At 51.6% G+C, this 142,495-nt stretch overlaps 2 protein-coding genes and 1 long non-coding RNA gene across 4 annotated transcripts; 2 read left to right on the top strand and 1 right to left on the bottom strand.

Moving 5' to 3' along the window:
- The first annotated feature begins 40,213 nt into the window (after positions 1-40,213).
- Positions 40,214-55,279, top strand: Thbs1 (thrombospondin 1). 2 transcript variants are annotated; one of them, XM_048332277.1, is made up of 21 exons: positions 40,214-40,323; positions 40,426-40,985; positions 41,787-41,862; positions 42,349-42,548; positions 42,655-42,777; positions 43,869-43,962; positions 45,630-45,803; positions 46,001-46,177; positions 46,627-46,800; positions 47,019-47,146; positions 47,229-47,381; positions 47,678-47,896; positions 48,126-48,233; positions 48,727-48,886; positions 48,963-49,081; positions 50,107-50,341; positions 50,541-50,768; positions 50,908-51,179; positions 51,561-51,658; positions 51,757-51,896; positions 53,182-55,279. In XM_048332277.1, exons 1-21 carry the CDS (start codon positions 40,257-40,259, stop codon positions 53,187-53,189), a joined length of 3,513 nt encoding a protein of 1,170 aa, XP_048188234.1. In that variant the 5' UTR covers positions 40,214-40,256; the 3' UTR covers positions 53,190-55,279. The 2 variants fall into 2 exon arrangements, with proteins under 2 accessions (XP_048188234.1, XP_048188233.1); XM_048332276.1 differs by having other exon boundaries at positions 40,215-40,323; positions 42,346-42,548.
- A 2,928-nt stretch (positions 55,280-58,207) lies between these two features.
- Fsip1 (fibrous sheath interacting protein 1) lies at positions 58,208-138,149 on the bottom strand. Its single transcript, XM_048332601.1, has 12 exons — positions 137,978-138,149; positions 137,330-137,462; positions 134,828-135,011; positions 132,659-132,822; positions 130,656-130,749; positions 126,169-126,267; positions 123,615-123,739; positions 121,541-121,648; positions 118,413-118,550; positions 114,710-114,847; positions 60,248-60,755; positions 58,208-58,403 (listed from the first exon to the last, which is right to left on the bottom strand). Exons 2-12 carry the CDS (start codon positions 137,453-137,455, stop codon positions 58,357-58,359), a joined length of 1,731 nt encoding a protein of 576 aa, XP_048188558.1. The 5' UTR covers positions 137,456-137,462; positions 137,978-138,149; the 3' UTR covers positions 58,208-58,356.
- LOC125340776 lies at positions 113,357-114,053 on the top strand. Its single transcript, XR_007208817.1, has 3 exons — positions 113,357-113,449; positions 113,554-113,555; positions 113,660-114,053. It is a non-coding gene; the product is annotated as an uncharacterized LOC125340776 (long non-coding RNA).
- Positions 138,150-142,495: the final 4,346 nt, after the last annotated feature.

Raw genomic sequence — 142,495 nt, 5'->3', positions numbered from 1 at the left:
TATGATAACCACCCGGATAGAAATGCTTCAGTGATGACTCCTGAGGTGTCAGGGTTGAAAACGTCCGGACCCCACAGCCGCCAGGCTGCCGTTGCGCAACGGAACCAAGGGAGCAGAGTGTGTGTTGGAAAAAGCACAGCTGTCATCCAGGAATGCTCCGAGCCCGGGGCTTCCACCGGAACCCACGCCCTTATAAGGCCAGAGCCGGCCGGGACCTGCTCCGCTGAGTCAACCCGACACGCCGCCGGTTCCCTCCGCTGGCTGGGACCTGGCTGGCTGCGCCTCAGCGCCGTCATGGAAAGAACGCCCCTGCCGTGGAGGGCCCGGCCCGCCCCACGTCGCAGACACCCACCTGGTCAGAAAGCAGCTGCGAGTCTCACCCAGGGAGGTCAGGGCCCGGGGGGGGGGGGGCCTGGGGGAGGACAGGACCCAGGGAGGACAGGGCCCGGGGGGGGGGCCCTGGGGGAGGGACAGGACCCAGGGAGGACAGGGCCCGGGGGGGGGGGGGGGCCTGGGGGAGGACAGGACCCAGGGAGGACAGGGCCCGGGGGGGGGCCCTGGGGGAGGACAGGACCCAGGGAGGACAGGGCCCGGGGGGGGGGGGTGCCTGGGGGAGGACAGGACCCAGGGAGGACAGGGCCCTGGGGGAGACAGGCTCTCCGGAGCCATCCAGCCCAGCCTGACCCCTGCGCCTCACTTTACAGCCACGGACTTGGGAGCAGCAGATTCCCAAGGGGTGAAAAACAGTCTTCTGTGGGTGCCGGGGCCCGCGGACTGCCTCCTGTGAACTCCTCAGACGCTGAGCGTTCTGAGTGCAGAAGGCTCAGGGGAACAAAATCAGCCATTTATTTCCCTTGCTCCGTGAGACGCAAGCCCGTTCTATCAGAATCCCAGGCGAACAAAAGGAACTCAGCAGAAATCTGCCCGCCACACGAGGAGGAGCCCTGGGTTCTGAAGACGCACCAGCAGCTGAGGAGCAAGGCAAAGGCGCAGGCCTGCGCAGAAGACCATGCAGGAACGCCTCCGAATGGACCGTCCACACAGGAGCCCAGCCCCCACCCCCCAGGACCCATTGCTCTCTGCGGGTGATGGGGAAGTATCGGTCAGAGCTGCTCTCTCAACCGTTCTCCGTCTCGGCTACCAGGACCGTGCATTTGGGGAGATGCCCGATCCAAACCTCCCTGCGGCACATGAACATTGCGAGGCAAAGAAGTGTTTACAGGAGTCTGGTGGGAGTAAAGCGACTGCAAGGCCTGGGTGGAAAGTCACCCAGGCAGGTATGGGAGACCCAAGGCAAGCAGGAGCCTCCAGGCCCCCTGAGAGAAGCAGCCAGGGGTAGAAAGAGACGGGCCCAGCGGTCCAGCCCGCAGACCATGGAGGCCCTGGGACTGAGCAGTGAGTGTCCCTGGTTCTTTGGGGCTCTGCCTGCCAGCGCTGAGACTGACCTAGCCCCAGGGGCTACGAGCTTGTGTCCCAGGTGAAAAGGAGAGAAGGGAACTCAGAAGAAATACATTCTAGAGTTTCCCTGTTCTCTAAAGACAGAGGGAAAACTCAGACTTCTTTATAGTTTATCTGCACTGACCGTTCGACAGCCCTTCCAGTGTAGTCAATGTGGTAGGAGCGAGCCTCTCTAGGAGGTGACGGTGATTTGGCTGCGCTGGGACGGCTCCCGCCCAGGCTGGCCCGCTCTGGCACACAGAAATGCCCGGTGCGTCCCTCGGAGCGCGCACCTGCCTTCTGTCTCCTCTCCTCGGGAACCTGGCCCTCGGGGGGTTCGATTCCCTGCAGCGCATACTGGGACCAAGACCTTGAAGAAACCAGCAGGATCCCATTCCTTCAAAGGGGAAGAACAAAAAGTGGACTCCTCCTCCCGCCCAATCATGGACCCTTGGAGAGCTGTCCGTATCTGTACGAAAGTAACACTCTGATTAAAGATGAAAAGGGAAAGGCAAGCCTCCACTAACTGCCCCGAGCGATAAGACGTGAAAACTGACTGCGTTTACCAATTATCTCTCCTTAGACAGTCCTTGGTACATAGTAAACTTTCAAAAGGAAAGTTACAATCCTCAAAAATCATCATCCCCACCCTCCTCCCTTCCCTACCCTAGAGCCCTGGAAGGGTCTGTTTCTGCCTATGTGGGCTCACTTCTCTGTAAAATAGTTAACCCACCTGAGCAAGGCCCAGGGAAACCTCTCCAACCTTCAGGGAGAAAAACTGACTGGCTAAGCTGCGGGTATTTATGTAGTTCTTGCCACAAAGAACATCTTCGCCCTGGGGTAATCACTAAGCCCCATATGTAGATTCGCAAACATCTCCCACTTCAGAAACCCACTGGGAGGAGTTGTACAAGTGTGGGATCACTTGCTCTTCTGGGTTGTGTTTTCCATTTCTCCCTCCTGCCTGTTTATTAAATAAATCACAATCTAGTCCAAACGCTCATGGAATTGTTAAAGAGTCGATCTTACAGACTCCCGGTTTCCTGACCACACCCCAACGTAGTTTTTGCTGTTGTTTATCCAGCAGACACTTCGATTTCATTTCCTCCATGTGTTTCACAGATTTTGAGATTTTTGATAACCGCATGGTCTTCTACAAAGCGGTGAACTTTCACGTTCACGGTCTTCCAAGTTGAGAGCAGTCATAATTCCTGCAGGGCAGAGAGAGACTCCCAAATAACTGAGTCCCCGAGGAATTCCAGCACCGTTCTTCATCAGATGTCAGAATGATTACTGCAACTGTTGAATCAGTGCCGTTCAACAGTCTGGAAAGGATACGGCCAGGCACCGCTCCGCTGAGCCCGCGGCTCGGGCTTTTTACACATGTTGGCGAACTCCTACTTACAAAGATAAATTCCAACGGGTAAAGAGTGAACGTGTCTTTGCTTTCTTCTTTCCTAACCCGGAGTGGTGACAATCAACCACGTGATCAAGTTTGACACCTGTAAGCACTACTACACGTGAATGCAGGAGGAACTTGGTGTGATTCAAGAATGGCAAACAGTCCCTTTGGAGACGGTCGGCTCTGAGAGGAGCCTGAGGCAGCTGTGGGTTTGGAAACGGGTGCACCCTCCACGCCACCCCCATGGTGCTGGTGAGCCCCAGCCGAGTCCTCCTGAAAGTGTCTTGCTATGCCTTCCTCGATAAGGGCCCAGGACGGTGCGGCCAGGCGCCGCTCACAAGTTCTCCTCAAGTTTTACAGAAGGATTGTATTTAGAAAACATGCAAAATGGTGACCTGCCAGCTCTTTTCAGAATGTCTTCATTGTTGGACTCCATTCCCTCCTTTCCGGCGGGGAAAAAATAATAATAATTCAACTAGATATGTAAGCATTAGCCTGTAAACACAGGACAGGAGAAACACACACAAGCAATCCGTCACTAAGACCACCAAGAGCCCTTCTTGGGTTGGGACTGTGGCTTCGTGGCCGCGTGCTTGCCTAGCACGCATGGGGCCCTGGGTTCAATCCCTGAGTAAACCAAAAATAACGAAAGCATTTTTTTTTTAAGAGCCTCTCTTGATGATCTCTCCAGCCACTCTGGCTTACCCAAGCCACGGCTTTTCCTTCTTTCTCCTAAGGCCTGGATGTCTCTGAGCCTGTCTCGCACCTCTCTGCTCAGCCTGTGCCCCCAGAGGGATCATCTGCCGTGGTGGAGGGAGAATAAAGATGACATCTTGCAGTATCAGATGTCTCTCTCCAGGATTTCTGACCAATGGTCTTCGGCCCCCAGCGACAGACAAGCCCGGGCAGGACGGGGCGGCGGTCATTTCTTCCTGATCAAGTCACACCTCCCTCTCTGAAAGCTTCATCCACAGGCCTCCATTCTGCCTTCTCTTCCCCTGCGTATGGCAGGCACTTCCAGTGTCCTCACAGGGGCACTGCGTTCCCACTACAGACCCTCCCCCTTCCACGCAGAGTCTGCAGACCTGCCAGCCTCTTGCAGACCCTCTTCGGGTGCCAAGTGGTCTCTATCTCTCTTACGCGTGCCATGCTGGGGATAACTGCCTGCGTTTGTTATTAAAGCATGGAGAACGGTAGGGTTACTTTTAACTCTCGATCAAGACAATGACACATCGTTTATTTCTGCGGCCCAGGAAAGGGTTCATTCTTTACTAGCTGAGTTTCACTACTAACAGATGTTGAAATAATGGGAATGAATTCTCTTGGTAGTTTTTCACAGCGATTCCTTTCAACCAAGCTCCCAAAATGTGTTGTCACTTGTTTACAAAGCGCTTGATCGGTTTATGTTTCCATGACAACAATGTGTCACTTAGAGAGAACAATCGGGAGTTTATTTCTCTCAATAAGGAAGTTCAACTACGCCGTGATTCAATGTTTGCCGTTCGGGGCTTTCCAGAGCATGGTTTTAGCTTTCAGTCCCTTTTTTCTACATCCAGGTGAATTTCTTGTCTGGGCCAAGGATCTGCAAGACACCAGCTGTGGAAGGCAGGAGGCAAGATCTGTGTGGAAGAAGTCACTTCCCAGAGAACCGGGGTGCCTGGGACCCAAGCTCGGTGCCTCGCAGCCGGGCTGGGGCGCCGGGGCACAGCCGGGTGTGCGGCGAGCCCCCCGCTCATCTTGAGCACCGGTTTGTTCATCCGTAGGCGGTGGGAGCCGCTGAACGGTGAGCCCTCAGGAGGCAAAGTCCTGGCCTGGAATGAAAAGTTCGTTTCCAGACCGGACCAGCAGAATTCTGCCCTTGGATCTGGGGTAGCCATCGAGGATGCGTGCGGCCGCCGGTCGCACTGAGCTGCGTCGGGGGACGCAGGGCCCACACCGGGGGCGGGGGGGGAGCGGCTGGCGCGGAGTCCGGGCGGTGGGCGCTCCGGCTCGCTCCCACGGCCATCCAGGCGAACAGCTCTGCACCGAACCCACGCGCCCCAGCGGGGTTCCGCTCCCCGCAATTCACCCAGAGCACGTCAGTGTCAGAACAAACCTGCGCTCGGCGAATGAACACGTGCCGGCACGTGGATCGAAACGGGGCCCACTGGAAAAGGCGTGCAAGAAGAACACGGAAACACACACACACACACGCCCGCCAGCTGCCCCGCAGCAAGCAGCGAGGCTACTCTGTGTTCCTTCCTCTCCACAGGCGGAGACTGCTCTAATGGCCGGCATGGGTGCCCCGACTCTGCACCGACGCGGCACCCGGCTCCCCGCCCCTCACCCATGTGGCACCCGGCTCCCCGCCCCTCACCCATGTGGCACCCGGCTCCCCGCCCCTCACCCATGTGGCACCCGGCTCCCCGCCCCTCACCCATGTGGCACCCGGCTCCCCGCCCCTCACCCATGTGGCACCCGGCTCCCCGCCCCTCACCCATGTGGCACCCTGCTACTCTTTTTTTTTTTTAATTAGTAGGGGGTGTTGTAAGCATACATGTAGGCATAAGGCAAATGCTGACATAAGACGTATATATAAATATATAGGGGCCTCTTCCACAGAGGGAAGGGGTAGGTAAGGTGGCCGTCCGTCTGGCTTCGTCCAGGGAAGCTGGACTCCTCAGCTGGTTTCTGCCCAGTGCAGGAAGGTGCAGACATCAGCCCTCTTTTGGTGGTGAAGTAGAAGTAGGCTGGCGCTCTGGCATCCCTGGAAGTTCACAGTAGAGATGCACGCTGTAGACTCACCATGCCTCTGTGCACGTCGCCGCCGGCGCTGGGCTCCACGCGGCCCGCGCTCTCCGAGACCCCAACATTGCCGCCGCCGCCTTGGGTCCCGCGTCCCCGGAGGCCAGCGCCCAGTGCGCGGCTGCTCCCTAGTCGGGACTTTAAAAGCCCCGGGCGGGGGCCCTGGGCTAGACTGCCGCCGCCGCCCCGCCTGGCGCCCGGAGGCGCGAAGCTGCGCGCCCGTCTCCCCATCTCCGCGGGCTGCAGCATTCCCTCGGCCCTTGGTCCGAGTGCCATTGAGCCGATCCGGCCTCTTGGGACGCGGATTGATTCTGCTCTGCCCCATCGCCGTGGATGGGGGTACCACACGCGCCGGAGTACTCACTCCAGCCTTCCCGAAGGCTACCGACGGCTCCCATTGCTTTTCCCGTGGGCATCCTGCCCCACGCCGGGCCGCCAATTTGTGGGCTCTCTCTCTCGACTTCCCCTCGCTTGGGGGGGAAGGGGCTTGTCCGCCCCTTCCCGGGTGGTCCATGATTACTCACGCGGGAGCGATGGCCACGGTAGCCTCGGTGGCGTGTGGTCGCAGGGTGCCCCAAAGCCGCCAAGAACGACACGGGCGCGTGGGTCCCTGGAGAAAACCTCTAGGGCTTCTGTTTATTCAAATGAGGAGCCTCCCAGATATACCCCAAAGGCGGGCACAAGAGAGGGGCCCCTGACTGGTCCCAAGGGGCTGTCCCTCAAGTGATGTCAGACTTCCTTCTCTTCCTGTTAAAGACAGGAAGGGGAGGGACAGGCTGAGGTCAGCTGTGGCCCCTTAAAGGTGCAGCTGACCCCAACAGCACCCAGCTCCCCGCCCCTCATCGACGTGGCACCCAGCTCCCCGCCCCTCACCAACGTGGCACCCAGCTCCCCGCCCCTCACCGACGTGGCACCCAGCTCCCCACCCCTCACCAACGTGGCGCCCAGCTCCCCACCCCGTAGTGACGTGGCACCCAGCTCCCCGCCCCTCACCAACGTGGCGCCCAGCTCCCCACCCCACACCGACGTGGCGCCCAGCTCCCCGCCCCTCACCAACGTGGCGCCCAGCTCCCCACCCCGCACCGACGTGGCGCCCAGCTCCCCACCCCGTAGTGACATGGCACCCAGCTCCCCGCCCCTCACCAACGTGGCGCCCAGCTCCCCACCCCGCACCGACGTGGCGCCCAGCTCCCCGCCCCTCACCGACGTGGCGCCCAGCTCCCCGCCCCGTAGTGACGTGGCACCCAGCTCCCCGCCCCGCACCGACGTGGTGCCCAGCTCCCCACCCCGTAGTGACATGGCACCCAGCTCCCCGCCCCGCACCGACGTGGCACCGAGCTTCGGCACTGCTCCTGGTCCTCACCACTGAACTCCGGAGCGGCACTCTCTGTCCGCTGCTCGCGGAGGACCGGGGACGGGGCGCCCCGTGCCCCAGCAGATGGTTCCCCTCGGGCACAGGAGCCCGGGTGACTCACCACCATCAGCACAACACGGCTCAGAGGAATCTCCTGACAGCTGTCCAGCAACTTTCATTAGTCACATAAATAAAACGCCACGCGCTTGCAGGGAGCCTTACTTGCTTTTCCCGTCTCGTCGCCACGGCAGAATCCTCCCCCTCGCGGGGACACCACTCCACCTCTGCGCGGCCCGACCGCAAACGCCCGCTGACCAGAACGGACGCCGCTTCCTTCACCCGTGCGGAGGAGGGAGTCTCCACTCCGTCCAGCGGCACCGACGTGATCACCGCCGCCCGGCCCCGGCGAGCTGGAGCACCGCTGCCGGCCACGCAGGGAGCCGCAGTGCCCCAGCCACGGAGGCAGCCCCGTGAAATGGACACGCGTAGACCGCAGGCCCAAGGGCGACGGTTCTGTCCGTGGCTCAGGGAAAAATCCTCCTGACTTCAGAGACAAAGGAAAACCAGTGCTCTATCCCTGCCGGCCCGGCCAAAGTCCTGCCCCGGGGGGCCGAGGGGTTCCCCAGCAGGCAACGCACCGCCGACGGCCACGCACCTTCCGGAACATTCCCTGACGCCCACTAAATCCGCCTGGCATCACAGACTGCACAGGTCTTGTGCCGATCCTCGCCTAGACTAGGAGAAAGCGCCCTGTCCCCCCCCGGCCCGTGGTCCAGCCCCCCCCCCCCCCCCGATTCACCTGCCAGCTGCTCTGGGAGCTTAGGGAAACGCAAGCCTGACCTCTGACCCATCTACTGAGAACGGGCAGGCGGCCGCGGCCCCGCTCCTCCCGGGGCATCCGAAGACGCCGCGGGCCGCGACCCACCCACCCTGCAGTGGCGTCTCCACGTCCGTCCTCCCCCCGCCCACGGTGGAGCGCGCTGGCTCGCCCCGGTGAGCCACAGCCGCGGGGTACGGACGCCGCGCACCCCATCCCAGAGGGCTTCCTGCCGCTCTTCACGTACTGGAGCCATCGCCCGCAGCTTCTCTGTGGGAGCAGCTCCCGTGGAACACACCTCTGCCGTTCCCCTGACCTTCCTGACCCCCACGCGCCACCCACGCCCCACCCACACGGACTTCCCCACGCCAGAGTCAGACCAAGGACTTCTCCCTCCAGGAGCTCAGGCCCCCGCGTGGACTTCCCTCCGCTACACCGTCTTCCGAGGGAATCGTGCTTTCACTCCGCACCCACGGTGGCTGGCCAGGGGCGGACGCCCAGCAAGTCAACTATTCAATGAACGAAAGGAGGGGGACCTGACGGCCAACAACACGCGGAGACCTTCCACTCTCTTCCCGCCCTCGCTCCCTCCCCTGGACCACCATCCATAGAGGAAGTTGGCCGCCCCACTTAGACGGCACCACGTGGACCGAATGTAGCCGTGTCCCCCGTTTAGGGGCACGAGGAGTCTGTACGGTTCCGCCGTGCGGGCTCTCCGGGGCTGCTTCCGACACCTGTTTGGCCAGGGAGACACCGGGTCCAGAGGAGCAGCTCCCTTTCAGCTCTCAAGGGAGCCCTGGGCATGGGAGCCCTCCCCCCAGGGCCAGCGGCCGTGCTGTCTGGACGACCCCGGCGGTGTAGACACAGAGCCAGGTGGGGCGAGCAGGCCGCGGCGGGGACAGACGCCAGGCCCACGCGGTCACAGGGCCTGGAGCTCCGAAACGCCTCTCCGCGAACGAGAAAGTAAAGTAGGAGAGGAAAGAAGAAGGGGGAAGGAGCCGTGATCTCCTGTCTCTTCGCAAAGCCAGTCTCCGGGAGAGAGAAAACGAGGTCCCCCCGACCCGCTGGGCGCCGAGCGGAACCAGGGGCGCCGCCCCGAGGACGCGTGAATAAGCCATTCAAGGCGGGCTTTCCTGCGGCTGGCTGGGCACCCGAAACGACCCGGTTTCCAGCAGCATTCCACCCGCCAGCCTACCTGCGAAGAAAGGCACCATTTAAAAGCTCGCCTCCTCCAGGATGGCCGTCGTACAAAACACACAGGCTCTTCTCAACGCCTGGGAAGGAAAAAGGAAGGAGGAGAAAGTAAATACCCTGGCAACGTCTGGACTCGGGCATCCCACAAGCAAAGGTGGCGCCAACGTCTACTTGACAAGAGGCGCGGAGAGTTAATAAAGCGAAGCACCGAGACGCTCGCAACCGTCTCACAATTTTTAAAAAAAATCAGTGTGGCTGGGCTCTACGCTGGCACATCCCTGGAGTCCCAGCTACTCCAGAGGCCAAAATGGAAGGATCGCAGTTCCAGGCTGGCCTGAAAAACAACCACCACTCACAAGATCCCATCTCAACAACATCCCAAGTGCTGGGTGTGGTGGGGCGCCACGCCTGCCAACATGGCGGGAAGCATAGACAGGAGGACTGTGGTCCAAGCAGCTGTCCAGCAAGCTGGAAGCCAAAAGCCAAAAGGCACAGCAGACTTATTTTTTTCACTCGTGAACCTTATCACCGACCACTGCAATGACTAGCTAGCAGCCTAAGAAAACCTCAGATGCTTCTGTCATACTGCCGCCATTCTTCTTTAAAACCTACGCAGGGGAAAGTTTCCTCCACCATCCGAAAGAATTATCCTAAGAAAAACAAGATCGAGTATGTAGAGCTAATGAATTTGTTTCTAGTACGATTGGGCGTGGATTCCACGCCAGTATAAAAGGAAAGATCAGGGTTTGAAACTCCTCCATACGCCTGTCACGTAGGAAGTCTCGTAAAACCAAGTCCAAGTTCCGTCCTCCGTGGACGCTTCCCGCTTGAGATGCCCACGTCCGCGTACCGGGCATGGCGGCGTTTCCCTGCGCCCTTGCACGTCCTGTGTACGCTGTTTTAGAGACGCACAGCTGGGCTCTGTGTTTCTTTCGTAGCCCTCACGAAGCTAAGCAAGTGACACGCTTCCAGTCGAGTGCCACGCATACACACGTCCGCATAACCTGAAGCGTCGGTGATCCAAGGACAGGCGTCGGTGTGGCCAGAAAGAACCCGGCCCTGGAGACTGGGCTCGTTCTCAAGCCTCGCCTTGCCGGTGCTCACAAGGAGGAGAAACGGAAGGGGAAGGACAGGCGAGCCCAAGAATGAACCTGGGGAACATTCTACGGAGTCATTTCTACATCTAAGTGACATTTTTATCGTCTGGACCTCAAATGAATTTGTCATCACGCATCGTGCGGGCTTTGGGGGCCAAATCCCCAAGAGTTTTTGGGTTTTTTTTTGTTTTAACATGAGTCATTCCTGACACAATTATTTTTGGTGCAATAACATTGCTTTCTGCCTCCATGACATTTCCCAGAACAACAGTAAATCTGAGAGCCGACAGGAGGGAGTTTTATTTGGATTTCGGCTTGCGTTCTGTGAGGGTTGGGGACAGGTGTATTCCACCTGTGCCCACAGCCGGCTGCGGGCCGGGTGGTTCGGAGGGGTGAGCGGCTTCTACGCTTTCTTCCAGCAGCGGCTACGGGGCTCGGGAACCGCGTGACCCCGCCGGCTTCTAAGACCTGGAGAGCCTTGGCCACCCCATCTACCTTAAGGTGACGAAAAGCGGGCCTCCCCTTCACCACCGTGTCGAGGTTTCTTTCTCGGAGCTGACACGTTTAAATTAAAGTCAAAGCAGAAACGTCTGGGCATCGCAACCACACTAAACTCTGTTACTACTCAACGCCGCCTCGGTTTTCACTCCCGGGTGACGTTTAACATTTGCCCCGCTTTAATCCCGCAACTTGCGTGAGCATTTACAACCCCCTAAGCAACGATACAAACTGGTTTGCCACCCCTCACCGACAGGGCAAAATTACAATCACGGGAGATGCAGCTGCCACCGTGATAACCAAATCACGAAGTGCTGCGTCTCCGCTTCCCGGACCTGCCTGCCCCCGGCCTGCAGTGAGGGCTCTGGCGACGGAGCCCAGGGGCCTGAGCCGGCCAAGTCGGCAAGGTGAGAAGCTCGTATGAGCAGAAAGCAAGGGAGAGATGGGAGCCACGGGGATTTTCTGGACCACGAGCAAACTGCAGGCATGGAAGAGCGGAGCAACAGAAAGACAGAAATGAAGCTGATTCACAGAGAACAGTAGGAGCATCGTGAATGACAGACCCAGAGCCCCCATTCCATTCCACCAGGCCTGGCTGCACTTCACAGCCGGCCCCTGGACTCCAAAAGACGCCGCACGATGCCTTGTCACGATCCAAGGGGGGGGGGACTGCCTCGTCTAAGAACCAGCGACCTTTGAAGAAGGTGCACTGGGCTCATAAACTGACATGTTGAATTGAATAACAAACATTAACAAAGATCGTATCCGCCTTCTACGACATCAGACACACAGAGCTTGTGAACGGAGGAGCTCTGTTCATCCGCTGGATGGTGGAACCCGCAAAGACAAGGCCCTGCCTTTCCCCAGCCGCGTGCCCTCAAGCTTGGTGCTGGGGCTAAACCTAAGATAGACTGTTCCAGACGATCGTGCGAGGAACACTGAATTCCACAAGACAGACTAGCATGCTAGAAACTGGCAGGCTCCAACACATTTGAGAAGCCCTAAACTGACTAGAGACTAAGCAAAGTTGTTTTTTTACCCTAACATGCTAACCTATGGTGCAAATGTCAAAAGAACGGACAGGGCATTTGAATACATTTCAGTACACACGAACCGTCCTGTAGATGGAGATTCTGTGCCCAACTGGGAGAGAGAGACTCGGAAAATCAGACGAACCGCTTTATTATATATTTTTTTTACATTCCAAACACAATGACCCTCAAAACGCGTCAGCTAAGTGGGTGGAAGGACTGGGCGCGCACAGCCTTGGCCGAGAACAGACCCGCGGACCCGCGCGGAGCCTCGGCACCGCGTGAACCCCACCCAGAGCCGGGGAGAGCCCTGGGGCTCCCCATCCCCCGGGCCCCTTCGCCTACCCCAAGGCCCAGCCACAGGAGGCCACAAGCCCACACACATCGCCTCCCCACTGTGGCGCCTCTCCGGGCCTGGGGAGGGGGGTGGCCCCCTCCCCCTCCCCCCCACAACAGCTGCAGGAAGCGACTGACATCACCTCCCCCCGTGCCAAGAAGCCTCCGCAAGGTCAAGCCCGGAGCGGCCATCTTTGGACAGAAAATGCACAGAATGACCCACCTCTTTCCGCCCTGGAGAAGGAGCTCACCGCTCCAGGGGGCTCGGCCCGTGTACGCGCCAGGTCACGCGTGGGGCCCCAGGCATCCGTCCCAGAGGGCGACACCGGAGACGGACCCCAGGCTCCGGGCGGCCTCACTGAAGGTTACAAGGCCGTTGGGGGGCAGACTCGCCCACTTTCCTGGACGGAGCCCTATGCACGAGGGCCAGTTACAGTGGGAAACTGGGGTAGGGCGGGGTGCAGAAGAGCTTCTCTAGAGAGTTCTCCACAAATGAAAATTCCTGGCAGTAACCTCGGGCTTCTATCATCCACTGTTACCCCGTAAGTCATGGGAACTCCTCGTGGGTCGTACGCGGGGACGGAGGGGGCGCGCTGAAGGACGCTTGGGGGGCGGCTTGTCCTGAGCTGGGCAGAGCTGAACAGAAGAGGCGGCAGCCTCGGAGCCGCCCACCCCTCCTGGGCTCCCAGAGCCACCGGCAAAGTTAGTTCAAATCCACCCCGTCGTTTGGCTCACAGGAAATGAGTTACTAGAGCAGCTGGCTGGCCTCGCCGGAAGTGGTCAGCCCTGCCACGGAGAAGATTCCAGACACCTGAGTCTCTATTGCCTCTAGTTTTTCCATCTGGATCTTTCTAGGCAGGGCTCCTTCTGCTTCCTGGGGTTCTGCACACCTGTCTGCTGGGAGGGGGGGGGCCGTCTTCCCCTGAAAGCTGAAAGCCACGGGAGGATGAGCCCCCCTGGAACCTTCAGTTCTACCTCCTGACCCAGGGCCCAAAGCGGCCCCAGGGGGCTCCTTGTGCTTAACAAAAGGGAAGGAGACAAGGAAGACGGTGAAGGAAAGGAAAGAAGAGAGATGGAACCAGAGTAGGAACAAGAGGAAGGAAGGAGAGAGCAAAAGAAGGGAGGGAGGGAGGGAGGGAGGGAGGGAGGGAGGGAGGGAGGGAGGGAGGGAGGGAGGGAAGGAGGGAGGGAAGGCCTGAATTAGAAAGCCTGAGTATGTTAGAATTTGTAAGTAAACCACAGAAACAGGGGGAGTTGGCCCGTCCCCAGATGGAAGAGAGGACCGAGGCCTCCCGCCTCCGTGCCTTGCAGCCTAGGAGGACCGGGCCCCGTCCAGCCCCAGGGTCCCGACCCTCTGTGAGTCACGGGCGACGGGCCCAGTGGCTGCTCCCCGGGGTCCCGGGGCGGGGCGGCTCGGCAAGGCCCCTGCCGGGAGATGGTCGGTTCCAAGGTCACCTCCTCCAGGACTGGGTGGGCAATCCTCAGGAAGACTGGATCCGAACTCCAAAGCCTCGCATCGGAAGGTTTACCTTCCCTCGGGGCCTCGGCGTGCGCCAGGGGGCCACCGGGGCCGTGATCTGGGGCGGGGGGGGGGGGCTGCGCGGGACGCACGGGAGGGCGAGGAAGGACGGGCCGTGGGGAGGGCCTGGCACCGCCCCCCTACACCTCTGGCTTGGCCCGCACCCCGCTGCGCGCGGAGGGGGGGGCGGCGAGCGCGGGCGCGGGTGACCCGCGGGTGCGGAGGTCCTCCGCGCGAGGCGGGCGGGCGGGCGGGCGGGCGGGCGGGCGGGCGGGCGGCACTGGGGAGCCTCGCCTCTCTGCGGGCGGCTGCGGGCGCTGCGCACGGGGAACGGGCGCCTCTCCCCGCGCCGGGGCTGTCGGGGCTCTGGAGACCCGCATTCCCCTACCCGCGCTGCAGCCCCGCCCGTGCGGTGGGCGGCCTGACCGCACCCCCCCCCCCCCCCCGCGGCCTGCCCGGGACGTGAAGCCCAGAGCGGGAACGTGGGCACGCACGCAGAGCACGCACAGAACACACACAGAGCGCACACACAGGGCACACCCGCAGAGCGCACACGCAGGGCTCGCCCGCAGAGTGTGCACGCAGAGCACACACGCAGGGCACACGCAGGGCACGCCCGCAGAGCGCACACGCAGAGCATGTTCGCAGAGCACGCACGCAGAGCACACACGCCAGGCACGCACGCAGGGCACGCACGCAGAGCACGCACAGAACACGCACACAGCACACTCAGGGCACACCCGCAGAGCGCACACACAGGGCACACGCAGAGCGCACACGCAGCGCACACGCAGGGCACGCCCACAGAGTGCACACACAGTGCACACGCAGAGCACGCCCGCAGAGCGCACACGCAGGGCACGCCCACAGAGCGCGCTGGGCTCCAGCGAACAGGCTTACTTCCCAGAGTGAGCTGCGCCGTGGAAAGCCCCGGCCCCCCACCCCGGACCCCCCCCACCCCCGCCCCGGCCCCCCGCCCCGGCCCCCCCCCACCCTGGCCCCCGCCCCGGCCCCCCGCCCCGGCCCCCCCCCACCCTGGCCCCCGCCCCGGCCCCCCCGCCCCGGCCCCCCCCACCCTGGCCCCCGCCCCGGCCCCCCGCCCCGGCCCCCCCCACCCTGGCCCCCGCCCCGGCCCCCCGCCCCGGCCCCCCCCACCCTGGCCCCCGCCCCGGCCCCCCCGCCCCGGCCCCCGCCCCGGCCCCCCGCCCCGGCCCCCCCCCACCCTGGCCCCCGCCCCGGCCCCCCGCCCCAGCCCCCGCCCCGGCCAGCAGGAATCGTCGGGTAACCGAACAGCCCCCCCGGGGGCTGCGGGGACCCCTGCCCACTGGCCCGGCCCGCCGGGTCACAGGAAGCACCTTGAAGTGGAAGCTATAAAACTTCTCCGAGGTAAAGCAGAAAAGCCGTGCACGGTCCGCAGGGCCAGCCGTGATGGCCCCCCATGGCCCCCCCATGGCCCGTCACTCCCGACCCCACGGGCCGCCGACGGTGCCCAGCAACCGGTGCGCGTGCGCACGACTGGTGTGCAAGGTGTTTGGATACGAAGTGTTTGGGAAACAACTCGGCAGTTTCTTTGGAAGCTAATCATAGATCTCCCCGTGACTCAGGCCGCCGCGCCTCCGTCCCGTCCCCACGGAGCTCCCTCCGCACCGGGGCTGCCGGTGCACCGACCCCATCGCAGCTCCGAGCCTCGGGTCAACACCGACCCCTTGAGCTACCCAACAAGACACGGGCCGCCTAGGCGACGTCTATACAGCGGAACGCCACGCGACAATAAAACGGAGCACCCTAGGGGCACCTGAAACACCGTGGGCAGGCCCCCACGTCACGCGTGGCTGTGGAAGAAGACAGATGCCTCCTCAAAGGAAGAACGCGCTCCGGAAGGTTCCACGGACAGAAAACGTAGACGAAGACAACAGCGGTAAAAGCCGATCAGTGGCTGCCTGGGAAGGAGGATGGAGGGAAGATGGGGGGAGGCGGGGGGAGGGGGGAAGTTTGGGGAGTGGTGGGAATGTTTGTTATCTTGATCGGTATCTGGGCGATGAGTCATTTCATGAGTCATTTGTCAGAGCTCATCCAATCATACATTTTTAATATATGCGGTTTGTTGTACATTAGCAAGCTGCTTCTCTATCTCGCTCGCACACGCACGCACACACACACACACCTTTTATGCTCAACGTCTGGTCACAAACCACTGTAGCACCGGCACCCAACACGCTAGTTTGCTGCCCCTCAAACAAGCTCCTGGGCGTCACACAGCGGTGCCAACCACACCTGGATTGCTCGTTTGTGTAGGCCTTTGATGTATTTTTTTGGTTTTTTATTGCGTATGGCGGCACGCACTTGTACTCCCGAGGTCGTGAGAAGCATCGTGGTCCGAGGCCACCCACGCAAAAAGCAGGATGGGGCCGCTGGCCCTCTGGTTGCTCCCAGGACCCCCACGTCTCTCACGTTGGGAGAATGTCATCCACTGAACCGATAATGCTGGTGTTTCCGGCACATTACTTTTAAACAATACAGCTTCGAAGCGCAGCAACAACCAAATGAGTGTGTCATCTTACATTCAAGCGAAGAACTGTTGGACCCTGGCACAGAACTGGAAAAACGCCGGGCTGTGTTGGAGTTAAGGATGAAAGGGGGTGAATGGGGTCCGGATGCTTCATGTCTGCAAGCAGAATGATGAATCCTGTGGAGACGGGGCGGGGGGGTCAAGGGGGGAAGCGTGAGTGACGGAGGGGTGAATCCAGTTGGGGGGGGTCACAGGCATATAAGGGAAGACAGGCTAAAATGAGACCCCGGGCCCCACTGATGGACGCGAATGAGAGAATATTGTCCCTTACACAGAGCCTTACTTTGAAAAGGATAACCTCATCATACTTCATCTCCCGTGTAGGGGCTGAGTTTGTAACTTCCCCGTGAGCTACGACGTCCGTGCACCCCCCGGGGTTTCAGAACCACCATGGGGCCACCGGGGCGAGTATCACTACCCACACTTGACGGGGGAGGAAACGCCACGCGGGTGCGATTGCGGCTGGCCGGGTGGACGGCTCCGAGGCGGCGGGCTCCTTCCAGGAACCCGGGCTGCAGACCGCAGGGCGGAGCCATCGCCGCCCCTCGTGTGGGCCTTGTGCTTATCAGACAGAGGCAGTGCTCCCGAGCCTCATGACAGCAGCCATGTACGGTCACGGGAGCAGAAGCACACTCACAGCTCCTGCCTCCCTCTTTGTGCGTGCTGCCTTCCTTCTTAGCTGAAAGCCATCTTCCGCCAAGCACGGTGGCCTTGGGACTCTCCCTCCCCATCACCATCAGAGCTCACCCTGACCGACTCTCCCCTCCCCATCACCATCAGAGCTCACCCTGACCGACTCTCCCCTCCCCATCACCATCAGAGCTCACCCTGACCGACTCTCCCCTCCCCATCACCATCAGAGCTCACCCTGACCGACTCTCCCCTCCCCATCACCATCAGAGCTCACCCTGACCGACTCTCCCCTCCCCATCACCATCAGAGCTCACCCTGACCGACTCTCCCCTCCCCATCACCATCAGAGCTCACCCTGACCGGCAAATGGCCAGTCCTTCGAGGGCGCCCTGGGAAGGCAGAGCGCAGATGAGGGTAAACTGAGGGCTCGGTTCCACAAACTCAGAGCGACCCGGAATCCTGGAGCGTCCGCCCGGAGGAAGCGGCGGATGGCGCACGCGTGGCAAGCCCACCCGGCCCCCGGCCCCGCCGTGAGCACTTGGCCGTCCTCACGCCGTCTAACGGCAGCCTTCAGGAAAGACGGGGGCTTCGACTGGAACATGGAGAAGACGCTATTTTTTGAAGGTTACAGCATTTCTACATGAAGAAAGGGGGAGGTGGGGTGAAATAACCTATCAGGGTAACTGTCACCCTAAAGACCTGCGTGCACACGGTCCCCAGCCCGGTCACCAGTGCGTTTGTTGTCACTAGAAATCGCGTTTGCAAAGAGAGAACCGTGATGGCTGGGCCTGTGGCCACGGCCCGAATCCGCACTGGCGGTAGCTCAGCACCAAACCAGGCCAGACACAGCAACCGCCCCGTGCAGACGCAGCCAGGAGAGAGGCAGCCATTCCATCCGGCTCGAGGGGAGGGAGCGCCCCGAGCCTCCGCCTTCCCGGCCATGGCTCCCGCGCACCGCGGCTCCCAGGCCCCAGGCAGACACGCACTGGCGCGGCGGGCGCAGATTCCCGTGTGGTGAAGACCTGGGCTCGCGCGGCCGGGGAGGGCGGGCGGGGCTGAGCGGGGTGGGTGCGGGAACCGGGGTGCGGGGAGCCGGGCTCCTGGGCTCTCCTAGACGGGGCCGACGTGTGACGCGCAACCATTAGGAGAGAGAAGCACACGGCACGGGTGCCAGAGGCTCCCGTCGGCTTGCGCGCGCACCTCGGGGTGGGGGGGGGAGGCGGTCGCGCCCGAACCCGGGCGCCGGGGCCTCCTTGCGGACCAAGCGCCTCGCGAGCGCCCGCCCCAGCCGGGCCGGCACGTGGCGTTTGCTTATGGTTTCCTCATTCTAAGTCGGCGAGCCATTGCTGTGCTTCCAACTTCCTTCCTCCTGGCCCAGCCGCAAACCAGGACCATGGCGCACAGGTGCCACGGCTCCGCCGACGGGGGGGGGGGGGGGTGCGAGGAAGGACGCGCAGGCGCCACGGCTCCCCCGACGGGGGGGGGGGGGTGTGAGGAAGGACGCGCAGGCGCCACGGCTCCCCCGACGGGGGGGGGGGGGTGTGAGGAAGGACGCGCAGGCGCCACGGCTCCCCCGACGGGGGGGGGGTGTGAGGAAGGACGCGCAGGCGCCACGGCTCCGCCGACGGGGGGGGGGGGGGTGTGAGGAAGGACGCGCAGGCGCCACGGCTCCGCCGACGGGGGGGGGGGTGAGGAAGGACGCGGACATCTGCGCTCTCCTGGGGTGTTCCTTCAAAGGGCAGAAAATAAGACTTCGAGCTAAACAAAGACGCGGCCCAGCAACGCCCAGCCCGCCAGCTCCTGCGGAGGACGGGCGCCCCCCAGAGCACCCCAGCCGCGCCCCCCAGAGCACCCCAGCCCCGCCCCCCAGAGCACCCCAGCCCCGCGCCCCGGCCACGGGCGGCCCCCCCGACCACGGGCGGCCCCCAGAGCACCCCAGCCCCGCCCCCCAGAGCACCCCAGCCCCGCCCCCGGCCACGGGCGGCCCCCAGAGCACCCCAGCCCCGCCCCCGACCACGGGCGGCCCCCCGGAGCACCCCAGCCCCGCCCCCGACCACGGGCGACCCCCAGAGCACCCCAGCCCCGCCCCCGGCCACGGGCAGCCCCCAGAGCACCCCAGCCCCGCCCCCGACCACGGGCGGCCCCCCGGAGCACCCCAGCCCTGACCCCCAACCACGGGCAGCCCCCAGAGCACCCCAGCCCCGCCCCCGACCACGGGCGGCCCCCAGAGCACCCCAGCCCTGACCCCCAACCACGGGCGGCCCCCCGGAGCACCCCAGCCCTGACCCCCAACCACGGGCGGCCCCCAGAGCACCCCAGCCCTGACCCCCAACCACGGGCGGCCCCCAGAGCACCCCAGCCCTGACCCCCAACCACGGGTGGCCCCCAGAGCACCCCAGCCCTGACCCCCAACCACGGGCGGCCCCCAGAGCACCCCAGCCCCGCGCCCTGACTCCCCGGCCTGGTCCCCTCTTCAGAGCTGCCATTGCGTTTTCAGTCGTTTTCCCGCTTTCCCGAAAGAAGCCTGATACCAAATGCAACGCATCCCCTGCCTGGCCGGGTGGAGGGCGGAGCGCACTCGGGGTGTTGCGGCTTCTCGCCTGTGTTCTTCAGCCCTGCTCTTGGTTTCTCGGAGGCCTGGGGAGGCCTGGGGAGGCTCCGGGGAGGCCTGGGGAGGCCTGGGGAGGCTCCGGGGAGGCCTGGGGAGGCCTGGGGAGGCTCCGGGGAGGCCTGGGGAGGCCTGGGGAGGCTCCGGGGAGGCCTGGGGAGGCCTGGGGAGGCTCCGGGGAGGCCTGGGGAGGCCTGGGGAGGCTCTGGGGAGGCCTGGGGAGGCTCTGGGGAGGCTCCGGGGAGGCCTGGGGAGGCCTGGGGAGGCTCCGGGGAGGCCTGGGGAGGCCTGGGGAGGCTCCGGGGAGGCCTGGGGAGGCCTGGGGAGGCTCTGGGGAGGCCTGGGGAGGCTCTGGGGAGGCTCTGGGGAGGCCTGGGGAGGCCTGGGGAGGCTCCGGGGGAGGCTCCGGGGGAGGCCTGGGGAGGCTCTGGGGAGGCTCCGGGGGAGGCTCCGGGGAGGCTCTGGGGAGGCCTGGGGAGGCCTGGGGAGGCCTGGGGAGGCCTGGGGAGGCTCTGGGGAGGCCTGGGGAGGCCTGGGGAGGCCTGGGGAGGCCTGGGGAGGCTCTGGGGAGGCTCTGGGGAGGCCTGGGGAGGCTCTGGGGAGGCTCCGGGGAGGCCTGGGGAGGCCTGGGGAGGCTCTGGGGAGGCCTGGGGAGGCTCTGGGGAGGCCTGGGGAGGCCTGGGGAGGCCTGGGGAGGCCTGGGGAGGCTCTGGGGAGGCCTGGGGAGGCTCTGGGGAGGCCTGGGGAGGCCTGGGGAGGCCTGGGGAGGCCTGGGGAGGCTCTGGGGAGGCCTGGGGAGGCCTGGGGAGGCTCTGGGGAGGCTCTGGGGAGGCCTGGGGAGGCCTGGGGAGGCCTGGGGAGGCTCTGGGGAGGCCTGGGGAGGCCTGGGGAGGCCTGGGGAGGCTCTGGGGAGGCCTGGGGAGGCCTGGGGAGGCCTGGGGAGGCTCTGGGGAGGCCTGGGAGGCTCTCTGAGGCGGGTGATGCCTCCCGGACGTGCGTGAGGGCTCAGGAAGGGAAGCCACCGCCACACGCTGCGGAGGCGCGAGGTTCAGTGCCAGCGGGCCAGTCACGCCACTCCCCCCTCAGCCTAACGCAGTTTGTGTCCCCACGGAGAAACTGAGGCACAGACCGTTGGTTCTTTAAAAGTCAGCACCTCCCCCCCCACCCCCGCTTATTCTTCCTCATCAGAGGCGATTATTTCAGCGTCGTTATCAGTGAGCTCACAGTCTCCTTCCTGCCCCGACTTCAGCCCTGTTTGGGGCGCCGTCCTAAGACGCAGCCGCCACCCATCCAAAGCGCCCCGGGCCCCTTCCCGCGCCAGCCGAGGGCTGACTCGCTCGGGGTCTGACAGAGGGCAGCGGAGCTCTGGGGCCCCGGGGGGACTCGGCAACAGGTCCCCAAGTCACCGCAGCACCATTTGTGGAGAAGCAGCTGGGCGCCGGGGCTGAGCGAGCTGGGGAGCGGCGGCGGCCGCCGGCCTCTGGACCCGGTCACCAGGACGGTGCCGGGGGAGCAGGGGCCTGACCGGCGGGGCCGGCTGTTCCTCCGCCCTGGGGGGGCGTGGAAGGGCAGATCGGTGCTCTGTGCTGATTCGCAGGGCCCGCTTAAAGACAGGGGTGAAGATGAAAGCCCCTCTCGTTTGTCCAGTGGGGGGCGGGGGGAACTCTCTCCAAATCCTACCAGTTCTATCCATTCTGCTGTTTTTAGGAGGAAAGAGGTGTTATATGGCAAATTATCCGAGAAGCCACATATTGAAGGACTGAATCTTAGAGTCTTTATTAGGGCTTTAGCAGTCTACAGGCCGCCAGTTGTTACAAAGGCCTGCAGCCCAGAAATACCCTTAACACTGTTAGGAAACAGGCCAGAGAGGGAAGAAAGAACGAAAACAAAACCAACGAACCAATCCAGCTCCAATGGAGAGCAGACTTGGGGACGCCACGGTGACCGGAGACGAGCCAGGAGACAGGACACAGGACGCGAACATGGAGACGTGTGGCATGGCGTAATGGCGCCTGACCCTAAGTAGGGTCAGGTCAGGGGGCAGGGTCACAGGAAGCTCCCAGTCCCAGGCCCTGGACTGACAGGTTCAGTGCCCACCCCTGTCTCCAGGGATTCAGGAAGACCCATCACCTGGGGGTGGGACTTCCCTTCCTCTAGGAATCGAGGCATCCATCAAGACAAGATGCCGGATCCTACAGTTCACTGTGTGGCCAAGATGGCGCCGGCCAGACCTGACCTCCTCACTTCAGAGGGACTTGGAAGTGAACACATTGGGGAAGGCTACCTAGGATCATGGCAAGATAATGGACCTCAGAACACAGGGTCAGGCTATGTCAGAGAGCAGGTCCCACGGAAATGGGGCTCCTGCTGCCACCAGAGTCTCGGGTCCCAGACCCAACCTCCTGGCTTAGATCAGGCCACTCGCCCCCAGTGTGCCAAGCGAAGACACAAGCAATGCCGGGCGCCCGTGGCTCGCGCCTGTCATCCTAGCCACTCAGGAGGTTGAGATCTGAGGATTGCGGTTGGAGGCCAGCTCAGGCAAGAAAGTCTGTGAGACTCCTATCTCCAATAAACTACTCAAAAAAAAACCCCAGAAGTGGTGCTGTGGCTCAAGCGGTGGAGCGCTACTTCAGCACAAAGAAGCTCAGGGACAGCACCCAGGCCCGGAGGGCAAGCCCAAGAACTGGCAAAAAACTCAGTCAGTCAGTCAAGAAATGGTGGCAGTCAGAGAAGGGAGATGAAAGGCAGCCCGGGGAAGAGGCTCGGTGGGCATTCCTGCCCCATGTGGGCATTTGCTTGCCGTTTAAATAGAGGAGGAATGCATAAACAGAGAGGGATGTGCAGTTATTAAACAGCCCCGGTCACAGGTTACGCCATGGTGGCCACCGGTTACGCCATGGTGTTGCTTGTCTCAGGACTGCTCAGGCAGGGCCTTGCTCTGCTACAATCGGGGTCACGGCTGCCTCACTGGAGGTAGCTTTGTCTCCCGTCTCAAGCTGTTTGTCCGTGAGTCCTGTCCTGCCTGGATTCAAAGCGACTGCCAGAGAAAACACAGCAAAGAACACACATACGACATGGAGGCGGGGACGCCGGGGTTTTATGCTGCCTTCAATCCGTGCCCGGCCCAGACAGCGGCTTCCGCGGCATTGCTCCACTGCCTGCATGGGAGAGAAGCCTTGGCCTCGAGAAAGGCCTCAAGCACCGGGCTCCTCCTGAGGGGAGGGAGAGCTGCGGGCATGGGGCGGCTGGCGACGGGGCCCGCGCGTCCCGGACCCCGCGGCGGCGGTGTGACCGGGCCCCACACACAGTCCCAGCCACGGCGGCATCTGGTGTGTGGCGCGAGGACTGGATTCAACCACGTCGTCATTCCAGGGCTCCGTGCCAAAGCAATGGATTTGGCGGCGGCGGCCAGCTCTCCGTGGGGCTGGTGCCCGGGGGCCTTGGGGTTTATGCCCCGGGCCTCTCTCATTTGGAGTCTGCTCTTCTTCAAGCCCGAGAGGGATTGGTCCTCCCTGGAGCCCTCCCCCCTCCCCCCCCCCCCTCCGTCCTCCTTGAGCTGCACTCCAGCCCCTCTGGACTGGGATCTGAATTCACCCAACAAGACGGCAACCCCCCCCCCCCCCGCACCCCAGGTCCGAAAAGCGCCACCATCACAGAGTGAGCTCAAGAATCACTAGGGAGTCGTAGACAACAATGCCCGCCAGCCACGGACAGGCACCCCCTCAGAGGATACAGAAAGGGCTGGAAGGAGAGTCAGGGGACACTGAGGCACGGAAGCAGCTGCGGGGCGCCCAGCCGTCCCCGCCTGAGAGCCCTGGGAGAGGAGCGCGGCTCTCTCCTCCGCTTGGACGGAGGCCCGGTAGGTGATGTGCTTCGGGTGGACGCTCTTCCCATCAGCAAGCTGTCATCGCACCCGCGGGAGCCAACCTGGGTCGGCTCCAACGATGACAGCACCCGGGGGGGGGGGGGGCGGCCACCACCTACGGAGGGCTAAGCCCGGGAAGCCGGCCAGCGGGGCTCTGCGTGCATCACAAGGCGGTCAGCGGGGAAGGGGGCACCCAGCCCAGCGTTCTCCAGGGCCGGCCATGCCCGGCCCCCAGGACTCCGCCCACCTCTCAGCAGCTGTGCTGCCCCCCCGGGGCGACCCAGGCTCCTGGGCCCACAGCGGCTCCCTGCTGCCCCGACGTGGGAAACCCGTTCCCCTCACCATCCGAGTGCTTCACGCATAGAGAGGATTTCGAATGATTTGGACTCCGAATCATCTTTTCCAAGAGCGTAGATCTTGCTTCCCGGCATCCACTGTGTTCAACCGCGAGTCGCCCGATGAGGCGGCACCGCCGGAATCCTCCCACGTGCACCCCGCACTTCACCCGCTCATCCGCGCGGATACGCGCCCGGCCCGGGACCTGTTCCCGTACGTGTCTGTGACAGGAGGGAAAACACGCGCCCTTCACCTCTCTGAGCCCGATTTACTTCACCTCACATAGAGTTATCGGTGGGGGGAGACGAGGGAGGGGGCCGATGAGTGGAGACGGAAGGTCAGGCAAACACAGTCAAAATAGTCAACGCACCCCTGTGGAAAACGGAGCCGCGTAATTCGGAGGGCCGCGTGGGATCGGGAGAGACGGGAGGAGGACGGAAGGGCTGACTCGGGCCACCGGGACGCTGCACGGGCTGCCCTCATACGCTGCCATGTTCAATGGAAGCCCCTTGGTGCGGCTACTTAAGGATAATAAGAATAATGACAAACGCCAGGGAACAGATTCTCCCACCAGGCAGACCTGGGGAGGTTGAGAGAGGCAATGGCCACCGTGTGCCACCGTGTGTGACCTTGGATACGTCCTCGCCGCACCTGGACCTCGGCAGCACCCCGGCACGGGGCGGGGAGACGCTGGCTTCCCGCCGCGGAGCACGGTGGACGCTGACAAACACAAGGCAAGTTACGACCAGAAGCTCAGAGGATCGAGGTCGTGCCTAAGACGGCGCGCCCCGCCAGCACACGGCCGATCTTTAGCACTGGCCACGCCCCGGGCCACGCCCCGTCCCGCAGCCCCCGCCCCGGGCCACGCCCCGTCCCGCAGCCCCCGCCCCGGGCCACGCCCCGTCCCGCAGCCCCCCGCCCCGGGCCACGCCCCGTCCCGCAGCCCCCGCCCCGCCAGCGGCCCTCTACCCCCACCGGCCCGCGCGGCCCTGCTCGCTGGCCCCAGCACACACCGTGTGTTCCTCGTAGCCGGCGGCCGCCAGAAAACAAGGACGTGAAGACAAGGCGGGGTTTAGCGGGGACCCGTTTCTCGGAACCCCTTTTGGGGTGCCCATCGGGGAGTGGGGCCCGTGCTCTGGAGAGCGTTACCTTTGGGTTTTCGAGGGCCGCTCTAACCCAGCCCCAAAGCTATCTTTGCGGGGTAGGTTTCTCCGGCTTGGACTCCTGCCAGGACTCGGGTTCGCAGGCTCTGCCATCCCCGCCTGCCTGCCAAGCCTCGCGCTGCACAAAGGTGAAGAACAAGGGAGACATTGAGCCACGTTCCCCCCCTCCCCCAGCCGCTGGATGAGCAACGTCTGCCCCTGGGGGCAGGCCGGGCCTGCTCTCCCCTCTCCAGCCAACACGGGGGCTTCCCACCTCTGACCCGGAGGCCCGGCCAGGCCCGGGCAGACGGCCCTGGGAGGCCCGGGCTGCCATCCCCCAGGAGGGAAGTCACGGGCCCTTCCACAGGGAGCCGCTTCCACTGCCCTTCCGCCCTGCACAGTGAAGGAGGAGAGGACGGGGGAGGGGATGCGACCGTCACACTTGGTGCATATTCTAAAAAATTAGGAAGATTGAAGGCAGGGGTGGGGCCGGAGGAACGGGGACCATGATCCAAGGGGTGACATTGACCAAGACTCCCTCGAGTCATAGACAGCTCTGTTGAATGGTGACTCCTTTCCACAACTACTTAAAGATAAAAATAAAACCTTAAAAAGGAGCTGCGAAGGTGGCCTAGCGGTAGAGCGCTTGCCCAGCATGCATGGAGCCCTGGGTTCAATTCCTCAGCACCACATACACAGAAAAAGCCGGAAGCGCTGTGACGAGTGGGAGAGCGCCAGCCTGGAGCAAAAGAAGCTCAGGGGCAGCGCTCGGGCCCTGAGTTCAAGCCCCGGGACTGGAAAACCAAATCAATTAAAATCACAGAATGAAACAGGAACACACGGGGGGCGAGCGCTCTGTGTGTCTGCTCTCTGAACTCAATCCGGCTGCGGAGCGGCCCAAGCCGAAGGCCCGGGGCCGGCCCTGCTGTGAGCCCGGCTGCCGCGGTGGCCCCCGGGGGCACAGGCGGGGTAAGGGGGGTGCGCACGGCCTCCCCCTGCGATGGGCGGGCCTGGGGGCTCGCAGTGGGCGGGTGGTAAGCAGAGGTGAGGCAGGGAAGCCCTACTGCACCGCTCTCTCCGCGGCCGCCTCAGTGTGGAGGATCGCGGCTCGTCCGTCCTCAAGATGCGACGGTGCCGTCGCGAAAGGACGCACAATCTAACGACTTCAGACAGCCAACGGTGGCGCGTCTTCTGCGGCTTCGTGGAGCCCCGCGGGGCGGGGCAGCCTTAGTGTGGACGGAAGTTTCCTGAGGCGGAAGGTCGGCTCACCGGCCCGGTCCCGGCCACGGCCGCACAGCTGGGGCGATGTGCTTGCTGAGCGTCGTCTAGGGCCCCGAAACCTCTGAGCGCCAACGTGACTCTCAAAGCCCAGTCTCCATGAGATCCGCAGCCGGCGTGGCGATCAAAGAATGAACGAATCACCAAGAACCCCTGCACGCGCAGCAGGAAGTAAAACCCATGCCCGTGGACACATAGAGTTTGTTTCTTCTCATTTTTCAGCCCGTTTCTCGCGTACACACACACACACACACACACACACACACACACACACACGACCTGAAATGACGTAAGGGAGAGGACAATTTCTTACCCATCCTGATCGATAATGACCCATCCTGATCGATAATGACTCATCCTGATCGATAATGACTCATCCTGATCGATAATGACCCATCCTGATCGATAACGCCCGAAACGCGCTCCCCACGCAGTGGGTCTTCACAACGCTCTTCCAGCGCACAGGATCGCCCACATCAGAGCGAGCCGTGCTGCTGAGGAGCAGAGCCGCGAGTGACTCTGCGATGGATGCCAAGGACAACAAGCATCTTCAACCCCCCCCCCCAAGGAATCCAGCCCCACGGACGCCCACCCGCCCCTCCACTCGCGCCGGCAAGCTGGCCAAGGCACCGCCACAGCCCTGCGCAGTCCCGCGTCCCCGGCAGCCTCCCGTGCCCGAGCCCACGTGAGGGGCGCGGGGCCTCCGGCCTAGATCGGCAGCTCGACCGGAGAGGGCGCAGACTAATCGTTCAGCACGTTCCAGGAGGAAAGAACGGTCTAACTCACCCCCCCCCCCCACGGAGCTGTAGGGAAGCCCTTCCTCACGTGCCCGGAAAGCCCTTCGTTGATGAGAACGCTCAGGAAGCGTCGCCCTGCGGTCCCGGCGGCTTGCCTCCCTCGTCCGGGGCAGGCGTGACACGGGCCCTCCTCCTCCCCAGCGTCCCGCACCGCTGTCCGCACCCGCGGAGGGTCAGGGCTCGTCCAGTCCAGGGCTTGGGCCAGTCCACCGCCTTCCGGATTCCTCGGCTGAAAACTTGTGGAAACCAAACTGTCTGTGAGGGGAAGCACAGCACCCACGCGCCCTCTGAAATAACACTGCCTTCCCGGGCAAACCGATGGGGTGTCATTCTGAATAAGGTGACAGGCGGTCGCTCCCAAAGGAACACTGACTCAAAGTGGACCGGGGTAGAAGAGTGGTCAGATGAACCGCCTCAGACTCCCTAGCACGAGGAGGGAGCTACGAACCACGTATCACCAGATATCACCAACTGTCACCTTGAGTACACCAAATATCACCTTTTCCCTTCGAAAACAAAACCAAAAAAAGTACCATTTGGGCACACCAAGTATGACACAATCTTAGAGCAAGGAAAAAGTCGCCTTGGATTAAAGGCCACGAGGACAAACATAAAGGAAAAGAACAAAGAGTCTGTATTGTGGAGCTGAATAGCCACCCACAGAGCCCAAAGAACGGACTTGAACTTCAGCTTCCCCCAACAGAAAGGCAACCGCAAAGACGCTGGCGAGTCGTGAATGTGAGGTCTGTGCTTCATCTTTACGCAGAATCACTCGGGGCCTGAGAGCCGAGTGTTTGAATAGCAGACTCAAAACACAGGGTACAGTTCTGCTCCGTCTCTCCAGCTGTCCTGGGTTTGCTCCCCGAGGCCCGCAGCCCGCTGACCAGTTTTTGGCCAGACGGAAACTCTGCAATCCCAAAAATGCCCAGGAACCAACAGACCTAGGTGGCTCCTAAGCCGATTTCCTGTGTTCAGATTCTAGAGTGGAATTCCAGTTTGGCCTTGCTATAAAGGCTGGAAGGTAGGAAAGGTAAAAATATCCTCTAAAATGTTTCCACGTTTTCTATTTACTGGGCAGACAACAAGCCAATAACTGGAAGAGCAAACTGGCTGGCAGCGATTTTCTAAGAATTTCCAAATGGTGGTGCCTGGCCCCAGGGAGGGAGATAGCAGAATGGAGAAAGAGAAGGAAAGGAAATGGGGATTTATGGGTGCCCTTGGCAATCTAAAGTTGGAGGAAACAGTACAGCCAAAACTATCTTGCTGCTCCAAGAGGGAAATTAGCCAGTGGTGGTGTCCATTAGAGCTAAAAAGGACAGAAATTCCATTTGAGAAGCCAACTAGAGGCAGGGGGTAAAGGTGCTGAGGGACAAGCTCCCAGGACTCGCGGGAGGACGGAGAAAGGGGTGGAGGCAGGAAGGGAGGATTCAAAGGCAGAGGAAAGTCTCTGTTCTCTCTGGTTTATGGTGTAGAAGAGGAAGAGTCGTTGTCTGCAGTAGATAAAAGAATGTGTTGGGAATTATAGATCAAGCCTTTGAGAAGGCGAGACACTGCCAAAGGAAACAACATAGCTTAGAAGAAGGCAAGAACTTTGTGTTTCCTGTTATTTCCTATAAATGCACAATTAGTCGAGCCCAATTGTGTGTGGAGGTGTGTGGACCACTGAAAAGATGCACAAGCACAGACTGTAGACTCAGAGGCTGGGGGGTGGGAGCACCCCACCGAAGGCTGTCGGGGTCAGAGAGGCAGTGACACAACTCACGGAAGACCCCCCTGGTGTGGCTACGAGGTTTAATAAGACAGCATGGACGGTGGTTCGCGTGGCGCTGGGAGATGGATGGGCTGTTGGCCTGTTGCCAGCGAGGCCTCCATCACCAGTGACTCTATTGCTAATATGAAGAACTAAAAGAACCGGCAAGTGAAACAGAAATCCGACACACCCAGTGGTGATCTACGAGGAAAATTCAAGGAGACAGTCACATCTTGTTTGACCGAAAAAAAATTCTATCTCACAGTCAGACCTATTTTTAAATAAAACAAAGAAGAGTGGGATCCCTGGTACTGGGTATTCAAGTATAACATAAATGACATCTGGCAAGCTTTATATCATATAAAGTGGAAGCAGGCATTAATTTAAAATATTTAGGGTATCATACTGCTTCCCACAGTGGCTAGACGTCCTCACAATGTGTGGCTTGGGTTTGGTTCGGCCACTTCCTGTTTTTCTTAGTTAACACCCAACTCTTGAAGCCGCTGGATTGCTCTGGCTCTCTTGGGCAGGTCGGTGGGAAGGAATTTGCTTAACGATTCCCCACAAAGCTCTGCGGCCCTCGGAATGTTACCAGGGGCATTAAGAAAGAACGTAAGGAAAAGAAGGTCCCTGAAGATGAGACCGCTAAGTAAGCACCCCTGGGCAAGGGGAGGGGGGCAACCCCGCCCCACCCACGGGGAGAACGGGGTGCCTTCCAAAACTCAACGCTGTGCGCACCCACACCAGCGGAGAGGCTCGCGCCGTCCGGCGGGTCAGGAGTCCCGAGTGCACATTCCCTCACTTGCTGCAGAACCGGCCACGCCAACGCATGTGCGCCCCCTCCCCGCCACGCCCCTGCCCTCCTCGGAAACCTCAGATGCTCTCACCCGCCCAGGACGCACCCCCACCGAAGGGCAGATACCGCGAAGGACTGTAAGACATGAGCGTTAGGGTGGACTCCGCCAGCCGCCACTCCAGGGTTCTTCTGCAGCCTGTGCTGCGCAAGGGGAAGACAGGGAAGCTCCCTGGAGAGGGAGCCCCGTCTCTGTCTTCTGGCGAAGGGAGAAAAAAAAAGGATGAAAATATAGATAGCCTGGTGGATCGAATCCTTCTCCAACATTTCCATTAAACTGGGAAAGCTCTTGTGCAACCACAAGACTTCTGTGCGTGCAACAAATACTCGTCAAGCATTTGCTGCTGTGTGTCAGGTCTGTACCATCAGCTGCAGAGATATACAGCTAGACGCTGCCCCCCACCCCCGTGGAGATCACACCAAGACAGTGCCCCTGCGGAGATGGTCACACCTAGACCGTGCACCGTGGGGATGGTCACACCTAGACCGTGCACCGTGGGGATGGTCACACCTAGACCGTGCACCGTGGGGATGGTCACACCTAGACCGTGCACCGTGGGGATGGTCACACCTAGACCGTGCACCGTGGGGATGGTCACACCTAGACCGTGCACCGTGGGGATGGTCACACCTAGACCGTGCACCGTGGGGATGGTCACACCTAGACCGTGCACCGTGGAGATTCTCACACCTAGACCCTGGCCCTGTTAGACTCCAGGGGCTCGCAGCTTTATCTGAGGGCAGGCCCAGGCTCCTGGTAGACAGAACCACAGCCTCCCAAGCACTAGGCTGTGGGTATGTCCTCTCCCTATCTGTCCCCAGGCATGCTAAGAAAGGGAAACACAAACCAGAAACATCTGCAGAAAGATTACCAGGAGCAACTCTAGAATATCTACTGGCACCCAGTGCCACCTTCTTCCCTCCTCCTCAGCCAGGCAGGACAAGTCCAACCTGGAGAAAGATGATGCTCTAAATCCCAATGAGGATCTACTATCTCTGCTGGCGTCACGGCTCTCTGGATTCATCTACAGCTCTGGATAAAACTGCAAAGTAAACAAAGCTGGCTTCAGCCACCCCGACCTTCATGTCATCGCAACCTCCCAGACACCACACGCACTTAAGCTCCCTGAAATCCGCCCTGAATCCTCCCATAAGCCTCTGCTTGCTGTTGGACCGCACACAAGGATTGCCCTTCCCAAGGAAGCCTCCGTGTCCCCTGGCAGATCTTCCCCTGAGGCAGACTGGGGTGGTAATGGAAGGAGCAGGGTTTGGGGCCAGGGCCGCCTGGTTTTCCAGCCCAGTTCTACCACTTACTGTTTTGTGACCGCAGGCAAGTTACTTAACTTCATTTAAGCCTCAATGTTCTTGGCCACAAAATGTGGGTAATAATCCTTGCCCAATTATATTTTGAGAAAGATTAAGCACAAACAAGTTCTTCATTCTTATCCTTCTTCATCTTGCAAGGGGAACCTAGAAAACTCAGCAAAAATGAACTCGAGTAAAAACAGGCACTGGCAGATGCCCCCTTAAGAAAGGGAAGGGAAGCCCCTCCTGGGGGCGGCTGGTGACCATGCCAAGCCCAGCTCCCTCCTGAGGAGGGAGAATGCACAGTAAAACCGTCTGCATTACAACCCCGCCCCCAGGAAGCACAGGAAAGACAAGGAGCATTCGTGCGTGCGTGCGTGCGTGCGTGTGTGTGTGTGTGTGTGTGTGTGACTGGGATTTTAAACTCAGGGTCCTATATTTGCTAGACAGATACTTGACTGCTTGAGCCATGCTGCCAGCCTTTCCCCCTAGCTTTTGTAAATCAGATAATCGTGGTTTTGTTGGGGGTGGGGGGCGGGGGAGAAGGGTTCACTTTCCACCACGATCCTCCTGCCTCCACCTCCTGCCTGGCTGGGATTGCAAGCATGTGCCACCAGGCCCAGCTTGGTGTTCTCGTGCGTTTGTTTCTAGCTGGTGTCTCCCTAACTGCTGCCGGGGCTAGCCTTCGTCCATGATCGTCCTATCTCTACCTCCCACGCTGCTGAGACTACAGGCATAGACCACCACTCTCAGCCCTGCAGTGTATCATTTCATTACTTAAAAAAGCCCAGCATTCTAAATAACCTGCCTTAAGAATTAGACAGGATATTAAAGAGTGCGGTGGGGAGGGGGGGGGAACCCAGCACTGGGCTTTATTTGCAGAGTGACACTGCTGGGATATACAGCCATTTCCTGGCGACACTTCAGGGCCGGCGTCGGCCACCACTTGCTCTCATGGCGACAGCTATTGTCCAAGGCGCCAGCCAACCTGAGTCCTCACGACATTCCCACCTTCACAGCTGCCCCTCGGCCTTCCCACGTCCCCCAACTCCAGCTCCCACGGACCCTTCGCACCTGCGAAGAGCAAACAGAAGCTCAAGCCCAGGCCCAGCGTCCGTGGGCCTCTCAGCACAAGGGCCTACTGAGGCCAGCCAGCCCCTCGGGCTGGGCTGACCGATGAGCGACGTGGCCCCTCCCCGAGCCACAGCTCTCAATTCGGGCGCCCCCACAACCAGCTCCGAGGAACAGGGGGGCCCCCATCACCGCGAAGCCTACGCCTCCCCTCGCGGAGGAGGGCACGCACCCGCACAGGTGCCCCTCTACCCGGGATCCTCATGTCAAGGCACGGCTAAAACCCCCCGGATGCTGGTGTCACTTCAAAGTCTTTACAAATCATCTTAATGCAACATAGCACGAAAGGCAGCAGCCGGACAGCCCGGGCATTTGCCAGCCAAGGGAGCCAGGGAATGAGCAGTTCCAGGTGCTCAGAGGTCTGTCTGTCACGAGCAAAGCAAAGGGAGCTGGTATAAAATGATGACTTGGAAATGTACACAACAAATGCAGACAATGGGATCTCTGAAGCAATAGGCAGAAAGGCTTTCTGCAGGGCGAAGACCACAAAAACAATACCATACCTTGTTTTAGAAAGGGTAACCGCAGGAGGCGAGAACGGGAATACAGCACAGGGCTCATCTTTCTGGACTTGGGTGCAGCCTTTTACATAAAAGCTCATGCGATTTTAATTGCTAACATGGACAGAATTGGCAGAGAGAGCAAGTTACAAGGGCAGAACGCAACCAGCGATGATGAGGGAAAGAGGAGGCCCCAGGGCCAGGCTCCAGGAAGAAGAGCCGCTTACTGGCCCGCCCTGGGGTCAGGGCGTGCTCAATCTAGATCGAATTTTATATTCTAATTAGCAAATGTGGCAGAGAGAACAAAAGACCCCTGGAAAAAACCTCCAGAGATGGTGAGCACGAGCACGCCCGTGGAGAAGAGCAGACCGATGCCTTTGAAAACAAAACAAAAACAGATATACATATATATGTAATTATACACACACACACACACACACACACACACACACACACACACACACACCCTAACGGCAAATAGCTCACCGGATGAAAAGTCAATGGAACCCCTTATAGTACAGAATCAAAAGGGCCCACAAAACCATTCAGCAGGGGGGCAAACGAGATAGCAGGAGAGCCGGGCGGTCCCAACCACTCCCCCGCCTTTCCCACCTGGACCCCGGTCGGTGTCAGCAGAAGCAAGGGCAGAGCCTGGCCTGTGTGAATGCTACAGACAACTTCTTTTCAGGAAAACAAAAGCTTGCTACTATCCAAACAGTCCGCATGACGATCTCCCCTGAGCCCGTGCCACGCACAGAACAGCGGAGAGCAAGAGCCCAAGCCAGCGAGGCGTGAGGCCTCTCCAGAGGCCCAAGCTAAGGAGAAGGGGGGGGGGGGCAAAGGTGCCTGCGCTTAGCCCAGCCCCGGGTCGCACACCTGAAGGTCCATGTGCTTAGCCCCCAGCCCCGGGTCGCACACCTGAAGGTCCATTTCACCCCCGTGGCAGCGCCGGGACCGGGAGGGTGACCAGGAGGATGGAAACGTCTTGGAGCTGGGGAGCCGTCAGAAATGCCCAGATAAAGGAGCAGTGGATGGAGAGGAAGGAGACGGCATCATGAATTTGGATCTGAACATTTCCAGTCATGACAGCCTCTTCTTGTTGATAGTAGATAAGACATTTTATGACTGGAGCTCCTGGCAAAACCGAGAAAAACGTGAGGATGTTTAAAAGTCAAATCCTAACACAAAATTCTGATCCTAGGGGCGGGGGGAGAACGCGAAGAAAATGAGGAACAAATCCGCAGGAGCCTGGGTGGTCCACCATGCACGGAACATGGCGAGGGCGGGCTGGACGGGGACTGGACGGGGGTCCGGCTCATGGAGGGGGTGGGCTCGGCTGGTTCCACCCCCACACGCCCCCGGCGTGAGGATGGAGAGGGGAGGGGACGTTATCCACCCACAGGAAAGGCACTCTGCCGAGCCCCTCCACCCGTGGGCGTGATGGCGTCCTGGGCTTGTCCCTCACCAGTGGGCGCGTCCTCCCGCCCTGCCCAGCCCCAGGGAATCCTAGTCCCCAAAATGAATGGATGCCAGGAGCAACGTGCACACGGACCCCCCGCGAGCCTGGGAGGGGATCTGCGGCGGGGCCACGCAAGACGCGGAGAGCCACGTCACGTCACGTGGACCGCAGCTTCTGACCGCGTGTTCCCGGGACAGGAAGGAGGATGCATCCAAGCCTGCGGCTCTCTGAGAAAAAGAAAGGACTGGAAAACGGTGACATTTTTATAGCTGGGTTTTAGAAAGAGGATAAAGCGAATCCCTGTATCCTCAGGGAACAGGGATAAACGCTTGTTTCGCGCATCGTAAAGCATCCTAACGTTTTAAGTGTGTAACTCCTGGCTTGATTCTAATGGCGATGCTTCTCTGAGTGCTCCGCGGGACTTCGGAGCTGGGGGGCGGGGGGGTCCATTGAGGATTAAATCCGAGACGAGACGAGAGCACAAAGCTGAGCTCGGGACGCAGCCCCTCCCCGGCAGGAGCACAATGCTCCCCAGGGGCGCAGAGAAACCAAACACAGGATTAGGGATGAACCGGCAGCTTTGGCTCCCAACCCGAACCCAACAAAGTGAAACGCGATCTGCACCTCAGACCAAGGAGGCGGGAGGACGGACACCATGGCGGCCGCGCCTGTGCTGGAATGCCGTCTTTCCACCTGGAGTTTGGCCCTCCGCAGGAACCTGGTGCCCTCCCTCCCTTCCTCCGGGCCCAGCTCGTCCCAAGGCTTGCTTTGAGCGTTTCCTCGGCGCCCACCGCCTCTCTCGGAAGCGTGGACCCTGTCGTCCTCGCGGTGGTCATGTCATCCCAAACCTTGTCCGTGTCAGGCTCACCAGAACTTGGAAGATACCCATAGAGTCCTCGAAATGAAACCGGGTGCTGCGGCTCACCCCTGTAGTCCTAGTCAATCGGGAGACAGAGCTGGGAAGGGCTGCCGTTGAAGCCCAGCCCAGCCCAGGTGAGGTGCCCATCAGAACCGCAGGCTCCTGGGCCTGGGCACTCAGGAGCTGGCAGCCCCCTGCCCTCGGCTTCCTGGGCCGACCGCTACACTGCCAGCTTCCCTGCGGGTCAGGCTTTTGTTCATAGACTGAATTATGTCACTGGATTCTCTGGGTCTCCAATTTACAGATGGGAGGAAATGGGATTCGTGGGCCCCACAGTGGTATGAGCCAATCCCATAATACATCTTTTATATGTCTATACAGCTAATTACTTCTGTTTCTCTGGAAAGTCCTATTATGTAAAGCCACTGTTTACCCTGTCATGAAGAAAATGAAGTCATCTGAACCTCACTATTCCAAATGGAACAGGCTCTCCCTGATGGTCCTGTGGCTGGCATGTCTGAGGCATGAAATCATACGGGGTACATTCTAGATGGGAATGGCATTGGGGAGCCAGGACAACTGTCTTTAATGTACAATAGCGCATCCGATACACACCGCCAACCTCTACTCACGTGTGGTTTGAGTCGAGCTACCGGTGGGTCCTACGCTACACATTACTTCTCAGCTTCTGGTGTCTATTATTGGGCCTATAAAGAGCCAAAATACGCACTCAGTGAAACCAATGGTAAGGGAAAGAATTCATTTAAGATGAAACGTATTCAAGATGGTTGTCGGGCGTATGACGAATCCCCAATAGGTTGAAGTCTCAGTTTCCACTATTGAGCACTTACTAAAGGATTTCTGATCATTAAAATTTCAGAACATGAATGTAAAGGAAAATATCCACGTGCATTAAAGCAATAAGAAAATTTACATGTCTAACCAGGAAAACGCTTGCTGTCCAGGCAGGGCCGTGTGAATTGCCCATGGGGGTTGCACAATCCCCCAAGTCTTCCAGACCCCTAAACGAGAGACGTCCAGCCTGCCGCTAACGCCTGCCGCTAACAGCTCAGACATCCAGCCTGCCGCTAACACTCAGCTCTACTCCTGGAGCGGGGGAGCCACTCAGATGGAATAGAAGGAGCTTTTCAGAACAGGATGCTGACACACACCGTGAAGGCACCATCACTGGCGCCTCTGAAATCCTACACTCATTCAAGTGTTAGTTGTTAGAGCTCACCCTTCAAACTTGCGAGTCTATTGCACTTAGGAAATACCGGAGGTTACAGGCAAATAAAACCTAGACCAGTTAATCTGAGATCGCATTGGCACATCCAGCTGTGATTGTTATATCATAATTATTGGTGGCAAACAACTTGTTACAGTAGCATGGCAATCAGCACAGGTGAATGGCACTCGCCTCTTCCCTCCCAGATTAACTGACTCGCCACTCTGCATAGAAATGGCCGTGTCCACAGGGATCCTGACCGCGCGGGTTTTCGGTTGTCTGTCTGTCTGTTCTGAGGCGAGGGTCTGCAGCCCAGGCTGGCCTTGAGCTGACCATCCTCCTGCTTCAGCCTCCCACCATTGCGCGCGCAGCTACGAACCGCCACACCGGGCAGCGTGGAATTCTTAAGTAACGCGCAGCCAACTAAGCACAAGACGGGAATCCTGTGCTCCCTGGCCTGGACCGTCACTTTACACCCCTGCCTCTCGGGATTCCAGAGGATTCTACAAGCTCTTCTTCTGTGTAGTCCATTTCTCTTCCTCCTCCTCTAGGGAAAGATTCAAGGTGAATGGGCTTGAAGTGTGTCATTCAGGGCATCTTAGTTTATAAGGTAAGGACGAGTTCAAAATTAAGCAAAGAGTCTCATCAAACTACAGAACAAAGTAATAAGCACCACAAACTCAAGGGAGTCACAAGTGTCACTTGTGTGACACTTGCCCACAGACTGGAACCTTAGGCTCCTCTGAGATTTCTCCTCCGTTAGCCACCCGCGAGGGCCGTGGTGGACAGGCTGGGGTGGCCTGTCAGGACGCGGACCCCAACCCCAGGCTTCAGGTGAGGAGGACGGCAAGGCCACGGGAAGCGGCCTTGGCCAGTCCTTCCGTGCAGGAAGAGGTGGCTGCCGACCACGGAGCTATCTCCTTCTACTCTGTTTCCTTGGTCAGGCCAGCGCCAGGCGACGCAAGAGGCAAGTCAAAACGGGAACTCAGTGGACTTCTCCATTGCACTTCTACAAATGTTACTAAACAAGGCAACATCTCTCTGAACCCCTCTAGGGCCTTGCAAGAAACCCAGGCGGGTGAAGAGCCCTTAAATTCAACGTGTAAGTCCACACTTGCTGTCCTAGGCCTCCTCACCCCAACCCCCGCACGATGTGATTCAACAAGACCCAAGGCTCGAGACCGCGGGCACCCCGGACACCCGTGGGAAGGATGGGCACAATGGCAGTGGAAATGGGAAGCGTAGGGCCATGCCCCATACCCTCTGCTTTCGGGTCCCAGGACAGAGAGGGGTGGAGGGAGCGGTTGGAATCCCGAGGACAGGGAGAAGACTGCATTCAATGAGCTCAGTTCTCCACACAGGTCCCTGCATATCATCCATGCCACCATGCGAAGAAGAGAAGAAACGAGGAGAAGAAAGATGGAGGAAGAGGAGGAGAAAAGGGAAAAAGAAGATGGAGAGGAAGGGAAGGAGGAGGAAGAGGAAAACATGGAGGAGGAGGAGGAGAAAGGGGGTGCGGAGGAAAAAAGGAGAAGAACCAAGAGAAGAGGAGGAGAAAAGGGGGAAGAAGAGGAGGAGATGCAGAGAGAGATTGCGTGGAAGAGGACAAGAGAAGGGGAGGCAAGGAGTGCAGAGGGAAAGGCAGCTGGGGCAGCCCAGCCCGAAATACCGAGGGAAACTTTCCCCTGTGCTCTGCTTTGGGAAGCCTCCATGTTTATCGTCAGTGTCACAATAAAATCAAACGCTTTTTTTTTTTTTTCAGACGATACCCTCATCTTCTTAAATTAGAAAGGATGACAATCCTCTTGGCTCAGTTCTTCCAAATCTAAGCTGTCATGATCTCACTATGAAAAAAGGATGAAGGGGGAATAAACCACCTCCCGAGAGGTTGATCTCACTGGAAGCCCGGGGCCAAAGCCCCGCCATCGGCCTGCCCGGGCTCCTGCCCAGGCCTCCTGCCCGGCCTCCGGTGGCATGAAGACTTTCACCCTGCCTTAAATCAGATGCCACTCTCCATATCATAATCCATCTTTGAATTTTTTTCACACCCTCTCAACAGTTCACAGCGAGAGCTGTGCTTTCCTTTACGCTTGCTTGTCTTACTCTTGTAACTGACCCTTGTCATTTTTCTTCACGAGAAAACAAAACTTGGAAATCCGGCTTCATCTGGACTGCGTGTGTGAGGGAAATGTGAAAGGCAAAGTTTGCAAGTGGGTGGTTTGGAGTGGGGAGCGCGGGGAATGGCAGATCCTTTTGCGGGAGTGTCCCGGGCCAGGAGGACTGGGCTCTGAAGAGGAGTCTGTCCTTCCGCTCCTTGCCTCGCCCCCCAGGTCACCAGCCCGCCCTGTCCCCCCCCCCCCCCACTCCCCAAGCATGGACTCGCGCTGTCTCTTAACCCGCAAACATCTCGGCTGGTTTCACCTGGGGCTCGGGAGAGAGACCTGTGTTCCCGTAAGTGAAGGGCACAGGACGGGGAAGGTCCAAGGCCCCTCTCCAACAGCGCCTCCAGGGGCCTCTCCGCACTGGTGGAGGGGGCAACGCCCGGCTGGGAGCCCTGGGGAGCTCTCCTCCACTGGGGGTGGGGGGAGCCCTGGGGAGCTCTCCTGGGGGGGGAAGCCCTGGGGAGCTCTCCTCACGAGGGATGGGGTGGGGGGAGCCCTGGGGAGCTCTCCTCATGGGGGTGGGGGGAGGCTCCTGCGCCCAGAGTCCCTGGTGGACCCCAACCCACCTCTATCTGCACAAAATCATCAAGAAGCCCAGAGGAGCCCCAGCCATGGTGGGCCATCCCCCCCCCCCCGCCCCAGGAACTGTCCCTAAGCACCCAGCAGCAAGAAGTACTAAGCACCAGGAACTGTCCCTAAGCACCCAGCAGCAAGAAGCACTAAGCTCCAGGAAAGGGGGACGCGTCGTGTCTCCCTCCTGACGGCCGGGCAGGGCCGCAGTCTGAGCGCGGGGCTCTGCGGTGGACACGGGGTGACCTGGGGGCTGGGGGGGGGAGCCGGCCTCCCTGACGGGCCGCCCACCACCGGGGTCCGCCAGCCACCGCTTCCGGGGCGCTCGGCCCCGGGCAGCAAGTGCCGGGCGCGCAGGGGGGCGGGGTGGGGGGGCAGGTGGGAGCCTCGCCGGGGCGCGGGGGGGGGGGGGGGGGGGTCCGGCCCGCCCTGAGCTGGGACATGAAAAGAGCGCAGGGGGGCGGGGGGGCTCAGGCTAGGCGAGGGCGATCGGCCGCCCGCCCTCCCTCCGGGCCCGGTCCATGAAGAGCCGGCGGGGCGCAGGGCCCCCCAGGAGGCCCGGGCTGTCTCTCCAGGCTCGGCTTCCACCGGGCCCGGGGCGGGCGCGCGGGCGGGCGGACGCCCAGGGGGCGGCGGGGCGGGATGGCCATGCGCGCGGCGCCCCCCAGCGCCGGCCCGCGGCAGCGCCCCGGCTCCCCGGCTCGCCGGCCCGCGGAGGCAGGTGAGGGGCCCGGCGGGCGCCAGGGCCCGGGCGGAGGGAGCGGGGGCCGCCCCGTCATCCCGCGCCCTTTTGACAAAACGCCTCCGCCACCGCCTCATCCAGGCCGCGATGGGCTGGGCTGGCGGGGCGCGGGGCGCGGGAGGGGGGCGGGGGGCGCGGGGCGGGGGGCGCGGGGGCGCGGGAGGGGGGCGGGGGGCGCGGGGCGCGGGAGGGGGGCGGGGGGCGCGGGAGGGGGGCGCGGGGCGCGGGAGGGGGCGCGGGGCGGGGGGCGCGGGGGGGGGCGGGGGGCGCGGGGCGGGGGGCGCGGGAGGGGGCGGGGGGCGCGGGGCGCGGGAGGGGGCGGGGGGCGCGGGGCGGGGGGCGCGGGGCGGGGGGCGCGGGGCGCGGGAGGGGGGCGGGGGGCGCGGGGCGGGGGGCGCGGGGCGCGGGGCGGGGGGCGCGGGGCGGGGGGCGCGGGGCGCGGGAGGGGGCGGGGGGCGCGGGAGCGGGGCGGGGGCGCGGGAGGGGGACGCGGGGCGCGGGAGGGGGGCGGGAAGCTCCCGGGGCCCCGGCCCCCCCCCTTCCAGCTGGAAAGCTGCCGCCGCGCGGGCGGGGCGGGGCGGGGCGGGGGGTTGGGGGGCCCCGCCCGCTTCCGGCCCGCCCGCCGCCCATTGGTCCGAGGGATCCCCAGGAATGCGGGCGCCCCCTTTAAAGCGCGCGGCGCGGCGGCTTCCCCAGCCAGAGCTGCCGCCCAGCGAGCCGGCGCCGCCTCCTCCTCCGAGCGCCGCGTCCGCGTCCCCGCGCCCCGCGCCCCGCCGGGACCCCGCGCTCCCGCCGCTCCTCCCGGCCCACCGGGTAAGCCTCCCCGCCCCCTTCCTGCCGCGGCTCTGGGGCAGCCCCTGCGCCCGCCCCGGGCGCCCCCTTCCTCGGGGGGCGGGGGGGGATGGCCCTGGGGACCCCGGGCTCAGCCCCCCGCCTCCTGCGCCCTCCAGGCTTCGCCGCTCCGACCCCGCGCTCCGGTGCTTGGGCCGCGGGCTCCGCCATGGGGCCGGCCTGGGGACTCTGCCTCCTGCTCCTGGCGCACGTGCGCGCCTCCAACCGCATCCCCGGTGAGTCCGCCCTCCCCGGGGCCGCCCCGCGTCGGGGTCCCCGTCCTCCACCCCCACGCCCGGCCTGGAGACCTGACGGGTCCGCTCCCGCCCCGTCCGCAGAGCCCGGCGCGGACGGCAGCGTGTTCGACGTGCTGGAGCTGGCGGGGGCCGCGCGCCGGGGCTCCGGGCGGCGGCTGGTGAAGGGCCCCGACCCGTCCAGCCCGGCTTTCCGCATCGAGAACGCCGACCTGATCCCCCCGATGCCCGACGACAAGTTCCAAGACCTGGTGGACGCCGTGCGGGCCGAGAAGGGCTTCCTGCTGCTGGCCTCGCTGCGGCAGATGAAGAAGACGCGCGGCGCGCTGCTGGCCGTGGAGCGCAAGGACCTGGCGGGGCCCGTGTTCTCCGTGGTCTCCAACGGCAGGGCGGGCACCCTGGACCTCGGCCTGCACGCGCAGGGCAAGCGGCAGGTGGTGTCGGTGGACGAGGCCTTGCTGGCCACCGGCCAGTGGAAGACCATCACCCTGTTCGTGCAGGAAGACAGGGCCCAGCTCTACGTCGACTGCGAGAAGATGGAGAGCGTGGAGCTGGACGTCCCCATCCAGAGCATCTTCACCCGGGACCTGGCCCGCGTCGCCAGGCTCCGAGTCGCCAAGGGACACGACAACGACAATTTCCAGGTAAGCGGAGCCACCGAGCCCGGCCAGGGGCGGTTCCCAGATTTAGACACCCGGGAGGGAGGGCTGGCTGCACCCCCGGGCATCCAGCCAGGAGCCCGAGAACCTGCATTTGCCATGAGTTGGGCTGTGCTGCTTGCTGCTGGGGGGTCTGGCGAGCACGTTGAAAGCCACTCAAGTGAGTGAGAAGTGCTTTTACTCTAGCTGCCTGTTGAAGCATTAGGTACTCTTATGCTCTTAAGGAAATGGTAATTTATTTCAAATACGTTCCTCCCGCTTGAAGATGCCCTGCAAGGGGTAGTTTGGGTAAATCAGTAGTCGGTACCACGGTGCTACTGGCGACTGGCAGGGGCGGGGTGGGGTGGATGCGAGCCAAAGGTTAGAACAGCCACCGAGCTACTACTGGAGTTGCTCCTTGCCTCATCTGGAGCTGTGGATTTGAACTCCTACGTGGAACTCTCCACCACGGGGGAGTATCATGTTCTCCCCGCTTAGGATCCATTCTACTTCCTGTGTGCCCAGGCCGGGCTTTGAGAAGGGAATTCTTTGTAAAATACTAAAGACTTGGCAGAAGACAGAAGGTTTTTGAAGTTGTTTGGCCATTTTACGTTGGTGGGCTGTTCTGATCTTGAAGGGATCTTAAAAATGATGCACTCTACAGCTTGGGGGGACATTGGCGGTGTGCTTTCTCCAGTACACACACAGTCATGTCCCCCCCCATCCACCCATCACCCCACTGGTCACCCGTCACCCCCCCCCCCCCGCCACTCCTTTCTACAAACCATGCCTGTCCTCTGCCCACAGGGGGTGCTGCAGAATGTGAGGTTTGTCTTCGGAACCACCCCGGAAGATGTCCTCAGGAACAAAGGCTGCTCTAGCTGTGAGTACCCCGTCTGTTTGTAGTATGTAGGGGATTCTACCAATAGCACGACAAGGAATGAAGTAAGCAATACTGGGGCTGGGGATATGGCCTAGTGGCAAGAGTGCCTGCCTCGGATACACGAGGCCCTAGGTTCGATTCCCCAGCACCACATATACAGAAAACCGCCAGAAGCGGTGCTGTGGCTCAAGCGGCAGAGTGCTAGCCTTGAGCGGGAAGAAGCCAGGGACAGTGCTCAGGCCCTGAGTCCAAGGCCCAGGACTGGCAAAAAAAAAAAAAAAGAAGTAAGCAATACTGCTCGTGCCAAACGCGCCCCCACCTAGCATGCTTAAGAGGTAGACAGCAGTGACTTCAAAGGGTTACACACACCCCTCCTCTACTTGCATCCCTTACCCCCAAGAACTCGAGGGGTGGGCAGGCTGACTGGCAGGAGGGATCTTGGGTTTTGAAGTCCACTGCTACTGTTTCTGTTCAATTCCATAGCAGCTGCCAATGTCCGGCTCACCCTGGACAACAACATGGTGAACGGGTCCAGCCCCGCCATCCGCACCAACTACATCGGCCACAAGACGAAGGACCCGCAAGCCGTCTGCGGCATCTCGTGCGAGGAGCTGTCGGGCATGGCCCTGGAGCTGCGGGGCCTGCGCACCATCGTGGCCACCCTACAGGACAGCATCCGCAAAGTGGTCAGTGCCCGTCCCCTGCCCCCCTCCCCTGCCCGCCCGCCTGCCGTGCAGGCCCAGGGCGCCGGGCGGGGCGAGCACTCAGGACCCCTCTCCCCTCACCTTTTAGACGGAAGAGAACAAAGAGCTGGCCAACGAGCTGAGGCGGCCCCACTTCTGCTACCACAATGGAGTCCAGTACAGGAACAACGAGGAGTGGACGGTGGACGGCTGTACTGAGTGCCACTGCCAGGTAAGGGACCGGGGCACCCTGGAGGAAGGATTCATGGCGTGCGCCGGGAGCCAGTCTTTCCAAACACAGTAACGCTGCTGAGTGAACGCCAGCCGCGGACAACTGAGGTTGCCAGTCGACTTCAGCACCTCCGCATCCTCGTCCAACATGGCGTAAAGCCCGATCTGCGGGAGAGGAGAGCCAAGGAGAGCCCTCAGAGACAAAGTGGCCACACAAGTTCTTTTTATGTACCGTGGGCCACTACCAAAATGGTGTTTGTTTTTTTTTCCCCCTTTGACATGTAATTATGACATTTGCAAACTCTTCTTAAAACTCTCAGATTTACTAAAAGTCTTAACTACACCCCCACCCCCAGGCTAAGTATCTTAAGAGACTAAATCTACTTAGACATCTGAATAATTTACTCACTTTAGTTCAAAGACCAAGTGTTGGATGTCAGGTAAATCAAACCTGCTCAGAACATTCCTTTTGTTTCCCCAAGCCCTGCTTTCTATTCAGCCCTGGCGTGGCCGTTCTTCTAACAGAGTGCTGACTGTTCAAGTGTCACTGTCGACTTAGCTCGGGTGACAATGCCAGTGGGTGGGGCCCCCACCACACCTGAGTTTGGTATTATCTGGCTTATCAAACAAAGAAAAGCTTTTCTACAAACCATAGATTATGAAGTTGGGACACCAACCTCATTACATTCCCATCATTCCCCAGTGTAGTATAAAGAGATCTAAGAGGAGAGAAAAATGCCCATAGATTTTCTCCTCCTGCAAAAGATAAAATGTACAAATTTAAAGGTCCCAGCTGATTGTTTGATTTCTGATGTAGACTTGGCTCACGATACCTGCTGGCTCTTCTTACATAAATCCTTTGTGCTGAGCAACCATTCGGGACTCTCTGAGGAGCATGACGAGTGGCTGGCATGAAATCTGTGATGTGGGTGGGCTAGAGATCCACCCAGCGGCTCTGCCGTCCAAGCATCCCACCAAGTGCTTACAGACCTGGCTCGGTTCTGCCGTGCGATGGAAATGTCCGTGTAATGTGTAAACTTATGTTTTCAATATGCTCAGTAACCCTTTCCCCCTTCCTCTCTTGCCCCGTAGAATTCGGTTACCATCTGCAAGAAAGTGTCCTGCCCCATCATGCCTTGCTCCAACGCCACAGTTCCTGACGGGGAGTGCTGCCCGCGGTGTTGGCGTAAGTTCCTAGGATATCCTGACTATTCTCTAGGGACTCCGTTGATGCTAACACATCCTAGACCTCTAGGCACAGCACTACCCCTACCTCGTCTCATCAGATGTTTTCGCTCCATTTCTTGCTTCAGTCCACTGTCTACAGCCCAAAAACGCCCATTACAGGCACATTTTAATTATCCATCTAGATTGTGGTGTGGATCAGTGTGTATGGCATGCACGTATTCATCCTGGTTTTGTACTTTGCGGACAAAGGGTGAATTCCTAGCAGGTATAGGTCTAAGTTGACAGCTTTAGAACTAGATCCTAACGGCGCAAAGTGAAGAGAGTGTGTCCAACCAAGGAGCCGTGGTAGGTTTATGGTGTGAGCACTGGACCAGACTCGGGACCTGGAGGTTCTGCCTCCATATTCCGTAGTGATCAGACAGGAAAAGCAGAGCCTCGCTGCAGGTCACGGGACTGACAGAAAGCAGGCAGCGCCTCGTTCCGGGCACCCCTTCCCCAGGTCTTGCGCCCTGCAACCATCTCTTTATTGAGACGATATTCAATGTAGTAGGTACAACTCATAAAAGTGACATGTTGTAACAGGCAAAGCACTTGGCCTTCACACACACACACCACTCCACTCTCCCCACACACACACACCTTTCACGCATACACCTCTGTGTACCGTGGCCATGACTCGCATTATCAGTCCCACCCCGGGCCGTGGGAGTCATGTTAGCATGGTATTCATATACGTGCTTCTGTCTAGCACTTACAGGAGGGAGTTAAAGGGAACCAAGCTAGTGAGTGCTAAAACTTCCAACTGGTGGCCAAAGCAAACAAGTTCCCTTGATAGGAATATGGGTGCACACCTCTAATCCCAGCACTCGGGAGACAGAAGCAGAAGGATCACGAGTTCAAGGCCAGCATGGGCTACATAATGAGACCCAGTGTCTTGTTTCCTGGTAGGGACAGATGTGATTGTAGTCATGGTGCACCAGGAGATAGTAAACAAACACTCTCCTCTTGTGAAAATCTGTGCAGAGGAGGTGCCAGAGGCAAGGGGGAGAGGAGCTCACCCACTAACCTCATGACCAAGTTGGAGTCAGAGCTGAGCGCAGCCGTGCTGCCAAACACATGGTCTGGAGCCTCCCTGACGAGTCAGGGTGACAGCTCTGGGCTGGCTTCTCAGAAGGCTGAAGCTGGGCCCGCTGCTGAGATACCTTAACTGAGCAAAGGGAAAGGGCTCTGAAAAGCCCAGAGAGGGGGAAGGGGGAGCAGAAGAGCTCCCACTGCAGAAAGAAGGGGGTTGTGCTGACCAGGCACAGCCGCCCATTGCCAGAAGCTTCTTCCATCTGCCTAAGAAATGTTTTGCTTTTCCAATCCTGCACAACTGAAACTTTGTGTCCTTTGCTTTTTTAAGCTGTGGGAGTCTACAGTTAAAGCAGAGGGAGGATTTCCAAGTCACACGCACAAAAGCACTACCTTGTAGTGATTGTGTTCATTAGCTTGACGCTAACAACCACATCGTGTTGCACGAGTGTCTCACAGGCATAGTCATTAAATCATGTTCAGTTGTTAACCCTACTTCAGTACCGGTAAAGGGACGTCTGCCCTCGCCTGCCGGCAAGTGCGGACACATGCGGCCCCGGTGTCCGCGGCGCTGAGTGTGGTGCTTCTCCGCAGCCAGCGACTCCGCGGAGGACGGCTGGTCCCCGTGGTCCGAGTGGACGTCCTGCTCGGCGACGTGCGGCAACGGCATCCAGCAGCGCGGCCGCTCCTGCGACAGCCTCAACAACCGCTGCGAGGGCTCCTCCGTGCAGACGCGAACCTGCCACCTCCAGGAGTGCGACAAGCGATGTGAGTGGCGGGAGGGGGGGTTACGGTCCTGCAGCCTGAGCTCAGAGGATGCCGTGGCGTTTGGACTGTGGCCGCGAGCCCTGTCCACGCACCCGCTGAGCAGGTTGGAGCTGTGGCCGCCAGCTCCCGGGAGGGCTTCTGCTGGTCTCCCTCCCGCTCAGCCGGCGCCTCCAGTGACCACCAGCTTTGCATTTCAGTCAAGCAGGATGGCGGCTGGAGCCACTGGTCCCCCTGGTCCTCTTGTTCTGTGACCTGCGGCGATGGCGTCATCACGAGGATCCGTCTCTGCAACTCCCCCAGCCCCCAGATGAACGGGAAGCCGTGCGAGGGTGACGCTCGGGAGACCACAGTGTGCAGGAAAGACGCCTGTCCCAGTGAGTGCAGGCCTGACCGGGGCGAGGGGGGTGTGGGGGGTGCTGTGCTGCTTACTGGAGAAATGAGCAGAAGCAAAGCCCTGTATGCTCAGCAGCTTCTTTAAATGAGAAACAGAAAACCATCTTAGACTGGGAATTGGCCTAGTGGCAAGAGTGTTTGCCTCATATACATGAAGCCCTGGGTTCGATTCCTCAGCACCACATATACAGAAAACAGAGAGAAGTGATGCTGTGGCTCAAGTGGCAGAGCGCTAGCCTTGAGCAAAAGGAAGCCAGGGACAGTGCTCAGGCCCTGAGTTCAAGACCCAGGACTGGCAAAAAAAAGAAAAGAAAACCATCTCAGACCCGCCCTCTCCCCAAGTATCCCTTCCATGCATCCGGGTAGCAGAGGTTTCAGGTGACTGCAGAGAGTCTTGCTGAACGTTTGCACGGGATTCATTTCCTTGCAGTCAATGGAGGCTGGGGTCCCTGGTCACCATGGGACATCTGCTCTGTTACCTGTGGAGGCGGGGTCCAGAAACGTAGCCGGCTTTGCAACAACCCCACACCCCAGTTCGGAGGCAAAGACTGCATTGGCGATGAGACTGAAAACCAAGTGTGCAGCAAGCAGGACTGTCCAATCGGTGAGTTGCGCGGCCCTGAACCGAGGCCCTCTGGACACCTGATCTCACGGCCTGCTGCAGTCAGGGTTGTGCACGTGCGTGTGCGTGTGTGCATGCGTGTGCAGACCCCTCGTGGTGTGATGTGGTGACTGTCAGGTGCGGGTGGACAGGGCCATGCACGCAGCTGCGGCAGTGACGGCAGCTGGGAGCGGCCACTGACTGCCTCTCGCCTTTCTCAGACGGCTGTCTGTCCAACCCTTGCTTTGCCGGTGCCCGGTGCACCAGCTATCCCGACGGCAGCTGGAAGTGCGGCGCCTGCCCGGCGGGCTACCGTGGGAATGGCGTCCAGTGCCGCGACGTGGACGAGGTGAGGCGGGGCGCCGGGGGACCGGGCGGGAGGCGGGCCCGGTGCTTCCTCACACCGCTGAGCACTCTCCGCCCCTCCGTAGTGTCAAGAAGTGCCCGACGCCTGCTTCAGCCACAACGGGGAGCACCGGTGCGAGAACACGGACCCCGGCTACAACTGCCTGCCCTGCCCGCCGCGCTTCACCGGCTCTCAGCCGTTCGGCAGGGGCGTGGAGCACGCCATGGCCAACAAACAGGTACCGCGCACGCGGCGCGCAGACGCGGGAGAGTGGTCCGTGAGCGAGCAGGCGAGCAGCCTCGGGCCGTAGCCTCACGGGGCGGGGAGGGCCACGAGCACGGGGAGCTGCTGCGGGTGTCCATGTGCGGGGCAGACCGGCCCGATGTCCTGTGAGAGACAACGGGTAGCCCGCTCCGCCACGCGGGGCCTCGCCTTCCTAGACGTGGGGCAGTCAAGGCCCCTCGCGTTCCGCTGGTGTCCGGGGAGGCCTGGGGCTGCGTGGACAGCGGGATCCTGTGCTCCCCCCCCCCCCAGGTGTGCAGTCCCCGCAACCCCTGCAAGGACGGGACACACGACTGCAACCGGAACGCCAACTGCAACTACCTGGGCCACTACAGCGAGCCCATGTACCGCTGCGAGTGCAAGCCGGGCTACGCCGGCAACGGCGTCATCTGCGGCGAGGACACCGACCTCGACGGCTGGCCCAACGAGGACCTGGTGTGCGTGGCCAACGCCACCTACCACTGCAAAAAGGTACGGCCCAGCTCCCCCCCACCCCGAGCCCCCCAGAGCCGGCCCACCACCCCGGGGCATGCTGGGCTGAAGAGCTGAGGAAGGACCCGAGAGGTGACGGGCATCCTTGCTCCGCCGTCCCCCGCCACTGGGCACCCAGAACACGACCGGGGTGGGATCTGGGCTTGGCGCACCCGTCCCCACGTCACCGAAGGCCTAACAGCTGTTGGGTGTGGCTTTTCTTCTCCAGGACAATTGCCCCAACCTTCCCAACTCGGGGCAGGAGGACTACGACAAGGATGGGCTGGGCGACGCCTGTGATGATGACGATGACAACGATAAGATTCCGGATGACAGGGTAAAGACGGGACACTCCACGCTCCCTTTCCCCGCCACCTCGCACTTCCGCAGTGGCCCGGAGCACTCTAGGAGTCCAGAAACTGCAGGGGCTTAGCAAAAAGCATACCGCATTGACACTCAGAGCGGTAGGATTACTGTCAGCCAGGCACAGTGCTAACACCGCTAATAACTGCAGCCGCTCGGGAGGCTGGGATCGGGGGCATGGCGGCTCCACCACACACATGTTGCCACGAGGATTTTTAAAGGCGTTGTCCTTTCCATTTTTTCCTCCCCATTACAAGAGGACCCTAATGACACCAAGATGAAGTTATGCTTTATGTCTCACTGGTCCATAACCAACAGAAATCCACTTATTATCCTCTAAGCGGTCACTTAACATAAACTGAGTACTCAGTCTGTCAACCAAGTGAAAACCAATTCGTTCTGCATGCACTGCACACATGGCCCCAGGCAGCCCTGTGAAACGCGCCCCCTTCCCCTCCTCCCTGCAGGACAACTGTCCATTCCACTACAACCCTGCCCAGTACGACTACGACCGAGACGACGTGGGAGATCGCTGCGACAACTGCCCCTACAACCACAACCCCGACCAGGCGGACACCGACAACAACGGGGAGGGAGACGCGTGCGCGGCCGACATCGACGGGGATGGTAAGCAGCGGCTCCCCGGAACCGTGGCCGCGTGCTCCGACGGAGCTCCGGTTCTCACCCGCCCCGTGCCCTGCAGGTATCCTCAATGAACGAGACAACTGCCAGTACGTGTACAATGTGGACCAGAGGGACACGGACATGGACGGGGTTGGGGACCAGTGTGACAACTGCCCCCTGGAGCACAACCCAGACCAGGTGTGTGGCCCTCCCGCTGGGCCGTCAGGACGGTGGCTTCAGGAGTGGAGCCCAAAGTCCCCGATGACCCCGGCACCGCTGGAACAGCCAGGCGCCGCACGGGCGTGTGGTTGCTCAAAATGAACTGGGCAGAGTCTCAGAGATCCCGAGTGTGAGGCTCTCCTCACTGCCATCTTGTCTTCTCTCAGAAAGCCTACGTGACTTGTTCACTGTCCCCTACCGTTGCTGAGATAAATCTCACAGAGCAAAGATCTACGGTCACTACGTTCCTATTGACCGTGTGTAAGGCTAAGATGGATGACCCGGAAGCAAAATAGCCATCTTCATGGCTAGAGATAGATAAGACTTCCAAAGGCTCCAGAAAGCTCTTTTTTTTTTTTGTCATTCCCCCAAATACCTAGCATGACTGACCGACTACCCTCCCCCATGCTAAGGAATGCTACAGGCAGACATCCCGTGAGAAACCCAGCCTCTCCTCCCCTGTGCCTGCTCTTAGTCGTGTCAGGCTAGTGACAGTGCAGTGACAGGGCATCGTGGGAAAGCTTCGCTGACCTTGACACTGGGGATCATGCAGCCTCATCTATTTTGAGTTTGGGTCTTAGCACGAATTTTTCCAATATCAGTTAACCTCACTGGATGACTCTGGGAGTCCTCAGGTTATAATAAATCTTACAACAGAATTAGGCCATCAAGTAAAAATACATACACACCTTACAAAGAGCATAAATACTAGCAAGAAAAAACACAGTCTGTATATATGTCTATATACCTATTGAATCCCATACATACTGAATAGTTAAGTACTATGTTAGTTGGAAAATATGCTATAAAAAATCTTAAAAGGTCTCACAATTTTTGCACAAAACAGGGATTGAGGAAAAACCCTATAAATGTTTGCTTGTTAATATTAGTGTCTCTTATAGCACAGAAATAACTACGGACCTCACTAGCAGTACCGCAGGGGGTGTTGCCTTTCACACAGACGGTTCAGTGTGTGACTTACTCTGTTGACCTCTGTCGTCCAGCTGGACTCTGACTCGGACCGCATTGGGGACACGTGTGACAACAATCAGGACATTGATGAAGACGGACACCAGAACAACCTAGACAACTGTCCTTACGTGCCCAACGCCAACCAGGCCGACCACGACAAGGACGGCAAGGGAGATGCTTGCGACCATGACGACGACAATGACGGCATTCCCGATGACAGGGACAACTGCAGGCTGGTGCCCAATCCCGACCAGAAGGACTCTGACGGTCAGTCTGTGCAGCCGCTCCTGACTACACAAGGCCTTTGGGGGGTTGGGACACATGACCTTCAGAGGGAAGAAGCAAAAGTAACGGGAACGTATCCCAGGGTGAAAGTGACCCAGGGTGCACTGCGACAAGGCAGCGAGCGTCCACCTCAGACGCGCAGCATTTCCGTTTCGGTTAAGTCTTGCCTTTCTTATCTTAGGTGATGGTCGAGGCGATGCATGCAAAGATGACTTTGACCATGACAGCGTGCCAGACATCGATGACATCTGTCCTGAGAATGTTGACATCAGTGAGACCGACTTCCGCCGGTTCCAGATGATTCCTCTGGATCCGAAAGGGACGTCCCAGAACGACCCTAACTGGGTGGTGCGCCATCAGGGCAAAGAGCTGGTCCAGACGGTCAACTGTGATCCGGGCCTTGCTGTGGGTGAGTTGTGAGCGCTTGCAGCCAGAGGCGGTCCCAGGGCTGCCGGTGGAAGCCGCCCCTCTGGGCGCTGGGTCTGGGGCAGAGTGGAGAGGGGGCCGAAGGCTGCGCTTTCTAACTTGGCCCCGGCCGCGTCTTCCAGGTTACGATGAGTTCAACGCTGTGGACTTCAGTGGCACCTTCTTCATCAACACCGAGAGGGACGATGACTACGCCGGGTTTGTGTTTGGCTACCAGTCCAGCAGCCGCTTCTACGTGGTGATGTGGAAGCAAGTCACCCAGTCCTACTGGGACACCAACCCCACCAGGGCTCAGGGATACTCCGGCCTGTCCGTCAAAGTCGTCAACTCCACCACGGGCCCTGGGGAGCACCTGCGGAACGCCCTGTGGCACACAGGAAACACCCCTGGCCAGGCAAGAGGGGGTCGGGGACGGGCGCGGAACTGACAAGAGGGACAATGGCCTCTGGCCAAGAACCCAAGACGGGGTCTTAGTTATGAAGCTTCCAGCATCCCAGCCGCAGCACGAGGCTGAGCTGTGAGAAGCCCGAATGCTGTGTGACGGGGGAGCTCACTGCCCCCGGCTCCCCGCCAAACCTGAGGCCGTCTCAGCCTCTTCACACGAAAACTCGCCTTTCCCTTTCTCTGTGCGTTAGAGTCGTTAAGCGGCGTGAGAGAAACCTTAGGGGGGGGACTGCCCCAGCTCTGCGGGGTCACCGTCACGCCCCGTTCCTCACGGCCTGGGGTGTCCGTCTTCTCCTGACGGGCTCGTTTGGCCTCTCCCCTCGTCCCGCAGGTGCGCACCCTGTGGCATGACCCTCGTCACATAGGCTGGAAAGATTTCACCGCCTACAGATGGCGTCTCAGCCACCGGCCAAAGACAGGCTTCATTAGGTAAGGCGGGCGTGAGCCAATTCCACCTCCCACTCACACCCACGGATGACACCAAAAAGGAGCAAGGTCACCAGTGACACACTTTGTTTTTGCTGCAGAGTGGTAATGTACGAGGGGAAGAAGATCATGGCTGATTCTGGCCCCATCTATGACAAAACCTATGCTGGCGGCAGGCTAGGACTGTTTGTCTTCTCTCAAGAAATGGTGTTCTTCTCCGATCTGAAATACGAATGTAGAGGTAGGAGCACATCCGACAGTACTAGGTCACACTAATAGGAAAGACGACACCTGTGGGCAAGACTGACTGGAAGACTATTTCAGAGACGGGGTATTTGTTTGAGGACACAATACTGGAAATGAAATCCTGAGTCCTCATCAACACAGCGGACTTGCTTAGCAACACGTGTGTTCTTCATAATGCAAAGAGGAAAGACAAGCAGCTGCACAAAATCGATTTAAAGCCATGATAATGCTGTTCTTAAAAGCTGATACTATTCTTTCAAATTCGAAATGTTTATATAGATTGTGTTCTTCTTACAGTTTTATTCATACCATCACAGCCTTTACGTGTGCATAGAGGGACAATGTTCCTTTCACAGTGATGTTCAGGCCGTCTTTACTAGCCAGGCACCAGTGGCTCAGGCCTGTGAGCTTAGCTACTCATAGTAGGTTAAGATCTGAGAATCATGGTTTTTTTGTTTTGTTTTGTTTTGTTTTGTTTTGTTTTGCCAGTCCTGGGCCTTGGACTCAGGGCCTGAGCACTGTCCCTGGCTTCTTCCCGCTCAAGGCTAGCACTCTGCCACTTGAGCCACAGCACCGCTTCTGGCCGTTTTCTGTATATGTGGTGCTGGGGAATCAAACCTAGGGCCTCGTGTATCTGAGGCAGGCACTCTTGCCACTAGGCCATATCCCCAGCCCAGAATCATGGTTTTTGAAGCCAGCTTGGGCAGGAAAGTTTATGAGACGCGATCTCCAATCAACCTCTAAAAAGCTGGAAGAGGAGTTTGTGCTTAAATGGTAGAGCACTAATCTTGAAGGAAAAAGCCAAGTGTGAGCTCAAAGCCCCACGTTCAAGCCTCGGTAGCGGCATGCGCGCACACGCGCACACATACATTTTTCCTACTAACTGGCTTTTTACTCTTCTATTATTTTTTTTTTTGGGGGGGGGGTCTTGGGGCTTGAACCCTGGGCCTGAGCACTGTCCCTGAGCCTCTTTGTGCTCAAGGATAGCACTCTGCCACTTGAGCCACAGTCCCGATTCAGGGATTTTCTGAGTTGTTTATTGGAGACAAGAGTCTCGCAGACTTTCCTGCCCCAGCTAGCTTCAAACCAGGATCCTCCAATCTCAGGCTGGTGATGCAGCCGGGGGTGTGCGCGTCCCTAACAGGCAGAGGGCCCTGGGTTCCATCCCAGCCAGCGGAAACAACAAGAGAAGCCTTGGGTTTTTTAAGTTGCTAATGATATTAAGATGACTGTGCCCTTATTAATTAGTTTTCACTCGTGTGTTTTTTCATGTTTAACAGATTCCTAATTGTCACCTGCTGATCGGAGTCCTGATCACCCCCCAAGGCTGGCACTGCACCTTCCGGAAGCCAGGACCTGCGGAGTCCCCAGGTCACAGCTCCTCGCCTCCCTTTCTTCTCTGCTTGCATCCACGGGGACCCCAAAGCAGGGAGCCTGCCTCAAGAAAACGCAAACCCGGGCCGAGCCTTCAGCCTCTTAGAAATGAGAAGGCCTCTTCCAAGCACATAAACAATCACAAAAGCATCTCTTCTCTCTCCATCAGAAAGGCGCCTTCTCCACTCTGCCCACGTCTCAGAGCGGGGTGCTCCCGAGAGGCCAGCTCTGAGCAGCAGACCCGGGCATGCCCATGCACCTCGGAAGCGAGGCCTCATCAGAATTAGCAAACAGACTTGCCCCTGGCCCTGACATCTGCCCTCAGGAACAGTGGGCAGGGCCAAAGCACTAAGGGAAGGATTGTAGCAAGAAAACATGGAGGACCTGTTACTTGTTCGGTACTAAGTCACTTGGGGGAGACTGAAAGACTGGATTTTATGATGCTGACTAGTGTTAGCTGATTAACCCATGCAAAGAGGCTGGTAGACAGAAGCAAGGAAGGGAGGGAAAGACTGGCTTCAGAACTTCCTCCTGAGTCCCCATCCTTACCCATGGCCTATAGGGGCCAGATTATTATTATCAGAAGTACAGTGCGGTGCGGGGGCTGTTCAGTGCTTGGTCACGCTGAAATTGTTGTACCTTGCAGATGTAGCAGGAAAACCTATTCCTGCTCAGTGGGCTCCAGCTGCCTCCAAGAGGGGCAACACGCTCATGTTTCTATGGTTAGAAAGGCACAAAGTTAGCATCAACCTAACTAAAACATTCCTTTTCTTTTCTCCTCCATTACCCTAGAGTTCCCGATTCTCTTCTGGACTATAGTGTATGTGCGTGTGGTGTTTGGTGGTTGTTGTTTTTTTTTTCCCTTTGGGGTGGGGAGGGCGGGGGGTAACTTTTTCCTTCTTGTTTTTTAACAAACACTTCAACAGTATGAAATATTTATTTTTTCCCTATTCTGGAGGATGTCTGGAGAATATTCATGGAACAGGAACGAGTGTGAGGACTGCCCGTATTGCCTTGGTTATGAGTCTTCATGACTGTAAGATTGTAAATACAGATTATTTATTAACTCTGTTCTACCTGGAATTAGAGTTCATATGGGAAATGTGTGTGAGCAGGTACCTGGGTGGGACCACCCAGGTCTCTTCAACACCACCACCTGGAAAACCAGCTCCACCTCGGGCTGAGAGTGACCTGGTTCTGCCCCCTTTGTTGTCTTTTCCAGTGGAATGCATTGGTTGTCTGGAAGAGGCTCAGATTGCTAAGAAAGCCATGACATCTTTAGTAGTATTTTGCCCCATTCCTCACTCGTAGTTCCAGGAAGAAGAAATGCATATAGACCTGGTTGTTGTTTTGTTGTTGTTGTTTTGTTTTACTTCATTTTTCCAAAAGAGAAAAGATGACAAAGGTGAAACTTATATACAAATATTACCTCATTAGTTGTGTGACTGAGTAAAGACTTTCTGGATCAAGTAGAAAGAGTTTTAAGTGTCTTAAAGAGACTGAAAGCTACTGTAGTAACTCAAAAGGCAATGCTGTACATAGTATGAAAATTTCTCTGCAGAAGAGTATTCCCAGGAAAAAGCATTGAAATGTTAAATACCATTTCTGAAAGTTTTTTTTTTCCTTTCTATCATCTTGTATACTGTAGCTTGACTTTCATAAATTATTTTCTCATTGCTATTGGGATAGATTTCAGATTGTGTAGATATGCTATTTAAATAATTTATCAGGAAATACTGCCTGTACAGTTAGTATTTCTATTTTTATATGTTTGCACACTGAATTGAAGAATCGTTAGGTTTTCTCCTTTTTTGTGTGTTTTGTTATGACTTTTTTTTGCTTTTTACTCCCTGATTTTTACTACTTGTTGATACCTTTTTGTAGGAATGTGCTTTTTTTCTACACATTTTTATCCATTTTGCATTCTAAAGCAGTGTAACTTGTATATTACTGTTTCTTATGTACAAGGAACAACAATAAATCATATGGGAATTTATATTTATACTTCCTGTAGCCAAGTCTGTTTTGTTCTCTGCTGGCCTTAGTCTAAAAAAGTATGGGTAAATACTATTCTTAAACCAACAAAGCACACACAAAATAAAATTACAGTAATATAACAGTCACAATTCCAATATGATTTACAAAGACTGACTTGTTCAAAAGTAATATCTGGGGCTGGGAATATGGCCTAGTGGCAAGAGTGCCTGACTCGTATACATGAAGCCCTGGGTTCGATTCCCCAGAACCACATATATAGAAAATGGCCAGAAGTGGCGCTGTGGCTCAAGTGGCAGAGTGCTAGCCTTGAGCAAAGAGAAGCCAGGGACAGTGCTCAGGCCCTGAGTCCAAGGCCCAGGACTGGCAAACAAAACAAAACAAACAAAAAAAAGTAATATCTGAGGCGGGGTGCTGGTGGCTCACTCCTGTAATCCTAGCTACTCAGGAAGCTGAAATCTGAGGATTCTGGTTCAAAGCCAGTCCAGGCAGGAAAATACATGACACTCTTATTGCCAATTAACCACCAAAAAGCCAGAAGTAGAGTTGTGGCTTAAATGGTACAGTGCTAGTCTTGAGCAAATAAGCTCACGACAGTGCTCAAGCCCTGAGTTCAAGCCCAGGACCAGCATTAAAAACAAAAGCCCTAGGCTTAGAATATACATTTGCTAGATTTGTGGAATAATCTACCATAGTTTATAGAAAAGAGAAAGGACACCTAGGTTCTGAGTCACAAAAGAACATTTCATTATTCAGGTTAAAAGGAGTCAAGTAAGAATCTTCTCGAAATCCAGCTCTTCCTAAGAAGGGCAATAAAAGCCACTTTCTGCCTAAGCTGGCCTCAAACTGTGATCCTCCTCATCTGTTCCTCATGCATAGCTGAAATTACAGACATCAGCCACCACTGTCCAGTTTAACGTGTAATTTTAGGTTCATTTTTCTGACCCGTCCATGGTGGCCCTGGGTAGGGCAACACGACTGCATTTTGTAGAGCAGCTCAGGTAGACAGCTTGTACAAGAGCAGAATCATCTTTGCAAAGGTGGTAACAGACTCTGCCTCCTGGAGAATGAAGGATACCTTTACTCAAAAACAGATGATGCAAGAAATGTACAGTCTGGAAGGAATGCACAAATATATGTAATGTGAAAATGAAGGGAAAGCCAGTGGAGTTTGAGATTGACTAATCATGAATGCAAAATACTGAACAATTCATTTCGTTTTAACAAAAACAAAGCCTATGCAAGTAATTTTGCACACTGACTTGAAGAACTCTTGGTATTTTTGTTTTGTTTTGTTTTCAAATTTCGACAAAGGTCTGGCTTTGAGGCACGTTAAACACATGAAGAGCAATAGAATCTTCCTGCCTCCTTGACTTTTTTCCTTTCTTGTTCTAAACCGGGCAACACGATCACCTATGAATGGAAATTTCCCGGTTGTTTTGTAGGCCCAAGGTGAAGACTTAAGAACTAGAAGGTGTCTGTAACAGTTGTGGAATTAGGGGAGACGATCTGAAGGAAATATTGGTCTGACATAAGACATCATTTACTCTCAGGGTAGAACAACATGTGAGTTCCTGGGAGAGAATTCTGATTAATGTGTACACCGTGCAATGAAAGTGGCAGAACATACCGAGAGGAAAGTGGCTCGACAGGAGCTGTGGTGCTCTGGGGAGCGAGAAGATCCACCGAGCACTGCTAAAGGTGACAAAGGAGTCTTAGCAGTCAGTTTGCCACTGCCCCGCAGCGCAGCCTCCAGGGGGCGAGGTTCTGCCCCTTCTTCCTTTCCACGGGCTTCTCTGCAGGCCTCCTGCTCTCCTCAGGCCTCTCCCCTCTCCGCGGGCCTCCGCCCCGCCTCCAGTCTCCGCTCCTTCCACAGGCCTCAGGCTCCGCTCGGCTCAGCTCCACTCTGTCCGCTCTCCCCGGGCCTCTGCTCCGCTCGTCCGTCCGGATTCAGGCCCGGGGCTCGGGCCTCCTCCGTCCGCAGGCCTGAGGGGAACCCGGCACTCCTCAGCTCCACGAGGCGCCTCCAGACGCCTTCCTTTCTCTGCGCCCCTTTTCTGCCTTCCCGGAAATCCCGCCCTCTTATGTCCCGGGCCGTCTGCAAGGGGGGTGGGGCAGGGCGTTCCAGTCCCCTCAACGTGGGGGCGGGATCCCCTTTTACGCTCTGCAGCGTGGGCGGGGCTATGATGGCAGTGTGGGTGGGGCTGTGGTGACGTGTGGGCGGGGCTATGATGGAAGCATGGGTGGGGCTATGGTGACTGTGGGTGGGGCTATGGTGACCGTGTGGGCGGAGCTATGGTGACAGCATGGGCAGGGCTGTGGTGACAGGGTGGGGTGGGACTCCCTCCCCCCTCCCCCCCTTAGTACAGAGCTTGCTCATAGGCGGGCCCTTTCCACGCCCTTTCCCTGCCCAGTGACCTTCAGGCCCGCTGGTGAAGCGGGTGGAGCCCAGGCCTGTTAAGGAGGCCGTGGCCTCACCATTGTCACTCTTCCCTCCTGAGGACCTTTATCGCCCTGTGTCTCAGGATCGACAGCCTGGAGGGGGGTAAACTAGGTCCTGGGAGCATTTACAATAAAGATGGAGCCCATAGGTTTGCGGGGGTCTTGTGTTTGTTTTTGTGCCAGTACTGGAGCTTGACATCATTTGGCTTTTTTCGACAAGGCTTGGTACTCTACCATTTGGGCCACACTCCCTGTTCAAGTCTCAAGAATATCAAGGAAGGGCTGGGGATATAGCCTAGTGGCAAGAGTGCCTGCCTCGGATACACGAGGCCCTAGGTTCGATTCCCCAGCACCACATATACAGAAAATGGCCAGAAGCGGCGCTGTGGCTCAAGTGGCAGAGTGCTAGCCTTGAGCAAAAAGAAGCCAGGGACAGCGCTCAGGCCCTGAGTCCAAGGCCCAGGACTGGCCAAAAAAAAAAAAAAAAAAAAGAATATCAAGGAAACATAATAAACAAGAGAAGAGAATTGGAATGTTAAAATCATTATTTGGGGAATGGTCTCTACAATGTATTCATTGAACTCAAAGCAGTTCAGAAAAAAATGAAAATTTCCAGCTTTCTTAAGCGCACACCTAGTAAGTCTTCAAGAGTCTTCACAGTCTTCCATCACATGTTTAGTCTGCTGTTCATCTGTATATAAAATAACCAAAGTTAATATGCAATCAGGAATGGGTACATTATTAAGACAAATAATTCAGCCTAGTGAGCATTCAATCCTTTTATCCACTCTACAATACAAGCTGGGCCTGGTGGCTTAGGCCTGCAATCCTAGCTACTCCAGAGGCTGAGAATGGGAGGACAGAGAAGACCAGCCCAGGAACAAAAGTACCCAAGCCCTCATCCCAAACAAAAAAGGCTGGGTCTATGGCACAAGCCTGTCATCGAGGCTAGGTGGGGAGCATAAAAAGAAAGGTCTCAATCCACACCAGTCCCAGAAAAAGTGAAATCACATGAAAAAAAATAACTGAAGCCAAAAATCAAGAGTAAAGTATAATGATAACAATAAGTACATTCTCTAATATTTATTAGACAGTCACCACAAGCTCCATATAAAGTTTACTGGTAAAATCTGATAATAAGAGAATCTCTCTTTACGGAGCTTACAACTCTGAGAAAACATGCTGAGTTTTGAAAGATAACTAGAGGCTTAGAGACAGACATCCCAATTATTACTTTACTTGCTACTACGTTTCTGGGAAGAGGGTAAGAGCTGCAGCACATGCTTTATTTAAGTGAGGTAAGAGCTGGTTGGCACTGGTCTCCTCCGAGAGGGCAAGGTAAAAGCCACACGGAAATGGACAGCTGGCCCTCCCACAGGAGGCAGCCTGTCTTCCTTGATCTGAGCAGTGCTGGGCCGCAGGCCTGCTGCCCCACGCACACCAGTGAGTTCTTGGCTATTAAGCCAGGCACGGAGGCCAGTGGTCAGAATGTGCATCTCGGCCCAGAAACTGAACTGAGCACCGATATTTCAACTGAAACACTACAGGAGATTAAAACCTCCAACCAGCAACTTGGCCTCGGACGCACAAATCCAAAAGCAGAAACGCAAGAAATAGGGGAGAAATAAGGCAACTTGACTCCTCCAACAGTAGGGAACGCAACTCTACAGCAAGGAACACGAATAAAAATGAGGTGGATAACATTTCAAAGGGTTAAAAAATGATCCAAAAATTAAAGAGGACAAGAATAAATGCCTGAATGCATTCCAAGAAAGAGCTCAAAGAAAGAGCTGAATGAAATAAGGAAGACAATATGGGATGTAAAAGAATTCATTAAGGAAATTCTGAGGAAAACAACAATTCTGGTGATGTAAATACAAATAATTCAATTCTTAAAATATCTCCAGTAGACTGGATCAAATTCAAAACAAAAATCTCAAGTTTCAAGAAGTAGATGTGGTGGAATATTCGGATTAACACAAAAATGAAGACGTATGAATGACACGTGTAAGGCATCAGTGCTTTGCTACGATGTGATTATGCGTCGCGGGGCAGAGCACAGCAAGACGGCACCATCAGAACTTTGGAAATGGGCATGTACGTACATGAACCCACGGGACTACGGAGGAGAAGGGAACGGGAAAGGGAAAAAGAGGGCCAGGAGGTGAATAATGGTGAGATTGTTTGCATGTATAAAAACAGAACAAAAGACCTGCTCAACTTGTCTTAGGTAGGAGAGAAAAAGAGAACAAGGGAGGGGGTGGAGCGGGGTACATTGTAAACAGGGTCGCAATGCCCCTCTGTAAACGAGTGTATGCTAACAAAAAACAATAGCCGATGTTTTAATGTACTTCATAATATAAAATCTCAACCAGGATCTCATAAGAACACATGTTCCTGTGCTTGCACTGCTCTTAATGCTCTCACCTGTGACTTACAAATACACTCGACTGTCCTGGTCCACCTGAGATGAGAGTTCTCCTCACACTGAGATGCTCCCGAGTCCCTCCTGCAACGCTTGTTCTCAAGCCTTACCTGCTGTTGCTTGCTCTGGAGGACGGAGCGCCGCACGCTGCTCCTCCAACCAAAGGCTTGCAGTGACATCATACAGTGGATCCTCCAAGAAAGAAGGCCGTTTCAGTCTCCCAATGCCAACAGTCTTGGACATAAAATAGTCTTGCGTGTCGTTAGTAACCTCATCCTTGGAGAGTGGGAGACATTCTATACTCTCTGCTTCCAGGGCCAGAGCTTCTGCCAGGCGACGCCCATCCAGGGCTCTCGTGAGGTAGTAGCCCGCGTGGGCCCCGCCGTGGGCATCAGGCGTGCCTGCGTCTCCTCCCTCGGTGCTCTGGACCTTTGCATCCGAGCCATTTGGCGACTCGGAGAGGGCGGGCTGGGGGGGCCGGGGGGACGCGGCCGGGGCAGCCTTCCCGCCTCTGTCTTCCCTTCCGGAAGGAGGCTTGGCGATGGCTTCTCGTCTGGACGTGCATTCACCCAGAAGACACGTTAACTGCTGCTCGGAGAGAAGCGGCGTGGGATCTAACTGATGAAACAACCCAAAAGTGTTCACAGTCAATTGGCTGAGTAGACGTGCTTACTTCCGGTAAGCTTCCAGCAACATAATTACTGGAGGAGGCTTCTACAATTACCATTACCATTCATGTAAACTAAGGACAACGCAGGCAAGCAGGGAAGCAATCATTCACGGCGCTGGCAAGTGCAGGGAGGATAGGATGCTCAAGAATTCCTAGCAAGTAGCCACCTAAAAGTAGCTTGAGCCGAAACAGAGATGCTTAGAAAAGCACTTTTGATTTTTAACAACCTGGGGAAGGGGGCTTTTCCAGAAAGGGCAGTAATGGCCATGGTGTCCACCCCCCCCCCCACCATCCTGTTACTCCCACGTCTGTCCACAGCCTCCACGGGACAATACTGCTGAGGACAGAGGAGGAAGGGCGAGGGCAGGGGCGTCCCGACAGGGACAGCCGCGTCAGAGCCGGGGGTGGCGGGGAGGGGAGGGGGGCGGGGGGGCAGGCTGAGGCCAGGGGCATTCCTGGAACAGGGCACTTGGGGAGAAGCACTTGGTCCCACACATTCAATTCCACTGGTAAACGTCATCCCAGCTGAATGTTTCAGCCAAGACCTTGTAAGGATTTTAAGCCATGAGTGAGTTCCTCCCAGTGATATTCTGCTTGGGGTTCTTCTTTCCTGTCAGTTGTGGGGCTTGAACTCAGGGCCTGGGCACTATCCCTGAGCCTCTGTGTGCTCAAGGCTTGTGCCCTACACAGCGCCACTTCCAGTTTTTGTGTGGTGAACTGGAGGTAAGAGTCCCATGGGGACTTTTCTGCCCAGGCTGACTTGGAACCCCGATCCTCAGATCTCCCCCTTCTCCCCCCCAGTAGTTAGGGTTACAAAAGTGAGCCACCAGCACCGGGCTCAAGTGATATTCTGAAGACAGACAAAAATGAATCAAGTGAAAACACAGCACCGTGTTCTAAAAGAACCCTACCTAATGGCGTGCTACTTGAGTTGTGATGCCCCCCAAAAGCAGGAGTGTTAAATAGATGGAAAGACACTGGTGGAGGTTTCTCCTCCTCTAACCACAGAGCATCTCCGTGATTTATGTGATGGATGATCTAGGGAGACAGCAATCGTCCTTTGAAAGAGAATTACCGGAGTAAGAAGTGCTCCTAAGAAAGCCTAATCATTACTTTTAATGGCCTTATATTTGTATTTCAGAAAGTAAAATAACGCCCTACTTTGAAACTACATAGTAAGAAACAACTAAACATTCTGCATAGGTAAGGTACTATCAAGAAAAGCTATTGTCGGAGCCAGTATAGCTAAGTATCTATTGTTATGTAATGGTTTAATGCAGCCAATAAAAATAGCACTGAACTAAGTTTTGTGTGTCATGTTTTCCTAATTATATTTAACTTACTTATGTTAAAACTCAGAGACAAGTGCCACTGTAAGTTTGAAAATAGTAAGAAATTGAAATGACTGGATTTTTTTTTCTTAGTCATTACCTAGAACTCACAATTTCATATAAGTCAACCTAAAATTCATGTACATGTCAAAAATAGCAGTTAAATTATATATAAATTCTATGCAAACTCTCACTGTATTTTTGTTGGTAGTGGTGGTACTATATTTTGAACTCATAGCCTTGCCCTTTCTGAATAGGCTCTCTATCACCTCCCCAGTACTTTTTTTTTTTCTTTTTTTGGCCAGTCCTGGGCCTTGGACTCAGGGCCTGAGCACTGTCCCTGGCTTCTTTTTGCTCAAGGCTAGCACTCTACCACTTGAGCCACAGCGCCACTTCTGGCCATTTTCTGTATATGTGGTGCTGAGGAATCGAACCCAGGGCTGCATGTATACGAGGCAAGCACTTTTGCCACTAGGCCATATCCCCAGCCCCCACCCCAGTACTTCTTGCTCTATTTGACACAGGGCCTTGTTTTCTGTCCAGGCTGGCCTGACCAGCAACCCCTCCTATTCATGCTTCCCACATAGCTTGGATGAGAAGGGGGTCTCACAAGTTTTCTGTCTGGACTGGCCTCGAGTCAGGATCCCCCTGTTCTCACCTCTCAAGTAGTTCGGTTTATGGGCATGTGTCACCATGCTTGGCTCAAGTCCTACTTGCAGTCAGTAAACACTTCAGGCATTCAGGAGTGGCGCTACTCTATCCATCATCAAGAGCATGTCCGGCAAACAGCTACATAATCCACTCAACAGAAAACGAAGTCAGACCTTGTACGGCAGGTAGGTACTTGATACACACTCTCAAATTTTGCAATTTTTATAAAATTGCTTAGAATGATTCCCACGGGAATGAGCCTACTAAGTGTCATCCTCACCAAATACCCTCACCGAAGGCTCATGATTATGAAACTGAGGCATTAGAAGAAAACCAAAAGGCCTATGCATCGGAGTAGAAAGATACAGGATCATGGAAGGAGTACCACATCACCGCACGTTCGCTTTTAGTGCTGAACTGGACTAAACTGGGCTCTATCCCAAACGTCCCTGACCGTTCTTGCTCACTGCTTCTGACACTGCTGAGTGAGTTCGTTCTGTAAGCGAGCCTCTCACCACGCAGGCGCTGCTGCCCAGGGAACATCTGTTTAAACACTCACCTCCAAGCCCTCACTTTGCATGCTAGTTCCAATTTCCTCGTCTTTCATAAACAAATTATTCATACTATTCCTGTCCCTCATAAAACTTAGCACAGTGCATCTCAGTCCTCACTTTTCCCAATCCAACTCAATCCAGCTTCTTTCTCTGTATGACAGCCTCCCTTCTCCCACCTTTACTTTCACAGGCCTTCCATAGACCTTCTTTCTTGTCCTGGCCAGTCCACATGCGGTCCACAGCCAAAGAGTAAATGTACAGACTTTCTTTCATCAGGAAAAGAATATCGTTTTCACGTATCTTTGATGGTCTTGCTGGCATCCCAGCTGATGTACTTATTATTCTAGGCTAGAAATTGCTTTATGTATATTACATGTGTTGACTTCTTTAATTTTTGCCATGAATCTAGGATATTAGTATTACCATCAATGCCATTTTGTACAAGAAGAAAATAAGACAGCAAGAAATTAAGTCGCCTGTCCAAGGTCTGTGTCCAGAGTCTGTGTGAGTTACACTGCCTCTCACTGAAATTGAGTTTTCCTTTCACCATTTTCCAAGTGTCTTTTCCTCAACTGAAATCCAGTTTCTCTTTCTCTTAGATTTAAAGAAAAAAATCTTTCCTGCAGAGTATTTCACTTAACTACAGACTTTTTCACTCAGACTAGTGTTGTGTTTTATGAAAACCTGCACAGTGCCATCCCTTTCAGCTCATTAAAAATAAAAATAAAAAAACAACCAACCACAGCCACAGCTTCATTTCCAGGTGCCCACTGTTGACATTTCTCCACCCAGGTAGATGCTGGTTTGGTGTAGCAGCTAAATCTGACAAGGAGGGCAACTCATTATTGCTGGAGATGGAACCCCGCCTGTGGTTTATCTTGCTGTCTGCCCTGCCTCCGTCTGGTGCTAAACATGAGGCTTCTTCAGTCATTAAAAAAAAAATCCTCTGCTAGTTGAGCAACGGTTGTTGACAAGGCCATCCAAATTATGCCTGTAATGTAAACCACCTGAAAGTTCACAGCAGCAGACCGGGAGAGGCAGTCCTGTTCTTTGATCTTATGTCCAGTATTTTTCCCCTCAACAGAGTTTCCAAAGACCAGTCACATAAGCCTACTACTATTATCTCCAGGGGGAAACGGGTGGAGCAACAGAATGTCCCCAACCATTAAGCATGAGACCATGAGACCAGAAATGTGATTCGTTTTCAGTGGCACCTCGCTCGACGCTTCAATAAGCAACGAGGAACCATTCCTGCCTTTGCTGAGCCCCGGCGGGCAACGGGGCCGCAGCTCTCGGCCTCAGCCGCTGCTGGCGGCACCTAGGCGGCCGTTTATTTTAGTCAAGGGTTTTTGACTTTAAGGAAGGGGAACCCTTATCTCAAAAAAAAAAAAAGAAAAGTAGAGGTAGTAGGGATGAGGACTTTTAAAGGCTCCAACGGGTTGTTTCATGGTCATTTCACACGGGACATAAACGTCCCTACGGGCTTTTTGGAGTCTAAAGCTGCAGGCCACCAGGGCACTGAAGTCCTGTGCTCCACTGCGCTTCCTTCCGGGCCCTGTGGCCGCGGGCCCGCCCGTCTGTGCTCCCTTCCCTTGGCAGAACGGCCTTCTCTGCTTATTCGTGGCTTCTTTTTGTCACACCTCAGCTTACCTATGCAGCACGAGCTATGCACTATAGGCGCTACGTCCTTTAACGCAAATAACTTTGAAGGTCACTGCTCAGCTGGTGGACCTCCTGGCAGGTGGCCCAGTGGCCTGGGGTGAGGAGCGTATGGGGTGGGGACGCCACCCACGCCTAGGCCTCTGGGGGCAAGAAGGAAGCATGGGCGGGAACAGACCGCGCGGGGAGTCTGCATACTGCTGAACCATCATTGCTAGGGCCCTGTCCCTTCATAAAGTTCCAAAGCTAGCTGAAGGAGTGCCAAGTGAAGTACTGGTAAACTTCACCCATCTTAAATCTGAGCATTCTCTGAATTAGCTGAGAATATCGTCATTTGGAAGAGCAAGGCAGGAGGATGGAGAGTTTGAGGGCAGCTGGACTACAAACCAAGACCCCTCACTCAAAACAATAAACAAGCAAAATACAGAAAGATTCACTTGGTGGGGAGAAGGATGAAAGCATTTTGGTTGGACTACAAAGCAGATTTACGAATCTGCCCCAATGGGCAATGCAAGCTCAAGAGACTCCTATGACTGATCATGCGTCTTTTAGACTAAGCACCTTTAAAAACACAGGGGGCTGGGCACGGTGGCTCACGCCTGTAATCCTAGCTATTCAAGTGGCTGAGATCTGAGGATTGTGGTTCGAAGCCAGCCTGGGCAGAAAATTCTGTGAGACTCTTATCTCCAATGAACTACTCTAAAGAGCCAGAAGTGGTGCTGTGGCTCAGGTGTAGAGCACTCTCCATGAGCAAAAAAAAAAAAGTTCAGGGACAGAGACCAGGCCCGGAATTCAAGCCCCAGGACCGGGGGGACGACACACAGAGGTAAGATGCCGAGTGTGCATTTTAAAGTCTGCAGCCGTCGTGCAGGATGTATAGCCGTAACGGGCTGGTTCTCCCATCTCTACCTCTCCACCTCGTCTCCTCTCCCTGAGGACACCCACCACATAAAGGCAGGCGCAGGCCCCAGGGGACAGGGAACACCTGCCATACTTTTAACTGAAATAGCCAGAAGGGAAACTGGCCTGTGTTCAACAAGGAAAGCAAGATCCTTGCCGAGAGGGCCGTGGAGGCCTGGGGGCCGGCCACACGTGCGAGCGGGCGGGCGAGCCGGTGCCAGTCGCGGCTGGGAGGGCGGGGGGGGGGGGGGACCACCCCTGGGCCGCAGTGGGGGGAGGCTGTAGGTCCAGCAGCACGCGCCAGGGGGGACCATGACTGCAGAAGCAGACGGCGCCACCCGGGCCCGGCCATGCGCGGGGGGTGCCAGGCTGGCATGGCGCCTCGGGAATGGAGGGGGCCGGATGCCCACAGAAGAGGCAGTGGAGCAGGAGGTGGCATTCCCCGTGTCGCCGTTTTGTGGGACCACCGGCCTCTGGGGATGGCTGGCAGCGGCGGCCGTCTGTACGCACAGACGGACAGACGGAGAGTCCACTTGGACGGGACCCCCTCTGTGCTTAGCCGGGGGCCACAATGGCCCTTTTGTCACGCGTCTGCCAGCGCCTCTGCTGCCACCAGGCTGAGGTTCCAGCCCGCAGCAGCAGCAGCAGGAGTCTGGCAGACCCCCATCATCCCAGAAAAACGAACCTGGCTGGGAGACAAGGGGCCCACGTCTGCCTGGAGACCAGGAGCGCGCGCCAGGGCGGCCGGCCAGCTCCACGGAGAGGCGCCGGCGCGCGCGGAGGCCTCCACGGGCGGGCGGGCACAGCGGGGCGGGCAGGCGGGAGGGGAGCTGCAGCCCGCGGGGGGCCCGCGCCCTGGGCGCTCTCGGGATCAGTTTGGGCGCGTGTGGCCCCCTTGCGCTGAGGAGCCCATGTCTGTGGAGTAGCATCCGGGTGCCGCTGCGGACGGTGGGGCGGGGGCTGTCAGGAAGAGGACCTCATCTACACACAGCAGGGCGCCCACCTGCGTCAGGTGAGGAGCAGGCGGCCGCCGGTGCCAAAACCAAGTGGACGCGGCACAGCCTCGAGCGCCTGGCCGGCGCGTGGGAGGAGGTCTTGGGGCAGCACCGCAAGTACTTCTGAGGTCTGCAGACATGGCCTCAGCCATCCTCAGAGCACGAGGGGCGGCGCCATGGAGCGGAGGTGACCGGGACGTCCGGGCTGTCGCTCACAGACACGCTGCCCCCCGCCCCGGCCTTCTCCCCTCCCCGAGGCCTCCCCGGAGCGCTCCCTCCTCAGGAAGTACACCCCCACCATGAACCACTGCTCTCCATCAAAACCTCCCACCCAGCACGGCCTCCTCGGCACTCCCCCAGGCCCCTCTGAATCACAATGACGTAACGGGGGGGGGGGGTCAAAGTGGAGTCACCCAGATGGCGGCAGAGATGGGGATGGCAGGCCACAGGCCACAGTGGGCGGGGGGTCACCCCCCTAGCTCCACCCGCCATCAGTACTGTCAAATCGCATCAGATCGGGCTTTCCTGCCGGGGGTCTTTCTCCACATCGGATGCGTCGAGGAGGAGAACGTGTTCTGTCCACCAGTGAGTGGCCTGTAGCATTTCCCAGGGTTGAGCAAGTGCTCCTGAGGCTTTGTCCTGTCTAGACATGTATCTGAAACATCTCATTACCCCATACATTGTGCACAGCGCACAAAGCCCGACATAAACACGAAGCTCCCTATTAATACTGTTGCTCAATGAACTGTCCTCTTTCATTTGCCAATCTCAATGTGAAATCACACTACGGCCAAGAATAAGAATAATGTACTGCAAACAACAGGTTCCAAAATTATGCTACGATATAAACTATGGACGTTAAATCCTCTACATACTAAACCAAAAAAGTATTTAGTCAATTGGATATAAATCAGAAGGATCTAAATAACTCGGTGTGTATACTCTCTCATAAGTGATGCACTTTCCACTTCCCTTCCTGTCATGAAGGCTTACCCTGGGCAAGTGTCCAGAAAACCCCCATCAGTAGTCAGATGCGCCGGGGTTAGGTCAGGTCAGGGCCTGGACGGGCAGGGTTGACAGCCCTTGACTAACTACCACGGACCAAGATCGCTGACGTACGTTATTCCATTTAACTCACCCACCTAATGGATGCAGGGAAGCGGGAATCATCCCCCACGCTGAAAGGATAAGACAACGGAAGGGCCAGAACGGAGGAAAACGGAGCCAGAACACGATACAAAGCCAGGCCTTTTCGTTTCCAACTCGTTTCTCAGGGGGAGGAGCCTGGAGCCACACGGGACCATGACGGGGGCTCCCCCGCTGCTTCACGGTGGGCGCCTGCTTTGCCTCATGAACCTGAGGAAGATGTGTGAACAAGAGGCTATTCCCAGTGGTTATGGTCACTCTCGGGTCCCCTAACTGGAGCTCCGGTTTCCACCACCACCACACTCTCTACCTCGGCACCGTGTGCACGGGCTGGCTCAGTGCACACACACAGAGAAGCTTCATCGGCTGCAAGATGGCTTCTTCGTGACCCTCCATCTCCATAAACTCTGGTCTTCATCTATTCCCTCACTGGCCAGTTGTCCGAGGAGCTGGCAGCTTAACTCCAACCAAACAATGCCTTTCTCTCCTGAAGAATCCTTAACCATGGGGAATTCTGGATTCCAGTGACAGCCAACACACAACATGGCTGAAGAGACAGGGATTTCGGGTACTCTCCACGTTACCCTCTACATGCAATGCCTCACCCCACTTCAGGGAACAGGTAATGCAAACAAGGATGCTCCCCTAAATTTTGCAGGAAAAAAAAATGCTTCTGATTTAGAAAAACACCAAGGAAAATTTAAAAAGAAAACAAAAACAGAATTATGGGTCTCTCACTGTGCTATTCACTGCAAGTCTGACACAGAGGTTTCATTTGGTCTGCTGGAAATAGAACTGAATATGATTCATTCTTGATTGTGGTGAAGTTTAATTATGGAAATCCACTTGTGTATTTATACATAAAGCCTCACAAACATGACAGAAAACCTTTTCTTTCCATAAGCAATTATAGGGAAAAGGCTTCTCAAAAAGTTCCTTATTAGTAGATACTCACATAAATAAAAAGAGTGCCCCCACTTTTCATGTGCACATTTTCTGGTCATGTTGCCTTAGTTTTCTCCTTTGCTTTCCAATGACAGGCCAAGAGCAGCTCCGGCCTCTGCCCTAGACGGAGTGCTAGGATGCTCCCTCAGGAGAGCGAGAGACGGGCGCAGAGACAGACAGCTCCCAGGACGCTGACGATGGGGGGTGTTGGGAAGACAAAGTGACTATGGTGAAAGACTTGGCAGAAGAAACAGACACAGGGCTTCGCATGTTCACACTTTCTGAATGCATAATAAGGAAAATATCTCTGGAAGTCAAACAACATAATGACCGGCCTTGTTTCCTTTTAAATGTCAAATTAATGGTTTTACTTCAAGTATATGTGGAATAAAATACAATTTCTCCCCAAATCAGGTAATAAAAATTAACTTACAGGTGAAAGCAGAAATCCAAATTGTAAATGGAAGCACAGAGAAGGAGATTTAGATGGTGCTTTCATTTGCTGATGAAACCTCCCCTAGGATTAGTTTTATTGTCCAAAGTCATGCTAAGCTAATTGGCCAATTTAACCAGTCTATTACAATCAATTACAAAAATGCATTGTTGAGTTGAATTCACCAGTTAATTAGTTAAGCCAGGGGAGCTTCTCATGACCAACCTGTTAAAACTAATTTTACAGCCAGGCACCAATGGCTCACACTTGCAATCCTAGCTACTTGGGAGGCTTTGGTCTGAGGACCGCAGTTGGAAGCTATCCCAGGCAGAAAAGTCTGTGAGACTCTTACCTTCAACTAATCACAGTAAAAGCAGACATAGAGATGTGGCTCAAGTGGCAGAGTACTGGCCTTGAGCAAAAGGAGCTCAGGGACAGCACCCAGGCCCAGAGTTCAAGCCCTAGGACCAGCAAATAATAATAATAATAAAAAGTTCACAGTTATAAATTGCCACAAGTCTATAATCCACAGTGTAGTGACTGTGGATTAAATCTAGCACTATGTAACTGGAGATTCTTAGAGTTAATTTCATAAACTTAGGAATTTGAAGATCTGAAATATTGTTTCAAAACTCAGGCTATCATGTGTTATCATTCCAACTTATCTCAACACTCATTTTATATTTACATCCTAAATACTAAAACACAGATGTTGACTGCGTCATCTTTATGTAAATTGAAACACTAGATGGTTGCCAGATAAGAGTAGAGAACAGGTAAATAATAATAATAATAATAATAATAATAATAATGATAATAATGTGTGTGTGTATCTGCTGGTACTGGAGCTTGAACTCAGGAGCTCGCATTCTCAGTTGTTTTCTACCAATCAAGACTAGCACCCTACTACTTAAACCACAGCTCAACATCGGGCTTTTTGGTGGCTTACTGGAGATAAATATCTCACAGACTTCCTGCCCAGGCTGCCTTCAAACCACAATTCTTACATCTCAACCTCTGGAGTAGCTAGGATTGCAGGCGTGAGCTACTGATGCCTGGTTTGATAAACCTTTGAATCACATTTTCCTGATCCATTCGTCTACTGAGGGGCATCTAGGTTGGTTCCATGTTTTAGCTATGACAAATTGTGCTGCGATGAACATTGTTGTGCTGGTGGCTTTAGTGTGATCTTGTTTGTGGTCTTTTGGATAGATACCCAAAAGTGGGGCTGCTGGGTCATAGGGGAGCTCTATATTTAGCCTTCTGAGGAATCTCCATACCGTTGCCAGAGTGGCTGAACCAGTTTACATTCCCACCAACAATGAAGTAGGGCTCCCTTTTGGCCACATCCCCTCCAACAATTGTTGTTGTTAGTTTTCTTTTTTTTTTTTTTTTTTTTTTTTTGGCCAGTCCTGGGCCTTGGACTCCGGGCCTGAGCACTGTCCCTGGCTTCTTCCCGCTCAAGGCTAGGACTCCGCCACTTGAGCCACAGCGCCGCTTCTGGCCGTTTTCTGTATATATGGTGCTGGGGAATCGAACCTAGGGCCTCGTGTATCCGAGGCAGGCACTCTTGCCACTAGGCTATATCCCCAGCCCCTTGTTAGTTTTCTTGATAAAGAACATTCTTACTGGGGTGAGATGGAATCTCAATGTTGTTTTGATTTGCATTTCTTTTATGGCCAGTGATGTAGAGCACTTTTTCATATGTCTCTTGGCCATTCTCATTTCCTCATCAGAGAAGTCTCTTTTTTTTTAAGTCTTTAGCCCACTTGATGAGGGAGCTATTGGTTCTTTGCGGGTTTGTTTTGGCAGAATGTAATTTTTTTAGTTCTGCATATATTTTAGATATGAGGCCTTTGTCCGTTGTATGGCCGGTAAAGATCTTCTCCCAATCTGGGGGCTTTCTGTTTATCTTGTGAGCTATGTCCTTTGCCCTGCAGAAGCTCTGCAGTTTGTGGTACATATACACAATGGAATTTTATGCCTCTATCAGAAAGAATGACATTGCCCCATTTGTAAGGAAATGGAAGGACTTGGAAAAAATTATACTAAGTGAAGTGAGCCAGACCCAAGGAAACATGGACTCTATGGTCTCCCTTATAGGGAATAATTAGCACAGGTTTAGGCTAATCATAGCAGAGGATCACAAGAGCCCAATAGCTATGCCCTTATGAACACATAAGATGATGCTAAGTGAAATGAACTCCATGTTATGGAAACGATTGTTATATTACTGTTGTAATTACTTTCAATGTGCTATGTGTAACTGTAGCTTCTATTATTGATGATCTTCTTGTATCCCCTTCCTGTGGTTGTACCTACACTATCTCTGTATCTTATCTGAGTATATTGGAAACCATGTATACAGGTATTAGAACTAGGAAATAGAAAGGGAATACCAAAATCGAGAGACACAGGGTAAAAAAAGACAAACAACTACAAAAGCAATACTTGCGAAAACTGTTTGGTGTAAATGAACTGAACAACTCATGGGGGGAAAGGGAAAGGGGGAGGGGGAGGGGGAATGAAGGAGGAGGTAACAAACAGTACAAGAAATGTATCCAATGCCTAACGTATGAAACTGTAACTCCTCTGTACCACAGTTTGATAATAAAAATTTTAAAAATAAAAAAAGGAAAAACCTTTGAACAGCAGAATAAACCAATAACATCCCTAAAGGATCGGAAGCCTTCAAAACTCCCAAATTTGCCAAGTCAGACAGATCCTTTACACGGGCCCCTGCCTTCCCCTGTATCCTCCGACAAGCCACCGCCGTCCCGTTCCTATCCCAAGCTCCTCTCCACAGCGCGTCCCTCCACCCTCTGCCCAGCCGACACCCCCTTCCCTCCTGCGCTCAAGGCCATTGCTTCCGCAGCTCCCCCACTCTGGCTCACATCAGCACCTCTCCATCCTCAGTCACCATGCCACTGATGCCATGCTCATTATGATGAACCCCTCTCTCTCCAGTGCAGGCAGGATCTCCGGTCCACGGCCCCGCCCCGGGGCCCTTCCGTACTTGCAAAGCCGCCCTGCCTGCCCTGAGGCTCAGCGGCAGGTGGCAGGGCCTCTCGCCCTCCTCTCCGCTCCTTGCCTTCCCCCGACGTCCTACCTCTGCCTCTTGCTTATCTTCCACGCCCTCCTTGGCTGGCTGGTCCAGCCTGTCTACCTGTAGAAAACCTCGGGGCTCTCTCCTGGGCCCCCTCCTCTGTTTATTTGCCCTTCCTGTCTGGGTTTCCTGCGTCTGTAGGCCATGACTCCGTGGAGGGGAGGGAGGGCGCCATTCCGAACGCCCAGCCACCCAGAGCATCACCACACAGCACCGGGCAAGCGCAGGCCCCGCGTGAGGCTCCACAGTCTTGGAGACAAAATGGTGACGGGACTGGGAAAGATGCAGTGAAGCTGTTCGGATGCGTCTGTTAGGTACATCAAGTCAAAGGAAACTGATTAAAGGATCTGCTCATTTGCTAATAGGAAAAAAGCATTTTTCAGATACATAAATGTGCAGCAAGGATTAAGGCAGGTGTGTTGAGCTGCTGCAGTGAAGAGAGGAAATGTCCAGCAATCTCTGCCTCCGTCCTTCCTTTTCCCTAGTCTCGTAAACACACACGAGTCTCTTTTCCAATACCCTCATTAGGAAATTCTTGACCATGCATCCACAGGCTTAAGACCTGATCTGTCTTCAGATATGACCACCTATTACAATAACATACATCAGGCCCCAGTTTGCTAATCTGGGGTTTTAAAAATCAAATAACCATCTGGTGCCGGTGGCTCACGCCTGTAATCCTAGCTACTGAGACGAGGATCACGATTCGAAGCCCAAGCATCAAAGTCCATGAGACTCTTATTTCCAATAAACTATTCAAAAAAAAAACCCCAAAAACCAGAAGTGATGCTGTGGCTCAAGTGGTAGAGCACAAGCCTGAGCACAAAGAGAGTCAGGGATAGAACCCAGAACGGGCAAACATAAAAATAAAAATGAAATAGCCAAAGCTTAGAGCCTATCTACCTCAGTCAGGAGGATCCATCATCAAGAGCCCTTTCCGCTCTTCACGTGCTCTTCACGTGCTCTTCACTTGCTCTTCACGTGCTCGTCACGTGCTCTTCACTTGCTGCCTACTGTGGTGGCAGCAGCTATGGCTTCCGCTCCGTTGCTCCGGGCTCCTGACGCCCAGAGCGCCACCAGGAGCCCATTCCAACAGAAGCAGCCGCACCACCAGCGACTGCACCATGGGTATTTTACCCGAAAGACGCCAGGGCCTCTATCACCTGATTCTCCACCAGGACTTTCTCAAGAAATACAGAAATACATAATCCTCCATGTCCAAAATATGTCCCCTCAAAAGGGAATCTCCTCCTCAAGTGTTTCTACTTCTTATTCCTACAGGATGGAAAGGAATTCGGAGTGTATTATTGGGACTAGGGTACAAGTTTTGCCAGCTGATCAAAGAAACAATTAGAATCCATGGCATCTATTCATGCTGATATATTAAATCCAGAGCCTCTGACTAAGGGTTCCCACCACAACGAGTTCAATCCATCTAAACCAATGCTTTTCTTTACTTGGCCTAGAACCTTCAAAATCCATTCTGATACATGTTTCCTGTTTTTAATTGGCAAGCTTTTGCAACTACTTTTTTTTTTTAATCTCCCCCTGGCTTTGACTTTGTCCTTGGTATTTGGAAGCTGAGCTCCAAGTTTGGTTATAGCTCTGGGAATGGGAAGCAAACGGCACAGAAGAACTGACTTGCCTTAGTGAGGAAGGAAAAGTCCATCAAGACAGGACCAGGCTCGTCAAAGAAGGAGCACGGGGCTTCTTCCCTCGGCACGGTGGCTTGAAGGACTCGAGATTCAAGGCTCACTGCTCACCGAGGCCCACCATATCCCCTGTTCCATCCACAAGTACCCAAACCTTTTACCATAGCGGAGCTGACTGTGAGTTGAACTGACTCACACCACAATTTGACAACCTGAGTGACAATATGTTTTTTAGCCTTTTCGATCTTGAGGTTCTTTTAATAGAGTCCTAGGAAGTCCTTATTTTTCCACCCATGCCTAGATAGGGGAATTTATGAATCTGAGTCTCACGCTCCCCTTTCTAAACCACGATGTACCGTTAGAAACAGCCACATGTCACCTCAGTCCTTCTATTCTTCATCTTCAGTTAGTGATGGAAGGAAGCGCCCACAGGGTTCTCAAATGCCTGCCTTCAAGGTACTCTTCACTCTGCAAAGTCCCCGAGGGATTGATGCTGATTTCACTGGACCAAAGGCTCATTCTTTAGGCAGCTGGATTTCTTACTGCTATCTGTTCCACCTAAGCCAAACCAACTCCAGCTTCCCCCAATTTCTCTGCAGTTCTATTTCCTGCAACCATTCCCATTGTCAAAGTGCATATCCATCAGGGTCTTCAGATGCAAAACAAAAACAACAAAACTGACACTGGCTGCTCTAAAGCAGAAATGGAATTGAAACAATGTTGGTTATTTTCACATCAGTAAGGATGCTACATAAAGGTACTAGAAAATAATCAGGAACCAATAGGAGACTCCCCAAGGACAGTCCTGCAGAGGAATCCAAAGCTGTCCATTCCACTGGGCCTCTGAGCTAGCTAGTTAAGCTGACTGTACCAATGCCATGCCCCCGGACAGGGCGAAGGAAACACTGTCATCGCCTGCCACCACTGCTACCACCATCGCTGCCAGAGGCAGGGCAGCCACTGAAGGAGACCGTCACCTGCCACCAATGGGGCCATCCGTGGAATCTCCATCCTCTCAGTTCCACTCTCTGGATCAGGGTGGGTGTCCCCGAGAGCCTAGGGCCATCACAGGCCCTATGCCAAACGCAGCTGGGAAACTGAACAGTAGAACATCTCCGGCTGTCTAATAAGAGGCAAGTACTGAATACTGCTAAGAGCTACAAAGTGGGAGCTGTCCCAAACAAGAAGGGGAATGAACCATCTACTAGGCAAAGAAAAAAAAACCCAATATCCTCCAAAGGTATTTGTTTATATTTATTGGCAAGCATCACAGCAAAAGAAGACAGAATTTTATGGGAGCTGAAGTTGGAAACATTTCCATACTAAGGGAGAAATAAATGTTCCAAAATTTTCACTTATTTGTTAAGTTTGACAACTATGATCAAGAGAAATGTTTTACAGTGAATAATTCTTCTTTTAAAAAAGAAAAGGCTGGCCAGGAGTTTGGCCTAGTGGCAAGAGTGCTTGCCTCATATACATGAAGCCCGGGGTTCGATTCCTCAGCACCACATATACAGAAAATGGCCAGAAGTGGAGCTGTGGCTCAAGTGGCAGAGTGCTAGCCTTGAGCAAAAAGAAGCCAGGGACAGTGTTCAGGCCCTGAGTCCAAGGCCCAGGACTGGTGAAGGAAGGAAGGAAGAGGGGAGGAGGAAGGAGGAGGACGAAAAGGAGGAAGGGGGGAGGAAGAAGGGGGAGGAGGAGGAGGAGGAAGAGGAGGAAGGGGGAGGAGGAAGGGGAGAGAAGGAAGAGGGGGAAGAGGAAGTGGGGGAAGTGAAAGGGGGAGGGGGAGGAGGGGGGAGAAGGGAGGAGGAGGGAGGAGGAGGGAGGAGGAGGAGGAGGAGGAGGAGGCTGCTCCTTGATGTAACTACAAGAAAGTCCAGAAATGATGCTCTAGATCTTTTTTTCTTTTTTCAGTCCTCAGTAAGGCTGGTTTAAGAAATGTTTAAATCTGTTAATATTTTCCCAGGAATGTTTTTAAATTCCACAAGGACTTAGAGGAGAACATTTGCTCCCAATCTGGGTGGATACAAGCATGGACAAAGAGAGAAATTCTTACAATAACTTCATCCCATAGTCCCTTTTAAGCATGTTTGAAACACATTTTAGCAATGCATGTTAAACAATCTACCTCCTAAGAAGTGTGACTACGAGAGAAACAACAAAGGAACGATGGAGAGTCAGATATTTACTCTGAGGGAGATAAAAGGGGATTGGTGAGGACTTGGTGATTTTCAGATGTTCTGCCCTTGGTGAGGAGCAGGGTATGCTTTCCTCTGGATTAAGAAAGCAGAGGATACACAGGGATTTCCAGCCTTCCTCATCTTAGCACCATGCTAAGTAGTTTGTCCTCATCTGGATAGTTATATTCAAACTATGTACATTTTGATGATGGACATCTAAGAGAGAAAAGTACTTAACAAAATTGTGGTTATATGGACCATAAAGTGAACTAAAAGAGAGGAAAAGGAGAGATAATAAAAACAAAGAAAATGAGAGAAAAGAAGAGATTATTTTATTTCACTGTGTGTGTGGGGTTATGTGTGTACGTGTATGATTTTAAAACTAGTAAATGTGCTCCTTATAGAAACCTTAAGCTTCATCATTATTTTTTGCTGATATTCTAAGTATAAAATCTAATACCAGATTAAGACCCAATGTTACATGTTGAGAAATAAAATCATATCCTCGGATTTTCACTGCTGTCTATGAAGTTAAAGGGATGTTGTAAAATAAGAAGACATACTGGGAAGAAAGAAAAGAAGAAAAGAGCAAATGGCTTTAAAAAAAAAAAAAGAGGTTAAATTTTTAGCAAATTCTCTTGGTTTCCATCAGAAACCAAAGACCAAAGTGCACTGCTTTACGGGGGGGGGGGGGGGGGGGGCAGTGCCAAGAGCACACAGGCCGTGGGGGGCCCAGAGGAATTTGTGAGGAATGCCGGGAGGCTGGAGGTGCTCAACCAGGAAAGGCATTTCTCTGACTGCATTTTTTTTGGATGTTTGTAACACAGCTCTCGCCTTGCCAGCCTGCACCGGCAAGCGAAGAAAAGAGAGCTAGGAGACCACAAGCCTGGCCTGTCATTAAAATCACCTCAGTTGAACTTAATTAAAGCAGTCAGAATAGAAATGAAGTAGAAGTCGGAAGGCCAAACTCTGCAATTACGTCTTTTAGAAGGCTGAAGGCAGGGACTGAATATACTATTGCATATTGGTATTTGGCAACCCAACTGGATTATGCTCTAAGGTTTCTCCTGAGGACTGTAATTTTCAGGGATTTTTTTTCCCCTCCCAATGGCCCTCTGATTCTCCCCTAAAGTACACAGCAGCATACGGAGAGTACTTTTCCTGTTTGACGCCACAATGTGAGCGAGAGCACTAAGGGCTGACCACCCAATACCTCGCTCCGAAGGATACTGCAGGCAGGAGTAGATTCTACTTGTATATTAATTCTTACTAATCCATGAGGAAGAAAAACAAAAGAATTATAATAGCTTAGTTCCAAAACTGTCATTTCATATTCACCGAAAACTGAAAACAACACATAAACACTGCACTTCCATTAGCTAATGCACGCCATCTAGGCGTGAGAAGAGCAGCCATTTCATGTGCGCAAGCCCAGGGCCCAGGAGATTTCCAACAAAGAGAAGATGCTCAGGAAATTGACTGAAACTGATTGAAACAATAAATAAATACCACATAAAATAACTCAATGAATACGGAGGTGTGAAGTTCATGTACAAGCATAAGGCCCCAAATAAATTTTAAAAGAAAAATTTGAAGGATAATTAAGAAATGGAGCCAGGAGCTGGTGGCTCACCCTTGTCATCCTAGCTACTCAGGTGGTTGAGACCTGAGGATCACGGTTCAATGCCAGCCTGGGCAGAGAAGCTCATGAGACTCTTATCTCCAATAAACTCCTCAGAAAAGGCTGGAAGTGGTTCTGTGGCCCAAGTGGTAGAGAGCCAGCCTGAGCGAAAGAAGCTCAGGGACAGTGCCTAGACCTGAGTTCAAGCCCCAGGACTAGCCTTCCCCCACCCCCAAGCAAAAAACAAAACAAAACAAAACAAAAAGAGTAGATGCTGTTAAAGTAAGACGTGAAAAGAATGAGTGACATAGAAATGGAGATGGAGCTATCACTTGTCCTTGGGAATCCCTGTCAGCAGTTTATCCATGGCTTGTGGCACTTCCACTGTGGAAGAAAGACCACGGGAGCTTGCAAGGAGATCATCTGTCTGCGCCCATCAAGCCTAAGGGCATTCAGTGAGGCCTCGTAGGCTGTTATTCCGGGAACCTGCAGTACCAGCCCTGGGGCTGGGAGGAAGCACGCGGGCCGTCTAGCTCCGCCCCCTTAGGCCCAGAGGAGGCGGTTCCAGAGGCTTAGTGCGGGTGTCAACCGACAGAACACTTGGCCGGCTCTACGGCAGAGTGCATCATCTCTACTGCGTCATCACTAGCTGCTATGTGACCGTATTTTTACATCACTCATTAGGAACGTAAGGTTTCTCATACCGAGCCTTGGTTTTTGACCCCTGGGCCTCCATTCTGACCGCAGTGTTTTCCTGGGCCGGCCAAGCTCCACTGCGACCACAAGAACATGATAGGAGAGGTAGAAACATATCTTGAGAAAGTATTTGTAGTTCTAGCTTCTCGTCCCCTCCCCTGCCCTTGGCATTCTTTTTACTCGGGTTAGGTACAACTCAGTGACACTTACTCAACTGTCCAGATGATGATACTTGGATGTCCATACATCCAAATGGCAATGGCAGGAATGAAACGCTCAGGAAGAAAGCTAGGTGTCCACTGCTGCTCAGTTCCCACAAGGGATGCGCAGAGGGAGAGTTAGCAAGCGGTATTAACAAAGGATACCTGCAAGGAAACTCCCCTTCTCACCTGGAACTAGAGGGAGCAATTTAGATGTCATCACTAGAGGACTGCAAAGAACTCTACATTATATACCACTTTGATCAAGATTTTTCACTCCAAAAACCTTCTGGACAGATACCCTTTGAGACAAACACTCCTCAAATAGCTATAAAGGGAATATGAGGGAAGATAACACATTAGGTACAAAGAATTTATCTACTTGTAGGCTGGAGGTATGGCTCAAGTGGTAGAGCACCAGCCTAGCAAGTGCAAGGTTCTGAGTTCAAAGCCCAGTATCATTAACGGTGTAATATATTCCCAATTCAAACTGAAGGAAAAATCATTCCTATCATTCTCTGGACTGGGGGGAAGCAAGTGTTGCTCTCAGTGGTCCCACTACTGGGCTCTAGTGTCTGCACACCTGCTATCCAAGACCCCAGGAGCCAGCTTCAGGCCCTTACTCGGTCATAACACAGGGCTGGTGACTGTCACTGTCACCAGTGGGTGAGCCCACGCACTGCTCTGGATGCCTGACATCTACCTCATCACACACAGGGACCAGTTGTATAAACGGGGGGTGGGAGGGAATCACCAAAACTATTTGGCTATCATTAATAGACTGTATGGAATTTGAAAGCAAAAAGCACTATGACTAATACCATAAAATATTACATATAAAAAGATCTACAACCAATTTAGCCTTTCATTTGAATTTCCAATCAAAGTCATTTTCCTGGTTTACCTGATTAAATGTTGTTTCTGAGTCATGGCTGCTAGTCTCTGCCACTTTATAACTCACGATCTAGAGCCAAAATCTGCTCTCCTTCCTATGCTGTAACCGATGTAGATGGGATTAAAATGCAAGCCTCACCACTTCTGTCCTGGGGCCTTGACAGAAACCCACAAATTAACTAAAGTCTGGACAAATCACCCAGCTTCTAGTATAAATTTGCTGCAGCCCATAAGCCTAGTAATTTGGGAATATTCATAAAATAATTGAGCAGTTCTTGATTATAGGCCACTATAAAATGTAAATTGCCACAGGAATAGGATGTGGCCTGGAACCCTAGAAATTAACTATCATTTATGTTTATTTCCCATTTGGTGTTTTGTATAAAGCCTCCAATTTTACTGTTATCCTTGTCAATGTTAATGGAACTGAGTCACACAGACATGATGACCCACATTGCTATGTCATTACTGCAAGTACTCGTGGTACAGAGAACGCTTTCTTCTGATTTCTCTGCCACTATGAAGCAAGCACCGCACGGTGGCCAAATTAGCAGGACAGAGGATTCATGCACGCTTCCCATACACACCCCATCATTTCTGTTTTATTATTTTTAACCTGCTTGTGGTCCAAAAACAACCGATTTTCCAGCCTGGTGACAGGTATTTATGAAAGCGTTTCCAGCCAGGCTGGCTCCGGCGGCTCGGGGTGTCTCTTCCAGGCCCCTTTCTACCTGAGGGCTTTGTGTGTAAATGAATTCTTCCACGCGGGGAGCTCCAAAGAAAGGAATGCTGCGTGTGGCGGGAGCGCACACCCACGTTTCCGCCCTGCCGTGACTCCGCTTGCCAGTTCAACGTTATAGTCATTTTTCATTTCTTGGGAGAAAATGACTCAGTACAAGAGAACCTAAGAAAATCCAAAACCTGATTTTTAAAGGGGACATGGAAGTCGTTTTCAAAACGATTGAAATTGTTGCTAGAGAGAATCAGAAAGCAACATGAAGACTCACTAACTGAACCTAAAGTTAAAAATGGTAACATACATTCTAGTTTATCCCTGTGGCAAATTGCATAAACTGGCAGTTATTGTCATTGTAGTTATCAGCTTTCATGGAGCATGGCAACTGCATGCACCCAGGCCCCACGTTCAAGCCCCCGGGCCAGCGCAAACACACACACACACACACACACACACACACACACACACGCGCGCGCGCGCGCGCACAGACACACACACACACACACACACACACGCACCGTGCAGGACTTGGCTTTCCTCTTACAGGTCTCCAACCCTCGTAGTCATTAGAGGAAATGAAAGTTGTATTTTCCAGTGTTGAGAGTAATCTGGAAAACATCTGTAGTCCCTACTCCAAGTGGTCCACTCTGGATAACGCACCCTCCGTGGTGCGGCACAGGGTTAACTGGGCAGTGTCAAACCCTGAGGGACTCAGAAGAGGTGGCCTGGGAGACAGCGGATGTGAAAAAAGAGATGAACAGCAGAGCCTGTTCCTGATCCAAAACAAGCCTGGCAGCCGCACGGGAAAGACTAGACAACACCTATCAGCCTCAAATTTGCCTTACTTCATTCTAGAGCTTCTGAAAACATGTGGAAAATCCTAACCAACTGGTTTCCTTTGTTAAGAACCAACAGGCCTTGATGCGATGGCTGGGAACCTCAAGCTGAGCAAATCTAGGGATCTCCACAGGTTCTCACCGGCCCAGCACAGGGGCACAGGCCCCTCCTCCACGCCCGCTGCCCCGCACCGTTCTGCAGAAACAGCCTTTCAGAAACAAGTTACTTCAGTTGGATCAGCTGCAAGAAAATCAGTATCACATTTTTCAACTTCCAGTTTACTTTGCTATGATTGGAAAATTCTGCAAAGCCAAGGAAGTGTGCCAACCATACATTAAAATGACATCGGAGGGGACAACATGTAGCTACGCTGTTTCTAAGCCTACAAAGGCTCTAATGTCATCAGGCCGGTGAGTCTCCTTAGCGGAAACTCTCACTAGAGGAGCCTGGGAAAAAATCTTCTCACACCTTCAGATTGCTCATCAAGCTGTAGTACTGAGGTTTTTAAATAACACTTTCTGAAATCTCCCCTATTCTCTGGCCCCTTTAACGTCAGATCCTCCTGGAAGGTCATGGTCATCTCAGTGCAAAGCCTGAGCGCGTCTGACAGGCCACCCCGTACAGGAAAATGCATTAAGCTCTGGTCACCTGGCCCACAGCACTGTGCCTCTTCCAAAGGCGGGCCCCTTCATTTCCTGGGGACAGGTCACCCCAGACCCTCTGCCATCCCCACCGGCCCAGGACCCCTGCTGAGCCGGCGTGCCATGTGCCCCTTTCCCAGCCCATCCATCAGTCACAGCTGCCAAGATGGTTTTCTTCAGGCACACATCTGCAGCGCAAACAACAAGCTTGAGTTGCCAATAACGTGCTCGTGGCCTCCGGGAACTATGAGAACTTGGACTAAACTAGTTGCAAATTCAGAAGCTTTTCTATGTCTTGATTCATAACTGAAAAACTAAACTGTTTCTCGTTGTGCAGGAAACTCCTTTTCAAGACCTGCAGCCCACAGAAGTTGAGAAATAAAGTCATTTAATTCCAGACTTGAAATTGTTGATGTAAAATGATGTAGCTCCAGTTCTCATTCAGCTGAGCTGATCGTTATGGAGCGAGACATATGAAACGATTTTCTTAAGGCATATTTTCCAAAAAAAATCTATGTTTAAATGTTGGAACAATATTCACTAAATAAGAACATAGATACTGAACTGGTATACTGGTTTAAAAAATGCTGACTTATGAAGTGGTAACCCCTTGGTACAACACCTTAGTAACAACAATTATATATTTAAAAATACTGAATGGCACATCAAGTCTGGAATTCAAAAGTGAGTTTATTGTCACATACTTTGCCCCTGAATTAATCAAAAGTTATTCACCAAGGGATGGGGGTACAGCTTAGTGATAGAAGGTGTGTTTAGCATGCACAAGTCTCTGGTTCAATCTCCAGAACCAAAAAAGGAGTATTAAATGCATGAAGAATCTGCTATAAAATTGTTATCAAAAGGGGGGAAGGGGGAAGAGAAGAGGATAGAGAGGAGGAAGAGGAGGAAGAGGAGGAGGAGGAAGAGGAGGAGGAGGAGGAGGAGGAGGAGGAGGAGGAGGAGGAGGAGGAATCTTGAGGTTTGGGCAGTTGAAACTTCCTAGACACGTTTAATTTTAGTAAAAACCTTTGTTACAGGCTCACAGAGCGCTTGGCTTTGCACGGCTCATGATACACGTAAGCACTGTGTTTTCTCTGGAAGGTCAGCATCGTGCACAGAAGACGTCCTCTGCTCTCCGGGTGACTATCAGCTGCAGTGTCTGCGCAGCACTGGTGCAGCCAGAGGTGCCCGGAGCCCTGACCTTCTCAGGACAGGGGGAGTGACTGTGACGAGCTCAGAAGCTAAACAAGTCGAGACCGCTGCTCATGGAAACAGCACACCTCTCTCTGTGTCTTGTGGAAGTGACAGCAGTTGGCAAGGATAGAATGAGTTGAGAGGAATAACGGTGGCCAGCGGGGGGGAGTGAGCGGGTGGGGAGTGGTGGGGGTGGGGGCCCGGCAGGGGTGGAGTGAGGGAGTGAGTGGGGAGTAGAAGGCTTCCAGCCTGTGGCAATCCCTTAAAAAAAACCTCTTGATTGTTCAAGCCACTAAATAATAATGGCCATAACTATAATGAGTCTTTATGTTTATCCATTCATTCGTTCATTCTGCTGGTCTTGGGGTTTGAACTTGGGGCCTCGTGCTTGGTGGGCAAGGACTGTACAACGTAAGCCCGTGAATGTGTTAGGTAATACAGGGACTGCGTTATTACGGAAGGCCCCTTAGTTTGGACGATTTTGATAACTGTTCTGAAGAACATTTCATCCAAAAGGAAACAGAAGTGTGTGGGTAGCCTCACAGTGACTGCGGAGGAGCAAAGCACAGCAACAGAGAAGAAGCTCGGCCCCTGCAAGGGGAAGACAGGGGCCTGCGCCTGCTGGACACCACCGAAGCCTTCCTCCTCCGCACGCAGACTCACAGCAAGAGCTGCGAGCGGCTTGGGCAGGAACAAGAGGCGTTACTGCACGCTCTGTCACATAGCTATTTCATGATGCAAAGACATCAAAAATGCTTGGAAGCCAGGCATGTTGCAGGAGGATCATGAGTTCAAGGCCAGCCTGGGCACCATCAGGCCAAGTTCCTGAACTACACAGAAAGATCCTTTTCTCCTGTCTCAAAACAAATAAGAAAGGAAAGCGAGTGTCAGATATTCCCCGACAAGAATTTATCCTGACTTTCATACTGTGTATGAAATATATGCACGTGTATATATGTGTGTGTGTTACATACTATTACATATAATTTGCATATACTGTAACATATAGAATATATTTTAGTGTCAACACACTGCAGGCTTCTGAACAGCACAGTTCAAGTGTCCTGTCTTCACGAACGATTTTTCTACTTATCCTGAGAGTACTTGACTGCCCTTCTGCTTCCAAGACGACATGACTGGGGCGACAGAGTCTGGCTGACTTCTTGGATTTGAAGGGTCTGTTTGCACTTTTGCTCGGGTGTGTGTAAACATTAGTGAGTGGCCACTGCGCTTATGCCTGGAGGTCAGCATCCCGCCCTGCGGCTCCCGCTCCTCCCTGTGGCTCTGCTGTCTCCCCCATGCGGGCCCCACGCTCAGGTCGCTCTTGGTGGACAGTGTCTCCGCCCCCCCCCCCGCGGGGTCCACACTCAGGTCGCTCTTGGTGGACAGTGTCTCCCCGCCCCCCGCGGGGTCCACGCTCAGGTCGCTCTTGGTGGACAGTGTCTCCCCGCCCCCCGCGGGCTCCACGCTCAGGTCGCTCTTGGTGGACAGTGTCTCCCCCCGCGGGCTCCACGCTCAGGTCGCTCTTGGTGGACAGTGTCTCCCCGCCCCCCGCGGGCTCCACGCTCAGGTCGCTCTTGGTGGACAGTGTCTCCCCCCCGCGGGGTCCACGCTCAGGTCGCTCTTGGTGGACAGTGTCTCCCCCCCGCGGGGTCCACGCTCAGGTCGCTCTTGGTGGACAGTGTCTCCCCCCGCGGGGTCCACGCTCAGGTCGCTCTTGGTGGACAGTGTCTCCCCCCCCCCCCGCGGGCTCCACGCTCAGGTCGCTCTTGGTGGACAGTGTCTCCCCCCCCCCCGCGGGCTCCACGCTCAGGTCGCTCTTGGTGGACAGTGTCTCCCCGCCCCCGCGGGCTCCACGCTCAGGTCGCTCTTGGTGGACAGTGTCTCCCCCCGCGGGCTCCACGCTCAGGTCGCTCTTGGTGGACAGTGTCTCCCCGCCCCCGCGGGCTCCACGCTCAGGTCGCTCTTGGTGGACAGTGTCTCCCCCCGCGGGCTCCACGCTCAGGTCGCTCTTGGTGGACAGTGTCTCCCCGCCCCCCGCGGGCTCCACGCTCAGGTCGCTCTTGGTGGACAGTGTCTCCCCCCGCGGGGTCCACGCTCAGGTCGCTCTTGGTGGACAGTGTCTCCCCCCGCGGGCTCCACGCTCAGGTCGCTCTTGGTGGACAGTGTCTCCCCCGCGGGCTCCACGCTCAGGTCGCTCTTGGTGGACAGTGTCTCCCCCCCGCGGGCTCCACGCTCAGGTCGCTCTTGGTGGACAGTGTCTCCCCCGCGGGCTCCACGCTCAGGTCGCTCTTGGTGGACAGTGTCTCCCCCCGCGGGGTCCACGCTCAGGTCGCTCTTGGTGGACAGTGTCTCCCCCGCGGGCCCCACGCTCAGGTCGCTCTTGGTGGACAGTGTCTCCCCCCGCGGGGTCCACGCTCAGGTCGCTCTTGGTGGACAGTGTCTCCCCCCCCCCCGCGGGCTCCACGCTCAGGTCGCTCTTGGTGGACAGTGTCTCCCCCCCCCCCGCGGGCTCCACGCTCAGGTCGCTCTTGGTGGACAGTGTCTCCCCGCCCCCGCGGGCTCCACGCTCAGGTCGCTCTTGGTGGACAGTGTCTCCCCCCGCGGGCTCCACGCTCAGGTCGCTCTTGGTGGACAGTGTCTCCCCGCCCCCGCGGGCTCCACGCTCAGGTCGCTCTTGGTGGACAGTGTCTCCCCCCGCGGGCTCCACGCTCAGGTCGCTCTTGGTGGACAGTGTCTCCCCCCGCGGGCTCCACGCTCAGGTCGCTCTTGGTGGACAGTGTCTCCCCCGCGGGCTCCACGCTCAGGTCGCTCTTGGTGGACAGTGTCTCCCCCCCGCGGGCTCCACGCTCAGGTCGCTCTTGGTGGACAGTGTCTCCCCCCGCGGGGTCCACGCTCAGGTCGCTCTTGGTGGACAGTGTCTCCCGCGCATCCCCCGCCCGGCAGCCACACGTCTCCTGGTGGACTGAGTGCTGGCCCCCTTCAGCATGCTCGTTCTGATCAAGCCGACGTCCCCAGCGCCTCGCTTCCCGTGCTCACTGAGTGGACCGTGGTGAGGGCCGGGCTGCCGGCCTCTCCTGCTCCATACAGCTGCTCGTGCCCGCTCTCCACTATCATCACACGCGCCCCATCCCGCAAGACCAGGCGCCCCCAGCCCCGAGCGGCCTCCCACCCGCCAGACCCCTCCACGCACTCATGGCTCCGGGTCCACGGAGAAACCTTGTAGCAGCGATTCCATTTCCAAGCCACCCACCAGCTCTGGCCCAGGCCGAGCGGAGCGGGCTCGTCCACTCTGGGAAGCCTCGGGGCCTTTCGTAAGCTAGCAGCTGTAAATTCCTGAGAAAGCACGCAGGAGTCGGCATTTCACACACTTACTTGGGCGTGAAAGCGTTACAGCACAACTGATAACCCAGGCAAACCTTGTTTGGGACATGGCACCTGTCATTATTTAAAATGGGTACTATTTGACTTAAGTGCTTTGATTACGTGCTGACTCTAAGGTACATTCTGTTGATCCTCACTCCTTTTGATACATCTCCGTTAGGCCTCCAGATAGCCCCAGGGTTAAGTCCTACCACCTTGTAACTGAAAGCTAAGGATGGAAGCAATAGGAACTTGTCCCGGCATTTGCTGAAACGTCTACAAAGTATGAATTTACCTGCTGCCTGGGGAAGCAGGGCTGAGAGCGGGCCTCTGAAGGCTAAGCTGCAGTGGCCTTGCCTCTGAGGAGGACTCCAAGCAGACCCCCACCCCACATAACTCCCCTGCACCCCACCCCTGCGCCTGGGCCTCAGTCACCTCCTGGCCCTCCTCAGACGAGTGCTTAGGGGAGAACCCCACAAAGGACAAAGCAACACCATCAAGCGCCAGCCCCAGCACATCCTTAGAAGGTCTCCATGCTCAATTTTAACGTGTTCGCTTATGATTTGCTTCTGTAAGTTCTTGCTCATTCAGACATCTTCACACCTGGGCTGTTTTGTTGTTTGTTTGTTTTTGTGTGGTTTTTTTTTTGGGGGGGGCGGTTTGTGTGCAGTCCTGGGGCTTGAACTCAAGGCCTTTAGCCTATAGCTGGGACTACAGGAATGAGCCACCAAATAAAATGGAGGGTGGGGGAAGTTACTAATGAGAACAAACAGATTTTCCTTCTGGGCTGTTCTGTTCAGGGCGAAGCAAAAGCAACCTCCCTCAGGTACAACAGCTGCTGCTTCTCCTCTGCCGCGTCTTACAAGATAATGGTTACGCTAGAAAAGCAGCTCATTTCCTTTTTCTCTTCAATTCTGGTATTTCCCCAGAGAGGTCACAGGCACCGTGTGGAAAATGAAGCCCTTAGAAGAATCTGCCATGCTAATTAACTCCAGTACATTCAAACATGAAATAAAGCATCAGGCATTTGGAGCTGGTGGATCATGAAAGGAATGAGCCACGAAGCAAGAATCGCCACATTAGACACCTCTGTCCGTCTGTCAGTCCCCGTTTCCTCAAAACGAAAAGCCTCTGTGTGACTAAAGCGTTCAGCCAGGCCACTTTCTGCGACAGCTAACACGCGTGGCAGAGGGACGGGCCAGGACTGGAGAAGTAAATGGAGCTTAGAGTTTATAAGCTTCAACTTACACCAAGCTCTATACTGATAAAAAGATAAATCTCCAAATAAGGGCATTGTGTTTGTGATTTCAATAGTATTTGTATGAGTGATTATTAAATATTTTTTGGTCTGTTTGCTCTGGCATTCATATACAGGAAATGCTGGAAAGTCAGAGGCAATAATTATATCAAACGATCAATGGCTTGCTTAATTTGCTCACAGTGAACATAAATATTCATAGGGAAAGCTTTACAGCATAAACACTCCCAAAATAAAACACCAAGACAAAATGGCCACTTAAAGCACACTGTCAGAGTGAAAGACGCACGCGTTGTTCAGTGTTTGCACGTCGAGTCCCTCTCCTGTCCCTGGCTCCGCGTCTGGCTGGTTTTCCCAGAGGCCCGGTGGAGCCGTGTCCACTCCCGGGAACCGACGGGGAAGACCCCAGCTAACAAAGAGGACGTGCCCCTCCCCTCGCAGCAGGACGCAAAGCCCTTTTTCTACCCAGAATTCCTGACATTCCATACGTTTCCTCTAAAAATAGAAAATGCTCATTTCATAGTAGGAATGCAGACCAGCAGAAAATACCCCACAATGCTTTCATGAGGAGAATGGCGTTTGTTTCACACTCCAGAGCGTCATCGCCCTCTGTGGCTCCACCCTTCATCTTCTGCTTGGCTCTTCCCTATTACAAGACACTCAGTGCTGTGAAGAGACAAGCTTTCAGGTCATGGGAGCACAATAGATTAGGGGACACTTGAGGAGAAAAGAGGTGGTGCGTGACTCTCCCCGACCCTGATACCCACGCCCTACCTCAGAAAAACGACTCCCTTGAAACGAGTGACTAGAGTTTAGAAGTGGGGCTCATGCAATAGAATGCTTGCAAGACCTACATGAACTCCCAGTACTGGGGGGAGCGGGGGAGGGGGACCTAATTTGACTCGTATATTTAAAGACTTTAATTTCTTATAATTCAATGACTTAAGGAGAATCATTTGTTAAATGAATCGAAAGGACTATGATTTTTTTTAACCTGACAAAACACCATGCACTGAAGTATTATGAAGAAAACAGTTAAAGCCAACAGAAGACAGTTTTGTCAGTGTAGACGTGGGAGTAAAGGCTCAGCTCCTAGCTGTGTGGTGGCACGCACGCAGCTTACTCTAAGATCCGTGTCCAACCTTAGTGGACCCAGGAATACCATGGAAAATACAGGCTGGTCAGGACAGGTCTATGTGAGCTGTCTAATTCGCTCCAAAATATCCACCAAGTCCCTGTTCTGTGCCAGGATGGTGGCAGGCGACTGTGAGCTCAAAGGGACTCAGCTCTGTCTCTGCCCTGATGGCACTGCAGTCTGCAAGGGAACAGAAGATCACACAAGTAAAACCTGCCAGTACCTCCTCCATCTGTTACGCTACAGCAAAGTCAGAGGTCTCTGACTTAGGAATGCCAGCAGTAAGAGAGGTGGTTTGTCAGGTACCAGGCAGTATGGAGTTACAGTAACGGGCTGCAGGAAATAACACGAGCAGAATTTCTGAAGAGTAAGAATGGGTCGAGGTCGGGCCTGTGGTGGACAGATGGGAAGCAGTCGCCTGCCGTTGCAGTCAGCCTAGGATAACAACAGTAGCCTCAACCCAGCTGGTGGCGGTGGAAAGCAGAAAGGGTCGATGGACCTCAGATCTGCAGCTGATCTTTTCTTTCTTTTTGGCCAGTCCTTGGGCTTGAACTCAGAGCCTGAGCACTGTCCCTGGCTTCTTTTTGCTCAAGGCTACCACTCTGCCACTTGAGCCACAGTGCCGCTTCCGGCTGCTTTTTGCAGCTGATTTTCTAATGAACCCTATCAGTGAAATGCCAAAGAGGTTTGGCCCATACTCCGCATCCCATGAACATCTGTTGATGCGGAGAATCTTTCTAATACCACGCTGCTTTTCTTCCTCAATTCCCTGCAAGTCCACTGCCCACATGTATTTGAAGTGGACCCATGCTGCAAACAAGTTTCTCCCCCACCCCACCCCCGTTCATGTCCTAACATTTCAACACCGAAGCAATAGGAGAGGAAAAGGGAGAGGTATGAGGGAGAAAGTTCTGTCTTCAAGTTCAGACCTTCATTTCTCTAACATTATTTCACTGTCAGACTTATTTCAGGAATTTAAGAAAAACTAGAATGTTTCCTGTGATGAGCACCAGACATGCACTTTCATCATACTTATCCACTTAATTAATTCATCAATTTCATTCTCTTAATGACAGATAAGAACCCATAAGGGGGGGCTGGGAATATGGCCTAGTGGTAGAGTGCTTGCCTAGCATGCATGAAGCCCTGGGTTCGATTCCTCAGTGCCATATATGTAGAAAAAGCCAGAAGTGGCGCTGTGGCTCAAGTGGTAGAGTGCTGGCCTTGAGCTAAAAAAAGCCAGGGACAGTGCTCAGGCCCTGAGTCCAAGGCCCAGGACTTGGGGGGGGGGGCGGGGGTAGAACCCAGAAGGTGGCAGTGACCTTCTGACCCAGCCCAGCCAGGTCACAGAGAGCACACTAGGCCACTATGAAATAAGCTCTCGTTACAGTAATAACTATGCCTACTGCAGCACCATGCCTGCTTGTTAAAGATAAGAGATGAAACATAAATTATCAAATTATTCTTTCTAGCTTTCCCCAGAATTAACCATGAAATTTAGGCAAACTCGTGTCTCTATTTTTCTTTGGTCAGAAAAAGTTAATGATACAAATATAGGAAACATAAGCAGTATGTAGTCCAGATGTACTATATTAAAAATAGACAATATTCTTTCCTTAATCATTATTGCAGACATAGCCTCTCTGCATGTACCTAATTTAGTAACGACCATATTTAGAGATATAGAGTAAAGGTCAGCAGTCATATCATGTATCATGTCAAAATTAAAAAGTGCATTTTATAGCTGGACGGTGCTGGCTCAGACCTATAATCCTAGCCACTCAGGATGCTGAGATCTGAGGACAGAGGTTCAAAGCCAGCCTGAGAAGACAAATCCAAGAGACTTTTATTTCCAGTTAACCAAGGGGAAAAAAAAAAACAGAATGGGAGCTCAAATGGTTGATTGCCAGTTGTGAGCAAAAAGCCCAAGAACTATATTAACATATATATGTTAATAGAGTTAACATAGTATGTGTATATATATATATATATATATACTCCAAAATATGGAAACAAGAGACCATTTCTTTTAATTTTTTATATTTTTATCTTTTGGTGATTCTGTCTTCTTTTCCTTACGTATGGTGTATTCAAGTGTACATTTTCGGAAGGGTTGGGGGAAGGGTACAGAACCGGAGGGAAAAAAGGGTGAAAAGTATGGCAGTAGAGCTCACTGGACACTGGTGAGAGTGAACTGTACAACTCCTGGGTGGAGACGGGAGGGAGGGACTGGGAGAGAGGGAGGGAGCAGAAGACTCTGTAGGAAACGAAATGCACTCATTACCTGACTCATGTAATTGCAAATCCCTCTGTACATCACCTCTGTAATAACAATAAACTAAATTATTTTTTAAAGCCAAAGAACAAGGGAGAGAAGCTCTGAGCCCAAGCCCCAGTACTAACAACTCTCTCCGAAAAAGTACACTTCAAACAAGAAATGTACTCACTGCCTTACATATGAAACTGCAACCCCTCTGTACTTCACTTTGACAATAAAGGGGGAAAAAACTTAAACTTCATAAATAGCTTTTTTTTAAAAAAAAAAAAAAAAAGAAAAAGTACACTTCAAAAAGTATCAATAAAACATACTCTAGTTAAAATAGATTATTCCAGATTATATTTAGGAGAACTTGTAATCTACTCTAAAGAATATATGCTCTACAGAATAACAAGGTTCTAAATATATAACATATTTACAGAGATTGAATCTGAAAGCTCTTATGTTATTTTTCATTTTAGAACTTAACTATATTCTTCCCTGAATTCAAAATTAAGCCAAATATTCACTAGTCAGTCCAAAAGGAGGCTGGAAAAACAAGCAGGAAAAAAATGTCACCTCCTGCAGAGAAATAAAGGTGTTGAAGCAAATCAGTTGATTCTTGTTTTTATTAATGTCTAATCATTAACAGGACATACTTCATTTGCAGAAGCATTTGTTCATCAAGTTGAAAGATGAATAGTCACTGCTTTCTGAACATTTTATTCTAACTGTAGTTAGGTAGCAAAATGGAAAAAAAAATTCAAACAATGCTTTCATATTTCTGAGTCTGTTCTATGTGCTTGAAAAGGAAGGAACCTTCAACAGAAAAGTTTTTATTCTTTTATCCTTCAGTTTAAGTACGATGAATTCAATACTTGGTGAAAGGAGAAAAGTAAATCATCTTCCTAAGTTGGATTTCCTTACACACACGCACACACGCACCCGCACGCCCCTGTGGGGGGGGATAGGGACTGAGGGCTCGTCGTGCAGGGCTGCGCTCGTTGGATTTGGTCGCGTTGGGAAGGAGCTGGAGGCTCCTGTTTTCATTCCATGCGGCTGCCCTCCTCCCCGCGCAGCCACCGAGGTTTAAAGCCACCCTCAGAAAAGCCAAGGGAGACCGTTTATTTTTCCCAAGGTTCGACAGAGATCTCTTGTGGTTGCTGGAGGGCAGCAGATTCCGGCATTCATGCGTATTTTTATTGAGCTCCAACTTTATTCCAGCATGCTAGAGATGTTTTCCAGGGGGTTTGTTAATAGCTTTGTGTTTTGACTTAGAAATCCAAACTGCAGGGAATGCCACATAGCATACCTAACTCATCCTTACGCGGAATGAACAATGCAAAAATCTTTCTAATGTGCCCTTCTGGATGTTCTTTTAAGAGCAAGTAGCTCCCGAGGTTTCCAGAACCTCTCCTGCCGAAGCAGCGGGTGGGCACAGAGAGTCTCACGCAGGAGCGGCCTTGCCGAGGGCCCCCCCCCCCCCCGGGCTCATCTGCCTGCACCCGCAAAGCGGCGCGGAAGGCTGTGGCCGGGGCTTCTGCACGAGGCGGCTCTGGGGCGCCGGGGCCCCGCGTGGGGCCCGGCGCCTGCCGGCCATCAAGCAGTCCCAGCCAGACTCAAGCAGAGCGCGCGGCCGTGGCCCGCTCTGTGCGCTGCCGTGGCCCGCTCTGTGTGCCCCAAGAGGATCGGCAGGGTGCACCTGAGAGCCGGGCGGAGCGGGGACCTGACCGTGAGCCACAGGGGGATCCCCCCCCCCCGCACCCCGCCGTCCACGGAGAGCAGAGCACGGCCGGGGGTTCTGGAGGAAGGTGCTTGGCACTGGGGACTTCCAGTGCTTAGGAAGTAAAACCACCAGCACTTGGAGCACGTTCAAGGGGCCATCTAGATGACGGGCTTGAAACACATCCAGCATTGAGAGACGCAAAACGTCATCGCACAGGATGGTGATGGGGAGACAACAACAATAATAATAATAATAATAATAGTGATAACAGATACAATTCAACACTCACCACAACCTCAAAGAAAATGGCACAGTGATTTTTCCAGATTACGGAGGAGGATGGTGTTTGGATTTCTAAAGACCACACATGATGGGCTGGAAGAGCCAAGCCAAGTCCAAGTCTGTGTGACCCCCCATGGTCACCCACGCCCGCTCACTCAGGGAGGGGAGGGGAGCCTGAGCCACGCGGCCCCCGCAGGGGGGGACTGACAACCAGCAGCAGGGACAAGCACAGAGCGTGGGTTGATTATCATTCCTCGTGCCCGCCCCGTGACGCTCCGTGCTCGGCCCACTTTGGGGGCCACACGGAACCCTTGGGCCCAGCACTGTCACAAGGGCTGGACCCTGAGCCCCACGCATCCACCCCGCGCGGCTACCCAACGGCCAGCCACGATCTGTCCCCAGTGCGTATTTTAGTGTACGTGCATACCATGTAAAGGCGCGTGGCCCAAACCTGGTTCTGTTCAATTTGAATACACTAGGAGTTTAAAAGAGGAAAGGGCCACATCAACAGACTCGGGAAAGCATTTGGTAGACTTTGATGTGAACACCTGATATAAATAAGGTCCTTATTAAATTAAGAGGAGAGAAAGAAGATCCTTTGCTGGATTTAATTATTTTAAGTATAACAAAAATTACACCTAGTGGGAAAACATTACAAATACACCCTCTAAAATGAAGGACATGACGGGCTGGGATGTGGCTCAGTGGCCAAGCGCGTGCCTCGCAAGTGCAACCAACATCCTGGGCTCTGTCCCCACTGCCAAAAGAAAAAGTTCCAACTAAGCACACGAGAAGAATGCCGCGCTCACCACCCTCCTTCAGCAGCGTCACGGAGCTCCTGAACGAGAGAGGGCAAGGAGGAAATAAGATCCTGTAGGCAGGATTGCGGGCGTGGGAGTCCACAGCTGTAATCACAGCGGGCCGGCCTAGGCGACAGAGTCAAAATATGTCCCCTCACCCAAAGAATTCTTTCTGTAACTCCAAAGAATCCACCAGTAAATACGACTATAAAAAAGGAAAGCTCAACAAGATGGCCACATAGAAGATGACCGTGCAAAAACCTAATCATTTACCTAGACACCAGCCACAAGCACCAAACTGAATAACCTAAGAGATGTGATTTCAAAGAGCACTAAAAATAACAAGCAACAAGAAATACATGCTTTTAAAAGAGATGTAAGATGCAAACAGGAGAATATTTCAAACCACAAGGAGATATTAACGAAACTGAGAGGTCTACCAAGACTTATTGTTAGGAAGATCTCTCCAAGCTCACCTAAATTTCAACAGAAGCCTGCTCCAAACCCTAAGAAGGTTGTTTATGGAACCAGAGAAGCTGATTTCAAATTCACCTAGAAAAAGGGCCTAAATATTTCTAAATAAGTAGAGCCAGGAAAGAAGCTGCAGCCTACCAGACACCAGGATGTTCTGAACCACGTAGGACAAAACAGCCCTGAGCAGGGGCACAGCGAGCAGTGGAGACGAAGAGCCAAGAGAAAGGTCCCTCTCACACACAGAACCTCAAGATAGGGCAGGAGCCGGGGATTCTGTCACTGAGAACTGAACCTCTCTTCACATCATACAAGGATTAGCTCCGCATGGCACAAGGACTTCAACTAACAGGACCAAAACTTTTTTTTAAATTTTAGTAGAAAATACCTTTTAAATTGTTTCTGGTAACCCCTCTGTACATTACCTTGACAATACAATAAATTAAAAATTCTTCTCTGATCTTAATAGAGAAAAAAGTGTTCAATATAAAATAAAGTGTTCAATATAAAAATGAGGTGGGTGCCAGTGGCTTACACCTGTAATCCTAGCCACTCCAGAAGCTGAGATCTGAGGATCACGGTTCAAGGACAGTCCAGGTATGAAAGTCTGTGAGATTCATCTCCAACCAAACACCAAAACTCCAGAAGTAGAGCTATGGCTCAAGTGGTAGAGAGCTAGCCTACCACTAGGCACAAAAGCTCAGAGACAATATCCAGGCCCTGAGTTCAAGCCTCAGGCCCAGCACAAAATAAATAAATGAGATAAAATATTGACAAACTGGATTCTTAAAAGACCAACTGGTCACAGAAGGTCCCCTTAGGAAAAGTGGAAACCAAGTTACAAAGTGATTTTCCCATCCATAAACTCACTAAACAATTACTATAAAAAATATAAAGGGGGTCTGGGGATATGGCCTAGTGGCAAGAGTGCTCACCTCGCATACATGAAGCCCTGGGTTTGATTCCTCAGCCCCACATATACACAAAAGGCCAGAAGGGGCGCTGTGGCTCAAGTGGCAGAGTGCTAGCCTTGAGCGGGAAGAAGCCAGGGACAGTGCTCAGGCCCTGAGTCCAAGGCCCAGGACTGGCAAAAAAAGAAAAAAAAGTATAATATATATATATATATATATATATATATATATATATAATATATATATATATATATATGTGGCTGCTGTGATAATAGGAAAAGCCCAATCACTCTTAAGCAGCATCACATCACCCTGCGACCTGAAGCAACTCACCCATTGGTGAAAACCAGAGACACTTGTGTGTGGCAGGCAGCATGAATAACTCTCAGGACAACAGCCCCCATGATAACAAGAGGCTGGGAAAATGCAGAGGGGGGATTCGTTAGATTCCCACTGGCGAACACAACACAGCCCTGAAGGAAAGTACGCTATCACCACACGCAAAAACTTAAAAGACAGCGCTTCCTAACAGTACAGATCACAAAACATCAGTCCCCAGAGAGTGTTCACACCAAAGCGTTCTTTTCTCAATTATAAGCTCAAATATAATACATAAGGAAAATTAAAACATGGCTATAAACACCATCAAAATGAAACCCATGCCACACTACAAACTGATCTTGTACACAGACGCCTCCAGAGCACCTATGGTGTAACATGGGATCTACTTCACGGCTCACCGTGGAGCATCTGGCCAGGGCGTCTCCCGTGCGCACCGCGGGGTCGCGTGTTCCCCATTATGTATGGACATCATGTTCTCATTCAGAAAGAAAAAGGAGGAGCAGAGAAATAGGACGTGCTCTGGGAAACAGCTCAGCACACCGTCCATCTCGCCAAGGAAATCCCTTTAGCTGCTAACTTCGAAGCCAAACGGGCTTGGCAGCGCTCACACGTGGGAAACCTATTGAGCAGTGAATAGAACAACTGTTCCCAAGGACGCGGGAATGCAGCTGAATGCTCTCCGTGGACGCCACGCTCGTCTCCCAGCTCACAAAACGCCATGGGCATATTCCAATGACAAATGACTGCCTGCAGTCCTAAAACCCCACAACCCGCTGTGTCTACACTGGCTGGTAAGGCAGCAGATGCTGGGGAATCCATACATTAACTGTAATAGCATTACCATGAGTTCTCACTGCTGTACACATTTAGGTTCTTCTCACATGAATTACCCACATGGATGACAAATATATAGAAAATAATTTGTCTGGATTTGAGGAAAAGAACAAAAAAGTAGCGAGATGGTTGTAGACAACCTGAGTCCAGTGTTCTTCGTTAGCTGCCCCCACTGGCAGAAACAGGAACGCAGCCGGCAAGTCCACAGAACCACAGAACTGAGGACGCTGAACAGCACACGGACCAGAGCCCGGGCACGAGTGAGGCACGAGACAGGAGGGGTTGTCTCCCCCGACCCATCCGGAAGAGACGGGCCTGTGCCCACGCCGCACGATAGCCAAATCAAACGCGTGCTCCAGGATGCGGGACTCACAAAAGGATGTGGCCAGGCACTGAGCTCCAGTGGGAGAGCACGGGCCTAGCCTGAGGGAGGACCTGGCTTCCACCCTCAGCATGACTAACAACAAATAAACAAACAAGGTAACAATGAGCACCCCAGCATCACCAACCAACCGCAAAGAGAACACACACGTGCTCCAAAACTACCTGCATGTGCTGGCAACCCCACTGACACAGAAATGGATAGTAACTTTCTGGAAAACTTGAGTTTCTGTGCAGCTGAAACTATGTCCTACACTTACTGCTGTAGCCAGTGATACAGTAACACACTACTGCTGCCTACAAAGCGTTTTCACTGTGCACATGTACTTGCCATTATATAGCCAGAACACTTAAAAGTGTTTCATACACTTTTAAGCCAGTAATCCTACATTATCAACGTCCAACATGTTTGAAATTTCTATAATCATCCAGTATTAGTTTTGTCATTTACAAAAGCAATAAGGATTTCTTAAGCGACATATCATAATGGGAATCAGAATCTATTTTCCCGCTTGGAATTCTGTCATTAAAGCATACATTTGCAATTGGAAGTTATGTGCAAAAGTGCTAGGGAAGGTAATTACATAGAAGGAACCACAGATTCGATTTTTATTAAACTTTTTTCTTTTTTGTCAAAGTGTGGTACGGAGGGGTGACAGATTCATATGTAATGCAGTGAGTACATTTCTTGTTCAACTTGTTACCTCCTCCCTCATTTTTCCCCCACCTTTCCACTCATCCTTCCCCTCCCCCCTCCAAAAGTTGTGCAGTTGATTACACCAAATGGTTCTGTAAGTATTGCTTTTGGGATGGTTTGTCTTTTTTATTCCTTTGTCTCTCAATTTTGATATTCCCTTTCCCTTCCCCAGTTCAAATACCCATATAAACAGTACTTGCAAGTATATTATTTCAATGTGGGCATAACAACTACAGCTCAACATGAGGGATGGAGATTAAATGGAGGAAACAGAGGCAGAAGGAAAAGATGACAAAGAATTAAGGTCAGGGTCAATGTTCAAAACACATTGGCTAATGATGACCCACTGCCTTGTCAGAAATGGACTGATGATTGTTTTCCTGAGCTTCCTAGCAGACAGGGCAAAAGGTTTAGAAGGAAGCCCCGAGGGGGCACGCGGGGGCACGGGCCTGCTGAGACGGCTCCTCTAGCTGCCCACGGGAGAAAGGCGGTCCTTAGGAAAGGAATTCTGTTTCTAGAAACTCAGGGGTCCAATCTCAGACACAAACATTGAACCATTTTAGCTCCAAGTATGACTGACTGAAAAATGAAAAAGATGCAAACTATATTGAAAAATATACTCTCAATGTAATTGCCCAACTAGTTTCCAGCCACTTTTTCTCTTATATAAATGATGGATTTTTCCATAACCGATTTTCTTTACAGATACTTATATCATAAATATTAGCAAACATTTAGAAATATGCAGCATTGAAATCATTGTGGCCTGACATTTTTATGTGCTTATAAAACACATTTGGTTCCAACTGTTTTTATTAGAAGAAATGTGGCCTGCTGAAAACCAAAACCTACATATTTTATTTTACACAAAAAAGGCGGGGGAGGGAGAAGGCATCTGTAAACATCAAACTCCATGTGTTTGCTTTTAACACAGCTTGGGAACTAAACCCTATAACGTGCACTTGACAGCTAGTAACGGGGAGCATCTCTAACAGAGAGGATGCGGGCCCCGCCCACAGCCTTCTCCCCACACCCAGGAAGGGCTGCGGGCCTGCTGGGGAAGGCTGCTAGCCCCCAGAAGCAAGCTCCCCTCCAAAGGGCGCTCTCTCTCTCTCTCTCTCTCTCTCTCTCTCTCTCTCTCTCTCTCTCTCTCTCTCTATGCTGCTGGCCTCCAGCCTCAAAAATGCAGAAACAAATTCCTTGGAATTTAGCCCCCAGAGAGGCAAGCAAATGAAGCTAACCACGAGCAAACATTTACATTACTTTCTGGTTTGTTTCCATTACCTTCCAAAACGAACTGCGATCTAAAATCAGGTCTTAGAAGAGTACATAAAACAAGACATTCATCTATATTTTCCACTGGCTTTGTGGAAGGATAAAAAATGTTTGTTTTATTTTTTAAAAAAAAAAGCTCTTATTTAAAATCACGAATCTTTTCACACTCTAATTACAGACCTATTGAAACAAAGGTCTGGCTGTTAAAACATAACTTATCCCCAGCTCTCCTGCTCTAAACGAGCCCGCGTGCAGCGCCCCCTCATGGCGATGCCGGCAGGCACAAGTTCCTGGCCCAGTCAGCCGGGGGAGGCAGAGCCCGCCGCAGCCCCGGCACCTTGGGTCCTGCTGGTGTTTGGGGAAGACGTTCAGCAGAAGCTGGTGAGGTTACGACACCCCAAAGAGCTGTTCTCTGAAACACTGACCCAAACACAACTCTACTAGCTGATTCTGTATTAGACATTTTCAGCTAGAATCTCAAAACCATGACCAAGTGGGGTTTGTCACAGGAATGTTCAAAATCCAACACATGAGCCGGGTGTGGTGGAAGCAGAGAAGGAGGATCGTGAGTTCAAAGACTGCCAAAGATGAAAGACCTTGTTTCAAAAACAATATAAAAACATAAAGGTTGGGGTTCAAGGGCACGGCTCAAGAGTGCTTGTCTAGCAAGCAGAAGGTCCTGGGGGTCAATCCCTAATGCCCACCTCAACCTCTCATACACACAGACACAGACACACACACACGTAATCAACAAGATCAGCCGCTGAAAGGGGGAGACAGGCATCAACTGATCTAAGAAGGCTTTTTTTTTAACTCTGCTTTTTAAAAATTGACTTACTTTATTGTTATTATAGAGGGATTACAATTACTTGAGTCGGGTAATGAGTGCATTTCCTTTCCTGCAGAGTCTTCTGCTCCCTCCCTCTCTCCCAGTCCCTCTACCCGTCTCCACCCAGGAGCTGTATAGTTCACTCTCACCAGTGTCCAGTGAGCTCCACCGCTGTACTTTTCACCCTTTTTCCCTTGAGTTCCATGACTCCTCCACCCCTGAAGATAAGCACGTGAATACATCATACATAAGGTAAAGAAGACAGAATCCTCAAAAACTAAAACCGTTGTTTTTAAAGAAGTCCTTTGTTTCCATAGCTTTGGAGTTCATTTCAGTATATATGTTATTTTATACACATGTGAAGAGGCGCTTGGGTATTGGACCTTTGTGTTTCTCTCCAAAGACTATCCTCTTACGGTCTCACTGTATGTGCGTATTGAGAATCCTGTGCAATTTGTCATATCCCAGTGTGTTTTAGATCTAACTTCTGCGTATCAGGGAGAACGTGTGCCATTTGTCTCTTTGACCTAGGCTTACCTCATTTAACATGATTTGTTCTAGCTTCATCCATTTCCCTGTAAATGACATTATTTTATTCTAGTATCTGTGTAAAATTCCATTGTGTGTAAGCACTTCATTTTTTTGGATCTACTTATCGACTGGGGGCATCTTGGCTATTGTGAATAGAGCAGCAAGGAACATGGATGTGTGGGTGTCCTTATCATATCCCGGCCAGATGCCCAGAGTGGTGTGGCTGGGTCGTAGGGAAGGTCTGGGTTTGGTTTTTTTGAGGAACCGGCAGGCTGCTTTCCAGAGTGGATGCACTCGTTTACATTCCCACCAGCAGTGCAGTAGGGGTCCTTTTTCCCTACATCCCTGACAACATTTGCTGTTGTTTGGATTCACAATGTTGGCCAATCTTACTGGGTGAGGTGGAATCTCCGTGTTGTTTTGATTTGCATTTCCTTTATGGCCGGGGATAATGAGCTTTTCCTCATGTGTTTCTATCCCATTCTTACCTCTTCTTCTGAGAAATCTCTCCCTAGCTCCCTTGCCCATTTAGGGATTGGTTTATTAGGTTTGGAAGGGCTTAGTTTATTGAGCTCCCTGTATATACCTTGTATATATTGGATATTCGGCCTTTGCCAGTGCAAGAAAAAAGACAAGAAAAATAAACAAAAGACCTATTCATAGACACATAATATGGAAAAAATTCCAAGGAATCAGGAATAAAAAGTCTAGCACTAAGTGACTTACGCAAGTTCACAGGATAAAGGTCAACACACAAAAGTCCATCAAATTTGTTCCTATTTTACCAATGTACACTTACAAATAAAAAATTTCTTGGGGGCTGGGGATATAGCCTAGTGGCAAGAGTGCCTGCCTCGGATACACGAGGCCCTAGGTTCGATTCCCCAGCACCACATATACAGAAAACGTCCAGAAGCGGCTCTGTGGCTCAAGTGGCAGAGTGCTAGCCTTGAGCGGGAAGAAGCCAGGGACAGTGCTCAGGCCCTGAGTCCAAGGCCCAGGACTGGCCAAAAAAAAAAAAAAAATTTCTTTACAGAAGCTCCAAGAAATAAAGTCCTCAAGTCGAAATCTCTAAACACATTAGTGCCTATATCTTAGAAAGGACAAATGTGACTGAAAGGAAGCAAGGCAGACTAGGTAGAGATGTCTGCCATGTGAATGGATGTGAGCTGCAACTTGAGAAAGTGGTCTCAGCAAACTGAACCGTACATCCCTTCAATCTCAACCAAAATCTCAGTGTAATTTTCTGTAGTCATATACAAACTGATTCTCAAAATGCATAACGCATGTCTGTTTATATGAAACGAAAATGTGAGTATGTAGATAGGGGTAAGGGGTTGTTCTCGTGTGATGGTTGCCCAGAATGGAATGCTAACAACACTGGTAGAAACAGTTTCATGTCTTGGTAAAAACGTCTTTCCTGCGTGGAGGGGAGCGCAGCTCTGGTGGCACCGGAACGTCAAAGGTTTCAAGGGACAGGAGATAAAGCACACCAGCCTTGGGGAACACTGCTCAGACCCCAGACCTCCACCACTGTTTGTTTGGGAAAACCTCAATATTTGTCACGAGTTTGGATTCTATGTGGTTTAAGAGTAAAATCAGAAATTACGAAGTGAGCCATCTGGCCTATCTTCCTAACGCGGTGTGTGCCGGAGGAACCTAGCACAAGAGAAAACGTGATATGATGCAGAGATGATGCTTCCATTCTTCCCTTACAGGGCAGGGGCTGTCCTGAAAGAACAGGGCAGCTTTGCGAGACTCCCAGGTCATCACCAAGCTGCCCTCAGGATCTGTCCTGTGATGCCAACCAGAGCAACGGTCAGCTAGAACCAAGCTGTGATTTTCAAGTTTAACCCAAATTTTGGCTGACACTAGATAAATAAATAAATGTCCAAGTAAAACTGATTTCAAATGAAAATGAAACCAGAGTATTTCTGTGACCATAAATGGAAGGTAAGCACGTTTTATTTGATAAAAACAAAACCCTCATCCCTTATTTCCCACGGAACCCCAAGGAACCCTGCCCCAGGTACCAGGTTTCAACTGTCAGAGAATCCCGGCTAGGCGACAGCATGACCACTAGGTGGCGCATCAACACTACTTGATTGTGAAAGCACCGTTCTTGACTGTCTACCAAAATCCTACACACAGGTAGGCTTTATACAGAAACAAGTGACTAAAAACCATCTTGTAAGTATATTTCTTTAGGAAGAACAAAGGTTCTTCCTAAAAGCCATAGATATAATTCTTTGGTGTCATGCAACTCATTATGAGCTAGGACACTGACTCCTCCAGGTCTTTGGCAGTGTGGACGCCGTTGTTCCAGTACAGAGCCAAGATGAACTATTCCACAAGCACCATCTAAATGCACATAACTGCTCTCCTCTGCCCTCACCCACAGACTGTGGCTACCTGGGAAATGACATCGCCGACAGGGCCTAACCAGCCTGTGATCCTAGCTATTCAGGAGGCTAAGATCTGAGGATTGCGGTTTGAAGCCGGCCTGGGCTTCATGAGACGGATTGTCTTTCAGAACAGAGTCTCCTTCTGTGCTTCAAGTTGCGGTGCATATCCACACCGTTCGGTGGCAACACAAACAATGTCCCCGGAAGATCCGCAGTGGGGGGACGGGAAGGAGTGCGGCAGGAGAGGGGAGAGCCCATCCCTGCACCGCCTCTCTCCACACACCACAGTCTACGCGGGAGGTGCAATTACACACCGCCATCCAACTCTAAGTACCATAATTATGTTCCGACAAATTGTGCTCTGCATCCTCATACGAAAATTACCCAGGCACGAGACATCTTCTTACTGAATTTTAAAAGGACATGATAAAATCTTGGCTCGAAGAAAAGACAGATTTCTTCATGCAAAAGACAAGAGTGGGACATGATGCACATCTTCAACTTGGCCTCCCAAAGGGTCAGGACCCAACCCATAACAGAGCAAAGCCTGCCAGCCTAGAAAGGGGAGCACAGAACCCTCACTCTCACCACTAGTTACAAGTGATTAAAGAGACTTGCAATTTAGCATGTCAGAATGTGTGCTTAGACACAATCAGTACCTATGAATTAAAGTAGGATGGATTAGGCTAATTTGGGGATTGCTGTTGAAGAGAAAAATCCTGGATAAGAAGGAAGGAAGGGAAGGGAATGGAGGGAGACAGGGAAATGAAAAGAAAACAAATGAAGATCCAGCAGCTAATTAGGATGGAAGAAGGGATAGAGTAGGAGGGGTGAGAAGAGGGAGGAGGGGGAGGGGGAGGGGGAGGAGGAAGCTGCCCGGCTCCTTCCAGGGCACCAGCCCCAGCAGGCGCTGCAGCCCTTTGTAACCCCCAACTAGCCAAAGGGCCAGGCCGTGAGCCCTCCCCTCCCTTCCCAGTCTGCTTTATATGGAAAGCAGAGCTGTGGTGCCAGAGACTGGAACGCCTGGGCCAAAGGGGAAGTCCTCACAATGGCGGAGCCGGAGGGCACGGTGCCACCACCGGGGCTGACTCGGCTTCTTTCAGCTCCTTTGGAAGCCATCAAGTGCTATTCCCGTTACCAGGAGCAGAGAATTTCAAGTCTTGCACTGACAGCAACTATTTAACACATACACCAACAATAGAGTTTCACAGCACTTAACAAACCTCTGAGCTCTGCGACTTCCAGCGCTCTTGCTGGAGGGATTTTATGGTCTGGTGGATTCTCAACAGTTAAGTGTATGCACCACAAAACATGGTACAAAAATAATCTGAAAGAAGAATTTTTGTGCTCTCCCACAAGGTTTAATGAATGAGCCACAGTCCATGATCACAGGCTAATTAAAAGATGTGTCGGCCTACTCTGCTCTCAGCCTTAAGTGCCACACACACACACACACACACACACACACACACACACACACACTTCTGCAAAGAATCAAGCTAAGTATGTACTTGTTGGTCATGCTAATCTATTCCTACATCTTTGTTTTCAAAAGAGCCTCCAGAGAAAGAGGTAAGTACCTTCGAGTATTTGAACACCAACCTGCTAAATTGGAAATCGAGTGGCACAAAGAAGAAAGTTAAGAGTGCTGCTTTTGCTATCCACTGAGCCACACATGGGGAGCCAGGACGCGAGGGTGGCAGGCAGGTCCTAAGACTGGCTCGGAACATCACCTGCGATAACAGACGCAGAGACGGCAGTGCCCGCCACCTCCAGCATCGTCCTTTCCAAGACTGGAGTCAAGTACAGGGAGTTACCGCCATGGGCCCCCGCTAGCACGCACACAGGGACCGGCTGCGGAACTCAGAAGAACACATTGTAAAGTTTTACCACCCAAAGGAAGAAAGGCAGGATGTTTAGTATCGCCAGAATCCTCAACCCAGGGTCAAGAACACACAAATCAAAAGACCAAATTTAAAGAATGATGAAATTCAGTACTCAAATTGCTCAGACGTCCACTGGACAGACAGTACATGTGAGCCCCCTTAATGAGGAACTGTATTATTGTCACAGAAATGACTGTGCTGTATGCTCATATCGCTTACTTCAGGTTCTTTACTGTGAACGCTGCCGATACTTGACTCATTTTCCCTTTAAATGACCCAGCTTCTAATAAGGATGTTCTACCTCTCAGCAAACAGCAAGTTTCACCTTCTCAGTAAACACCTTACCTGCTCTCTTCGGCTTGCAGGCTCACCATAGATTTACCTTGTTTGGGGAATAGTTGCTTCTGAGAAGGAAAATATCACAGAATTACAGGCAAGGAAGCACAAAACAGATCACATAGTGATTTACACAAACTCAAGATAGCATGGGATTGACTGCAAGCTTCTCACATGAACTGAGCTGGGTAGTGCTTGAGCAGAAATTTGAAATTTTTGTGTTTGAAATTTCTTTTGATATTTTAGTTTTTCTTTTACTGTGCTTGTTCAAAATCAAGTATAAGTTCACAAATGACATGGGCTCACCATGTAACATTCACACCCAAAATTATGACCTTGGGTAGATTTTCTACACTATGGAAAGCCTTGTTTTTTAACAAGTGCTTAAATCTCAATCCCTGTTAAGACCTAAGAGACCACTAAATTGGACTTCCCTTGAGTTACCAGCTCAGAAAATGCCCTAAAGAATAATGTTAGGTCATGCTGGTCTTGAGTTTTCATATAATGTAGAGATAGAATAAATAGAAATAAAAAACAATTTGCTACTGCTCAATTAGGGCTACATTTAAATATTGTAAGTAGACTCAAGGAAAATCTTACATTGCTCTATGTTTTTACTTGTCATTCCTTATCTAAACCTAAGATCCTAAGAAATGTAGCTAAGAAGAGACTAGCGGCAAACTTCAAAGCTAGTCACAAGAGCTTCTGTGGGAACACAGTTAAGTGATGACTTCCCTGGCATTACTTACTCAAAACATAGGCTTATAGATGAAAGCATGTAGATACTTAAGATCACATTGCAGAAACCACAAAGCAAGCTGTAGCAGCCAACACACAGTAATAAGTGATTCCTTGTAAAATGAAGATGGAAAAACAGTACCTCACAAAACTGGAGAATAGCAGAAGAAATCTTCTGGAAAAGGTTAAATCTGTGGCACATATGACAAAGGCTCTATGCCCTGTATAGACAGAAGACAGCTTTTCAAAAGAGAAACAAGTTAGGCTGGGGGCGCGTGGCTCAATGGTAGCGCACCTTCCTGGCAAATATCAAACCTTTAACAGGAGTGGGGAACAGTACTTCAAGAAAAAGAAGAAAAAGCACCTGAATTTAAGAAAGAGTTAATGCCCAAGGAAAAAAACCTACTAATAGCTCTGTGCCAGTGACTCACACTTGTAATCCTAGCTGCTCTGGGGGCTAAGAGGACTGCTGTTTGAAGCCAGCCTGGGCAGGAAGACCTGTGAGACTCATCTCCAATAAACTACCCAGACAAAGCTGGAAGTGGCACTGGGACTCAGGTAAGAGAGGCTCAGGGACAGCATCCAAGCTCTGAGTTCAAGCCCCAGGACTGGTAGACAAAAACAAAAACAAAACAAAAAAACACCTACTAATAAACATTTGAAACTATTGCCCATTTTCTCTACAGACCAAGATCCATAAATGGTAATATCATTTTTAAATTATCAGTTTGACAAAATAAAGGGATAGTAGCAACGCAGGTCTAGATACAGCACTCTGGAACACATTAAACATTCTCTCTGGAGATGAAGGCAGCAACATACAGCCAAACTCTATACATATACTCATAGAAATTCCACTTAGGAATATACCCTAAGATCTGGGAGTGGTAGCATACACCTCTAATCCCAGACACTGGGGAGCCAGAGAATCGTGGTCGAAGGTGTAATATGAGCTAAAATTAGCAAAAGGAGCGGAGGCCATGGCTCAAATACGAGAGATTGCCTAGTGAGCACGAGGCAATCCGTAGTATCACCAAGGAAAAAAAGCCAACACATCTTAAAACAAGTCAACAAATGCACTGAAAGTATATTTACTGCACTGTGGTTTACAGTAACTAAAAAAACCAAACAGCACTAAGAAAGAAATTTTTGTTTGTAACAGAGAAAGTACATGGTCCTTGGAAGCACTGAAGACTGTATCAGGAATTAAGAGAATTAGGAATTAAGTCACAGAAAGAGATATTAGCAACACCCCTGTCCTACAAAGGACTTGTACCCTTACACAAGTGTGAAGAGGAGGACAGGAGGGGCTCGACGATGAGGAGGAGAACTGGATGCAAGGGATTGTGGAAGGTGATTAAAATCAGAGCTCAATTCCTAAAAAGTTCTATTGGATTCATTTCAGATCTTCCTTCGCCGTATTTTCAAATGTCTTCTTCTTTTTTCTTTAAATGCACTAAGCAGACTTAGTTTACATTCTGATATGCCCCATTCCAAACTGTGCAGTGCGGTCTTCTAGTCACTCTTGCTCACAGTGTGTTGTGTTGTTAGGGAAAGGGAAGCAGGGGAGTTAGCTCTTCGCTGTGGATTCCGAGTCCTCACCTTCTACGCATGTCTAGATCCCAGGGGCCCCTTGCCCAGGCATTCCCTTTCCTCCTGCCAGAAGCCAGGAGCTCGGCCAGCCTGTGACTACTTCCAGCTAAGCATTCAACTTGGTGTTTCAGGTCCTACGAGTGGAGTGATCTCACCCCTAAACCTGGCTTAGGGTTAGGCATTCTCACGAGACTCTGTTTTCCACTCTACCCACATTCAAAGCAGAGACAGACAGAAGTGTCCCCCCACCGCCCACTTCTCCCACTGAAATTTTATTCCTGTATGGCCTGCTTAGAACCCTTGTTTCCAGCCTTTGGAAATCAACAGATATCCGACCAATGCTAGTTAGGGCATATTAATGGAAATCTTCTTCCCACAGCACTCTAGCTAATTGTGTTTACAACTTACCCTAGATTTATATCCAAGACAACACACAGTAAAGAACTTTTCAAAGGTTATTAATTCTGGAATAATTCATGAACACAACTCATGAGTTAGAACTATGCTACATGCCATTTGTGAACCACTGGGTGATAGATAATATTCATTACAAGGAGTCTTGCCAAGATTTCTGCATCAAATAATGCAGAAATACATAAGTACATCATTACTATGCACACTTAGCATCAGAGAAGAAAAAGCAATCATTCCATAACATAAAATACCATTTTATGTGTCAGTGTCATTATGTTATACATCTTCTTAAAAGCTGTTACAAAAAATGATTAAAATAATTTCTACTATTCTAAACAATGACACAAGAGAGCAGAACCAGTTTTTTGGGCCTTACTTAACAAATGAATTGCCAAGGCACATTAGCTCCTCATCCTGTTCAACCACAAGCATGTTGGGGTTCTTTTGAAGTTCTGTGCAATTTGGAAAAGATGTTTATCATGGGGCTGGAGGTGTGGTTCTAGTGGTAGTGTGCTTGCCTAGCAGGTGCCAGACCCTGGGTTCAATTCCCAGTACTAAAAAGGGGGGGGGGGGGCAGGAAAGGAAGAGGAGGAAGAAAAGGAGGAAGAGGAGGAGGAGGAGGAAGAGGAGGAGGAGGGAAGATTGGTAGGAACTTAGAGGTTTTAGGATGAAACCCACATTTGTGGGTGGCCACAAATCCTGCCTTAAAGTTGGCTGAACCGCACAGATGTGAGTTAGAGAGACTGAATTTATTGAAAAGTCCGCAGCTTGAACTGTCAGAGAATTGAGGTTCTTCTAACAAGTCCTCTATGATTTGTGAGCCCTTTGAACAAAACCATTTAGTTACTCAGTTCATTGGTTTATAATCCACAGAACTGGCTCACATTGTGGAAGTGATTCTCAGCGTGTTTAAGAACTGGATAAACACACACACCCCGTCCACTCTCTAGCAGGAGAAATCCCCAAGTCTTCTGACCCGGGGTCTATGTATTCTTCTAGCAGGTTAAATGACAAGAGCATGTCCCATAGGAACAAGAGCACAAGGCGAGCCACATTCTTGCCTCAGTGCTCAACAACAGGCTTAGAGAGCTAAACACTCATGCATTAATAAGCAGTTCACCACACAAGGCCAATCTCTGGGGTCTCCAGGAAACCAAAATAGGGAAGAATGTGGAAAGAAACAGAAAACTTCAGATGATGGAAGTAGTGAATAGAAACGCAACAAAGACCTAAACCCCACGGTCAACACAGCTGAATGACTGGGACCGTGGAAAGCTTTTCCTAACGCTACTTACTAACAACCATCTTTGGAGAGTATTTTGTCACTAATAAAGTCAGTGAGGTAAAATCAGTCTGTTGATTCTTCTTTGAAAATTCAAAAGCTAAAACTGATTATTTGATTTGTGAACGGTAAAAGTGACAACGTCATTACAGGCATTTTCATCTCATGCTAGAAGTTTAAAGATATTCCTTAAAAAATCCTTATTAACATAGGGGAACATTCAATACTTTAGGAAAATTAAGACAAAACAAAATCACCACTGTTTATTTATTTCAATTTTCCAGCCCATCATTATATTAATTTTTTTTGGTGTTTTGTTGTTGTTGTTGTTTTGGCCAGTCCTGAGGCTTGGCCTCAGGGCCTGAGCACTGTCCCTGGCTTCTTTTTGCTCAAGGCTAGCACTCTGCCAACTTGAGCCACAGCGCCACTTCTGGCCTTTTCTACATACGTGGTGCTGAGGAATCAAACCTAGAGCTTCATGTATATGAGGCAAGCACTCTTGCCACCAGGCTATATCCCCAGCCCCTAATGGGTTTTTTTTAAAAAAAAAACCTCTAAATCAGTAAAATTATAAAATGTCCTGAATTATGATTCCTCTTTCCTTCAAAGAAAAGGCAAATTCATAGAAAGCAGAAAATAATCTAGTAAGATAAACTACTAACACATGTCTATTACATATTATCTATAAAACATATACTACTACCAGTTATATTCCAATTATATATCACTTCTATTTCATAGAACTGATACAAAACTATCTTCAATTTTTGCTTTTTGGGGTTTTTTGTCAGCCATGGCCTTGAACTCTGGGGCTGGGCCATGTCCCTGAGCTCTTCAGCTTAAGGCTAGCACTCTGCCACTTTGAGCCACAGTGCCACTTCCAGTTTTCTGGGTATTAATTGGAGATAAGAGTCTCGTGGACTTTCCTGCCTGAGCTGGCTTTGAAAGTGATTCTCAGATCTCAGCCTCCTGAGTAGCTAGGATTATAGATGGGAGCCACTAGTTCCTAGCTATTTGTTTTGTCGTTGTTGTTTGTTTGTTTTTGCTGGGCCTGGGCTCTGTCCCTGAGCCTCTTTTGCTCAAGGCTAGCACTCTACCACTTGAACCACTGCACTTCTTACTATCTTCAATTTTTATTATGTCTTATACCACACGTTTCCAATTAAAAGTCTGTAGTGACAAAGCCCATGTGCTTAACATTTTTATTGTCCTAACACAGCTGCTTTGGCATGCCTTTATTTAAGAGCATTTGCTTCCTGGTTTATTTGGTGTAGTTTTCCTTGGGTGTTAAGTTTTTGAGAATTATTCCAGAAGTAGAATTATATAGGTAAAAAATACTGATCATATGAGGGCTACCACTGTGTTTATTACTCAACTGTTTGCAGGATAAAGCATCAGCGATTTTAAGTCACTGTCTCCGAAGCCCCGCCACTACCACAAACACACAGTGACATCACACTGTTGTTATTCTTACAGGTCTAACGGCAGTGCACAAGGCCAAAAGGTTGTCTGAATATTGATTTTTTTAATTACTGGCAAGGCTGAACATTAGTGCTTATGATGACTTACTCTTTGTCTAAATGTTTGACTATGACTTACTGAGATAATAGCCTTCTGTATGCACCAGTATCGCACAGTACTTTTGTCTACTTGCAAACATGACATGTGTACATTAAAGAAAGTCAGGGAAATAGTGAAAAGCACAAGAAATAACATAAAAACCACCCACAATCCCAACACACTTCTAAATAGCATATGACATAAAAAGTGAATTTCCTTCCTTCCCCTCTCCACCCATTTCATCTTGACTAAAGTAATCATCATTAAATTGCTGGCATCAGCCTGGTGCTAGTGGCTCACACCTGTAATCCTAGCTACTCAGGGGGCTGAGATCTGAGGATTGAGGTTTGAAGCCAGCAGTACATGAGATTCCTACCTTGAACTGACCACCAAACAACTGAAAGTGGCGCTGTGGCTCAAGTGGCAGAGTGCTAGCCTTGAGCAAAAAGCCCAGGGTCAGTGCCCAGGCTCTGAGTTCAAACCCCAGGACTGGCACTAAAAACAAAGTTGGCATACATTGCTCCAGGATTTTTCTACATAAAAGTGTCTTCACACTAACCAGTGTGTGATGCAGCAAGAACTGGGTCAAAGAGCAGCCCAACCGGTATTTGGGATATGCAAATCACATTTGCTTCTTTCTGTTCCGCAATCATAGGTTTGCCTGCCCCCCGCACCCGGGGCCTCCCACTGCAATCACTCCACCTCTCCTCACATTAGAAGTACTCCATACTCCTCTAGAGTACTCCTCAAGTCACCTTGCTTGCTTTCTTTCATTTCTAAGCCTCCCTTTCTTGGCTCAGGCTTCCTTTCTTTCATCCTAAGTGATTCTACTGCAAGGGTCACCTCCACCTTCAGTGACACTCTCTGTACTGTGTCCTCCTCCTGAACCTCCAAACAGGCCTTTGTAAATGTCATATTAGCAATGTCAATAATAACAGAAAGAGGTATATAGCACTTAAAACGTGTCAGGTCTGGTGGGGGGGGGGTTCGTGCAGGTGCATGTGAGCGTGCGTGTGTGTGCGTGTGTGTGTGTGTGTGTGTGAGTGAGTGAGTTTAATCTGCATAACAGCCCTATGAAGCAGGTATTATAGTTATACCCATTCTGAAGATATGGGAACTAAACACAGAGATCAGATGACCAGCCCAAGGTCACAGAGCTGGTAAATGCACCGAGCATTCTGACTCTCAGTTTCTCTGCTCCAACTATTTAAGCTTCTATAACAAGACTACAAGTCAGGGTGGTTTGAAGACTGGATGGTCAGAGAAGCCTGTTGAACACCAAATAGATAGATTGTAGCTTTCTGGGCTACATGGAAAAATCAGGGTCTAGAGGGGTGCCAGGAACAATGTGCCATTTGTAGGGGAGTCTGTCTTGCAAGCTGCTTTGCAGGCCTCGTGGGCCTGTTGAGTTTCATATCACATGTCCTTTCTGTGCGTGCCCCTGCCCTAGCTTCTTCCCCTAGTAAAGTCCATCAACAGCAGTAACACTCCCAGCACCCACAGAATAAACTGAATCCCACCTCCTCCACTGTCTCCACCAAGACAAGGGTAGCCTCCTGCCTAACGCACAGAACTAAGTCACCTTTCCAGACTTTACTCAGGAATCAACCCTGTAATTCAGGTGCTTCCAGAAGCAGTCTCCAGGGTTCCTGTATTATTCTTACCTCCTTATCCCTCATCCCTAAGACTGAATGAGGATCTGATTTTTCTCTAGCCCCACAGTACCTCTTTTACTCAAACAGGTGATCTGGAATGAGTGCCCCATTACAGGAGTAAGAGTGAACTAAAATTGCAAAATAAGCCATATCCCAAAGCTATCATTCTAAAACTACGTGTAGGCAGCAGACTACTTTTTATATAAAAAAGTCAAACTTCTCTTCTCCTAAAAAGTGTTGCTAAGCTTCCAAAAGTAACTTTCAACAGACCATTTAAGCCAATTGATACCAAATATTTATAAAGCATACAAGAGCTTTAAATAGTCTATGTTATAAATAACAAGTCCTCACGCAAACATAACCGCACCCACAATTACTAGCAAAAGAGCACAGGTCCTCTAGAGCCACTCTTGCTTACAAGGCAGTCCTAGACAGAAAGCTCCCTTGACGGCCACACGGAAGACTGCTGAGAGACCGGGACTGGGGCGCAGCTCCCAGGGCTCGCAGTCTAAAAGGGACCCAGACCTTTATGAAGCACAGTGAGTTTTACAGAATTTGAAAATGGCCACTTGGTTCACAGCATGACCCAGAAAGCTACTATGAAACAATAAGCAATTAAAACATGAAAACAGGTAGCATCTTAGATGGACATGTTAAATTTTAACCCCCTTGTACAACTGTCTGAAGCTCAGAAAATAAACTTCTTTTAAGAACTGAAAACAAGCAAGCAAACAAACAAAAACACATAATATCCTCTAAGAGTTGACCATAAGAAATAAAATGGTGAAATGAACTTTATAGGGGAGGGTCCATGCATTTTGCTCATGAACATTACGAACTACTTCTAACAAATGTATCACAGAAGAAAACAAACGACATCTTCGTGAAAAGCAAAGCGGAGGCCCAGCAGGAAGGAGTACTCGGCGCCCCTCCTCTCTGTCCTCTACACACACACACACACACACACACACACACACACACACACACACACACACACACACACACACACACACACACACACACACACCCGGGAGCTTGTGCAGCCTCCCAACCTCCTCCTCCTCACCTCACAGGGAGACTGGAGGCTCCACAGTATGAGCAAAGCACTGGCAAGTGCATCCGCTCAGTGCTGGCACTCAGCCATTGCTTTCTCTGCTTCCCTCTGACTTTTTTCCGTTTAGGCAACCTTCAGACCTTGACAGTTACCATATTCCTTTAAATGTAGTCAAACTTCAAATGACATTGGAATAAGATAGGAGGTTTCCTAAAGAACTCAAAATTCAAACAATGGCAATGCCATGGTTTAAAAAGTAGGCTGGGGCTGGGAATATGGCCTCGTGGCAAGAGTGCTTGCCTCGTATACATGAAGCCCTGGGTTCAATTCCTCAGCACCACATATACAGAAAACGGCCAGAAGTGGCACTGTGGCTCAAGTGGCAGAGTGCTAGCTTTGAGCAAAGAGAAGCCAGGGACAGTGCTGAGGCCCTGAGTTCACAGCCTAGTACTGGCCAAAAAAAAAGTAGGCTGCAACTTTCACAATCAAGGTGCCAGTTATCTGGTTCACAGGACGGCATCTTCTCAGTGTGTCAGCTCAGAGCAAAAAGGGGAACTCGTTCCCTTGGGCTTGTCCTATAATGGCATTAACCCATTCATAACACAAACCTGGGGGGGTACCAACCTCTAGACTAGCAGACTAAGTCAGGAGAAGTAACTATGGAGAATGGCAGGCTTCACTTGACTTGGCTAGCCCCCCCCCCCGTATGGGGGAGAGGTACCAACAGTTTTCATAAGCAATCAAACTACCCACTGTGTACCATGTCACATCCGTGCAATATCCCAAAGTCTCCAGTGCCTCCTCATGACCACCACAACATCCCGTGTCTACTGCACCATACCAACAAACTCAAAGGAGGATATTATAATTCCTAAACATTTTTTCATTAAAAAAAGAATAAATAAGATGAGTTATACACCAGGAGTAGTACCACACACCAATAATCCCAGCAACTCAGGAGATAGATGCAGAAGGAATGAGAGCTCTGGACCCAGCTGGCCTGGAACATAGTAAGACTCTGCCTTGAAAATACCAAACAGAAACTTGCTTTCTTCATCGATAATGTACGTCTTTAAACTATAAACAAGAAAGCATGGAACAGGCTCAAAGAAGATTGAGAATGTATTGAAATGGCAAACATATTCATAATTCTGAACAAAATGGGGTAGTTAAGCTATAAATATACAAGGATGGTTCTATCAAGTACCACCAATTTTTCCACCAAAAAACCCCCACAAAAAAACTGACCACCTTTATGTCACTTCAGATATAGATAGATCATTAGGGTGATGGGGCGTTATTCTGATTTCAGATAGTATTTAACAGGATTATGTTCTATAAATCACCAAAATTAAATAGAATGCCACTTAATTCCCATGAATCAATTTTTTAGGTTTTACTCCAATGCTTAATGATAAATTCATGTCTGATGGCCACTTAAAATCAATCATAAAACGGTGAAAGGAAACTCGGACTTCTTAGTACCACTATGAAACCGGTACTAGAAATGACTTACCGCATATTCCTGAATCTTCCTCAGCTTCTCCTCTATCTCCTTCAGCCGACTTTGCTGATCTCGTTGCTCTTTGTTGTCTCGAAGCACCTTTTCTCCTGGGGTTATTCCCATATCTTTTTCATCATCAAGGGCAGATTCCTAATTCAAATAGATCCAAGTCTCAGTTTCTTCTGAGAACATTTTATTCCATTCTACTGGCTTGTAAGTCTTTAATTCCCTTAAGTTGGACCCAACAGATGGACATGTAATATATTTCCTTACTTAAAGCCTCTGAACCACCATGTAATTCAAATATGTGGTAAAAGCAGGGGCCAAAAGCTGGAAATAGGGCTGGGGCTACTCGCCTTGGGCAAAAAAAGCTCAGGGACAGCACTCTGGCCATGAGTTCAAGCTCCAGGACAGGCATTAAAAAAAATAAATAAGGCAGGGGCAAAGCAGGAACTAGAAACCCAAACAGTCATTGACACTGATGGAAACCCCCCCCCCATTCACAGTCTAAGAACTCAGTGGCATGGGGTTCTCCTTGTACAACACATTGTCTACAAGTTCATCCCTGCGATGTACAGGAAGATTTTACAGTGACTTCAGCAGAAGCTCTCGGTGATGGGCACAGGGTGTCTAATGAAGCCACAGGGCGGAAATATCCTTGAGGTAAATTGGTACTTGTTGATTTTCACTAATTGTCCAGAGATCCTCTGTTCATTCTTAGAAAAGTATCTCTGGTAATGACTGAGGCAGGGTTCAAAGTCAAATGCAAAGAAAATCACTCCCAACTTCCTATTTTTGATAAGCAGAGAAGACATGTCTTAATGGCTGGGAACCAGCCGTGGTATTAACAAGCATTAATGGCCAGCTTGCCTGTGTTTTCACATTAATAATACTCTCCATTTCCATAGGCGCTGCTGCTTCCTGTCCTCAGGTAGGCCAGCTGCCTGGCTGCATGAAGGAGGTGGGGGGAACCTTTCAAACAGACTGTGTCTATCATCTTAGAATACTGCCATGGAATGAAGAAACTGCCTCCAAGGCACAACAGAAAAACAAAAACATACAAACTTCAAAACCATCTGTGAGATAAAGGCGGTAAGAGCATCTCCCAGATTGAACAGGATGGCTCTGGTAACACGGACCTCTGATGTAACTTCTTGTTGTGTCTCAGTGCAGAAACCTGTGCCCCTGTGGCTCCCTTCCAAGGGCTTTAGAAACCTCAGAACTAAGCAGATGCTTAGTGAGGGTTCTGTGCCTGTGACCAGCATACATCGAGAGGTCCTAATCACATGATGGGGGGAGCAAATGTATTTTCATACATAACTACCCAGGCGCTGGTGGCTCGCACCATTAATCCTAGCTCCTCAGGAGGCTGAAATCAAAGCCAGCCCTAGCAGACAAATCTGAAGCACTCTTATCTCCAATTAACCAGCACAAAGCCAGAAGTGGAAATGTGGCTCAAGTGGTAGAGCACCAGTCTTGAGTGGAAAAAGCTAAGCAAGAGTGTAAGACACTGAGTTCAAGCCCCAGTACTGGCACAAAAGAAAACAAAAAAAGATTACTCATGAGGGAGGAGGTAACAAACAGTACAAGAAATGTATCCAGTGCCTAACGTGTGAAACCGTAACCTCTCTGTACATCAGTTTGACAATAAAAAAAGATGAAGGTTTAGATACAAATACGATGATAAATAAAAAAAAGATTAATTAATCTTCTTCACCAAATGTTTGTTAATTTTCAGTTAGTCTTAACAAATTATGTAAAATAGCATCAACATTTCAGAACAAGAAAATAAATCAAATTAGGGAGGACTTTTGTATTCAATTTAAATAAGTCTAAAAAAATACCCCCTTGGAGGTCCCCCCCCCAAAAAAAAAGTCTAACCACGAACTAGAATTGTAGATTTAGTGAGACCGATTGCATGGGACAAATGAGCTGCACTTCTTTACACGAGTCAGACAGAACAGAGTTGATTATTGAATCCAGTTGCTGAGGATTTAAGAAACAGGATGCTGACATAACTCCTACAGCTTCGCCATTTTTGAAGAAAGCTGTAATCTAATATACCTACAAATAAGAAAACTTGAATTGTGGATCCATACTCAATTTTATGGTGGGATTTACAATTCATGGAAAGTCAGGAGACGGATATGGAAGGTATGCAGTTAAACCACAGAGCTCAAGAAAAAAAAATGCTTCAATTAGTTTTCTTTTGCTAAGATGAAATAAAGATTTAAAACAGATGTAAAGACTGCAGCCACACAGCCTTATTAGCATTACCACAATTGCGATAATAGGACGTTTCTTCTTCTGAATGTGACCACGTGCTTTGTGTTACACAAAGAAAATCAGATATGCAAAAGCCAAATGCTGCTTCTACACTATCACCATCACATTAAGCACCAGGCCGAGCCGTCTATAGGAAAACAAGCTAATCAACAAGCTCATAAGGAAAAGGAGGTCTCCCTCTGCCCCCTTCATAACCAACACCTCAGTAATCTCCCGGCCACACCTCTACAGTCTCTCAGAATATTCTGCAATAGGATGTTTGTCATCATAGGATTCACAGTCTGGTATCAAAGACAGGTAAGTCAGACAGCCTGTGTTTTAGCCTGTTCAAACTGCTGTCTTCACAACACAATTCGGCATGCTGGATACTGCCGTGAAGTAGAGAATTTGCATCCCATTCTACCCAGTAGAGCAGGAGGATCACAGTTCAAGACCAGCTGCTGGGAGGCTGAGATCAAGAGGATTGCAGTTTGAGGCCAGCCCAGCATACATGAGAAACCATTCTCAACCAATAGCTGGCAAAGTGACACTTACCTGTCATCCCAGCTAGGACAGGAAGCCTCAAACAGGCAATTGTGGCCCGAGAAATAAGTGAGCCTCTTTTTCAAAAACAACCAGTGCAAAAAAAGGTCTAGAGGGGGGTTGGGGATATGGCCTAGTGGCAAGAGCACTTGCCTCCTATACATGAAGCCCTGGGTTCAATTCCCCACATATATAGAAAAGGCCAGAAGTGGTGCTGTGGCTCAAGTGGCAGAGTGCTAGCCTTGAGCAAAAAGAAGCCAGGGACAGTGCTCAGGCCCTGAGTCAAAGGCCCAGGACTGGCAAAAAAAAAAAAAAGGTCTAGAGGGATGGTTCAGCAGTGGAGTGGCTGCCTACCAAGTGCAAGTCCCTGAGTTCAAATCACAATGCCACCAACTAAAGGAACCCATCTCAAAAAAAAAAAAAAAAAAAAAGAATACAAAACAATGGGCAGGGGAAATTCTCTGGGACTAAACCTCACTCCCAGAAGAAGGGAGAAAAAACTCATAGACATCATTAGGAATTATCACTACAAATTAAAGGAGCTGAAGAACTTGGCAGAAAAGGAAACAATGTCTGCCCCTGCTAGCAACAAGTCCAGAAAGAATAAAGGAAAGGATGGCTCTCGAATGACTCGGGAGCACCGTAATCTTGCGCCCTTCCCTCTTTCCTCATGATGACCAAGAGCTAGCTTACATCACAACAATGTATTCATAAACCAAGTATTTCTGCAGTGACCGAAGCCCGGCAAATTACCAACGGGAAGAAAAGGAATCGAAAGGGAAGCAACCAGAAGATCCACCATTACGGCAGCTGTCACAGAAAAAGCAACTGGGAAGAGTGAGTGAGCCTGAGAGCTGGCTTACCCAGGCGTCACTGGACAGTCTGCATGCTCCTGAGTTAAATGTACCTGGTCATTCTGACTCTCATGTCTTGGAGAGGCCGTGGACAGCTCTTGGAGTTTTGTGTCGATTTCAGCCAGCTGCTGGTGCTGGCTGGGTGCCAGCGTATATCCTTCTCCTGGGACTAGGCGCCCAGGCGGATCACCCTAGGAGTAAGTCATTACCAGGTCACTCTGGGCTGCATTGTCTCCCCCAACACCCAAAACATACCATTTGGACTATGACAAGATGACTCAGACCTTTACATATACAACAAAAAAGCACAGAATTCATATTGGGATAGTGAAAAAAAAAGTTTGCATGTCTGCCAATGCTATATAAAATATCTTACATTGTGTGTGGCAGTTTCCCCTGTAGAATAAATTGGCCTCACAGCCTTGTTCTCTTAACGATTTCATTTTCTTCTTTAGGAAAAAGTTTGTGTGGGACTAGGCATGGTGGCACATGCCTAGAATGCAACTACAGAGGAGGCAGAGGCAGGAGAATCATGGTTTGAGGGCAGCCTAGGCACAAGTTAATGAAACTCTATCTCTAAAAAACAGCTAGGCACGGTGGTATACACCTGCACTCCCAATGATGTGGTTCAAGGCCAGCTCAGGCAAAAAGCACAAGACCCTTTCTGAAAAACAAACTAAAAGCAAAAAGGGTTGCAGATGTGGCTCCATTGGTAGAATGCTTGCCTAGCAAGAGCAAGGACCTGGGCCTAATCTCCAGTACTAAGGAAGGAAGGAAGGAAGGAAGGAAGGAAGGAAGGAAGGAAGGAAGGTCCAAACCAACCTAGAAGGTATTGTTTTGTTTTGCTGTGGATATACCTAATCATATACCATTCCCATTTTAAAGGTATCCCAAAACAAAACAAACAATATGAGGGAAGGGAGGAAATAGTAGAAGATACTTTCCTAAACTGAAGATTCAAGCCTTCATATAGAAAAGACCTACAAGATACTAAGCAAGAACAAAAATATATTTAAGACATACATAAATATATGACAGGGGCTGGGAATATGGCCTAGTGGTAAAGTGCTTGCCTTGCATAAATGAAGCCCTGGATTCAATTCCTCAGCACCACATCTACGGGGGGGGGGGGGGGGGGTGGCGGGGGGGGGGAGCCGGAAGTGGTGCTGTGGCTCAAGTGGCAGAGTGTTAGCCTTGACCAAAAAAAAAAAAAAAAGCCAGGGACAGTGCTCAGGCCCTGAGTTCAAGCCCCAGGACTGGAAAAAATATATAACATGACAAGATTTAGGGAAGTGGCTGAATCTACAAGAGGATGGAGACTGCAGGGTAGGAGGGAGAAAGGAAGACATACCGAGGAAGGAAGAGGATTGAAGTACATTACATATACACAGCATACTGGAACCCACCAAACGCTGTTTGAAAAGGGGGCAAGAGGAAAGGAACAGAAACATGATGGAAGAGGTAAATTCATTCAAAGTGCACTGCTGGAGTGAATGAAAGTGCCACAGTGAAACCCCTCATACTACAAATTTGTACTCATTCCAAATTAAAATAAATACACATACAGGTATTCAGTAGTGACAGTGACAAAAAAATGTTATTCTCCTCAAAAAGAAAGTCCTTCGTGCTTCCAGAAAGAAAGGATTTTGCATCTAAAATTCAGTTAGCATTCAAGCTGTCATTCAAGTGAAGGACAAGAATAGGTGAAAATAACCAAGCGCCAGTGGCTCACGCCTACAATCCTAGCTACTCAGGTGGCTGAGATCTGAGGTTCAGGTTCCAAGACAGCCTGGGCAGCAAAGTCCCTAAGCCTCTTATCTCCAATAAACTACTCAGAAAACACGACAAGTAGAGCTCTGGCTCAAGTGCTGGAGCACTACTAATCTTGAGCGCAAAGCAGCTCAGGGAGAGCATCCAGGCCCTGAGTTCAAGCCCCAGGACCAGCAAAAAATGAGTAAAAATTTAAATATACAAAAATAATCCACACATCACCATTTCTCAGAGAAAAGCTTTACAAAATGAAGTCCAGACAAATTAATACTAGAAAATTCATTGATACCAATCATTAGTTGAGTCCAGACACAAAGTTAGTAACATAAAATATTTGGCCAAATTTGGTTCAGAAGTATTCCTGAAATACAAGCTGTTTTTGAAGGTGAGGAAGGAGGACATTCTGTTTGCCCACAAAGAACTCATTTTAAATAGGATTTAACATGTTGACATGTAAACTAGAGTATTTCCCATGAAAATCTGAACTTGTAGTGAGGGCTCGGGCTGACAGGCGCAGCCAGCCCCCTGGGCGCTGGGCACTGTGTGCCTCCTTTTGAACCTGTGCTCCAGGCTCGGTTCTCAGATGCAGAAGCGAAGACAGGGGCCTTGCTCTGCGAAGTACTGGAGTGTGTTCAGGACAGGTGTAGGAAGCAAGCAGGCAAAGACATGGTCTCCACTTCCGTCTGATCCCGGGACAGCACCCGAGTAACCCCATCTAGAGGTGAGAGCCTGGGGTGGGGAGAAGTAGTCCCCTTTTAGCTCCGTCTGTGCTGCCCCCAAGAAGCCCGGGCCAAGATCAACAAGGTAGGAGCAGAATGATGTGCTTCAGGATTACTGAGGACCGCCTGAAACACGATGACACCAAGGTGTGGAGAAGAAGAAAAGGAAACACATTCATATGGCCTTAGTGACGAAGCCCAGCACCCTAACAAAGGATGCTATTGTCATAAATATGGTGTACTCACTCCCAAAGCAACTTAACATAATCTGTACAGTCTATAATGGATTGACCAAGAATGAATTTTTAAATATCAATAAAAACAAATGTATAAAACAGGACTTTTGCTGGGCAGCCAGTAGTAGCTCACATCTGAAATCCTATCTGCTCCGGAGGCTAGGATCCAAGAATAGAAGTCCAAAGCCAGCCCCCGTAGGACAATTCATGAGACTCATTTCCAATGAACCAGTTAAAAACTGGAGGTGGAGCTGTGGCTCAAGTGGTAGAAGGTCAGCCTTGAGCAAAAGGGCAAATGAGCCGAGTGACAGCCTGAGGGCCTCACTGCAAGCCCCAGCATGGGCACAAGAGAAAAGATTTCCTAAACTCAGAAAATAATGTCTTATAACCTGAAAAACTAGGATAAAGTTGTGCCAAGGGATTGGTAACATGATAAGAAATTCCCATGCATCATACCTCAGAACTGGACAGCCCCGAGTCTCTGTCTAAGTCCTTCAAAAGTTCCTCCAGCCTTTTCTTGTCTCTGTCAGACATAACCACAGGGTCTCTTGAATTTTTGGCCAGCTGCAGAATATATGAGTGGGATATAGTAAGTACTCAAAACAATTCACAGTTCAGGACAACAGGAATGGGCCTGGGGCTTCCACAGAACAGATACACTAAGGTAAAATTCTAAAGGTCAGGCATTTCCATCGTGCATCTTTTAGAGACGGGATGGCCAATCTCCAAGCAAAGGCACTTTCACTGGAAGAAGGCCCACTTCAAGAAGCTACCCATTTCAACACACATTTCACATAAAAGGCAATGAAAGTCGAGCATGACCAAGCCTCTCTCTAGGTGCAGACGTAGATATAGATACAAAAACATTTATTTGCTGAGACACTTTGAAGGAATCGCCCAGCCACTTTCTGCTAGCATACATCTGCTAGATAAACGGTCTCGAAATTTCAAGGTAACACCTGGCATTTAAATAAAGATTTGGTCAGATTATCCAATAGCTATCATCCAATGGCTAGTCTGGTGTCGCTGCTGTCTGGATTGGCAAGCATGTGGATATGGGGAAACACTCCTGCATGTGGAGAATTCTACACCAAATCAGAATGCAGTGGGCCAGCATAGGGCAGAGGCAGATGAAGGGGGTTTCCTGACCATGGCATGGAACTAGTAGCACAGGAAAATGGGGGGTGCCCACAGCCAGGCTGCCAGGGTTGGCCTCCCATCTGAATTCAGTCTGCTGGAAACGGCATGGCCCTTGTGGAAAAGGCGCCGGACCTCACATGCAGGGTTCACATGATGGTCTCCTCTTGTGAATGCTTCGCACTCTCGGTGCCTCTTTCTGGTAACAAGGCACCCAGGTGGCTGCTGGGAGCCGACTGCCCATCCCACTTACATTTCTTCTTGTAAGTTAAGTCATGGGCTTTCTGGCCTGATACAGGAGCCCCTGCACCCTTGGTTAGTCTGAATTAGCTGTAGGACCTGCACGGCCAAGGGTGAGCCCTAAAGCAGGGAGCTCGTTGGGGACACGGGCCAGGGGCCAGGCGGCTCGGAGGGGGGCGGGCCAGGGGCCAGGCGGCTCGGAGGGGGACAGGCCAGGGGTCAGGTGGCTCGGAGGGGAACAGGCCGCCACTCATCGTCTCCAGCCCACCTGCGCTGCTCTGCCCAGAGCACAAGCTGCTCAAAAGGCACTCGCTGCCCAACCAGCGACATAACATAATTTAAAAAAACACAGCCAGGGGGTTGGGAATATGGCCGAGTGGCAAGAGTGCTCGCCTCATATACATGAAGCCCTGGGTTCGATTCCTCAGCACCACATATATAGAAAACAGACGGAAGTGGCGCTGTGGCTCTAGTGGTAGAGTGCTAGCCTTGAGCAAAAAGAAGCCAGGGACAGTGCTCAGGCCCTGAGTTCAAGGCCCAGGACTGGCAAAAAAAATAATAATAATAACAGCCAGGAGCTGGTGGCTCAGGCCTGTAATCCTACCATTTCTGGAGGCTGAGATCTGAAGATGGTGGTTCAAAGCCAGTCCAGGCAGGAAAGTCCATGAGACTCTTATCTCCAATTAACCACCAGAAAACCAGAAGTGGAGCTGGGGGTCAAAGTGGTAGTGCTAGCCTTGAGCAAAAACAGGGACAGAACCCAGGCCCCGAGTTTAAGACCCATGACTGGCTAAAAAAAAACAAAACAAAAAAACCACCATTTCAGTAATATGGAAGCTCTGTCCAAAGCTGTATTTTTCAAATTGCAGGAAACCATCTATATCTGGGTGGTAAGATAATATTAGCATGAGTTGCAGCTGGCATTCTAAAAAGGGACAAGATAGGAAAATAAAGATAGGCTGGAATGGAATAAAAATAGAAAATGGTAGAGACAACCAGAAAACTCAGAAAACTTTCAGCTGAATATACTGATTCAGTTGTACATTCACACGTTCTAGTTTTTTAAAAAGTAGCTAGAGACCCAGAATACACAATTACCATGTCTGGAATTCCCTTGGCCCGCACGCTGCCTCCTGAGTTTCTAACTACATACCTCAGCGTTGCGCTTAATAAAATCCTGGTTGTGTCTGTCCCACGCCTCAAGCTTCTCTGTGTCTGACAAAGAGCTGTTTTCTGCTTTAATCAATGGTGCATTTTTTTCCACATCACAGGTAAAACCTACATTTAAAAAAATTCAAATTTGTCCATAATTAGAACTGTGGCATACTAAAAAAACACTTTACATATATTATATGTTAAAATACGTAAGAAAACACACATAAAAAATTTTCTAAATTCTACATCCAGAACTTACATATGAAGGGTTTGTTTTTTTCTTTTTTTTTTTTTTTTTTTTTTTGGCCAGTCCTGGGCCTTGGACTCAGGGCCCCAGCACGTCCCTGGCTTCTTCCCGCTCAAGGCTAGCACTCTGCCACTTGAGCCACAGCGCCGCTTCTGTATATGTGGTGCTGGGGAATCGAACCTAGGCCCTCGTGTATCCGAGGCAGGCACTCTTGCCACTAGGCTATATCCCCAGCCCTGTTTTTTTCTTTAAAAGATGCTACCATAACTTCCAATGACGTTCTCACTAAACTTAATGTGTTTTCCTACATGGAACTGCCTGCTGTTGGCTCCTTGGGAATGAGAGGAGTACTACAAGTGGAAAATACCTCTTTGTTATGAGAATGTAAAATGTGTTTTATTTTGTCTTTATTCATCTAAAGACCACAGTCATTTCCTACTATTCTATTAATTTCCCCTCACTTTCTCAACCACACACCTTCTGTGTGGGCCGGCCTACACTAAGCAAAGCCGGGATGCGGTGGGGATGTCTGGCCTCTGGACAGTCTGCAGACACCGGTGCCACCACGGTAGCCCATCTCATTCGCCAGTTCCTCTAAGCACTGGTAAAAGGGTATACTAAACTCGAAACATTCAAAATCCTGGGGGGTCAAAACCAGGCTAAGAAAAATATTCAGAGGGGCGGGGGATATGGCCTAGTGGCAAGAGAGCTTGCCTCGTATACATGAGGCCCTGGGCCCCAGCACCACATATACAGAAAACGGCCAGAAGGGGCGCTGTGGCTCAAGTGGCAGAGTGCTAGCCTTGAGCAAAAGGAAGCCAGGGACAGTGCTCAGGCCCTGAGTCCAAGCCCCAGGACTGGCCAAAAAAGAAAAAGAAAAATATTCAGAGACTTGCTCCCATAATTAAAATAGCTTGTTTTCACAGTTTCTTATTTAAAGCTTTTAAAACATCATGTGAGCCCTTGTTTAAGTACCTGGACCACAGTCCTCTTCTTTTTCTGTTCCCATTATTGTAGGCCATGACAGCTTGCTCCACTGAGATGAAGTCTTACGACCTTTTCTGCCTCGGGAGGCCTGGAACCACTCATTCCTGATTCAGTCTCCCAAGTAGCTAGTGTTACAGATGTGAGCCACTGACACCAGCCTCATATATGTTTTTTAGCTTTAACATATTACATATGTATACAGTTATTTTCATATTACTTAAACAATACAACATGAAGACAAGCTAACTGGGCACCTGTGGCTCACGCCTATAATCCTAGCTAAGCAAGAGGTTGAGATCTGAGAATCATGGTTCAAAACTAGCCCTGACAGGAAACCTAGGAGACTGTTACTTCTAATTAGCCACCAAAAAAGCCAGAAATAGAGCTGTGGCTCAAGTGGTAAAGCCTTGAGCACAAAAGCTCAGGGAGAGTACCCAGGCCCTGAGTTCAAGCCCCAGGACCTCCACTTATACACACACACACACACACACACACACACACACACACACACACACACCCCTGACAACTGAAGATAAATGTAGCTGCTTTTTTTTTTCTTTGTCAGTTGTGAGGCTTGAACTCGGGGCACGAGCACGGTCCTGAACATTTTTCTCAAAGCCAGCGCTCGACCATTTTGAGCCACAGCATCACTTCAGGTTTTCTGGTGGTTAACTGGAGAAAAGTCTCATGGACTTTCTTGCCTGAGCTGGTTCTAACCTGCCATCTTCAGAGCTCAACCTCCTGAGGCCTGTGAGCCACCACAGTCTGTCTAAATGCTGCCATTTCTATATCTATGATGAACTTTCTGTAAAATATACTTGTAATAAATTGGGGCTGGGAACATTTGATTACCTGTCCAGATTATTTCCCTACAAATTCCTTCTTTCCACTCCAGTGTTGATGCAGCAGCAGCTGCCCTATCCCTACAGTGACCCCCAATGCTTCCTGGGTCAGACAGATTCCCTGGACCAGGGAGAATCACCTCGCCTTTAATTCTGGACTTGAGTTCCCTCGAGTAATGAGGTGTCATTGCTCTTGGGAACCAAAGAAATTTCATTTTGTTTAAGCCATGTTTCCATGGTTACTCACGTCATGAGTGTTTAAAGTTGTTTATTATAGAAAATTTCAAATGCTATGAGTGTTTAACAAGTGGCTTCAACAAGGACCAACTTGTTGGCTGATGATGGGCCATCTTGAACGCCATCTCCTTCTCCTCACCTCTAGATTGAACACATCAGATCATCTCATCTATGACCATTGGTGAACACTGCAAGTATCCCCTGTGGTCATGCATACAATCACATACATTAATACGTACCCTGGTTGACCTTCTGCGTACGGTTTTCATAATCTTCTGGAGGGACTTGAGTGTGAAACACTGAGAAAAAATGTTCTTCATCCTCATAATGAGAGGGACCTAGTGGTTTAAACAGTCACTGTTTAACATTCATAAAAATAAACAATTATCTACACAGTCCTTTATAAAAGAGATCAGATCTGTTGTTTTAATATTCTTCAATCCCATGATTAAAATAATAATAATGTCAATCCAGGCACCAGTGGCTCACCCTTGTAATCCTAGCTAGTCAGGAGGCTGAGATCTGACAACTGTGGTTCAAAGCCAGCCCAGGCAGGAAAGCCCATGGAACTCTTATTTCTAATTAAACACCAGTAAAGAAAAAGAAGCACCAGAAATGGAGCTGTGGCTCAAGTACTAGAGCTCTAACCTTGAGAACAAAAAGTTCAGGGATAGTGCCCAGGCTCTGAGTTCAAGCCCTAGGAACAACACACAAATAAAACAATAGTATTAATGTCAGCACAATGATCATCATCTTTGTATATGGGACCCCTTGGAACAAACTACAGAAGTAAAGATGCCCCAACATCATCTCCCTAGAACTTACAGAACAAAAAGGATGTAAGAGGGACTGGGAATATGGCCTAGTGGCAAGAGTGCTTGTCTTGTATACATGAAGCCCTAGGTTCAATTCCCCAGCACCACATAAACAGAAAAAGCCAGAAGTGGTGATGTGGCTCAAGTGGTAGAGTGCTAGCAAAAAGAAGCCAGGGACAGTGCTCAGGCCCTGAGTCCAAGGCCCAGCACTGGTTTAAAAAAAAAAGGATGTAAGAGAGAAGGCTAACACATCACAGTATCACCCAGAGATGGTTGCACCCAAAGCCTAATGTGCACAATACAAAGCATACATATTCTTGGTAACTGTACTGTGATTTTCTTTTTCTAATTTTAGACCTTAAATTAAAGATTTCAAACATGTGATCGGTCACTAAGACAAAAGATCATGTTTGAAAGAGAAAACTTGAGAAATTCACTTTCTTCCATTTTTGTTTTTGTTTTCTTAATACATACATATATTTCCTTCCTAAGAAGGCCTAGAGCCAACCACTCTCTAGAAGCAACCATCAAACCAGGTACCAGACAGTGAGTCTGATACTTCTTCAATAGAAGCAATAAGGGACCCTGGGACTCAGTGGGAAATGCAGGAGAACAGTCTGGGGCATCCTGCAGTCCCAACGAGTAAGGACCCACTTGACAACAGCAACCAAAGAAACCCACAGTGAGGGAGACACATCAGAGGTCACAGGAGCCACCAGGGAGAGCTCCCCAATGCCAATAGCTGGAAAATAAACAAGGCAGTATTAAAATCTAACCCACAGTGTAAAACCAAGGTCCACGTTCAGTATAAATGAATGACTGAATAAAATGTGAGACCACAGATGGATGCCCACAGCTCAAGCCCTAAGAGGAGCACAAACAAAAAAACAAAAGAACTTGAGATAGGAATGAATTTGGACCTGGGTAAATAACAACCTCTCAACACTGGCTCACTAGTTGTAACAATGAACCAAACTAATGTATCCAAGTTTTATGTGAATATACAAAACTATGTAATTAGAAATAGAAAGGGTGTGTGTAAATATTAAGGCTAATTACTATGAAAAAATCAGTATATAGGATTTTATACTAGTAAATTTCCATGGTAAGTCGATATGTTAAGATCTCAGGACAATGACTGCAGAATGCCAGGAGGAACTGAAATTGAATCATAAATATGGAAGAAGTGGAGGAGAGTCAGAGGTCTGCCTCCAAGAAATTATTTGAACCAGATGGTTTTTCCAGTGAAATGTTTCAGATTTTTAGGGAACAGATAATCCTCATGTTATATAAACTGTCTCAAATGATAGGAATAAACAAGTAGCTACCACAACTCAGTTTATAAAGTTAGGGCTGGGAATATGGCCTAGTGGTGGAGTACTTGCCTCTCAAACATGAAGCCCTAGGTTCAATTCCCCAGCACTATATATATAGAAAACGGCCAGGAGTGACACTGTGGCTCAAGAGGTATTACACATCTTGGAGATAACAAATGAAGCATGATGGGAACTGCATCTTGACTGCATATGTGAACAACTCACTGGAATACTATAGCTTTATAAGATACTAACAGGGATAATTGAGAACAGAGGGGTACTAGATTTCTCAGTATTAAGTCTCAAAATTGTCTATGGATCTAAAATTATCTTTAAAAATTATCACACAAGAGCTGGGCACTTGTGGCTCACACTTAAAATCCCACTCAGGAGGCTGAGATCTGAGAATTGTAGTTCAAAGCAAGTCTGACATAAAAGTCCATGAGACTTATATCTCCAGTAAACTACTCAGAAAAAGCCAGAAGTGGTGCTATGACTCAAGTGATAAAGCACTAGTCTTGAGCACAAAGAAGCTCAAGGACAGCACCCAGGCCCTAAGTTCAAACCCCAAGACAGGCAAAAAAGAAATCAATCACACAAAGCAAAGTTAATTTCCTCTAAAAATACAATACGTATTGCAACTGAATGCTACCACCTACTGGTGGCAAGTTACAAACAGTCACAAAAATTACTGGAAACAATAAGACATTCCTGCTTGCCCATGAATGCTTACAGAAATAATTTCCCTAAAGTCTTGGGGCTACATGTAAGTGTAATCCAAATAATTTTTATTGTAGTATTTCGTTAAGACTTGTACATATAATTCAGTGAGTGCACCAGATCTAAGCAGCTTCCTCCAGTGCTGGAAGAGTAGGAGTACACTTCCAAATTTCAGTGTTCTGTGATCAGATTGGACTCTTGCACTTCTACTCATTTCTGTCAGACTTGCACTGAAAATACTCTGCTAATAATACATCTATTAGCTGACTCAAAATGTTCCACTTTCAGAATACTAATTACATAGTGCAAAATGTTTTCCTAAGGGCTGGGAATATGGCCTCGTGGCAGAGTGCTTGCCTCGTATACATGAAGCCCTGAGTTCGATTCCCCAGCACCACATATATAGAAAAAGCCGAAAGTGGCGCTGTGGCTCAAGTGGCAGAGTGCTAGCCTTGAGCAAAAAGAAGCCAGGGACAGTGCTCAGGCCCTGAGTTCAAGGCCCAGGACTGGCAAAAAAAAAAAGAAGAAAAAAAGAAAATGTGGTCTATGTGCACAACAGAGTTTTATTCAACCATTAAGAAGTTGAAATTATGTCATTTGTAGGAAAATGAGCGGAATTATGTAAAGCAAAATAAACCAGACTTAGAAAGACAAATACTGCAAACTTCTCTCATCTGCAGTCTACATTCTTAAGAAAGTAGAAGGGGGCCTCTCTAGGAAAAGAATGGGGACCAGCAGGATATGGGAAAAGAAGAGAGGGTCAGCTGGATTCTGGGGGCTCACACATGTGATCCTAGCTACTCAGGGGGCTGAGATCTGAGGATGAGGTTCAAAGCCTGCCCAAAGAGGAAAGTCTGTGAGACTCTTATCTCCAATTAAGCACCAGAAAACTGGATGTGGAGCTGTGGCTCAAGTGGTAGAGCTCTAGCCTTGTACAAAACCGCTCAGGGACAGTGCCCAAGCTCCAGTTCAAGAGGAAGAGGAGGAGGAGGAGAAGGAGGAGGAGGAGGAGAAGGAGGAGAAGGAGGGGGAGGGGGAGGAGGAGGAGGAGGAGGAGGAAGGGGAGGAGGAGGGGGAGGAGGAGGGGGAGGAGGAGGAGGAGGAGGGGGAAGAGGAGAAGGAGGAGGAGGAGGAAGGGGGGGGAAATATGACCAAAGTATGAAAATGTACTATTGATGTATGCTAATAAAATCATTTAAAATTCACAAACATCCACAAGAGGGAAAGCAGAAATATATGGCCAGAATTAATTGGCTGATCTGAAAACGTTGGATGTAAGAGAAGAGGAAATGGTACACCTCGGCAGTAGACTTCTGTTTTGTTTTGTTTTTTTGGCCAGTCCTGGGGCTTGTACTCAGGGCCTGAGCACTGTCCCTGGCTTCTTATTTTGCTCAAGGATAGCACTCTGCCACTTGAGCCACCGCGCCCCCTCTGGCCATTTTCTGTATATGTGGTGCTGGGGAATCGAACCCAGGGCCTCATGTATATGAGGCAGGCACTCTTGCCACTAGGCCATATCCCCAGCCCTCAGCAGTAGACTTCTACAGAAGGGTGGAAGGGTCCTCAGTGATGGCTGAGAGGGAACCCTAGACAACGGGAGGATGGCTGGCATAAAACCCCCTCTAGAGTCACAGAAAGCAAACACAGACACCTGCTTCCCGGCTCTGTCCCTCTCAGCATCAGCATGAATACAAGCCCTTACAGATACTTAGACATATCTACACTCAGAGTCATTAACTCATAATACTACCTAACGATGTCCAAACTCACAGAGAAAAGGGGGAATCTTAGGATTGGAAATTCCACCTTAGTCCAAATAATCTGTGACCCAGAGAAAAAGGTGAAACACACGACCTGCCCCCCCCATCCACTCACCAACAGTTTCTTCAGACTCCACAGTCAATGATAAAAACTTCTGTGTATTTTCCATCTCCTCACTGCTTTGCAAGACTTCACTGTTTTTTGCAGACTAATGAAAATAAAATTAAAAGTTTCAAAGTGGGAAATGAAGACAACTATTCTTATAGATTTTTTTTTTTTGCCAGTCCTGGGCCTTGGACTCAGGACCTGAGCACTGTCCCTGGCTTCTTTTTGCTCAAGGCTAGCACTCTGCCACTTGAGCCACAGCGCCACTTCTGGCTTTTTTCTGTGTATGTGGTACTGAAGGATCAAATCCTGGGCTTCATGCATGCTAGGCAAGCATTCTCCCACTAAGCAACATTCCCAGCCCCTTCTCATTGATTTTTATCCCAACATAGCTCCCAATTATACACATATAAACAAGGTTTATATTTATATTTCTTTAGAAAAAATTGTTTCCACAAAATTCCGTTAGCAGATTTTCCCAGATAGAGGCAAAGTGTATGATCGTTACTTTGCTTAAAGAATTTTCAGGGCTGGGAGTATGGCCTAGTTGGTAGAGTCCTTGCCTCGTATACATGAAGCCCTGGGTTCAATTCCTCAGCACCACATACATAGAAAAAGCCAGACGTGGTGCTGTGGCTCAAGTGGTAGAGTGCTAACCTTGAGCAAAAAAAAAAAAAAAAAGCCAGGGACAGTGCTCAGGCCCTGAGGTTAAGCCCAGGACTGGTCAAAAAAAAAAAAACAACTTTCAGTTTCTGTGAGGTTTTTTCTAACTCATGAATAACCCAAAGGTAGAGATGCTAGGTTTGGAACTTTTTTATGGTTTCCATTTAAACTCTGTTTTCAAAGTGGGGGCGGGGGGCGGGGGAGGAACCTTCCTTTGAGTTTCATTAAGAAAAAAAAGACTAATTTTTCCTGTTAAACTTTATAGAAATTATTTCTCTAGTTTAAAACACTACATTTTGGTTGCTATTTTCTTCCCATTGTAATGCACTTCATAGATACAAATTCATTCTTATTCACTTTATTCTAAATTCATTTAAATGCCCTGGAAATCTTCCTCTGAAGTCAGCCAATAATTAAGGCTCATTCAAAACAACAATCTGTTATCAGGTTCCTTACCTGAAGAGTAAAATTCAAATATGAGGCAAAGGCTTGGTATCAAGTCAATGCCAGCCCCTCCACACTACAGATAATAGGAGACCCATGGAGAGCAATTTGTCAAGAGAGGAACAAAGGGAGTGTGGCCCCAAACTCAAGCTTTCTGAAAAGACCTTGACCAGTACATGAAACAGTGAAATGCCCCAACTGGTTTGAGACCAGGGTTTGATGGAGTAATGCTGCTAACCAGATGGATAAAAGTCTATGTACTTCTCTCTCTCTGCACTGCAAGCTCATTGAAGAAAAAGCAGCCATGCCTAGTTAGTGAGCATAGCTATCACACGCCTGCTTAAACCAGCATTGAAGGGGACCCCATCTGACAAAGCAAGGCTGAACTAGGCCTGACTATGGGGGTGGTCACATCGGAGAAGCTGGGTCTGAAATGTCTCAGACCAAGTTATCCTTCCAGGTCCCTAAAAACAAGCCCCCTGCACTACCACACACATATGCACACCACCGCCGCCGCCACCGCCGCCACCGTCACCACTGCCACAAAACAAATCAGTAGAAGCAGACAACACTCACACTACCATAGTCCATATTTTTTTCACTTTTTTCCCCCTTTTTGGTTGGTCATGGGGCTTGAACTCTGGGCCTGGGCCCTGTCCCTGAGCTCTTCAGCCAAGACTAGCGCTCTACCACTTTGAGCCACAGTGCCAATTCCAGTTTTCTGGTGACTAATTGGAGCTAAGAGTCTCACAGCCTTTCCTGCCCAGGTTGGCTTTGAACTACGATCCTCAGATCTCAAGTCTCCAGAGTAGCTAGGATTATAGGCGTGAGCCACTGCCACCCAGACCTTCTTTTCACTCTTAAAGGAAGTCATTTCTGTCAGCATATGGTTATAATATTCCTACCTTAAGTTCTTCCCACAGCTTTATTCTCATTTCTACACCTTGCTTCTTGACTTTATTTTCTCTATTTTGTCTTTTTGTCAAAATTTTATCAAGTCTTTTCATCTTATAAATAGCATCTTGAAGTTGAGAATCTGATTCTTTCACTTTGAGATCATATGCAAAATCTGGAAAATAGTTTAAAGTTGGATAAAATCACAAAGTCTTGTTTTACTCTTTGGTTTTCCATTAGGTACATATTTATTTGCTGAGAATAACTACTATATAGTGGTCATGTGACTAGCTTAATGTATTTTATATATCTTTTCATATAAATACATAAGAACTCTATAGAATAGGGCTGGGAATATGGCCTAGTGGTAGAGTGCTTGCCTTGTATACATGAAGCCCTGGGTTCGATTCCTCAGCACCACATATATAGAAAAGGCCAGAAGTGGCGCTGTGGCTCAAGTGGCAGAGTGCTAGCCTTGAGCAAAAAGAAGCCAGGGACAGTGCTCAGGCCCTGAGTCCAAGCCCAGGACTGGCAAAAAAAAAAAAAAAAAAAAAGAATTCTATAGACTAGACATCCATCTCATTTGAACAATTAGGATAACTGAATCCTTTCAAAAGTCTAATAAATTATAGCAAGAGACTTACAAGTTCTCTTAAGATTTTAAACAACAAATTCCTTCCCCTTCATTCTGCAATACTTGTACATAGATGATTAGCAAACAGAAAGCATGGCTGGGAGGTCCAGACTCTGTTCTAAAGCTGCTTCAGACTGAGTAAAAGAAAAGGCATGTGCACATAAGAACTAGCTATGGTGAAAAGCAGGAGAAAAAAATCAGGCATACAGTGTGAAGCCCCGAGTAACACACGCACGCACACACTCACACGTGTGCAAGCTCTCACGCATGTGCACACACTCACACACACACACACGCAAAACCAGCTCAGTTCTCAAAGTATTGCAGTACTTTTCTTCAACACAACCGTCTCACTAAGGTATAGGCGAACTTGTTTTATGCTTACTTCCCACTCTGCCCCACAGGACATCAAGATGATGTGCATTATCTTAAAATTATAAAAAATAATGACGATTTTACTTTGTTGATAAAATTAGTATCCGCTTCCTCAAGGATGAAGCAGAGGTCTCTAAGTGACACGGTTCCTTCTTCCTCCTTCCAGTGTCTGGCTATAAGAATACAATGGCTCCTGGAACAAGGGGACAAACTGTCTTGACTCCTGCTAAGACAGCAGCGGCTCTACTCCTGCCGTCCCAGTGCCAGTGCAGATGCCAGCATGCCGGAGAAAGTGCACCTCGGTGCTGTGGCACAGGGTTTGTCTTACAGAGCCCCTGCGAGGTCTCAGAGACACAACGCCATCCCCAGAGCTTTGCCATCTATGGGGCCAGAGTTAATTTAATACCACAAAGAGGAGCTCTTAATATTTAATGTTATCAGCGCTAATGGGATTGTCCCTTGAGGAGCATTTACGGATAATAGGATATATTTTATCCACAAATTTTAGTAACTGAAATTATCCACAAATCATGCCATAAGATGCAAAAATAGTCCCTACTTGACTAATATATAATGAGTAACCGTTTCTAGGTGATATATTTTGTTATATTTATTTCTAGACATATTTAAGGGTTCTCAATATTCTTATAAGTTTAAAAACAAAAAAGAGCTAGCTGTTCTTTACAGATGTGGGGGCCCACATCTCTAATCCTAGCTACGTGAGAAGCTGATATCAGGAGAATCGTGATATCATGATCATCACTGGGGCAAAAACATTCCCAAGAACCCTTCTCCACCAATGCCTGCCGCCGCCATCCCAGCTGAGACCCAGCGCACTGGGATGCCAGGCCAGCCTGAGCAGAGGAGTGCGGGAGACTCCGTCCTTCCAGCTAATGGGAAGCCTCAAGTAGGCAGATCACAACCCAGGCACACGCCTGAACAGAACAAAGTATCCAGCCCAGGAAAGGGCTGCAGGTGCACAGCAGTAGAGCGCCTGTCTATGCCTAAGTTCAAGCCCCAGTAACATCCAAAAAAAAAAGAAAAGGGTGATTTTCTCACAAAAACGATAGCTATTGACGGTGTATGATTTCTACCGAGCTAGCACAGGCAATTTTGCCGCTGTGAGTGTGGCATCCGTGCCTCCCCCGTTACCCGCCTCGGGGCGTCCTACCTGAACCCGCAGGAGGGGTCTGATGCTGAGCCACGCCCCCCTCTCCGCTGGGCCCTGCCCCGGCCACTCTCACGTTCTCAGAGCGGTCAGCCCATTTGTCGGCAGTGCTGGGTCTTCCTCCTTCCCAAGTGCTGTTTCCTGAGTGGTTATCTTTACCAGGACTTGGCTTGCTTGCAGTATCAATCTAAAAATGTTTTTTTTTTTAAATAGATTACAAAAAACAATCTACGTTCTCCTGGCTGGACTAGGGGACAATGAAAAAACAATGTGTTTTCTTCAAGCTTTACACTTGGGAATATTTTAACACTAGTGGAAGCACATGGCGACATACGTACGGATACGTGCGGGCGTCGACGTCTCTAACGTCGATTAAATGTGAGGTCGGGGGACTCCAGGTGAGTGCCATTCTCCCGGCCTCGGCCTCTCGCCCCGATGGAGAGGGGGCGGCCGCAGGGCCCACGTCGGGGAGGCGAAGGGCGGGGAAGAGGCTAGTCTGCATGGAGGTGCCGCCCCAGCGACGGTCTTCCCGTCAAGGCTGTGTGCTTTCCGTGCACGAGGCCGCCCATGTATCCAGGGAAACGCCGGGGGCCAAGGGAGTGTAGAAGTGAGGCACGCGTGCGTGCGTGCGTGAAATTCAAACCCATCGGCCAGGCTCACAAAAGGAGGCAGCCAATCAAAAGTGGCCTAACCCAAGGCACAAGACCTGCCAACCCCGCCTTGGCCCACTCTACTCGCTAGCTGCCCGCCATTTTCCCTTCTTAATGGAGGCCTAATGAGTCTTTGCCTTGCTTATTCTCCCGTGCCAATAAATTCTTTCACCAACTCATGGCTTCAAGCCTCCATGACATTTTAGTTGCTCTGCTGCTTTTCACTGTTGTTCTACTTCAGTTTGCTTTCCTTTTACAGTGTAGCAAAGTTCATTTTGAAAAGACTAGTTGAGCACAGGTGTGCTTTCCCGAGGGAGGACAAGAAAAGATGTCCAAGATAGGCCAGGAGGAAAGAGGGATCACCGGGCCCGGAGGGCTGGGCGTGCCGGTGAGCATCAGGGGAGAAGCTAACACAGCCCAAGGGGGGAGTGAGACTTCAGACAGAGACAGCCACTTCCTCCCTGTAAGGGATCGTCTGCGTCAGCTCTTCTGCTCTCGAGCATTGGAAGGTTTTAGGTTCCCCGTGAAACCCAGATGTTCAATGCTCTACCACTGCATCTTGCAGTTCCCTGAAGATCTGCAGGCCTGGGGAGCACTGGAGCTGGGATTTCCACTGCTAGGAAGTGGACCGGCATCTCTGCTGGACACAGGACATTAACCCAGCAGAACTGAGCGGAGTTGATGGTTCAGTCATCATAGCCAATATGTACTGAGGGGCTGTGATCAGCCATGTCCGATACTACTCCGATCTACTCACAATGACCCAATGGTGTAGGCACTGGCACTCCATTTAACAAAGGAGAATGCAGATGCGGTAGGAAGTGAAACTAGTGATGACCCAGCTCATCAATGAGAGAATCAAGAAGCATGAACAGATGGATTCAGGAAAGAAAAAAAACTGGAACAATCCATAAATTAAAAATACATCATTAAAATTTTAAAGCAAATAGACTGATTAAAAAGACAGACTTGGCCTGATGCTTGTGGCTAACATCTCTAATCCTTGGTACTCAGGAGGCTGAGATCTAAGGATTACAGTTCAAAGCCAGCCCAAGCAAAAAAGTGTACAAGGCTCTTCTCTCCAATTAACTGCCAAAAAGATGGAAATGGAGATGTGGTTCAAAGTGGTGGAGCACTATCCTTGAGCACAAAAACTTAAGGACAGTACCCAGGCCCCGATTGTGCTAGTCCTGGGGCTTGAACTCAGAACCTGGATGCTATCTTTGAGCTCAAGGGTAGTGCTCTACCACTTAAGCTACAGCTCCAATTCAGGCTTTTTCATGGTTAATTGGAAATAAGAGTCTCCATAAGACGGACTCTCTTGCTCTCTTGCCTGGGCTGGCATTGAACCTTGATGCTCAACCCTTGAGTAGCTAGGATTACAGGCCTGAGCCACTGATGCCCAGCAAGACTTGATACAGTTTTAAGAAAGAATTCAGAACCTGAAAATCTGTGTTAAAAAGGGACTCATTATGAGGCACAGAAAGGTAAATGGCTAGAAAATATTTAAAAAGAAAAGCAATGGGGCTGGGAATATGGCCTAGTGGTAGAGTGCTTGCCTTTTATACATGAAGCCCTGGGTTCGATTCCTCATCACGACGTATATAGAAAAGGCCAGAGGTGGCGCTGTGGCTCAAGTGGCAGAGTGCTAGCCTTGAGCAAAAAGAAGCCAGGGACAGTGCTCAGGCCCTGAGTCCAAGCCCCAGGACTGGCAAAAAAAAAAAAAAAAAGAAAAAAGAAAAGAAAAAAGGAAAGCAATGCGCCATCTAAGGAGAAGAGTTAGCATGTAAACGGAGATCTTGGCTTCATCAGTCGCTGAGCTGGAGACAAGCAGAAGTTTCTAAGCAGCACTTGCCTTGAAGGAGCCTGGTTCGGGGGACAGCACCTCTAAGGAAGCACTGGGACATCTGCTCCCAAGATGTGCTCTTGAATTTGAGGCTGGTCTCGAAATTCCATCTAAGTTTCCCTTTATGATATCCATGGATACCCTAAAGCAGAGTAGAAACGGAATTTTAGAGCGAGCGTCCTGGATACCTAAATGTTCTAAATGCTCGTGTCGCTCATTTCTGTGTAGGCCGGCAGAGCAAACTCGGAAGCCCGGCACACCTCCCATACACGAACTCTTTCTTATTCTCTCCTCACCTTTTTTATTTTTACAGTGTTTTATATTTCACCATTCTGTTTTCATCCTTGGTGGGCAGGAGGCTTGCAAAAGTCCCTGGGACAAGTCAGCTGCCTCTCAAAGCTCCCGCCCTGTCCCCGCCCCCCGCCCGCTCATTGGCCCTGCCCGCTCCCCTGGCCCCGCCCCCGCTCGCCCTGACTCCGCCCCCTCCGGCCCGCCCGCTCATTGGCCCTGCCCGCTTCCCTGGCCCCGCCCCCGCTCGCCCTGACTCCGCCCCCTCCGGCCCGCCCGCTCATTGGCCCTGCCCGCTCTCCCTGGCCCCGCCCCCCGGGGGCCGGCCTCGCGGCTCCCCACCTCCGCAGGCCCGCTGCCGTCCCTCACCGGCCCGGCGGGAGCTCCGGGAGCCCGTCTTGAGGGCACTGGCCGGGCGGGAGCGTGTCACCGACACTCGCGGCGTCATCCGCTTCCCCTCAGGAAAAGAGCGCTCTTTCCCGCCGACACGGACTTCCTTTCCGCGAGGGAGAGACGCGGCCGCCCCTCGGCCCTCCGGCCGCCAGCCGCGCTGTTGCCCGGCAACGCCAAGCACGCTCGCTCGGAGTCTCGCGATAGGGGAAACGGGCAGCACCCCGGGAGGCCGCGGCCGGCAGCTGCTCGGCCCGGGCTGGGGCGTCGGGTCCGCCGCCGCCCGCCTTGGCTGCGGACGCCCGGGAGAAGGATGCACTTCGGCCGGGCTCACCACGAGGGCCCCGAACGCTCGCGAGGGCTCTGCTGGGCGCGGAAACCCTGCTTTTATACACGCACGCACGCACGCACGCACGCACGCACACGCATGCTCACTGCTGCTCGGCCCTGCGCGCCCCGCCGGCCGCCTGTCTCCTAGGAGGCAGGTGAGAGTAAAATTCCAGCACCACGCAAACTGCGTGCGTGTGTGCGCGTGTCGGTGTGCGCACGTGTGTGTGTGAAGGGACCCAAACGCAGGACTTTGTGCATAGGAGGCCTGTGTTAAACCCTTTAAGTCGTATCTCCAGATGTTTTTGTTCTGGGTCATTCTGAGACAGGCTCTCTCCTGCTTCTCTAATCAGGGCCACAATATTCCTGTATTTACATTTTCCCCTTAGCTGGGATGACAGGCACCCACCCCCCCCACATCCCCCCCACACAGCATTTTTTGTTGAGATGGACTTTTGTCCTGGCTAGGCTAGGAGCCCCAGAGGATGGGGCATTCAACCGTGCCCACCCATTAGTTCAGATCTCAAGAACTTTGTGCCCTAGCTAGCCTTGAACTGTGGCCCTCCCACCTTCAGCCTCTCAAGCGGCCACGATCAGAGGCCTGTCTTCACTCTGCAGCCTTCCCCAACCTAAGCCCTCCTCACTTATATTTTACATAAAGCGCATCTCATCCTATATTGTTTTGTTTTTATGTTTTTATTTCCCTCCTGACGATGCCATTTTGCAAACCACAAGAGAGGCTGTGCAAACCTGGAGAGCAAAGTTAGGTTTTGTTGTCGTTGCTGTTGCTTTTATGTTGGTTGGTTGTGGGGCTTGAACTCAGGGCTTAGGTGCTGTCTCTGAGCTCTTTTGCTCAAGGCTAGTGAGAGCAAACTTGTAACAAATGGTAGTCATTCTGTATTTGTTGTTAGTGTTCGGAAATACTTAGAACAGTTAACATGGAACTAGAAGGCTAAAGGATAGAAAACTCTATTTCCCAATGGTGTGTTTTCTGTAGTTCTGTGGTCTGCATTCTCTAAAGTGTGACGCCTTTCAAAGTCATTCATAAAGAAGAAATTCTAGTGTCGAGACGTTTGAGGCTAAAATCTCCCTGGTTGGATTCCAGGTTGGTGCCACATGGCAGCATTACTTGTTGAGCGAGCTGTTGTTTTTGTTTGCCGTCTCTCCTGACACCCTTCTTCCTGAGCAGAGCACGCTTTGAGAAGCTGAGGAGGAGCCCACATTGCACGCCAGCTGGGCAGCCTGTGTCCCTCAATTTCCTCTTGCTGACGGCAAAATCACCAATGGCCGTGTTAGGAGAGGTTGGAATCTCAGTACAAGCTAGTTCCCTAGTGCCCTTGAAAAAATCCTTGATGCTAGGATTCCTGAATATAAATTTAAATGGCCACCTCAAGGGAAACAGTAAAATGATGTATCTAAAGCACATGCTAAGTACCCAAGAAATGTCACTTTGAATAAAGCTATGTGCAACTGACTCCTGGATTCAAGTGAAGACATTGTGTCCACTAGATGGCACTGGCTGACTTCTGTTAAAGGGAAAACTGCCGCCACTCGGTCCCCTTGGATTTTCCTTGTGATTTGTGAAACTTCTTATCCTGGATGTTTGAACTGTGGTTCCTGCATCCTTAACCAGTCATAGAATATGTAGTGAGATCTTTTTTAAAAATAAAACAAAACTGGATTTCCCCCACCCCTTTTTCGACAGTGGTACTGACATTTGAACACAGGGCCTCACACTTGCCAAGCAGGAACTCTACCACTTGAGCTGTGCCCTAGTCCTTTTTGCTTTAGTTACTTTGCAGGTAGGACGTTACATTTTTGTCTAGGACTGGCCTCGGTGGAGGACCAAGATCCTTCTACTTCTGCCTCCTACACAGCAGAGATTACAGGCATTTACACCACATCCAGTTCAGAAGTGTATTTTTAAAAATATCCGAGTAGACGTTATAAATAATATCAAAAAACCACTTGGGCTTTGGGGAAATAGTTCTCACACATATTTACACAAAACCAGAAGATGTGAAAAGAACAACACATTTTATTCCATTTCCTCTTTTATAAAGACTGGTCCGTGTGCTTCCACTGGGCTCTGAGTTTGTTGTTATAAGGCATGGGGTCATGGGAAGTGTAACTTAGCCCTCTTCCCTCTTGACTCAGTGGGCTCAGGGTCCAGACCACAGATAGGCCTTGTAACGGATACCTCGGTGATTCCTGTGCTGTTGGTGGAGAAGCTGACCTGGAACCCACTGACTCCAGCTGGTGTGATCTCCCAGCTGCCCCGCGGAACCCTTGGGGAAGTGTGCCATGACACTAAGGTCTCTATGCAGCAACAGTCACAGAAGAGTGAAAAAAACAAAACACCTCTGCATTTAACACCAAGGAAAGGAAGTTAAATCAACTCACACGGCAAATTAGATATGCATTCAAACCAATGTGAAGAGTGTCAAGCAGCCACATACAAAAATGGTTCTCCTCGGAGATAAAGAAACTCCAAGCCAATGAGTACAGATAGTTATGAGTTCTGGGTCACCCTGTGCCACCAGACAGTGCCACCACCTTCTGATATCTCTGAAAGATCTCTTCCCTTCGGTGAAATTCAAAGTAATGCCTCTAAACTGTGTATTTGTTAGTGTGGGGACTCATCATTTTAATGACTTTTGACATCTGTTTTAATATCTTACCGAATCATCAATGTCCTTATTTAACGAAAGTGTGCTATTTCCCCTTCATTTTGTCATAGTAAACTGGAATTCATCTTCTAATATCATTGGACAATCCACGTCTTCTAACCCTGCAGGCCACCCGTCGTGAAGTGTGCACGGTATGCCTGTGCTGTGTCTGCCACGCCCTGCCTGCCCCGGGAGCAGCCTCGGCCTCCCTCAATCTTGGGTTCTTCCCCTAGTACCACGAGGGTACAGTGGGTAACAGTCTCTACGTCCAGCTCTGTGAGTCTCATCCACAGCCCGCTGGCGGGTCCCAGCCGGAACGGAAACGACATTCATACCAGGGCAAAAGGCATCCGCTCAAAGGGCAGAGCTGCAAGAACTGCCTGCTTCGGCCATCTGGACCGTGGTGACAGCCATGAGTCTTGTCCTGCAATCTTCCCAGAAAAGAACCAAGCAAAGCAAAGCCACAAGGGACAGCTACTATATTAATAGCACAACACAATGGAATGCACTGAGACCTTGCTTGTGTCTTATGAGACTTCCACCGGAATTCCTTATTTATTTACTTTTTTTATTTAGTGGGCCATGGGGCTTGAACTCTCGGCCTGGGAACTATCCTGAGCTCTTTTGCTTAAGGCTAGTGCTCTACCACTTTGAGCCACAGCCCCACTTCTGGTTTTCTGGTGATTAATTGTAGATAAGAGTCTCATAGATTTTCCTGCCCAGGCTGGCTCTGAACTACCATTCTCAGATTACAGCCTTCTGAGTATCTAGGATTATAGGCATGAACCACCAGTGCCTGACCTAATTTTGTGTGTGTATGCACACTCATGCACACATATGTTGATACATGGACCTGAATTCAGAGCCTGGATGCTGACCGTTACCTTTTTTGCTCAAGGCGGGTGCTTTAAAACTCAAGCACGGTTCTACTTCCAGATTTGGGCTGGTTAATGGAAGATGAGTCTCTCAGATTTATCTGTCTGGGCTGCCGCAATCCTCACATCTCAGCCTCATAAGTAACTAGGATTATGGACACAAGCCACCAGCACAGAACTAGCAATGCCTCAATTAAACAGGGAAGTCTGGAAAAGAGGACATGTGGCTGAAGATGGTCCCAGGAGTCAGGGCTCTCTGCAGAGCCAACTCTTTCCCGAACATGAGCTTCTGAGGTTTATTCTAAGGCAAATGCCGTTCCCACTAACAAGAAGTCAAGAGGCAGAAGAACGTTTGGAAAACTACACTGAAACAGCACTGTCAAGCATTAAGGACTTTAACCTAGTCCCCTCACACAGTTTTATAATATTTTCCAAGTAGGGATTCTAAAAAATAATCCTGATAATGAAAGATGAAAATAAACAACAGGAGTGCGGGAGGTGCTAAGAAGCAGTGATGGAGCCGTAATGCTTCTGCAAGGCCACCTCTGCTTTGCTTCCGGACTCCCGGCTCCTGACGCAGCCACCTGTACCTCTCCATCCACAGAGCGGGGGGCGGACCGCTCCCT

The sequence above is a fragment of the Perognathus longimembris genome, chromosome 23 (genome assembly GCF_023159225.1).
Source record: "Perognathus longimembris pacificus isolate PPM17 chromosome 23, ASM2315922v1, whole genome shotgun sequence".
Taxonomy (NCBI): Eukaryota; Metazoa; Chordata; class Mammalia; order Rodentia; family Heteromyidae; genus Perognathus; species Perognathus longimembris.
Note: the sequence above shows the minus strand (reverse complement) of the source record. Positions and strands in the feature narration are given on the sequence as shown.

Coding starts and splice junctions, on each gene's coding strand:
- Thbs1 (XM_048332276.1), top strand. CDS start 40,257: ATGGGGCCGGCCTGGGGACTCTGCCTCCTGCTCCTGGCGCACGTGCGC. Junction 47,382..47,677: donor ACGCCATGGCCAACAAACAG/GTACCGCGCACG, acceptor CCCCCCCCCCAG/GTGTGCAGTCCCCGCAACCC. Junction 48,887..48,962: donor GGCCGACATCGACGGGGATG/GTAAGCAGCGGC, acceptor CGTGCCCTGCAG/GTATCCTCAATGAACGAGAC.
- Fsip1 (XM_048332601.1), bottom strand. CDS start 137,455: ATGGATATCATAAAGGGAAACTTAGATGGAATTTCGAGACCAGCCTCA. Junction 126,268..130,655: donor GGAGTCTGAAGAAACTGTTG/GTGAGTGGATGG, acceptor TTAAACCACTAG/GTCCCTCTCATTATGAGGAT. Junction 58,404..60,247: donor TCCAGAGCAAGCAACAGCAG/GTAAGGCTTGAG, acceptor TTTTATATACAG/ATGAACAGCAGACTAAACAT.